Source organism: Patella vulgata, chromosome 3 (genome assembly GCF_932274485.2).
Source record: "Patella vulgata chromosome 3, xgPatVulg1.2, whole genome shotgun sequence".
Classification (NCBI taxonomy): Eukaryota; Metazoa; Mollusca; class Gastropoda; family Patellidae; genus Patella; species Patella vulgata.
This window is the reverse complement of record NC_065881.2, coordinates 58055606-58188551: the sequence shown is the minus strand read 5'-3', so window position 1 is coordinate 58188551 and position 132946 is coordinate 58055606. Positions and strand designations below refer to the sequence as shown.

Genomic DNA, 132946 nt, shown 5'->3' with positions numbered 1-132946 from the left:
GGTCACCCATTTATATCCGGTTTTTAAAAAAATATATTACCGTTACGCCATAATGAAGGTAAAGTTCGAATATTGTAAAAATTAGACAGCAAATAGTGTAAAAATATGTAATATCAAGTTTGTGGACCCTCTAGAGATCACAATTTTATCCGATTTTGATGAAACTTAAAATATATGTTTGTATCCCAAATATCTGGGTTCCTATCGAAACTTGGCTGTAACTTCCTGACTGTACGAAAAATCGTTTTGTTTTTAGCTTGTTCTCTGTCCATCTCTTGCAAAATGTGGGCGTATCTTGCATGGCAAACACTTGTTTCTATTCTAACCCAGGGCAAACAATTTTTGTAATTAAAAGCAAGTTGAAAATAAATGTTTTATTTCCCGTAGAGTATAAAATAAAAATAACAGAAACATAACATAGCTATTCTAGTATATTTATCGTTGAACTGTCAAAATGATAGTCCCTTGAGAAGTTTTTAAATCAAGCTTTTACAAGATAGAATTATACATTTCAGCAGTTTCGAATAACTAGAAATATGTGACAGATAAAAATATCGACGCTAACTAGTTCATTTTCATTTCGGCACAAATGTGACCTTATATGATCTATAGAACAATGTTACAGCGGGCGTGTAGAACACTACCCCCACCCCGCAACCCTTGATTGCGGGAGGGATGAGGCGATAGTGGAGATTATTCAACGAGATGATGTGGATCCTGCCTGCTAATTTCTAAACGCGTGTGTTTTCTCCAAATATAAAATACATACAATATCTAAATGTTGTGAGGACAACCCCCCCACCCCCCCTCTTCGGGGAATCATAACGTAGTTGACGTTTGAAAAAAAAAACCAAATTTCGATAAGGCTCTCCTATCTTACCAGTTTTAAAAAATTCTATATACAGATGACTATGAACATGTAAAATGTAACTGTGAAATGTAATTGATTAGATATACTCGTGATTTGTGATTTTACATCACCGGGTGTAAACCGAGAGTCAAGTGAACAATCTCTAAAACAAAAACTAACGAAAAAAAAAAGAATCCCTGTGACCTGTGGAACGCCAAGGGACATTATCTTAAAAGATCGATAGAGCAACGAATGGCAATGTATATACATGTACTAAATATTTCTAAGATTGTCTAAAGATATGTCGTGCCTTTTAGTGCAGCAATCTTACTAGTACCGAATGATTGTAATGGAGTTATCAAGTTTGCCTAGAAATTACTTGTGTTGTCTCAAGCATTGGCACATTAATGCAAAGAGTAATATAGGTTGAACAAGCCTGCCAGGCATTGTGCCATGGCATAAATACACGTAACCCCTTATCAGTGAGATAATGTGGTTTGTGGTTTCTTAAGAGAATGTTTACGGGATGCACTTCTTTACTTTTAAAACCTTAATACGCCCGAAGACCATTTTTCCTCCTTCAACTGATAAAGACGATGAGTTGAAAGGTGCTTAATAGATATTTAGACGATTAAAATAGTCCTATATTTGATACTATTTTGAGCTAGATTGGTAATTTAAAAAAAAAATTAAAACAAGTTCAATGTGTATGCTATTAGGGGAGAGTATTATCTATTTCTTTTAGTGTTTGTCGGTTGTTTTAAAAATTTCATGTAGCTTAAAGTATATTTTATGTGGTATCCTTACACCATCATGGAATATTAGCTGCAAAAACCTTTGAGACAGGGAAGATGATACTACACATTTGATGTAATCTATCTCGATATATATCATTTGCTCGATGTATTTTGCTTTAAGCCCCGAATGTTACAATCCAATCTTCCGAAACTTATTACCCAGTTCCCTTTGACATCACAAGTGGATGAGCAAAGTACATTGAGGTTTCAACAAAAAAATCTAATCTATACTTATATTTGTGACTGTCGTTTGTCTGTCTGTTTGTCTGTCTGTCTGTTCGGGGTTGGCGGCTACAGGTCTGCCCCGAGTCGGAAATTTGGGGTATAGGGGTAGCTCGGACCGGGGAGTAACATAGGCCAGGTGGCGTTAGTCTACCACTTCCGGTTTCGGTTCTTCTAGTAATTCATAAAGACACGTCGCCGAGAGATTTAGGGCACAACACAAGTTTGTTAGCTTGACGAAATCCCTTAAATGCGCGCCAACATCAGTTTTCACTAATTACTATCAGAGTAATAGTTTTCTTTTACGAAATTTTGACGATTATGTCGTTCGTAATCGGGTATATATCAGACGACAGTTCAGTTGACTGCACAGTAAAATATAGTCCTTTATAACAAACAGTACAAAAACCTCCATATAATTACAAGCAATCAACCAGGTTTTAATATACATGTATTAGAAGATGCATGGCTGATATTGCTACTTCTGTCATAATTAGATGAATGGTAAATGAGATTACAAATATATTACTTCGTTTAACTTCACTCAGCAGCTTTAGTTTTATTTAAAGGGACATTAGGTAAGATTAGATAAAGAGCTGCCAGTTCTCGCAATACTAGTTAAAAATAGATAATGAAAATTTCAGTCAAAATGCTTTACTTTGACCGAAGATATTAGCGACTCAGTTTTAGGCTAGCCTTGATCGCCATGACTACCATTGGTACGATAGTAAACAAAGTCACGATTATCCACTTTTATATGAAATCATCCATCACAAATCGTATTCAAATCCACTAAATAGTGCAGGCTAACGTTGAGAGTTGATTATGGTCCTTATAAGTTAATTAATATCTAATTAATAATTTAGATAACATTTAAGGCCTAAAGAATGACCTGCAGTAGGCAGATTTAGCTCTTGCATAATGCATATTTAAAGACCTTATGGGAATATTAGTCCAAGAATAGTTCGATTCCGTTCAGTATATTACAATCAAATGACGAATTGGAAATTCCATCGATCCATGCTGCTCCGATGTAACAAGACATCCGCCATCTTTATTTGCCGAGAACCATTTTGATGTGTATGTTTTAAATTAAATTGAATTCAAGCCATGAGATTTTGATTTTGTTTTTTAATTAAATGTTAGATAATCAATCTGAATACACATTAGCGTGGATTAAGCTGTGACAAATTTGATATTTCCGGAGAGTGCACATCACACATCTTTAACTTCATTTAGACTATGAAGAGCAACTAATCAAATTCAACAAGAATTTAAATGTAAAACATGACAGGTGTAAAGTTTTTTCTACCATTCACTCGTCACGAAGGTATGTTATCTAAATATATTCATAGAAATCATTTTATGTATTATTTTCTGGGTTCATACAAAATAAACTTTAGGTTTTTTTTTAATGAGGCGTATTCTATTGTCGGTTTTGTTAATGTAAATTGAGACTATACTTTATTTCTAGTAAAAGGGATTTTATAAACTTGGAATATACTTTTAAAACTTCTGCACCTCCAGCTCCAAATTGTTTCGCAATTATGATGCGAATGTCGTTTTTCGACACTGAAGGGTGGCATCATGACGTCGTGGTCAATCTAAATTGGCTTTATTGATGAGGTTGTAACTATACTTACCACTCGGTAGGCTATGTCCCGCTATCTAAAAGCATCGATGAAGTCATAAAACACAACTATCAATGCCCAGTTTTATTCGCAACCAGTAGTGAATGCATGATATCCGCATCAATAAACAAACAATCAGAAACCCAGAAGACAAATCCCCGGATAATGCCTTATCTCAAACTAATTGGTAAATGTAGGTGTATGATGTATTAACTGTTATCTAGCCTTCCAGTCAAACCCCAATTCACTCAAGGAACATGGTTTGTGGAATCAAAAATAAAGGGCAGTGGGTTTGTTTCGGCTAGATTTATACATAAGAGCCTCGCGGATTCACATAGCAGTAATATTTTCTCAATTATAGTGTTGGCATATATTCTATGGAAAACCAAAGTTTGCTGCTGCCATCATCGTTCTATAACTCTAAAAAGTAACTATCTTGTATGTTGATATATTCGATTTAGTATTAAGTAAACAATACTGGTTCCCACGTCTTAAATAAAATGTACTTTTAAGCTTATAAATTTAGTGATTAATATACGACGAGAAGCGTTTGCCAGGTGTCGAAGCCAGCGTTCATATTTTCACCCAAAGATGTTAATTCAGCTGGGCAACGAAAAAATTAAATGTTCCTTAATTGTTAATACCAAAACAAGTAAAATGCGATAGAATAGTTCATTGGTCAGCTAATGGACATTAAGGGTATAACATTTAAAAACTAATCATATCTGCGGTGTTTTATTAGCCGCTTAACGCTGTATTGTCTGGGTTATAGAAGACATTAACACTCTGAATAACATTTTTGCCAACTTTTAGTCTCAACAGTGATAGAAAAGGTCCCATGATCTTGTTTTAATGATCCTTCACATTAACTCACCGTTCCAGTAAATTCCACGTCTTATGTGTCAACGTTGCTGCAATCTAAATGGATAATGGGCATTGCGCTGACAATAATAATGATGAACTTTAGCCCAATAATAGGCACAGTTCTGACATCAGAAAATTAAACGAGCCCAGTGATATACATGATTCTGCTAGCACTACTGGATGCTGTCACTGTATTAAACATTGTTCCGATACCAGAAGACTGCAAAAAGCTGTCTCTATAGTTATTAACATGGTTCTGATACCAGTACGACTTTGGAACTTTAATGTATATGGTTCTGACAACAGTACTACAATTTGTCTCTATATTAGATAATGGTTCTGATATCTGAAAACAATACCGGAAGCTGACGCGGTAATGGGCATATCATATCTCAGATTGACATTCTCTATGTCGTTGCTCGCAAAGCTTTTTGCACGCAGATACTTCACCATATATATTAAGTATAAAGTTAATTAAAATATATACTATTCATCTTGATTGTGTATCACGGGTTTCGCAAACACAATATAATATAGATTAATAAGGACACTTTCAATTAGTACTCTAAACAAGTAATAATTTCCCCTTTGGTTAATGTAATATCAATTATAACACGTTGGACTTATTTGTATAAGAGTAAATCATTAAAAAGTAACTACATTCAAATTCCCCATATAGAGCAAACATGTGAATAAAGCTTTATGAAACACATTAACGGTATAACAAATAATTGATCATAAGCAAATTTATCATCAAAAAGTATTAAAAATTTATATTGATTGCTATAGCCTATGATAAGATAACTATTCCTGATAACATAATTCCTACTTGATAATAAAACGCTTTTAGCTAACAAGAGCACAAAAGGATTAATCAGATGGGCATTAGGGCTATAATATGATTTCCGTACAGTTGTACTGTGCGTGCAGTTCCCCTGCTTTATCTATTAAAGATACATTATGTAAGAGCTAAACCTGCCTTTTACATATCTTTATTTTGGCTTCAAATGTTATATGGACTATTATTTAGACATTTATTTTTATGGTAGGGCCTATAAGTCTCTAAATTCTAATTTTTGAAAGGCATTTAGTGAACGGGATATATAATAAACTTACAAATTTATGGATAACATTCACTAGGTTTATTAAATGCAACGTTTCAATGAGGATACTCTCACCGTTATCAAGCAATGATACGATCAAACATGTTACAGAAGGTTATATACAAGTGGATAACAATAAACTAATTAAGAGTTTAAATCATAAGCCATTAAGGTTAAACCTCATAGCTATGAAAACTATTATTAATCAATAAGAATACCTTATATCATCCTACGTTACCCAGTGTACTCATTCCGTTCTACTCCACTATACCCTGGGTTAATCCATAGGGTTTCCACGATTTCAAATTATCTGCCCTGGTCTAGAATGTAGCTACAGTCTACGAACCAATCAGAAAACAGTTTACAAACCAATCGTTTCGCCTTCGTTTGTATAAGGGTAAATAACCATATTTATGTCCATTTACTGAATGATTTATGTAAATAATGTATATATTTATAATTTATTTATATTTAATTGTATTATCAAAATCTGTAGTATGTGTTGTTGATTTCAAATATGTATAACATCTATATGTTTGACTTTTGTTATTATTATTACTATTCGTTCTTTGTCTGAAATATGTCATTATGTTATGTTTATTATTATTGAATTTATACTTGGCAATTTGATTCACTATAAATAGTCCTCGATATCACTTCGGTGGAAGCGGACGTAAAATACAACTAACTCATCATCATCGTCATTCACAATAACTTGTCTAAGATATCACGTGGACATAAAATTCCGGAAACGAACGAACGATTCTAAATAAAACTAATGATCCTACATTATTATATGAACGTCTGGTCTTCATTAACATAATATATAATTGATTGTTAATAATTACACATTTAGAATAGGCCAACTCCTAACATTTTCTGATGAGAGTTACTTCCCTTTGCCAACTTCCTTTTCAAATAACAATTTATGGGATTGGTCGATAAAAATAGCACAATCATCAAGGGCGGATAACTTGAAAACGTGTCTCCCCCATAGATTAACCCAGGGTATAGTGGAGTAGAACGGAATGAGTACACTGGGTAACCGAGGATGCCCTTATATACGAGTGGATAACAATAAACTTATTAAGAGTTAAATCAGAAGCCATTCAACGTTAACCTAATACCTATGAAAACATTTATTAATCAATAAGAAACCCTTAAAGGGAGGGAAATATACAATTATACTAAAACAACAGTTGATACTAATAAACGCTTAATCTTCATTACGAATACGGAATAAGAACAAAAAGTAAATAAGAAAATGTAAATAAGAAATCATAATTAATGATATACCATTAATCTCATTAATCTCCAACTCCTATATGAGGAGGGGGTGGGGTGGATGGCTGAATGGTTAGCATTCGCGCGCTGTATCATAAAGTCTGTCATTGAGTCGACTGGCGTGGTTTCGAATCCCCGGTTGTATGTGACAAGGAGTAGGGTCGCCTGTCCAACCTCGTGGGTTTTCTCCGGGTCCTCCGGTTTCCTCCCACTGCTAAAAACCCTACGCGCAAGCGAATTATTGAAATAAAATTAAACCATATGTTAGTCCCGAAATGACCTAGTTTGTGTCGAGTGGACATTAAACCCCATTTCTCTCTCTCTCTCCCTATATGAGGATTAAAACAGTTAGCATGTAACAACCCATATTATAATAATTATTATTAAAGGATAAGAGACAAGTCTGAACATATATACTAGTAACGGAATAATAAAAGACACAAACTACAAGTGTACTGATTAAGTGTAAACATTAATAATAAGGTCTTCCAAAATGAACGACAATTGTTTCTCGAATATCATATAAACAATAGAACACGTACTAAACACAAAACCATATAGTAGAACCTAATATCCTATTAATTAAAGTGACACTCCATCGAGAGTTATTCCGTTTCAAAAACACTTTCAGTTAAAATTTCTCTCATCGCACACTTATGGCTTATGCGTGTCTTCCTTGGCCCTGTCGGTGAAGAAAGTAAGACTATATACCACCTTGCAGATTGACGATATTTTCTCGGAGATCATGAATGTTTATAGGTCAACGATTTGCGTGCGTATCTTACTTGACAAGTGCACGTATCAAAGTAAAATTGGGTTTTATCATCTATGATTCTTCTGTTGCTCTTTTTGCCTTCAGTGTGAGAGAGAGATATAAATGGGGTTTAACGTCCACTCGGAACAAACTAGGTCATTTCGGGACTAACACATGGTTCAGTCTTTAGCAGTGGGAGGAACTCGGAGGACCCGAAGATAAACAACGAGGATGGACAGGCTACCCTACTCTATGCCACGTGCAACCGAGGAATCGAAACCACGCCAGATGACCCAATGACAGATCTTACGATAACTATTCGCCCCCACCCTCTGCCTTCAGTGTACTGTTAATAAGAGAGATAAAGGTTGCTGGTCAAAAGATCGATGGGTTATTTAGAATTGTAAGTAGCTTAGTAGCTTTTATTATTTTACCGTCGCAAATAATATGTTGTCTAAAATGTTTGGCTTCTTAACTTGTTTTGATTGAAGAGTATTTTATTATTCGTCCGCGGTAAAACAACTTTTGAAAATAGAAAACTGTTTATTTTATGTTTCTTGCTATTTAGCTTCATTCTTTGTGTATAATAATAACGCCATAATGTTATTTTTCGTGTTTCTACAGAAAATAAATCTAGCACCAAACCATTTGCAGAATTTCGTGACTGTCACGATTAAAAATCTGCGTGTGGAAAGACATTAATATTGTAAGTGACATTTGGGTGGTTTGTTGTTTGTAAAAATATACATTTCCTTACATTCTCCTTAAAATGGAATGAAATATAATATTGTACACTTTGATCATAATATCGGCTCTTGATAAAAACCAGAATACAATAATTTACGCAATAAAGGGGTAACCGAAGACGTAAAAATATCCTTTAAACTAAAAGATATATTAGGATAAAAGTTTATGGGGATATATCAAACAAAGCCCAGATTGTGAGTATCATGTTGATATGTGTAACCTGCAAAACAAGTTAACGGAGATTCGTATATGACATTTAATTCATTATCTATAGTATTAATATAACCTCTACCTTTTATAGCTCACGTTATGAAAAGAATCGCCTTTATTTAATTAACAAATTAACACGCCGGCAGTGATCTCAGATATAGGAAGAGGTGGCGGTCACTAGAACTACTGTCGTACTCTAACGTGATTGCAGTTGACTGGACATTAAGAAGCTGGTGGATCACAGAGAAACGCTGATACATGCTTTTATTTTATGATCAGTAGTGGAATAACGCGTTTTATCAGAGAAATAAAAGTGTTATTCCACTGGCTAGCAGTAGTCCATGTTGTTTTTACCTAAAATGATTGTAAAATCATAAAATAAATAGAACATTTGTCGTTTTGTCGTGAATAACATATTTTATTTCATCTCTAAGCAAGAAAACGTTTATATTTTCACTCATGCTACGCATTCGTGAAAATATAAGTTTTCTTGCTTCTCGATGAAATAAAATATGTTATTCACTCTAAAACGACAAATATCCTCTATGTATTAATATGTGCAGCAGGTTTGTTTATTTATATGCACTTACTAGCAGTACTGACAAGCCTGGACAGGCTGATGTTCTCCTTTTATTTTGTATACCAATACAATTCCTATCATTACTTTTAGAAAGCAGTAACTTTGAATATTCAGTTTCAATTTCAAATAATACAATTATCTGGCTGCAATATGATTCGATACCGAATTGTTTTGAGAGTTCTAACCTTTAATATTAAATCAACAAAGGAAAAATTGTAGCCGATTTTGTAACACATGAACTAAATACGTTTTAATTAATTTAGTTCTAGATAATCATTTTGTCCGAATTTGAAGTCTGAGTTCGATTGTAGCACAGAAGCTAAACTTTTGCATTTAGTTATACAACTCGGAAGCTCGATTGTCAAGTAGAAATGTAGTAAAACACAATCCCAGATGTTTCTTTGTCCCCACGCAGGGGTCTATTAAAATAGGTTTTTCTCAGCCCTTCTGTCAATCACACGTTTTTGGGACACAATAACTCTGCATCTAATTGAGATAGAATGTTCTGGTGTAGGAGTTCGGTAATGAGCATTTTCTGATTATGCTAAGCACGGATCAGCAATTTGATTGGTCGATACCCCGGAATTCAATAACTATGTTTCTACACAAATTGCGTGACAGTGATGCCACCTGGTGTATAGTTTTGTTACATCAATACCCTCATTAAGTTGGATAATAAGTACCGGTATTGATTGCTTTACAAAAAGTATGTTTTATGAAAATAATTTAATTGAATAGCTTACCGATAAGGGATTTCTCACCAATATTGTACACATAAATTTAATTTTCCAACTATCAAACGAACAAGTTTTATGAGTTGGTATATTATCCTAACCTGTCATTTATCAAAAATCACATTTTACGTCTGTTTATTTAAATTTGAAATAAGTTTGGCGTTTTATACATGGAGTGTATAGCGTTTATGGTTCATATAAAATAGAGATAATAAACGTCTTTGTTCTGTACTCTATCATAAATCAAGAGTTAACCATGTAATCCAGTATCGTGTATCATAATAAAAAGAGTTACCCATGTAATCCAGTACGTTAATTCAGCATGTAGGTGTTCCTGGGGTTTTATTAAGGAAACTGTGTCAGAGGAATGTTATGTTAGATAAACTGTAGAGGTTGTGATGAACAACAGCATGCGAGCCGTCTGGTTAGAACACAGATTTATCGCAAGTTAGACCTGTGTGAGGCAATATGGCGCTAATAATTCACAACTAACTTATTACACTGATAATTATATATTGGCAATTTATACAGTCAGCCATCTGCTTAAAGGAACGAGACCACTTTTTTGAAAGAGATATTTTATCCACTATAATGGAAGATCATCAGGGAACAAACAAAATGCGTATGTCAGACCACTATGTTAATTGGTTCAGCGTTGCTGCATGCTCCAATCGACTCAATGTTCATGTCTATCAATGAAGCGAAAACTGACCTGTTTATTTTTTTTTTAGTTATTATTTGACATAATCTGTCGATAGCTGAATATCAATTCAGTTTGTATTTCAACATTGATTCTTGCTGTACACTTAAAGTAGCTAAGTCTCTAACTCAATATCATCCAAAATCTTCAACATTGAAAACACGATTTATTTGTAAAATTAAATCAACATTCATGTTGTGATCTTACCGGAAAAAGATGGGCTTTTGATATCCAATATTAAAGACAAAATAAACATTTTATCATTGGTACACGAATCGTGTACCATAATGCGCTTCAGCCCCAGTTGTATCAAGAGACTCGAGGGACGAGGCTAGACACATTGCACCAAATCAAAGGGCGTATGTAGACTGGAATAACCAGACGCTAGAAATTTGCACTCGCTTGAGACTGCTGGCTTATTTCGCCGAACATAACTGATTTGAAATTGGAGTAAAAACGGAAACCATTGAATGTAAATCAGTTTATATACTTTCATATTACAGTATTATATGCGTTGCGACCCACTTTTGTCAATTTCTAGGTCCCAAATGTTAGCGATTTAGCTCCTTTAACATTTTAAATGTAGACAGTTAACTACTTCACAAAACAAATCAATTTATCAAATTTTTAAATGTAGACAGTTAGCCACTTCACAAAACAAATCAATTTATCAAATTTCTAAATGTAGAAAGTTAGCCACTTCACAAAACAAATCAACGCGTCAAATTTTATATGAAGACATACAGCCACTTTGAAAAAACAAATCAACATATCAAAACTTAAATGCAGACAAGTGGCCTCTTCAGAAGACAAATCAATAATATTTCAAACTGAATTAAATCGACAATTTTATTTTTAAAGGAAATCAAAGAGGGATGGTCTTTTTAACGTATGTACAGGTCTGCTTTTCCCGAGAAATACGACCTGCTTGTTTACTTAAAATCATTTTTGCTTTAGTTTATTATATAATGCTTTTTGGTTCGATTTGAAAAAAATCTCAATCGTACTGTCGTTCATCTCGTGTACCACTATCATCACAAAAACGTCTAAAAGATACAGTTTCATCTCTTATATACATATAAATATAACCGAGTTTGCTTCCCGGGGATTTCTCCGGGTACTCCTGTTTCCTCCGACTGCTAATGACCACTAGGCGCAAGCAAATTATTAAAAATAAAATTACGTTATAGTCGCGAAGTGACCTAGTTTAAACGCCAGTTCTTTCGCGCGCTCTCTTTCTAAACACTCTAGTTCTCTATCCACCTTTTAATGCCAAATTCTTTACATGCGTGTATTAGTCCTGTCGAGTTTTTGTTTTAGTCAATTTCCATTGTTTTCTATAACTAGCACACGGTTGTCTGGTTATTTTCATTGGAATTGAAAAATACATGCCAAAAACATAATGGTCTAAATTATTTGGCCATTTAAAGTTTACATTAGTTTAAATTACAGATAAAGTAATAGTAATCATATGCCAGTCAATTCTTCGTGGCTACTTCTTTTTATACTCAGAGGTGCTTAATACACAATGAAATGGGGTTATCGTCGACTCGACACTATCCAGGTTTTTTCGGGACTAACAGACCTCGTGTTCAATATCCCCCACCACCACCACCTGCGCCCTAATACACATACAAAACGAAATCGAATGAATATATTTGCGGGGTTGAATGTGTGCTAAGCCATTGTTTTTTTTGTAAAACTGAAGTTAGGTTTGCGTCTGAATTATTGTCACATACTGTAACACACGACTGCAGATACACACAATCGTATTAACTCTTCTAGTCATTAATTAACTAATTGAAAAATTTTACAGAATTAATCCCATTACTATCAATCATGCTCTTAGAAGAAGATTTAATTTTGAAATTCATTGATTGCATTAGCTTCCAGACTCGTCTAGTTTGTGTTTGTTCAAAAACTAGTTAATCTGTCCAAGTTCTTATTCCCGAGAGTGACAGGTTGTTTACGGTAGTCCTCGAGAAGTAATCTGACCATGTGACACTGATATTGTTTTCTGCCTATTCTGACTATCACTGCCACCGCGTACTGATAATGGAACCCTGGTCATATGTAGTCAGTTGAGTTGGCAAGCTTGGCTTCTGCTTTACGCGTATTACCACTAAGCCTATCGGGCGGAATCAGTGATCAGTTAACAGAATGTGTTCAGTTTCAATTTCACGTTGAACAAACCTAGGTGTTTTGTTTTGATGACAATCTGCCTTCTAACCATCTAAATTCTTTTGTTCATAAAAGACTGAATGCGATAGAAATTTTAAGTTTTTAGCTGGACGAAATGTGCGCTTAATATAATGTTAGTATGACCTGTGGAACATTCGAATATCATATTGGAAAATATTTCGCCGTAAGGTAAGGGAAATAATAAGCTTGTTTTATGTTTCAATACCAGTTCAACTTCTTCCGATAAACATTAATACTTGTTATAATACTTCATTAGAACTATGCTGTTTCAACTACATTTAAAAAAAATATATATATATAACTGATTTATCTCATAGAGATCTCTGTATTTCATTTGGATTCCGGATGTTTTCAATCACAGGTTTTTATATTTCCATTTGGCACTTGATGTTAACAATCATTTTATCTAACAATTAGTTTTATCAAAAATAACGGTGAATAATGAAATACTTGACGTTACTGTAATTAATTACCGTTCTTGAACTGATCAAGAATTTCTCTTGATTTTATAATGTATGTACATCAAAGAAAAAAGAGAATTTTAAATTTAGTCTTAGTGGCTAGTAACGAGTTTAGAGAGAGAGAGAGAGAGAGAGAGAGAGAGGGGGGGTTAACGCCCATTCGACACAAACTATATCATTTAGGGACTAACATATTAGGTTCAATTTTGTATTTAAAAATTCGCTTCCGCTGTGGGATGATCCAGAGAAAACCCACGAGGTTAGGCATGCGACGCTACTCCTTGTCACGTACAGGCGGAGAATCGAATCCACGCACTTGACCCAATGACAGACCTTATGATTTAGAGCGCTAGTGGTTCCTGACAGGGAACAATTTCTAGTCCTTCCGATAGAACAAATATCCAAGGTCCCGTACACTTTGACCTACAGGTAAAAGCACCCTTGGCAATTGGAATTCGACGAAGAGTAGGCAGAAACGCCAATATCCTGAAATGATTTACCTTATAGAACACTTCATGGCGTATGCCCGTTAAACCCCATTTCATGTCGAAAAGTACAACGGAGCTCCAAAGAGTTGTAAACCACAGTGGTGAAAGTTTGGAAGAGTTTTTCACAAAAAATTACCCAGTTTTATTGACTAAAATATATCTGTGACAGCCCCCTATTAAATAGAAAGAAATTTAGAGTGTTAAAGGGCGCATGGCTCTATTCTTTGGAACCTTAATATAGACAAAAATGGTTCTAAACTCATATAATATAATGTACTATGGATGTATATAAAGGGATTTATATTCAATTTCTAATCAAGTTATGTTCGGTGAAATACCTGAACTGTCCAAATTGAACGCCATTAGTTTAAGCCTGCTTAGTCCATTCTACTTCTTTTTTTATTATTATTTTGTCGTTTTTGAATCAGTCATTACTAATTACTTCCCCATTGTCGAAAATGGGTCTAATAGCATGTATGAATGTAAATATGAATGTTTATAAAGTGTTCTATATCCAATATTGAGTTTGTGGTTTAGTTTCTTTAATTAAACGTATTATAGTGGTTATTTGTATTGCCTTTCAGTAAGGTAAGAAAGGTGCGCTACAGTATTAAAATTAGACTGAAGCCTAGGGCCTTAAGATCTCCAGCCAAGGTGTTTAATATTTTTGACATTGCCATTGGCCTTTCTTAGACGCACTGCTGTCTTAAACTCCTGGCATCATTGGTTTTGATCAATTGTGTTTAAAACACACTTTCATCTGCCTCTATAGTCGTCAGAGTTGGGGATTGGGAGGGGTCTGATAGCAAGGCCCACTTTTCATATAAATCATCCCTTGACTGAATGACAAACGTAAAGTTTTATATTGATTTGATCCAGCCGAAAGTTATTGTATGAGCTTGATTACCGTTAGTGGATGTAAATATAGTTGCTAATTCTGGTTGAGCAACCGAGGGCTCGCTATAGTAGTTCATAAAACGTACTTGAAATAGATTGGGTAATGTAGCGATACCAGTACTTTAAGAATAGATTGAATCAAGGCGAATTAAGGCACAGATTCATTCATACTCTCTGGACGTCTAAATATAATAGTCACGACAGTCGTCATAATAATAAAAATCAATACACATTACATGCGATGACACATAGGTCGTATCATAATATCACGATATATGTCAAATATCGCTATTTATGACAATGTCAAACAAATAGAGGATTGACAGATATAGCTGTTTACCCCCACCCCCTCTCCTTTAGCCCCCTGGATTATAATAATCTACGTTAGATATACGCCATCGTGTTTTCTACCGTTTAGTTTCTTTCGTTGATTGTCTGTTCGTTAGTTGTATGATCAATCGATTAATGGTGACAATGAGTGGATAGATAAGCATTATATTTACCCTGTAGTAGAATTCTGTCGCTTATTGTCATTTTACACGACGCTGAATGTTTATTTTTTCTCATTATTTGTCATTCAAGGCGTCGGTTAATATTTGTTTGAACGACATACTTATAGTCGAAGGCATTGTGTTGTCCAGATCCAACAACAAAAAAATGGTGGCATTGATCACAAAACTGTTTCTTTTTATGTTATTTTAGGCACAACAAACCAGATTGACAACCACGCTACTTTTGAGATATATGGTTAATAATCACAGTCTATAAATTTCGTAACAAAAGGCATAGCTCTGGAATTGAATATTTTCGAAAAATTAACATTCTTTTTGATTATGAGATAGACAACCCATATCAATCTTAAAAATATGATGTACTAGAAGAATGCCCGGCTTCGCTCGGGGGTCATAACCCCGAAACCGGAAGTGGTAGACTAACGCCACCTGGCCTATGTTACTCCCCGGTCCGAGCTACCCCTATACCCCAAATTTCAGACCTGGGGCAGACCTAGTGTAGCCGCCAACCCCGAACAGACAGACAAACAGACAGGCAAACGACAGTCACAAATAGATGAATTATTTATAGCCACAGTTGTGCTATTGAGAAACGTGGACGACGGAAGGACTGGGTGACGGCAAAATACGACCACGTATACGTATGGGCGTATTAAAAAAAATTGGGCTGGCTTTTACCCAATACAAGATATTGACAGTGTTAAAATCTCTTAGACTTAATACGTGATACACTTGGATAATTTGACTGTGTCTTATTCTTTATATTTAACCTTTATTTTGAGGTTTGATTTTATTCGTACTGTCAAAAATTTGATTTCATTAGATAATTAGACAGGACCGAGGGAGCAGAAATCAGATATTGGCTGACATCACTTATGGACTTAAATTGCCGATTCAAATCAGTGAAAAGTGACTATTGTCCATAGCAACTAATTAATAGCAACGTTCGTGGTATGATCTAACTTAAATACGAAGCGATGTAATATCCACGTAATGACTTTAGGGACTGTATAAACAACATCGAAAGAGAATAATAATTAAATATAAAAACGCCACAAGGAAGTACATAACAAATAGTCATGAATTTGTCATTTCCTAAACGTTTACAATTTATAGTGCTATAAGAATGAATCACGACGGGGGGCAGCACGCAATATATTTCAATTTCCTATTGGAATTGCGGTGGGATCACCTAAAGAAGATTATTCTATAGAAATGACACACTAATAAATTGGCGATTGTTGGTGTTTCAATTTTTAGTCTGCGTAGAAATTAATTTCCGTGTATGCTTTTGTTGAAGGAGATAAGTTGACAGTTGATGTATTATCATCCTTATTGTCCTTTTATTTACACGCCTTGGTACTGGCTCTTTGTGCCATATTCTAATATCGTCTTTCTCTACTAAGAAGGTAAATGTATTCGGCCTTGGTATTTTCTGGGCAAGCTTACCGATAACATGACAGATTTATACACAGTATCTAACAGTCCATTGTCGTTTGCATTGTGTTTAGTGAAAAGGAAATTAATGCAAAACAAGTAAGATTAGAAGATAATGTAACGTTTGCTTACATGCTAGTACCGATTACATTATTGGCCTGGTTTATTTGTTAGTATACCATTCATTATCTAGCATTAAAGGCACAACAGGCCATAATCTTTAATATGTATATCTCAGAAGTATTTTAATGCAAATGCTGTTATCATGTAAGTAATAAAATACATTGCGAATAACGGCTAAAAATAGAAGAATTCTTATTGCTTTATTTAACTGGTGGGGTAAAACTGGTTATGTTGGAATAATTTTTAACCATAATTTTGTTCCATTGTGTGTTTAGTCTTAAACTGTATATTTCAATTTTTTCTGGCATGTCTGCGCTTAATATTCGGAATACGAAGTACAGGTCCTTTTAAATTTGATTAACGTATTCACGTTGTGGGGGTAACTTTAACCAAAAACACTTTAACTCATAACGCCCTAGTCTGCCAAAAGATTAGTACACCGGATTGACTATTGTTGACACTATTTTAATACTACCAGAAGTTAATGAAAACGGGTAGGAAATATAAAACGTCTGATGGTTCCCTTTAACATGAAAGATTATTTTGGAGCAAAGATTTCTCTTTGAACATGGAAGACAATTCTCTAAGACCGGCTCTAATTACATGTAGTTATACACGTTATACAAAACGCGTGCCCCTTTAATATGGAAGATAGTTTTTAAACACAGATTTATACTAAAAGAAATGATTAGGCATTAAGTTACTACACTACATTCAATGACACACCAGAGAGGAGATGAAATAATTTCACTGAAACAGATTTACCCTATCAGAATACTTTTATTTTTACATATTATTTAAATACGAAATATTAGTAATAGATTATGTATTGATGTAACTGATATTACATTAGTCCAGGGGAATTTAGGATGTAATTAAGAATTTAAACATTGTTAAACCCTAAAGATCTTCTTGATAATCAGGTATATAATCTACACCATCGAATCATTTATGGATAATTCTTCCATACAGTCACCTATTGGCCTTTCAACAACAAACCCATAATGCCATTATGGTGTTGTTTTGATTTCACGTTTGTACGTGACAAGGAGTAGGGTTGCCTGTCCTACCTCGTGGGCTTTCTCCTGGTCCTCCGCGCAAACGAATAATTGTAATACAATTGAACCATATATTAGTCCCGAAATGACCTAATTTGTGTCGAGTGGACGTTAAACTCTCTCTCCCTCTCTCTCTCTCTCTCTCTCTCTCTCTCACACAACAGCCACCTTGCAATCAAGTATCCAATGAAAACAAAGATAATTATATTAAAAGCTGTACTGAGATTGACGACACATCATTAGTTAAAAGCTTCTGTTATTTCTTGTGTTCTGTATATTGTCATAATAACATGGCATGCTGAGTATAAAATATATTTATATGTTGAAATACCATAGGAGAGCACCTGTGGGAATATGTTATCATCCATATCAATTAACAGGCTTAATTAACGTCAATACTTGATATGGTCCTTAGTTGAGTAATGACGGATATATAGGTAAGAACATTTTTAAGTATCTTTGGATATTTTTTTCTCATGTTTCTTGGCATAAATACCATATTTTTGCAGTAAACAGAATGTGTATATCGTGTAGATTTGAAGCATCGGTAAATATTATGAATCTTTAAACATGAACCCAGACAAGTCTTACTTATCTACTTATTAGTTCATGGCATATTGGCTAGCAGGATAGACATCCCGAAGATCTAACTTCATTGCATGGTCTTCCTCGTTCAGAACTCAAGACCCGAGGCTATGAATATAGTATTTATTTATATGATTTACTTCAAGCTTTTTGTCTACTAGCTGGTAAATATACCAATAATGTTTTTTAATTTTTTTTAAATCTTGTTACAAAAAGGAGTATTGATTTACGAATCTCGTGGCTATTGTGAAATTTGTTTTCGCTCAGTTCATAAACGTTAAAAATTGGCATTTCAACATCATGGGTGTATAGTCGTTAGAAAAAATTATATATAAGAGATATTGTTAACTACGCGGTCTTTATGTCTCCTGATTTTTAGACAATGCAACCAATTACAAACGCCTAAGAAAATAATGTCGACAGATTTCGCAATCATATTATTGACAATAGGTAGAATAAAACCTTTTAGGTGCATTCTTTTGATTTTGGGGTTGTTTTTGTATCCTCGAATTTACGATGCTGAAATTAAATAAAGTTTTATTATTATTATTATTAAATAGCTTTTTTTTTTATCTTGTCATGTTCTTCCAGTCATTAAACTTAATAGGTGTTTTATCTTGTCATGTTCTTCCAGTCATTAGGCTTAATCTTGACTATGTTTATGTTTTCAAATGTGATTTGTGAATGGTACTTGAACGTTTTAAAACTCTCTAGACAGAGCAGACGTAATTATGTATTATATATGTTTATGGATTTCGCAACAGCAATAAAATAGTTGTTTGTAGGGCATCTATTGCTGAAGAAAGGACAGCATTGAAATAATACAAAATATTATGGATATCAATCACTAGCAACTTTAATAGTGCAACGTTTCGACCATAGTCCACAAGTATTCCCTTATTATCAAGCACAAGGTAAACAATCATTGCTATCCATAAAATTGTATTTACATAAAATAATTGTTTGCAACATCGATTTCTACAACATTATTAAACTTATAATACCGGCACTAATTTTGATGGGTTTAAGTCATTTACAGTTATTGTTACATCGATTATGGATGTTGGTAAATATTATTTCTTTGGATTGCCAAACTTTCCTCTAAATGAACTGCCTAATTAATATATTCTGTATTAATGAAAAAAATTAGAAATGTTATTTGGTGTTCACATATTTCTCGTACTATTCACTGTATGGATTTCGGAAGCCGGAGCTTCTAAAAAATCGATAACTGAGGATCGCTCTCCAATTTCCCGTAACAATAACTGGTTTCCGTCCTCTTTTTTTTTGCATCACTTCCAGATTCTTAAAATCGTTGCTACGGACTAGCCATGGCAACGATATCTATGTTAAAATTATATTTAGAATGTCTTTAACAATTTATGGCACATACTATGTAAAATTGGTTGCCAGCAACACTGTCCCTTTATAAACAAAGAAACATTCATTAATTAATCTATATTTTTTTTTTCTGTTCACCAACAGCTGACAAAAAGTGTATAAATCTATGATCATATAGTAAACACTTTAGAAGCCTCAAGGCATGGACAATGGCTGAATATACACACTTGTTTCTACAAATATTGCTTGTGTGTAGAACTGTATCTGATATTATGGCAAGATCAACACAAAAATGTAAGTATTGTCTTCTTAAATTTTGTGTTTTTTACGCATTTCTCTAATGTTCAGTTAACCCCTATTTGCTGCCCTCTTGAAATATATTCTATTTTACAACTCTCAAATCTATATAATAAGTCTAAAGAATAAAAAAACGAAAGTTGTATCTGTGAAATAATTGAAATTCACTCTATTCATTGTTATATCTCTACATTATTTATTTTAAAATACCTGGCACACCTCATCAATTACAGATCTAGTTTTATTGAATGTATACTAAACATATAATAGGTCATGTATTTAGCATTCTCTAAACAGATAATAACAATTACCTTTATTTAAGTTCAGATTCTTATGTAAACTTTGATAACAATTTACAAGGATATTCCAGGAATTTGTTCTACATTCTTCATAGGTCAAAATGGCACATTGTATATACATGTAATAATTAAAGTGGGTGCAAAATACGATTATAATCGCAATTGATGTTTTAATTTGGAAGTTCTCATACAAAATATAGAAATGTTCTTTTCGAGTGAAATAACGAAACAAAGGGGGGAGGCGGGGGACAGCGTCTAGTCGTTCGGATAGGACGAATAACCGAGGTCCCGTGTACACGTTAGCATGCACGTAAAAGAATCCCTGACAGTTGGAATACGCCGCTGTCTGGGCAAAATTTCCCTCATAGCACACTACATTGCGTATGCCCGTCTTCATTAGCCCTGTTGGTGTGGAAAAATACGACGTTCAACCCCATTCCATTTCATTTTATTTCTATAGCATCGGGTGTTTGTAATGCTTATTCTGTAATGTTAGTTACTAATGTTATAATATATCCAACACGTTGTGCACATTCTATTCAAAAAGTTAGTCCCATAAAATTTCAACTTTTAAATGTCATTGATTCAAATATTACTGAAAACATTAACGAAAAGTTAAAATCACAAAGTTGGCATTATGTTTTTGTAATACAAAACCAGTAAATGAGAATATGCAAAAAATAAAAGCTTGTTTCTTTCATATAGATATAAAATTACACTGTTAAAAATAATAAGGTAGTTTACATCAATTCGGGTGGAAACTAGTTGCCACCTAAATAGGGGTAACTTCGCTTCATTTTACGATATTAAATTGATTCAAATTGAACTGCTGTTGGGCAATTTGACACTCTGTATTAATTTACAATGAATATAAATCATGAGGGAAAATCAATACACATATCCTTACAACTTAGCTGAATAATGTGGTTTATTCATTTATGCATCTCACCTGAATTAAGAATATTTAATTAAGATATAGTACTTCGTAATATTTTAGAATATTTACACGTCTTTAAGTGTAAGCAAGCTAAAATAATCTAAACTGGGGGCGTTATGAACTATTATTAAGATTATTATACATGATACAAAAACACTCAACTTGGAGTACACAAACACTTTTGTAACGCAAGATACGGTGTAAAATTAACACCTTATTCGGAGAAATGTTTCCCTAATAATAATTACACGTGTTGGTAAATGCAATAATACGCTTGTAGAGGTGTAGCTCATCCCAAACACCCTTTAGCGGCTACAATTACACCCTGGTGTTCAGTACTCATGAATATCGATTGTACTTTTGCATAGGATTTATTCCCCAATAATAGTTACACACTTTGGTGTAAATGCAGTATAACACTGGTAGTAGTGTAGCTTATCCAGAACACACCACAATTACACCTATTCAGGTGTTCAGTAGTCGAGAATATCGGTTACACTTGTTATGTGTAGCTCTTTTAGTTGGTTACTTTTAGTTGGTTAAAAGTGTTATATTTTAAAAACGCTAGCTGTGGTGTAAAGTTTACACTTAATTAATACTGCTTATAGTTTTTAATTACACCTGTTTTTAACAGTGCAGCAATAAAAATCACATAGTCTTCCAATATTTATAATGCATGATAAAATCCAATGAGCTATAACTGTAATGGTTAAAAAACAAAATATGCATTAAATATTTTATGCTGAAAACACGACGAACCCATAAAAGATAACACATTTTAGATAAACAATTTTATTATATATTTCTATCTTAATACGTGTAGCCTTTGGCTCCAAAGTTTTCTTCTACCCAGTGTAATTCTTGAGTGGCATTTATCGATTGAGCACGATAAAAAAAACACAACACGATTTATATGGAAAACTATCACTGCCCTGTACGCATATAGCGCGACGTTTCGACAAGTGTTCTTTGGTAGTTATCAAGCAGTCTGAAATCTATGTTCAAACTACCCGCTCCAATCAGCCACAAGAAAGGGCCTGACAAGGACAGCTGTCTAGTCGTTCGGATGGTACGAAAAACCGAGGTCCCGTGTACACATTGGCGTGCACGTAAAAGATCCCCTGACAGTTGGAATTCGAAATAAGAGTAGGCCGTAGTGCCGCTGTCCGGGCAAAATTTCTCTCATAGCAGACTGTATGGCGTATGCCCGTCTTCATTAGCCCAGTTCGGAGCAGAATAGTAGGACGTTAAACCCCATTTCATTTCATTTTTGTTTGATGTTTCTAATACCTTAAAAAGATTAAATTCAATCATTCGTATCGACTTAATGAACGCAATCAAACTGATGGCAATGATAAAGCGTGACTCATAGAACATAATTAAATAAATAAATAAGTAATTTGGAGACATTAATCATCTCGATCTACAGTTGAAAAATGTGTTTCTTATTCAATATGCTAAAAATTTGATGAATAACATTTTTAAGGATGATTAATGATTTGAAATATTTACTAGGCTCATTTGATTGATGATATGGTGTTTTTCAAGGGTTTTTTTTCAATTTATTTAGAATTGTGCAGTTAAGGTTGTAATAACCAAAACAATCTGCTAGAACAAACCTCCCATTATTCGTCATTCTGCACCTCTTATTTTATACCTTTGTTATTTCTTTATATGTCATTATTACAATCTTGTTACGTAGTGGAGATGTCGAGGAAAATCCGGGACCAAATGGTAATATATCTCTCGTGCATCTAAATTTAAGAAGCTTACGCCATAAACTTGACCTTGTTTCCGCAGAATTCTCTGAAAATTTCGATTTGATCTTGCTAACTGAGACATGGCTTGACAAAAGCATATCATCGGACACCCTTTCTATCCCTGGTTTCAATGCACCAATTCGCAAAGACAGGACTACAGGACAGGGGTAGCAGTGTATTCTCGCAAAAAAACATTTTAACAAAACGCAGGTCTGATTTGATTTAGAAACCGACAATACAGAGGGAATTTGGGTAGAAATCAATATTCATAATAAATATTTTTTAATTGGCACCTTTTATAGACCCCCAAATTCCACTGTTCAATTAAATAATTCTATTTTCAAAATAATATCTTTATATTAGGTGATTTTTGACATTGATTTCTTTACAAAATCCAATACTTTTATTCATTCGGCAAATGTTCTCTTCGATTTTAAACAAATTATCAAGGATCCAACCAGACATGGTAATAATGGTAACAATACATTGATTGATCTAATATTAACGAATTTTTCCGGTTATATTTTTGATTCAGTTTGCTTAGATAATTCCTGTAGTGATTACTGCCCTGTGTACTGTCGGTTAAATTTTCATCGTCTGAAATCAATTAGCTTCAGACGTACAATATGGAATTATGATTTTGACCAACTACGAGGTGACGCTGGGAGTATCTTATGGGACTCCACTATTGATACAAATTCTATTGACATTACATGTGCCGCCTTCACAAGCGAGTTAATAAATTTGGCAAGAACACATATCCCAAACAAAACTCCAACCATTAGATCAAAAGAATAACTTTGGATGAACAACACTATTCGGAAAATGAGCAAAAAGAAAAACAAAATTCACCGAAAAGCAGTAAAATCAAACTTGGACCTCTATGGGCAAAAATTTAGAAATATAAGGAATGACTATATTAGCTTGATTAGAAAATGCAAAGAAGAATATTATGAAAAATTAGACCAGAAATTAAATGATAATCAAAATTTTTGCAAAAAGGATTGGTGGCATATAATCAACTCGTTTGTGAAGGGTCAAAAATCAGAAAAGGGGGATATTCCACCTCTTATGAATAATGGGGTTCCATATTTTAATCCGAAGGACAAAGCAAATTGTTTAAATGAATACTTTATTAACCATTCACAGCTTGACTACACAAATGCACAACTTCCTGAACTCGAACAAAACCCATCTTCACTTTGTCACCTAAAGTTAACACCTAAAGAAGTTGAAGACATGATTTCCACTATTGATACTTCAAAAACTACAAGCCCAGATAACATCAGTGGAAAATTCCTAAAATCCATCTGCTTCGAAATTAGTAAACCTTTATGTAACATATTTAATCTTTCCCTTGAGCTAAACACCGTTCCTAATGTTTGGAAATCAGCAAACGGCAATTCATAAAAAAGACGACCCATCACTATGCGGAAATTACAGACCAGTTTCGGTTTTATGCAAGGAGACTCAACTACTTACCAACTAATAGATCTTACGCACGTCTTCTGTCAAGCCATTTACCAAGGTCAATATTCGAGAACGGTGTTCTGTGACACCAGTAAAGCTTTTGACAGAGTTTGGCATTCCGCACTCTGCCATAAGCTTGCGGCCGTTGGGATCAGAGGAGATTTGTTAGAATGGTTCAGAGACTACTTGTCTAACAGACAACAGAAGGTTATTGGCAACGGAGCCTCCTCTGAGCCATTAACGGTCCCTGCTGGTGTTCCACAGGACTCCGTTCTCGGTCCGTTACTTTTCATTATATACATCAACGATATCGTAAACAGCATAAAATCAAACATTAGATTATTTGCTGATGACACTAGTTTCTACATGAAATAACTGACCCAACCGAATGTGCGAAAGTTTTAAATGGTGATCTAGAGAGAATAAATCTTTGGGCTAAGACGTGGCTTGTATCTGAAAACACTAGCACTAGCAAATAAAAAGAATCCATTTCTTTAACACTAAATCTAGACAATGTTGCAATTAAAGAAGTTTCTGGGCACAATCACCTGAGGCTGACTTTCCAAATAAACTGTAAGTGGGATACTCATATAAATAATATTTTGGCCAAAACAAGTAAACTTGTAAATTGTTTTCGATCATTAAACTATAGGTTAAGTCGTAGATCTCTCCAAACCATGTATACCTCATATATACTTCCTCATTTCGACTCATGTGACGTTATTTGGGATGGGAGTACCGCCGAACTAACACATAAACTAGAACTTTTACAATTAGATGCACCCAGGACTATATGCGGTGCTGTGAAAGGTACAAGCCCCCAGCTGTTATATAAGGAAACCGGTTTTATTACACTGCCGGAGAGAAGAAGGCGATATAAATTAATTTAATTCTACAAAATCATAAACCATTTCACTCCCGAATACTTATTTTAACTGATACCACTTAATACAAATTCTTATCGCCTACGAAACCAAAGCAACATCCCAACATATTTCTGCAGAACTTCTTTATTGTCTTCTTCTTTTATACCATCTACAATTAGAGAATGGAATCTACTCGATCTTTTTACTAGAAACTTAACCACTTTATCCTCTTTTATATCTAAACTCGGCTACCTTGGTCAAATTATACCTCCATGATACTACTCTGGCAGCAGGAAAAATCAAATTCACCATTCTTGCCTTCGACTCTCTTGCAGTGATTTAAACGCACATCGTTTTCTCAGTCATATTTCTGACAGCCCTACATGCGATTGTCGTCACGCCTTTGAAGACTCTGAACATTTTCTTTTAATTTGCCCCTTACATTCAGATGCACGATCTGCGACAATATCAAAACTCCCAAAACTCTATCGAAATTCTCAAAACTTATTATTCGGAACGGAAGACAGAAACAATTCTGAAGAAGTTTTTTCTGCAGTACATGATTTACTCGACATCTCCGAAAGATTTTGAAAATCCCGTATGAAAATGCATGAAATATAAATATTCTGATTGTGGTTTGTACATATCGTGTATATAGCCATCTTATAATTTAATCGTTCCTCTACTTTACTTTTCAATATATATTTATGTTTTTAACTTTTATGGAGAGGGGGTCTATAGGATTCTGCCTGTTCTCCAATCCAGTTTCTGTGAATAAATATTGTTTAGAAAAAAAGTGTTTGCGTAAAGAATTAAATATTCCCATTGATATTGTTTGAATTCTAATTACTCATTTTAGTTATCCGGAGATCCCAAATATATATAAGATGTCATAGGCAATACATAGCCCACTCAACAGCCCATGGTACTTAAACCCGTGTATAAACTAGTTCGTGTTTCACCTGTCTCATTCTATGAAGGAATATCTTGTTTAGTTTCAAGAGGTTTCATGTTTGATGTAATTCAGTAGCGATCGATGAATTCTTCAATCGAAACAAGTTGGCTTGTAATTGGCCTTGTAATAATTCATGTCATTGATTTCATACCGATGCAAGTTTTACATGAATGCATATGAGATTGAGAGAGATCTTCAATAGCCCCTTGTTCGACAACAATAAAATATAACCTTACTAATAATCTATTCTTGAATTTTTAGCATGTAAATCAATGTAACAAGGTAGAGACGGTTTTGATTTTATAAGATAACAAAATATCTAAACAAAACGATTTCATCAGAAGTTCTTGGTGATTTCAACAGAAGTTCTTGGTGATTTCAACAAAAAATCTTAACTAAATGAAATCAAGAGAATTGTAACTAAATGATTTCAACAGAAAATCTCATCTTAAAGATTTCAATAGAAGACAACTAAATGGTTTCTTTTAGAAAACAACTAAATGATTACTTAATTTCATTAGAAAACAACTAAATGACTACTAAATGATTTAATTAGAAAACTAAATGGTTTCATTAGAAAGCCACCACTATATGATATCATTTTATAAAAAACCACAACGTACCTAGTAAATAACCCTTTTACAAGTGAAATGATTAACTGAACACAAATGATATGGAGATTTCTGCTATATTGCGGAAAACGTAATATCACAATTTGTAATAAAACATATGTTCAAATAAGATAACATATGTGTATACCGACATTACAAAGCTCCTCTCTTTTAAAAGTGTTATCACGTCGTACAGCACCCAGAACAGAGGTTTGATTGCTTGACATTACGAATTGTTGAAAAAAAAAACCGAGCCGAAGCGTGAGCAGGTAAAATCGAGTCTTCAACCGGCATTGCATTCCTGTTCTTTTTTTATTATATATTGTCTGGTTGGACATGGTGTATGCATATATATATATACGGATAGAAGGCCAGACTCCTGTGATATGTAGTTAAGAAAGGAATGCATCGGTCATACGCCGGATCTGTAATAAACAACAAAAGACCCATGGTGCTACAGTGGTTAACAGATAAAAACTAATAATCGGAGATTGACTTATTATCTGTAATTATCGAATATCTTGCTAAGTATGTAAATTGTGTCTCTTCTGATTTGACTCCTAACGCAAGATTTATGACTTGTAATACATTTTGACATTTATCAAATATCCCAACTATTACAACATATAGTCATCTTTAATGGAAATTCGGGGCGATTCGTAGTATTCGTAGCCCACGTGAAAGCCGGGCATAAGGAAAACGCTTTTGACGGTTCTTGTCGACGATAGTTTGATCCCCAAAGAAGGGATTCATTGGATAACAAGACATGGGTAATGGCGATCCAGTAACTTCTAAAGTTGGTATAATGATCAGGAAGAATGCCAGTATATCTTCGAGAGAATACGAGTCCCAAATCGCACCAAGTTTTATTAGATTTTCGGGGCGACTTCAGAATTCTCAAAATTAACTTGAAAACGTTATATGTTTCGAATTGATATCTTAAACAAATTAACCTAAAGTCACATACCTTGTGGGTTTTTTTTATTGTGAATATATCTCTATTAGCGTGCAAATAGCTACTTATTCCCGGGAAGGTCTGGTAGAATGCACGTGGCTTTTCGTTTAATACTTTCGTGTTCGTGGAAGGAAAATGACAATGGAAGGAAGGCGGCGTTTCTGTTACTGTTAATATACGAATATGGCAGTTGCACCATCCACAAACTACTGGAAAGCCATAATTTTCAAATCAAGAGCACGACCAGGGGTTGATCATGGAAAGTAATGCCCCCGTCATACCGGGGTGGCGTCCTTACTGCGCTGCTGCGACCGTACGGCGACCAGAAAATGCCACAAGGTCGCCGGCAAACGTGAACACAACGCAAGAAAAAAGCCCCCAAAAATTACAAATTTGTAAATGTCGCGTTCTCACAGCTTTCCAGGCCAGATCGCAGATATATTATGGCGTTTCAACCACGCTTATGGCGATATTGACTCGCTCTGAGACCATTTTTCATCGCCGTAGCAGCACAATAAGGACGCCACCACGGTCTGGCGGTGGTATAAACACAATCTAAGCTGGCGTCCTTACTGCGCTGCTACGGCTACGGAAAATGGTTTTAGGGCGCGTCAAGATCGACATAAGCGTTGTAAAAGCGTGGTGTAAACGCCAGATATCGTGCTGTAGTCTCCATGGTCGCCAATGATCGGCGAGTCACGGCGTTTGTTTTGAGCATGTTCAAAACAAAAGCCAAGGTATTGATGACCTGGAAAGCTGTGAGAACGCAGTGGGGTCGCGAAGGTCCCGCGACAAGCGTGGTTACAGCTCCATGAACGTAGTACACACGCAGTACACACATGGCAAAGACGCTGCGAAAATTGTAACATTTCATGGCGTTGCTGTTAGAATATAAGCCCGTAGATCAGGGATGGCCAACGTGGTACATTGGATGATTAAAAGTGGGGCATTGCATCCCTGTAATAATAATAAAGTAAAGCAGTGCGCCACAGTTTCTTTCCAAACAACTTTGTTTATGTCAAATATTACCGAAAATGTTATATTATATTTGAATACTAGACGACTAAATGCAATATTCCTTTACATGTAAACTCGTGCATTATTGCTGCTTGGTAATTACCGTGTCACATTTACCGTTGTTTAATACTTCATAACCATAGTAACAAGACAAGTGTAATATGATCCATGATAGCCGCAGAGATAACGACAATATGCTATCCATCGGGGACTGTTCAATGACATTGTTCTTCGGTCAGATAATGTGATGAGCTGTTTTTATTTACAGGGGTTCAATATAAATCTAAGATGAAAATTTATTGGTTATGCTCACGATAAGCACAGAATGTCTTGACAGACAATAATCCGTTTCTACTAAAGCCACGTCAAAGATATCGGTATTTTATTACTCCTCGACACTTATCAATTATTTGTTTCGCTTAACCGATTCCCTTGATATTCTTGGGGCAATTCCTCTCACATCAATCTATCCAAACCGCTTGCCTCCGACATTCACATGCTACTACTAATTAACCAACCCTCTCCTTAAACTCAACTCAAAAGACACTTGTCCACCATCAATAAGTTCCATTCCTTAATAGTTTCTTTCACAACGGTCTATTACTATGACCGTTCACTATTTACAAGTGATGGATTGACAACTTGAAGCTTACTCTCAACTTCAACCTGCCTCTTATTAATGCCCTTCTTGGTCCAACACCAGTACATTATTGATATTATGATAATAACTGCTCTAAACCAAAATGCAAATGACTCGTGGCAACCTCTGTGGACAAGTGTTTTCAACCAACACTCGAACACACTTCTTAAAATTGACGTCATCACTAAAGTATCTCTCTTGAGCTATACGGTGACAAAATATTCGTCCAAAACGCCCCTCAATCGCAGGAGTCTTAAAATTAACTCTATAGCTTCTCTATCGTAACATAACTATTGATGGTTTCAAAAGATATTGTCTCAGAACATATTTCAGTCGAAGGTGTGCCCCAATATACATCCCCACCTAAATTTAACTACATCTGTGGACAACGGATTGAAAATTATTCAATGAATACTGCCATAGACAACTCATATTAACTTTATACTTATTTCCCCGTATTAAGTAAATAACCAGAACATTACATTTGATTGGTAATAGTCTTATATCTTATCCAGCCAAAAATTAAAAAACAATTGTCCCCATTAACACATGTACTTTTGAAATTCATCAATATACAAACAATTTTACATACAAATACAACTTGCCTGTTAGATGATTATATCAAATGTTTCCACCTATGTGCATCTTCCCTATGAAGAGTTCTATGCATTGCATGTTATTTAAGTGACATTGTAAATCACAATTCACAATTGATATGTCAGTTGCACATGTGACAAACCCAGTGCACTGATCGCCTTTAAACCAACAAACACATTTCATTAATCATTAAAGAACATGTATGTGAAAATACGACAGAATTGTCAGTTTAGGTTACTTGGTTAATGAAGCTATAATAAATAATGATCTCTAATTTAAAAGCGATTTTTCAATCTAATGACACCACAACACCTTCTGCCCCGCCAAACCACGTCCATTATTTGAGAAATACTCTTTCAAACGACACACTGTATTTGATATGGACCAATAAGTATAATTGTCGATTTCGTTTAAAGATACATTATGGGAGATTAGATAAAAAAAACCTGGCAGTTCTCACTATAGTAGTTAAATACTAGATAATGTAAAGGGAATTTGCTGAAAATTTCAGTCAAATTGATCCACCCGGAACCAAGATTTTTACGATAAAAACATAGTCTCGATTATCCATTTAATGATTAAATTATGAATGAAAGTCAAACAGAAAATCGGAACCTAAGCCAATAAACATCACAGGCTAGCGATGCCATCGATAGTTGATTATGGTCTAATTAATAATTTAGATAACATTTCAGGCCTAAAGAAAGACCTGCAAAAGGCAGATTTAGCTCTTGCATAATGTATGTTTAATTTTACATGTTGAATTGATTAAGCCAATGTTGAAATGAAACTAACATTTGTGAACAAACCGACCACTGCTTATAAGTACCTTTCTATCCCAAATTTATTTATATCGACTTTGTCTTACCACTAATCCAAATAGCACGTCATCAAATCAAACCAATTCAATTATTTAGTTTGAATTAAATCAAGATGGTTTAGCTTCTTTAAGCATAAAATTTCGTAAACACAATATGGTTTTGAACATGTTTATGTTGAGGCCATACCAAATGTGCATATACTCTAGATGTGTGCTATAGCGAAACTGTATAACGAACCTATCAATTATAATAAGAAACTCGATTACTTATTTGATATTTCAATGCAAAGTACATTTATATTCTAAAATAAGCATATTTACAGCGAATCGCAATTGTTTACAGGTAATTCTGAAAACGCCCCATGGCAACTTCATCTCAAAAATCCGATCTAAAGCCCGCTTGCACGTCAATTAGTTGTATAACAATTTATTCCCAAGATAATTCATTTTACCATTATATAATTTCCTATTTTTTAATGTTGATGCAACAATTTCGCTACGCAGCAATTTATTACTCCGCATGTCGTTAATAGTTTTTCATAAAGGGCATTTTGTACGAAGTTCATTTTCAGCTTTCATTAATTATCCATCATAAGTTCTCATTAGCTATAAGCAACAATTTTCATGCAAAGGGATTGAGTGCTAGAGTGGTCTAAAGATTGCGGATTTTCCACACTAAAGATTAATGATACATAATGCATTGCTAAATGGTACGTTAGTCAAACTAGTGAACTATTAATTAGAACACCTTGATAACCAAAGCTGTTATGATATTTCCAGATTTCAGCAATGCATTTGATTTTCACCATCAACTAGTGCTAGAACGGTCTAAAGATTGCGGATTTTCCACACTAAAGATTAATGATATATAATGCATTGCTAAATAGTTCGTTAGTCAAACTAGTGAACTATTAATTAGAACAACTTTCATAACCAAAGCTGTTATGATTTTACCAGATTTCAGCAATGCAGTTGATTTTCACCATCAACTAAAATTCATACACAGTTTCACGAGAACCGGTTTATTTTCTTGTGATGGTGTAGTATCTGATTCAACGGAAAGAGAAGCGAAAAACTGTCTGAAACGAAGCATTAAAAACAAAAAAGCTTTTGTTTATTGTGTCTGATTTCTTTCGAAAAATACCTTAATGAATTACGCTTATCTTTAATCTACATTTTGCATATCAGCCACGTGATTTAAATATGGCGAATTATGCTAAAGAACGAGTAATCAAAGCTGCTAATTATTTCACCGGTGGTTCAGTTTTATAGCCACACAAAATATAAGAACTTCAATAATGGAAAAACATAAATAAGGTATCTGTATATTTATGCCAGTTATTGATAACTGGTAACATGGGGGTTGTCATGACACTGACAACGTTTTATTTATTGTCCTATCATTAACGAGAATAACAAAATTAGATCTGTCTTATGAACAAAATGAAAAAAGGGTGTGGTATTAATTTGTAGAAAGATATGACAAAGCAAGATATGATAATAACAGTGCTGGCTTTATATCTATATTAGTAATAACCCAAAGGGTGTTTATAAATAGGACACGTACCTAATGCAGATTTTTAAACAAAGGTCATAAATAGATATTTATTTTTGATTCGTAATTACAAAATCGTCGTAAGAATATGAAATAACGACTTCAACGTGGCTGGCAGCGGTTTATTACTGCATTTAGTATGAATATTGTCTTCAAATTAGGTTTTTAAAATACAATTTTCTATGATGTTGAATTCGACTAGAAATAAATGTAGATAAAACCAAGGGGTTCGGATGGGCGACCTACCCCTCTTCCCATAGGCAATAGATTTTTTATGGGTTCTTGCGCCATACTTACAAAATTGCATATTTAGCGTATCTATAATTATATACACATATCTGCCAAAAGTGTACAGCTTAAAAACTTCGAATAAATTAAGCTACAGTCTGCACGTTTATAACATTTACCGACTTTTTGATCGTCGTCTGGATGTTGAGAAAAACTCATGAATAATCATCCCGAACATATTGCCGTTTCCCATCTCTAACATTAGGTTGACTACAATTTCGAAACGCGACAAATCCAAAACGTAAAATAGTAATAATTAAACTACCAGGTCTAGGCGAAAACATTTACTGTGTGTTACACATCAATTTGATATTTATAGGTTGGAATCATTCAAAGAATAACTAAAAACTGGAGTAGGCATAGATCTTTATAAATCGATAACGGTAAACGATCAGGCATAGGGAGATATGATATATCTACAAGGATCGAAAACACACGAGAAAGTATTCTATATAATGACGGAATTTGGGGTAAAGTTGATAAAAATCATGCATCTAACTTTGTGTAAAAAATATAATTTTTAATTGAACACTTTAGCTTCAGGTTCTTTAAAATTATATAGCGGTAAGTTTATCCAGAATGCGGTCTAAACCATAAAAGAATGAAAATAATATTTATTATTCTTATCCACTGGTTCTAGTTTTGGTTTACTTCACCGACACACACATTAAACTTCATCTGAAGCAGTCCTGTTCTATAACCATTTCTGACGAAAATTGGGTTTTTGACGGAATGTGTCTATTAGTACTGTCGTCAGTGAAGTCTCTCATAATCTCCATTGTGGAATTACATTCCTTTTGTTGAAACAAGTGATACAAACGTTAAATGACAATCCGTGTCTTGATCTGTGATCTTCCCCCCAAAACTTCGGATAGTTGATTAAACTTGAGTACCGGCAATAGCTAGTCGGGCACAGGAATTTAATGTTTTGCTGTGTATGTATTTATTTCATAAGCCATGTATGTATCAACCATATATAGATGACATGTGTTTATGTGACTAATGACATTATTAAAAGATGTTTTGTCCTAGAGAGACGACTAATGAGCTTATATAATGATGAAAATAGTGTTTAATTAGGACTTTTCGGATAATATAAATGTTACAAGTATTGGCATTTTCTGAATGAACCGTTTTCTGGCTCCTCATTAAAAGTTACTGCTTCATAAGTCCTTTCGTCAAAACCTATCCCTAAAATGCTATTCAACAGAACAAGTTGGAATATCTTTGGGATTAATTAAGTTGTTTGTTCCACAAATGTTAGATCGTGACCGAGGTTCCTTCAGTTATATTAAATAAGTTGTCCTGATTCTATCCCTACTCTTCATCGAGTGTTGTCTTCAATCAGTAGTACACATACAGAAATAAATCTATATTACACCCCGAAATCTTTCTGGAATAAAAAGTTCCTTTCTGGACAACTTCGTTAACGAAAGTTATCAGATGGATAATAATTGCGTGAGACAGTATACAAGATTGATGTCTATTTCCGAAATTTGATTGTCAGTCATTGTCCGCGGTTCTGCCTGACTTTCATAAAGCCATCCATGCCAACAAGGTAGGGGTTCTTGAACCGGGAGCTTATTGGACGACGACCTTTAAGTCTTTGGTCATTTTATTATGTGGCTGTTTGAACACCAATGTTAGCCATTTTATTATTTGTCTTAGTTTGACCCAAGAGCGTAAGAATTTGTTTGCTTTAAGGAAGCTAATCATATATTAGCCTGGCCATGTCATCTCATCTTGTCTATATAACTGATTTCTTGCATTGAAGCAATATAGTTTGGACGTCTGTTACCTTGATAGTATCAAAGAATGAAAATCGTTGGCGGTCAAATCAAAGTATTTAAGTACGTTCAAACATTCGGCCACAAAGTGTGTGCGAATCTTAGATTGCATTTCAGCATTATTTTATTTAAATATATCTCTGAAGAATCTATCGAAATTCAGGTGTATTAATTCTTCGAAGGATATAGCGGAATCTTTTTAATATTTTTGACCGATTTACATTGAGATAAAACTAAATGTATACACGATATAACAATTACCGACTGAATACACACTGGGGCGCAATAACAACGCATCGCTGGAGTGAGTTTTAACATGGTTTTAGACTGGAAACAAGAAATCTGCAACTTACTGGGGCTATTACAATGAAACGTAAAATAAAAAAAGTAGTAACGGCTTTGGGTCAGAATTAGTCTCGCGTTAGGCCGTTTGGCACGCAGTCTGGCAGAGTGTAGTCGAAGACGAATGATGAACCCATGTGGATCACTCCCAGTAACAGCAGTGCGCAAGCTGGCAGATGTTACCGGAAAACGTGTCGGTCTTATCTAGGCGTTGTCAGGTGTTTAAGAGAATTCATTTGTGGTGCGTTTATGAGGCCATTCGCACATATCGTCATGATCGAATATGTTGATACATGTATATATTCAAAAAAAGTAGGGGATATTCAGAAACAATACAAAACTGCGGAAATGCACTGCTGTTTTTATTAGAGGTAACCAGTGTATGTTAATAACAGGCCAATTGCCTACACATGAACATAAACAGTTCATATCAGCGGCTTATCTGACGGCCCCATTTCACTCGCAAAGAGATACACGACGTTTTTGATTTTTGTCCTAATCAACCGTCCAATCACGATATAGGGCAATCTGACCCACTCCTCTTGCAGTGCCACGGCCAATTCTTGCAGTGTTGTCGGTTGACGTTGACGTTGACGAACACGTCTGCCGATCATGTCCCAGACATGCTCTATAGGGGAAGGGTCAGGACTCATGGCTAGCCAAGGCATATAGACAATATGGTGACGCTGGAGGTAGTCATTTACGACACGAGCGAGGTGGGCACGGGCATTATCATCTTGAAAGATGAAACGTTGACCTGCACGTTGAACAAAGTGCAGAACTATCGGTGCCAGGACGTGGTCACGGTAGTACACACCAGTGACCCATCCTTGAACAATATGCACGTCCGTTCTGCCAGTCATGGTGATTCCTCCCCACACCATAACAGACCCACGCCCGAATCTGTCATGCTGTCTGACGTTAACGTTAGCATGACGGTCATTTACACGCCTCCAAACGCGAGCACGCCTATCGGTGAAATCCAGAGTAAATCTGGACTCATCTGAGAACATTACACGCGCCCATCGATGATTACCCCAATTTCTACACTGCCTACACCATTGACGCCTGTTTGCCATGTGCTTGCGAGTTAATGGAGGTACAACACGAGGTCGTCGCGCATTCAAATGGGCTGCATGTAGCCGATTTCTAATCGTTTGGGGTGTAACCCGAATTCCTGTAACTTAATACAAGATTACAGAAAGCTGATTGGCCGTTTGTCCTCGATTTCGCAGAACCTGTGTACGAATGTATCGACCCTGGGCTTGTGTAGTGGCTCTAGTACGACCTGAACGAGGTCCATCATCAGCATTGTGTGTTTGTTGGTACCGATGCTGATCACAGACTGTGGCACATTAAGCATGTTGGCTAGTGCTCGCTGTGTAGAACCCATTTGAAGCATGCCAATAGCACGTAGACGTTCATCATGTTGATTGCGAATTAAACGTAACACACTAAAGCAAAGATACACTAAACAGTAAATATTATGTAAGAACCGATAGGATAAACAAGCACGCGGCAGTTGTCATCAACCCTTCCTTGAAGTGTCAAATTTGACAATGAACCCCTCCCACGGGTATGTCGCCCAGTGGTTCTTTCAGTATCCCCTACTTTTTTTAAAGAGTATATTTAGAATTGCAAGGTTAAAGTGTATCTATCAAACAAGATTTACAGTCATCTATGTTATAAAAGTACGTTTTCTGTGTCTTTACTTGTCTCGTGTATCTAAACTAATGTGTCGAATTATTTCTATTTTTCTTATTTCCACCGAGAATTGGGCAATATATTATAATCGTGCAGTATTTGTATTTATATGTTGTAATTTATATCTAGAATATTTCGTGGTCTATTCCTTTAAAACATTAATTATACGCGTGTGTGTGTGTACTATTAAGTGAGTAGCCAAGAATGAAATGTCATGTAATGCTAATGACATGTTAATTTATTATAATCCCGTATTGTTTATAAAACTTTTATAGATAGATAGTAACTGTCAATATGGCCTGTCTGGTGAACATGCTTTATTTATTATATTGTATATTATTACACTAATGCTTGTTTATGTCAGCACTCGACATAAACAAGAAGTAATTCCATATAAATATGTGATTTTACTTGAAATGTTAGTCTTTTAGGTCTATCTAACTAAGAACCATTAGCTACTAGTCGGTTATCCGCGGTCCTGTAAGTGTATGTAGATAATTGTAAGCTTCCAGTATTAAAGAATTGAAGAAACGTTCCAGACTCTTGTAATACCTGACGGACCACACGGTCACAATATTATACCAGCTAAAATTAATTTATGTTAAACTGTGATATTTGTAAAAAAAATATAGACACAAATGATCCAATGAGCAAACAATACAACAATTAGTAGTTACAGAATGCCAATCGCAGAATCTGACAGTTAACTCAACGCCTGTATTACTCACACGTTAGGAGGGTCGCCGCGGTCAGCACTGAAGCCTTAGACGCGAGACTGAGTGTAGCGACCGCCGATCTTGGTGGTAGTATTAAATATAGGACTGCCGTTCTAGTCGGCCACCCAACGTTCACTTACCCCTACGGTCGGATGCAAGGTAGGTCGGTCTGTTTTAGTGCCGAATAACGTGCTGGATCGCTATTTGTTATTCGCGAATCCCGTATAACGAGCCAGCACGTTATTCGCGAATCCCGTATAAAGAGCCAGCACATTATTCGCGAATCCCGTATAAGAAGCCAGCACGCTATTCGAATGCCGAATAACGTGCCAACTTCACGTTTCCAATGTAAGCACCCATTAATTACTGTACAAGTCTAATACGTCAAAATTTAGAAATCGGCACAAAAGATAACTTTGCAGTATCTCGAAAGATGATTATGTGTAAGGATCGTTACTTTCGACGAAATATATCTTTTGCCATGAAAAAAGCCTTAAACAAAACAATTGACTAGCTATTTATAAGACAGAAACCACGCACATGTATTGCAATTATTTTGTCTTGGATGTTTTGCAGAAAAAGCCCGTCTAAACAAGAAATGCATTTTCATCTGTAATAGCTCACGTGGACATAACATTTAAGGTTATTTTGCTATAACACGTGAAACTACCATTAATTTAAACACTGTCTATTTACCAAAGTAAGATTAAACTAGCTAGAGTTGGTGTTGCTAAATGGTTAATTTGTGAAAAAGGGAGTCGCACGTTATATTATTATTAGTGTTTTTATTTGATTCCACGTTACCGTAATTAAATCATTGGTTTGATTGATTGATCCAGTGGTAATACAAAGCAACAATAAAAACATTGATAGATAAGGAACCACGAACAAAGATTTTCTCACTGGCGATATGTAACATTGGTCTGTAAACAGGCTGTAAACAACAGGTTGCAATGGCATTACTCGATTCTTTGAAGAACGTATTATATATTGCATTATTCAATTTCATGATGTGATTATTTATGGTAGAACGAAAGCACAAACAAGATAATATTTATTTACGGACCGAGACCGTAAGTCAAAATAGATGTACTTGACCTTCGGAATATTAAAGCAATAAATTGGCAATGGACACCAAGAGGTTTTGATTTATTGCATGTACCAGATGACACCCTTCTTTTCATACTGTGTAATTTTACTGCAAGATATCTAGCCTGAACAGCGCTATTGGAATAAAACGAGGTCCCATGTACACTTTGCTACAGACGTAAAAGAAATATTGACAGATGGAATTCGGTCCAGAGTAGGCGGAAACACCGCTGTCCGGGCATGATTTCCCACATAAACTGGTAACACACGGCGTGAAAAAAGACCCCGATCCATAACAGAACACACATGCGAATTGCACAACAAAAATCAGGTAAATCAAACGATCCAAATACCCAACACACATAAATAAAAATTCTAAGAGAGAATACTAGAATACCGGCAATACTATATACCGGAAATCACCGGAAAACAACCGGAAAACACCATTTTATACTGAATACCGGAAAACACCATTTTATACTGAATACCGAAAAATACCGGAAAAACACTAAATACCGGAAAACATCCTAAATACCGGAAAACACCCTAAATAGGTAACCCGGAGCCTGGTCCTCTGTGTGCGGTTTTGGACCAAGTGAGCGCCGATGAAGGAAGGTCAAGTTCATGTTCGTTTTACAAATAGCCCCCCCCCCCCCCAACAAAAGAAAAAAAAAAAAAATCCGATTTTTTTTTCTCCCAAATTTTTTTGACGAAAAAAATTTTCTGACCCCCCCCCCCCCCAAAAAAAACGAATTTTTCCGAAAAATTGGTTTTACAAAAAAAAAAAAACATTCCGTAGGAAATAATTTTACAGAGAAAAATACTGGAAAAAAAAAAAAAATTTTGAGAGAAATTTGGGAGAGAGTGACGATCGCTCGCTCACCTGGTCCAAAACCACACACGAGGACCAAACTCCGCATTACTAAATAGCTACCGGAAAACTTAGAAGAGTAAACTGTGCCCGAGATTTTTTTTAGAGACCGCGCCGCGCCGCTCCGGGAGGGATCATCGTCAGGGTGGGACGGGGGGTGGAATTGTAGTAATGTTTTATTACGATAGTAGTACATAAAACAAATTGGTTGCCTGAGGTTCTCGGGGGGAAAGTAGCCTCATCGGCTAGAGTCCTCTATTTCACAAACAAAATCAACAATTGCTTCCTTGAAAATTTATGGATCAACCCTTTTCACAGACGTCCAGCTTACCACTTCCCGTCAATGCAGTAAGATAGAATATGTATTTTCCTCAAGGACAATTGGGCGAAAGTTGGGGTTTTCTCAAGGAAAACTGGTCAACGAGTTGGGGAATAAAGCTCGAAAAGTATTCCAGAAAAAAAATCCTGTGTGCGGCCCTCGGATTATGATGGAATATGTTGAATATTATTATGGTTCAAGTGATTATATTGGACCCTGGAATGAAAGTAAGCCCTTCCAACGAGATGGATAGCTCTTGGAAAGGATAGACACTTTTCAGATTACAGCCTGTCCGAGAATTGCGTTGCATCCATTTCGTTTGGTGATTAGGACACATAGCGGTTAAACCTGGAACTTCAACTCGAACTATTCAGAGATTTATTAACTCGCTTTTGATGATACTTGCTGTTTTATGATGCGATTTTTTGTTACCTAGGGAGGAGTTGGCCTAATCTTGCCTTCCACTAATTCGTACTACCCTGATGCCAGCGTTACTGGTAAGAATCAGGAGACCGGCGCAACCGGCATATAACGGGGCCCTCAGAGGGCTGTGTTTAATCTACTGAAACACTGAAATCTACTAAAATTTACTGAAAACTAAAATTAAAATACAAAATAAAATATGGTCAATGATGGAGGTAGACTGATTGCGTCTTTTAAAACATTCAAAACATAATAGGCATCAACAAAATTTTGGAGAAAAAAAAATCGGAAATTTTTTAATTTCTTTTTTTTTTGGGGGGGGGGGGGGGGCTATTTGTAAAACGAACATCGTAATGACCTTGACCTTCCTTCATCGGCGCTCACTTTGTCCAAAACCGCACACAGAGGACCAGGCTCCGGGTTACCTATTTAGGGTGTTTTCCGGTATTTAGGATGTTTTCCGGTATTTAGTGTTTTTCCGGTGTTTTCCGGTATTCAGTATAAAATGGTCTTTTCCGGTTGTTTTCCGGGTGTTTTCCTGTGTTTTCCGGTATATAGTATGGCCCCTAGAATACAATTGAAATACGTTTGTGAAATTGGTCAACGTATTTCATGACATTTACTTATTGAACACCTAGAATTCGACAATTTGGTCTGATCTTTATACCGTGCAAGACAAATAATCCGATTACTGCCTCCTACTATTTAGCAAACCATAACCTAATGCAAAATTCCAGTAAGCAGTAGACAATTTATTTACTGTCCTTTATGGCGCATTTATATTCCGTCACACCGTAATTAGTCTGTCAGATATCTAACTAGATCTTTAATACTTCATTACCTATCTAATAGACAATGTGGCAAAAGGTGATGCTATGAGATTTATTACTTAAGGCCACTATAATATCAGATAGCAACACGAACCGTTGGACTGAGGTATATGGCGTAACAGGACTTACGGTGTCGATTAAAAAAAGTCAGATTACGTCCTAGCTCTTTAATTGCCTTCTGGGTATCACTATATTCTAATATTTCAGGAAACTGATATATCCTTACATTAGAAATACCATTTCCGGTTATTAAGTTACAAATCAAATACCTTACCAACCAATCAATGAGCTGAACTTCCATTTAGATAATTAATAAACATCCGAAACTGTCTTCGTATTTATTTGTTGTGTTGTCACCATCGGACCTCAACCATTTAACCAAATACTAGTTGGACAATATATTTTATGGGGTTGTCTCAAATGTTCAATATATTTTCTTTTCTATTTTACAAGCAAGGGTCCGCATCAAATCTTGTCTCATTTGAGTTTCTCCAAGTTTAATTATCACACACGTGTTTATTGGAGGTCTGTTAACTAGTTTTAAAGGAGCTAAATCGCTAATATTTGGAACCTAGAAATTTGACACAAATGGGTAGCAACGCATATAATAATGTAATATGAATGTATATAAACTGATTTACATTCAATTAAACATACAAATCCTCAGTAATGTACAGAGGTATTGTCTACATTTGGCTGTTTCAGAAATTTGAATGGTTTAAACGCCCCATGAAGGTGATTCCTAGTGAGAATCGTATATAAACTGATTTACATTCAATTAAACATACAAATCCTCAGTAATGTACAGAGGTATTGTCTACATTTGGCTGTTTCAGAAATTTGAATGGTTTAAACGCCCCATGAAGGTGATTCCTAGTGAGAATCGTAGAATTCCTGCAATTACATATTATTGATTAACCAGGCTATATTTATTTCCATCGTGTAAAGAGGACATTAATTCCTCTGTCGATTAGTGTTTAAAAGGTTAAATCAAATTGTTTAGGGAGTTTATCGTACATTTAATAATTTCACTTTAAAATTTATTTAGCTTGAACTTAAAATATCTAAATTAGAAATCCTTTTAGAAGATACAACAGTAATCCTAACATTGAACTATGGTATGTATTACGCCAATAAATAGAATCGATTTACTGTAAAAAAAAATACATACAAGATGAAAATACATAAAACTGACTTCATAATTACTTCTTATGGGCATCTGCTGAAATTCAATTTCATGACGTAAAAAAACAGTTCCTTAACTTAATTCCGTTCGTAGGTTCTATCGATTTATGTGGCTAAAAAAGCTTTAATGCTTCGATTTGTCAACATGATATGATTGGATTTGATAATCTGTAGGAAATTAAAGCTGCGTAATTTATATTACTTGGCATGAGTAGTCAAAGATATCATGTTAGATCGTGTAAAATCAACACTAATCCTCATAGTGTGTTTCATTGGATCCATGCCCGGTCGCTCATTTTGTTAATAAGTTTCTGCACTGTAGGAAAAAAATACTAATGAACGATAGGTTATTGATTTCTCTGTCTGGGATATTTTTTATGTAACATAAATTCAAATCTTTAACCATGAAAAGTTGTTACGGTGTCTCTGTGATAACAGAATCACTCCATCCTTTGAGAGAAAGGTTGTCTTAATGGCAGACATATTCATTATCGGGATTGGATAGGAATGGCCCTGAACTCTTCCCATACATGTATCAGAGTTTATTGGATGGATTACAAATACTTTAGCGCATCTACAAAGTTAGAAATATACTAGAATGCTGTTCAGACGGAGAGTTAATAAAGTCAACTCAAAACTCTAGCAGTTTTATACTGGCAGAGTGTACTATTCACACGGACTGTATAAGGCCCACTTTGCATGTACGCGTTCTCGCCGGTTAAATGGAAACTGTTCGATTACCCATGCATGCGAAAACGAATAAGGAAACTATGCAGGAAAAGCTGACTAGCTTAACCTTGCGACTTTAAGCTCGTAGAGGGCGGTTTTCTATTAGCAAAGCCATTGTAACCTTTCACTTTTCTGAACAATGTTGTCGGTTAGACGTCGTAATTTATTACGCATGCTGATACGTTGGCAGTTTTAAGATTTGAAGAAGGTGAAATTATTTTCTCGAGTTTGCGTTCAGACGGCAAAGTAGAAAGAGATTAAGGTAACTCGTGTTTTAAGCTAGCGTAAAAAGTTCCGTATGTACAGGATCTGTGACTTGAAATTTATACGATGTTCTTTGTTTCAACTGATCACATTAATGAACATGAAATAAAATGGTTAATTAGTGAAATATAGCAATATTTCAATTGTGGTAACAAAATTATGGTACGCGCTGAAAATCAAGATAAGATCGGGCACTGAGGAAAACCCAATTCGATTAATATCTGATGTATAGTAAACATAACAATTAGCATACCATATTAATAAAATTTGGTTTCTCAGATGTAAGTTACGCTACGTTTCGTTTTATTTTTATGTTTATTACATTAACATTGGATAATAGTATATTATTATTTTATTTGACGTCGGTGTTCAGATCACGTGAGTGTATGTTTTGTAGAGGAACATCGTAATCCGATTCCAATGGTTCCTGTTTCATTAGTTAGCAAGTTAAAAACAAATCCTATGAATATATTTCTTTCATATAGTCAGAAAGACTTGTCCAATTACACTGTCGTGTAAGTGCTTCGCCGCGAGGGCACATTGCTGTAAATCCTACTTTTAATCAAGATATTTGTGGGTTGTTTTTTTTTAAAAAAAAGCACTGGTAAACTTATTACATTATCTGTGTCCTGGTAAGTAATGTGAAATGCAATTCCATCATAATATGCTACTTACTCTTGATTGCATTCCCGAGCTCATCTGATGAAATTTCCAAATATCTGTAATGTTGTTTAAACCAAAGGTCAGATGTGATTAGACAATCCTTGATGTAATTTGGATCTCGGTTGCAGATTTTTCTCCTATCTTTATTCGTCAAAAGATCAATCAGCTATGGACTTAGCCTAATAATTTGATGATATTTAAGAACTCCTAAATACTTACCATCCAATAAAATTAGATTTAATATTTTCCTAGTCGTGCTCGACACCGGCGGCGAATCACTGTGGTGAGTTTAACAGTAAGATTAGTAGACATAAAATGCAGTTGAACTCAATTTTTAAGCCAATTTTTCATCTGGTTAATGTATATGTAGGGTGTTTTTCCATTTTCACTAATCTAACCGCTCAGGGGACGATTTAACGATAGCCAACTACCTCTGCAAATGATTATCTATGAGCTTTCAGTCTATACTTTTATTTGCCTAGGAGATAAGAAATAATAAATAAGTATCACGTTTCTACAGATGCATATTAGTAATTTGTCAAATGTATAATTTGTATAATATATTTCAGATCTACTACCAGGAACGGCGTGTAATAGATTATATTTAGATTTAGATGGTGCTGTTATAGAGGGTAATGGAGATATAGCGTATTATGAGGATTGTGAGATCAAACTTGGGTGTCGTACTGGTGAAAAATGGATGTTTCATGTAGAGGATATGTCTCTGATGAGCTGTAAAGTTCATATAGAGGTATTTTATACTGATGTTGGTATAACTGGTCCACCACCAATGGTAAGTATCGATGTTGTGCTCGGATTAAGTGCAATCAATTTTGCATTGCATCAACCCAACCACCTGCACCTTTCGCCCATATCTAAACACAAAGTACTTGGAAATCTCCTCCTGCGAAGGCTTATAATTAAGAAATATCAACTTTAACTGGGCAGGAACTGGACCGTCGAGTACCGACGTGAGCCGAGAAAGAACCATCGGGGATTTTCAGACACAGTTCTCACTTTTTCAGGGGTGGTACCTGAAAATGTTGTTAGCGGTAATTTTAGAGGAAAGTGAAATGTCGAGTTATCTGGGTGAATTACAACATTTTGGACATTTATTGGGGACACCCTGTGTGTGTGACGAGGAAAGCCCAGTCGCTCAGACGCCCCGTTTACAAATTAGTCGTGCATGGAATAGATTTCATGAAAGTTGGAACTCGTAAATGTTTAATATGTTTTACTTTTTTAAATTTATGCAGCATAAATTTCTTTGTGCTGGTCCAGATCCAGGAATTGTATACACCAATACTTCCTTCTTCACATTACGTCTTCATCATCAAAATGAAACCGACTTCCGGTTTAAAATTGTTCTCACAAGTCGTAAATCAGGTACGTATCATTAAAGTATTAGTGTAAATTTGTCAGAAGATGTTAATTTCAACGGATAAAACCCAAATGAAATGGTTTATTGAGCAGTTAAGTCCGAGTACATTATTAGACCGGGAGCCCAGGAGGTAAGCCTAGCTGAAAAGTGTACCAATTTTCACATTTATGGTATCAAAGCATTCATATCTGGTATCATCAGAATGTAAGTCTGCCGAGTATCTGGTGGTGGGTGTGGCTGTGAGGGCTGGGATTCTGGGCATGAATTCTTGGGCTAGATTAGCTCAAAAGTGTACCACATGAAAATGGTACAGCAGTGTACCTTACATCTTCAAGTATTACAAAAACATTTTGACAGACATTTCTAGTGGTGGGGTACCCCGACAGAGTTATGTAATTGCCAGACCACAGCTAGGCTAGATTAGCTGAAATCTGTACCACTTAAAACTGCTTTTGAGTTGTTCAGCACCACCACAGGAATCATGATTGATCACTGCCAGACAGTTTATGCGGTGGATTACCCCTAACAGAACAGACACACCCAATATGCCACGCCTGCCAGCTAAGCTAGATTAGCTTAAATCCCTACCGCCTAAAACTGCTTTGAAGTAGTTCAGCACCACAGGAATCATGAATGATCACTGCCAGACAGTTTGTGCGGTGGGCTACCCCTAACGCACATGCCCAAAATGCCAGCCCCGCCCCCTCCCCACCTAGGCTAGATTAGCTGAAGCCTGTACCACCTAAAACTGTTTGGAAGTTGTTCAGCACCACACGAATCATGAATGATCACTGTCAGGCAGTTTGTCCGGTGGGTTACCCCTAACCCTAACAGACACTCCAGAAATGCCACGCCCCCAACTAGGCTAGTCTAGCTGAAGCCCGTACTACCTAAAACTGCTTGGAAGTTGTTCAGCACCACCACAGGAACCAAGAATGACCACTACAAGACAGTTTGTTCGGTGGGGTACCAATGACAAAAATCCCACAATGTCACGCCCCGCAACAAGGCTACATAAGCTGAAGGATGATGCCACCCTGGGGAAATTCCACTAGGAAGCCAAATTCACAATGGGGGCTCATTTTTGAAGGAAACTCACAATGTTCCCTAAAACGGCGTGTAATATATTGAAATATAGGTTTTCGTTGTCAATTACTTCAAATATAAACATAAAAATCATGTTTCGACCAAAAGGTACTCTAATCCGATGATATTATTTCCCTTGTATTCTTATAAGGACACAGATTATACACGGTCAAACAGAATCAACCATCGGGCCACCGTGAGTCGAAAGCAAATGTTTATAAAAGCTAACTGGGGCTTGTCCAACCTCATGTAAAAGTCTAACTTACGCTCGTTTGAATCTCTTGAATACTCGCAATCAGTATAACAGTCTGATTCTTCCGCTTTCATCAGTATCATGCAACGGGGGTGAACCTTGTCTTGACAGTTATTAGGTCACTCATACGCGCCGGTAAAGCTGAGGTTGGCAAACATTTTCCATCCCTTCTCTCTGTTTTTTGGTAGACAGGGTGGCCGCGACTGGTGTCATAGTGGATATAATGTATGCTTGACAATTGGCTCTATGAATTCGGCGAATCAGAAAACCCTATAGTTTAAAACATTACTAACATCGTTATGCCTCGCCAAAATTGGCCGCCATTTTGAATATGACCTCAACCTGGAATACCCGTTGGTCGGAACATGTTTTTATGTTTATATCTGAAGTAACTGACACCGAAAACCTATATTTTAATATACTGCCCACCTTTGTTAGCGGACTATATGGGTTTCCCTCCAAAATAAGCCTCCATTTTGCATTTTGCCCCCTAGCGGAATTAACCATCACTTTTAGGAGGAATAGCAAAATTCATTGGATTCAGCGGGTCAAACTACGATAGAAACCATGCAGCTTCATACCGAGGTCCGAGAGAATCTATCCCGACATTTACCCCACTAAATAAAAGTAAATAACCAGAAAATGTCTCATGTCGGCCATCTTGAATATTTAAATTTTTCGAAGGGTGCCAGGGTGGCATTACCCAGATTTTGAATCTACACATATTAAAGACATATAATCCACTCAAAACCTACATTTCAATATATTGCACATCTTTTTAGTGATCTTTATGAGTTTCCCTCTAAACTGAGCCTCCATTTTGAATTTGGCTTTCTAGCGAAATTAGCCATCACTTTCAGGAGGAATACCCTAGCTCATTGGATTCAGCGGGTCGAATTCTTCTAGAAACATATTCAAACTGAGGTCCGAGAGCATCTGTCACATATTTTACCCCACAAAATAACCAGAAACCACCTCATGTCGGCCATCTTGAATATATAAAATTTCCCCAATTCTGAATCAACACATATGGAAGATAAATAATCCACCAATAAACATTAGGTGGACTATATTTTCAAGTCAAGGCTCAAAATGGGGTTTGGCAACCGGATTTTATTGTTCGTATGTCAGTGGTCACTGAGTTGAACCACTACTTATTATTTTTCATACGATTACTTAATCTTTAATAGATATTACATACTCATGAAAGTATGTAATACCCAGAATTCTCAATAAGTCTGACCCAGCTGATAAAGCCAAATTTTTGAGAGGGGCGCTTGGCTGTTGTGTCTTATGGGAGAACCCCACCAAACAAACAATGGGCAGTGTGATCCCTGGGGTGCTGAACAATTTCCAAGCAGTTTTAAGTGGTACACACTTCAGCTACTCTAGCCTTATTGCGAGGCGTTTCATTTTGGGCGTGTCTGTTAGGGGTAACCCACCGTACAATCGGTTTGGCAGTGATCATTCATGATTCCTGTGATGGTGCTGAACAACACCAAAGCAGTTATAAGTGGTACATATTTCAGCTAATCTAGCCTAGTTCTTGGTTCCCGTGGTGGTGCTGAACAACTTCCAAGTAGTTTTAAGTGGTACAGATTTCAGCGAATCTAGCCTAGCTGTGGTCTGGCAATTACATAACTCTGTCGGGGTACCCCACCACTAGAAATGTCTGTCAGAGTGTTTTTGTAATACTGCTGTACCATTTTCATGTGGTACACTTTTGAGCTAATCTAGCTCAAGAATTCATACCCAGAATCGCAGCCCTCACAGCCACACCCACCACCAGATACCCGGCAGACTTACATTCTGATGATACCAGATATGCATGCATTAATACCATATAGGTGAACATTGGTACAATTTTCAGCGATGTTGACCCCCTGGGATCCTGCTCTATATCTAGCTGTATTTCTGTATACTTGCACAAGGCGCAACATTCTTAGGTACGCGGATAAGGGGTTTACTGATGGAAGGCGTCTAGAGAGTGCTAATGGTGCATGGAAAAGGGGAGCAATACATGACTTGCCCGTGACTCGGGTAACACGCTACGCCACTGGCTGTATTCTTTGGAACCGTAAAATATGCAAAAATGGACCTAAAAGCACATATTAATGTTATGAATGTATATAAAGCGATTTATGTTCAATTTTTGAATTTGTTATTGTAATTTCTAATCAATTATGTTCGGTGAAATACCCGAATAGATCAAAATGGACGACAATCTACACGTTTTCTTTTATTATTTTGTCGTTTGTGAATCAGCCATTACTTCTGTAGCCTTGCGGAATATATTAATTGTTCATTACAAATCGTGCATGAATCCACAAAATACGTGACTGGTGTACTATTTAAAAATTCTCATTATGTCTTAAATATTGGGTGGGAGACACTGTGGCTAAGTGGGTAAGACGCTGGTTCGCTAGTCTGTAGGTCGCGGGTTCCTTCCCGGTGTTGGCCGAGAAAATTCATCGAGATTTTCCTGCGTGGTTTCCGCTTGTCAGCTGTCTAGTCGTTCGGATGTGACGAAAACTCAAGGTCCCGTGTACACATTGACGTGCACTTAAAAGATACCTTGGCAGTTGGAAGTCGATACTAGAGTCGGCCGAAGTTTCGCTGTCCTGGCAAAATTTCCTTGATAGAACAGTCGGATATTAATTTGTGTTTTTAATTTCGAATTTATGGAAATATTCAGAGGTTTATTTCCTTTAAATTGCAGCAAATCAGTAGGACGTTATAATCTCCATTTCATTTTCTTTAAAAGTTGCCACCGGGACAACTTATGGATTATTCTCTTCGTACCCCTTCAATTACAGAACAGTTGAACTATTTATAAAAAAAAAGTCTAGACCTCAAAGAAGTAAGGTTATAATTAACCTACTCTCGCTAATGATGAGTCTTCTAGTTCTTTGATACATATAATATCGCTTAATTAATATATCTTCTTGGTACTAATGACTTGCTTCGTGTGTAGTATTTCCTATTTAAAGAAATTAAAGTCTGGCCTATGGTATGAAGCGTGGCTATCACTGGCAATACTCGCCATGTATGTTATAATCTGTAACGCAAAATCCAGAAGTTTGATTTCAATCCTAATTGACTATTTAAAGATGTCGGAAATGCTATTTGGTTGACAAAGAAAAACATTCCTTTTGCGTGCACTCTTGTATCGATACTAAATCGCCGTAACTGCACAATCTTAAGTTCGATATATAAAAGGCTAGTATTGCATTGAAAGATGTCCTTTAACTCGGTAGTTAATCGATGCACCGCTTTTGATGTGGATAATGGCAAAGCGAATATATATAGCTAACCATAACAGAAATTACTAGTAACTATAACCTTTTAAAACATTAATATTACACAAAAAAGAAGATGGGCTTGAATGTGTTCACTATGTATATCTAATTATCTCTGATAGTTCTTCGGATAAATAGTGCGAGTTGTATGGCTGAGTGATAACACAGGCACTTTGGGTAATAAGGTATGTCAAGCCTCATGGTTTCCCTGACTAAACATGTAGATTTTCTCTAGGTTTTCCGGGTTCTCCCACTGCTAAGAAATACCGTATGTAAGACCAAGAGTCGTGGCTTCAATCCCAGAGTTGTGCGTGAGTAGTTGAGTCACTTGTTTAACTTTGGTCTTTCTTCGGGTGCTCCAGTTTATTTTCAGTGGTAAATCCCCCTTGTTAGTCCAGAAGCCCTCTAGGTAATGTTGAGTGGACGTTAACCACACTCTCACCTCAGGAAACCAGCACCAGGTCGGTCTACACTTACCAATAGAATGCGTTGATCAGTTGAGCTTTAGGATATATAGGCATTAATTCGTTTTATCAAACTGCCTCTTCTTTTTAAACCGTTTGCGATCCCTTACCGACTTGAATATGTGATGTCACGGGGTTCACGTTACGATCTGGGTAAGCTTTATTATAGTTAATCCCGGAAATTTAGGAGTTTGATGTGTGATCGATCTGTTATTTTACTGTGGGAAAATAATAAGAGGAAATGTCCAAGACGGGTATATGTTTTAAGGAAGGGAAGACTGGTGGAAATGGTAGTTTCATTGTGTGGCCATTATTAATAACTGATAGAACTCTAATAACTCTCTAGATCTGAAACATTGATTTTCACTCTGGTTTTTCTCGAGGGTTTATTATCATGGTTATTTTTAGTAATACATATTTCTTTCGGGGTTCGAAATAAACCATGTAATGAAATGTCAATTGTGATAAACTAATCATGCTTCTATTATCTCTTCAATGTTACACGTCGCAATAAAAGAAGCCCTTATTAAAAACCGCAATGGAACGTATAACATATTGTAAGAATCTAGATTTTCAGTTTTTGTTAAAGGTATGTTCCATTGGACCCAATTATTAAGTCATCTTTTTGACTGAAATCTCGTAATAAGCTAGCAATAAATTAAAGAAATTATTGAACATAGATCGTCAACCACTGTTAGGTTGTTTCTATTTGAGCGTGTGTTATTCTCTCACGCTCACCGTTTTAAAGTAAACGTCATCGCAATGACGAGTACGTCAACATTGTGGAGCGGAATTCACGACACAAGTCTAACTCCCAATATGATAACAACGTAAGATATAATGTATTTTGTAACAGATACATTTTCCAAACAATTTTAAAATATTCCCAACCGATGGATATAGACTTTAAAGGAAAACAGTTCTATATCTGACCCTGATCTGAATCCATTTCTAAATCAGAATTGCTGTAATAATTAATTGGGAAATTGCGAATCCTGTATACAGCAAATTAAAAGCGATACAAATCCCATGACATCTTGTACCGATCAACATTAGATCATAAGTATCATTAAAATATGAACTGATTATTCCCCCGGTCATTATTTGTGCTGCCCCCGCTACGTCCATGGTGTCATGGGGATTTTCTAATGATGGGGTCGAACCATATCGATATTCTGTTCCGAAGTTACACCCCTCCCTTCTCCGAAAACGTTAACGCCATAACGGCTACGGATTTCTTTAAAAATTGACTTGAAGCATTGGGGTCCTCCCAGAGGATGAATCCTACTGACATTCAGTATGATATCCAGTCCCTGATCAGTTAAAAGACAATATTGATGTCAGTCTTTATCACATATGTAACAGAACTGGTTAAACACGTTCCAAATATAATTTTAACACCGGGATCATTGCTCCGATAGATGCGTTATGACGGTTTCAAGAAAGGGAAGTGACGAACGCAAAAGTGACAGTCAATTGTTTTTATGAATTGTCAGATATCCTCCCACAGTCTCATATAACAATTTTTGTTCTTCGAAGGAATTATAAGTGAGCAAGAATTCGCCAGTGTATCTGTTATCACTCATCACTTTAGTCAGTTATATAGAAGGATAACTCGTATTTTCCTTTTGCGTTCGTCACTTCTCTTTCTCTTTGTTGAAATCATAATGGAAACTGTTTAACCAGTTCTATCGCATATCTGATAATGACTGACACTAATATTGTCCTTTAACCCCCGTCTTCGAATACCTTTTTATCACGAGAGAGGCTACTGTTTTTAACATATTTGTTTCATATTTGATGTGCTGTATTGGAGTCATGAGACGATGAATCCTATCGATATTCAATGCGCCACGACTTTCCATTCTGGGGTTATTACAAATCTGATGTGAGGTATTTGGGGTCAATGAGGACGAATCCTATCGATATTGAGCCTTTCGTGATATACCTCTCCGCATCCCAAACTTAGGCTGCCTGTCTACAGCTAGCTCCGCCTGAGAACAGGACCTAAGCTAAATACCCGACATTTTAATTCCTACATCGACAATTTTAGTCGAAAACACTGAGTATGCTTTTAGTAATTTTTAGAAGTATTTATTTCTCTTCTATTGTCATATTGAATGAAATTAAATATGTTTATTTAGCCGCTGTGTGCATGAAAGATGTCAAACTAATCAAAATCGAATCACAAAATAGTCCTCTAATTATTCAATATGTCGGCGCCAATAAAAGGTAATTTCACAGAGGCGGTTTTGTTTGCGAAGACAAATTTAGGAGTATCTAGCCTTGTTTTGAAAGATAAACAGATTGAAACTCTAAAGACAGTTTACAATGGCAAAGAATGTATTGCAATATTACCCACTAGCACATATTATATATCGCTTTTACCGGATTGGCAGAATTGGACATTTTGCTAAAAACATGTGTTTACATAAAACACTTGCTTGATCGGGTTATTTTGACTCTGTTGTGTACACAAAGCTGTAGTCCAGTCGATAAGTCCCGCCCCAAAATGATCACGTGAGCGTTACACAAGATCTTTTTCGACGTTCCAAAGTAAAAGTTCGGTGCTAAGACCACATAAATATAAATTTTAAATGTTCCTATTATTAATTAGAACAGGTTTCGCTTTAGGTTTTATATTTTACGCTGACATTTATTACTTTAAATCTTTCTAGTGCTAAAACGGAAAATGTGACTTTTTGACCTTTAGTGTCACTAAGACTAAAGGTGAATTTAGTAAGTGTGATTACTTTCGATCATTTTCAGCTTTTTTCATAATACAAGAATGACTGCGCATTCACTTTCAGTGAATATCTCGAAAACGCCTCAACAGCGGGCTGATTACCACTCGGCATCGTATTCTACGCAAAATTTTACTCTAGAAAAGTTGGGTCTGGTTTTATGCCCATTTGATGGACCCCCCCCCCCCCCACACACACACACACACACACACCACCCACCGCGCTGAGCCCCCGGTCTAGTAGGCTAAAACGGGCGCTGTTTCATAGATCCATTTTTGTCACCTTAATTGAACAAATGATCAGGTACCTACATATTATAATACATCATTTGACTTCACGGTTTTATTCAAGTTCTAAACTGATGCCAACAGTGATTTTAATCACTACCCATTTTTTTTACAGTTCTAACAACAAAACCTCAAAACCAGAATTCCGTTGTAACGGATGGAGGAATAACATGACAATAGCTCTAAATGACGTTTGTGTCATTTTCAATGGTTTAGAACTAATATAGCGCACGAAAAATCATAAATCTATATCCCTTTGAAGAAGTACAACACACCACTGGCCTAACTGTCAAATACGGAATCCATTTAATGTCAAATTGAAAACGAAATATTCAACCAATATTATTGTTTATCATAGCAGTGACATTTAACTTGTTTAAAAATAGCGATTGAATTATCTGATAACAAGATTTGAAATAAGTTAGATTTCAGATTTATTCCTAGGCCTAAAAAATAAATGAATCCATCCATTTCAGCAGTTTTTCTTGAAAAAAAAGACAGAGGTTAAAGACAAAGACACGTAATACTTCTATTGTAAGATATTTCATTAGCTGGAACTGTTTCCAAATATGGCATCATTTCTTATCTTTCATTGTGCAAATTGTTTTTGACATTGTTGACTAAAGTTCATTTCAACCTGAGTGATAATCAGGTTACTCAGTCAGCGTTAATCTTCTTTGATAAATGACTTTTATAGATGTCAGACAGGATAAGGATGATTGGCATTTGTATCTTTTGTTTTCTAAATTCTAAGATCTGTCAACGTTAATTACTCTTCCTATATCTCTTACTTCAAGATCGACTTTTTGCTTTTAAATTGCTTTGAGAGCTACTACAAAAAGTGATTGATTATTCATGAAAACTGTAGATACTTACCATGTACGAGACAGGGTATGCTTAGTCTTTATAAAACATCTTACAGTGATACCACTTTCGGCAGACTTAAAGATACATTATGGGAGATTTTTATAGAGAGTTGGCCATTCTTACTATAATAGTTCAAAAGTAGATGATGAAAGAAGAATATATTGAAAAATTCAGTCAAATTACTATATTCTGAACATGTTGTAATATTTGCCTAGAAATGGTAGCGAATTGTGTCTTCACCTTCGCTGATCGTTTGATTGACAGACGTTAACTCCACCTACATATCTCGATTATCAAGTAAAGTTTTCAATGGCATACGGAAACGCTTTATAGCGGCCTCGCTAAGTACACTCTATCATTTAGCCTCGATCTAACTGACGTATTTTCATCAGGTTACCCCTTATCTGATTTAATCAATTAGTGAAATCCTATTTAAATCCGAGCTGTACCCGAGCCATCCGTGGGTCTAGAGAGTTGATTTTGGTCTTGTTGTTTAAATAAAGATCTAATTTATAATTTCTATAACATCTGAAGCCTAAATTAAGACTTGCAATAATCAGATTTAGCTCTTGCATAATGCATGCGTAGTACTTTTGCATTCAAACCACGCCATGTGAATCTCCTTGTCGATAAAGGGTATATGCGGCATGGGCCTAAACTGAAATGGAATATGCGCTACATAAGAACACGCTATTTGTCGTAGGGGTGGGGGGGCACAGGTTCGGTGGTCCGAATTTCTCTATTTTAACCGAATATCACTGGTCCCGATTTCACAGTTTATTTTTCAAAGAAAGTTTATATTCATAATACTAATGCGATTCCCCCTCTGTTCGAAAAATGTTCAGTATTTAAACTCGAGTTCTTTAATTAGTTGACAACCCAAATATGGTTAATATTGATTCAATTTTGCCTTTTTACTAATTGATTTTAGTACTTTTGTGCCCATATTTATGTGAACAAGCTGGTTGCCTAACAGTGCTTGAACTGGTAGAACCTCCACATTACTCTGAAACATGGCATGACTTTAGATCGAGACCTTTATGTAGGACACAGAAACATGGTTGATTGTGTATCTTCGTAAACTCTATTTTTGTCCCCTCTATTTCTGTCCGTCTATCTGTCCGTCACACTTTTTGGGACACAATAATTCTCCTTCTAATTGAGCTAGAATGTACAAACTTGGTGTAGGTGTTTATTACGTCGATGCCTTGCTTGGGTTCGAAGATGTGCACTTCTGCTAAGGGTAAGCCGAGATAAGCAATTTGATTGGTTGATGCTTTGGGACACAATGACTTTAGTTCTGATTAAGTGAGAGTGTTCAAACCTGGTAAATAGTTTCATTACGTCCATACCTTGACTATGTTCGATAATGAGCATTTTCTGCGCAGGGTAAGCAGAGCGATAAGCAGTTTAATTGGTCGAGATTTAGAACACAATAACTCTCAGTGTAATTGAGCAACAATGTTCAAACTTGGTGTAGGTGTTTATTAGGTGAATACCTTGATGGAGTTCGAAGATGGGAATATTCTGCTAAGGGTACGCAAAGATAAGCAGTTTGATTGGTTGATGCTTTGGGACACGATAACTTTAGTTCTAATTAAGTGAGAGTGATGAAACTTGGTGTGTAGTTTCATCACATCAATACGTTGACTAAGTTCAATAATGAAGATTTTCTGCTCAGGGTAAGCATAGCGATACGCAATGTGATTGAGCGAGACTTTGAAACACAATAACCCTCCTTCTAATTGAGGTAGAATGTTCAAATTTGGTATAGGCGTTCATGCGGTGGATGCATTGATGGAGTTCGATGTTGAACACTGTCTGCTTGCGGTAAGCAAAAATAAGCAATTTGATTGGTTGATGCTTTTGGGCACGATAACTTTGGTTATAATTAAGTGAGAGCTATGAGATACATCCATTATACCTTGATAAATGCTTTTAAATGCTTTTGTTATGTCATGGGGATCACGTGGCTAAGTGAGTAAGACGCTGGCTCGCTAGCCTGGAGGTCGGGTGTTCGATTCCTGCATTGGCCGAGAAAGTTCATCCAGATTTTCCGACGTGGTTTCCCCTTGTCAGTGATGCAGGATGGAGGGCCTGACAAGGACAGCTGTCTAGTCGTTCGGATAGGACGAAAAACCGAGGTCCCGTGTACACATTGGCGTGCACGTAAAAGATCCCTTGGCAGTTGGAATTCGATATAAGAGAAGGCCGTAGCGCCGCTGCCCGAGCAAAATTTCCCTCACAGCACACTGTATGGCATATGCCCGTCTTCATTAGCCCAGGTTAGGAGCAGAACAGTAGGACGTTAAACCCGATTTCATTTCATTTGTTATGTCATCTTTAGATTATTGTAATCCATTTTTGTATTCTCTTCCTTAAACTCTTGTAAGTGAGCTACAGAAAATCCAGAATAAAGCCGCTCGAATTGTATCTCTCGCCAAACCATCTGACTCTAAAACAGATACATTGGCTACCGGTTAATCAACACATCAGTTTCAAAATTAACACAATCACTTTCAACTGTTTAAACGATCCTTTGGCACCATCCTATTTATCCGTTTTGATGAAACAATTTTTACTTTCTCGTTCCTTACGTTCATCTCTTAAAAACCAACTTGTATGTCCAGTACAGAAGTCAAAGTTTGGTAAGAGAGCTTTTGCGTACGCAGCACCAAAAGAATGGAACACATTGTCCTCGGAAGTCCAAAATAGTCCGAACTAGGCTGTATTTAAACGACGTCTAAAACCCCTGTTTTTTACCCAAATTTTTGAACTATAATTATTAATATTATTAATTATTATTATTAATATTTCATTATCTTGACTAAATATGATGAGAATATTTTGCTTAGGCTTAAGAGCGATAAGCAATTTAGTTTGGGAAGACTTTGGAACATAACAACTCTACTTATATTTGAGGTAGAATGTTTAAACTTGATATTGATGTTCATTAGGTGAATGTCTTTGACTTTGATTCTATCTGATTGAGAGTGATGAAGCTTAGTGTTTAGTTGATAATCAGTTTGACTGCTCGATACTTTTGAAAAAGATAAATGTGCAATTAATTAATATGTGTCATCTATTTATTTCGGGGACATCAGCCTCACTGTTGGCTTGTTTTATTGGGGGGGTTTATTTGCACTGGCATGTTGATGCTTTAAGCAAAACTATTTGTATCAATATGCTATTATACAAACATCTACTTCCAAGTATTATTTTAGAATTTTAACCTTTTAATGGGTTGAAATAGGTATCGCGATGTACATGTACGTGTTCAAACCAATCAATATGCTTATAATTTGTTATTTTAGAATTACCATGTGAAGATTTTCTCTGTGATAATGGTAATTGTATATCGCCTGATTTAAACTGTGATGGTATTGATAATTGTTTTGATTTTAGTGAAGAATGGGAGAATGGTACAGCAGCCTGTGTTGGTAAGCAGAACTAAAATATATCAATAGATTTATAGATATGGCAATTTATGTTTAATACGCCCACTTTTAATGCGGATGTATATTTTCGTCATATAGCTTTCTTTCTTCCCCTTTGTTCGTCCATCCACAACTTGTTTTACACACTCTATAACTCAAAGAGTTTTTTAAGATTTGTTCTGATATTTCTGTTAGTCACATGGACAATCCTCTCGAAATTAGAGTCGCGCATACAATTCTTCTAATGGATAGCGTGTGCGCGCTCTATCGATTCCCCGGTTGTACGTGACAAGGAGTAGGGTCGACTGTCCATCCTCGTGGGTTTTCCCCGGGTTCCCAGGCTTCCTTCCACTGATAAAGACCCCTACGCGCAAGCGGATTATTGAATAAAATTGAACCATATGTTAGTCCCGAAATGATCTCAATCTCCCCCCCCCCTCTCTCTCTCTCTCTCTCTCTAATCTTGTAAAAGAGTGTTTTTCGAACTTACCGTATGCGCTATAGTACCCTTTATAATATGAGTTATTGCCCCCGTTGTACGCCCCCATCCCCTTCCCAGCCATGTCGCTGATACCGTTAAATGGGTTAGTTTGCAAATTTGACTATTTGACATACATAAATCTTACCATGACTGTTAGCTTCCATTAGACAGCTGCATGTTGGCGTATATTTATTGTTTGGCAACGTTATGTTTAATAAGCCTGGTAATAAATTCTAATTTATGAATGGCACCTTCAAATAGATAGACGGCTTTGGTTTATATAAAAGGAAACTAATTGATTGTGAAGTGCTTCGAGAAGTGGATATCTGTCCACAATTAAAATGAATGCTATATGGCATATATAGAGTCAAATATTCAAATAAAACTGACTGTGAATTGGATCACAATATAGTATTGAATGAGTTTGATCTGATTAGTGAAACTAGGACTAGCTCTAGTTTGAAATGAAATGAAATGAAATGGGGTTTAACGTCCTACTGTTCTGCTCCTAACCTGGGCTAATGAAGACGGGCATACGCCATACAGTGTGCTATGAGGGAAATTTTGCCCGGGCAGCGGCACTACGGCCTACTCTTATATCGAATTCCAACTGCCAAGGGATATTTTACGTGCACGCCAATGTGTACACGGGACCTCGGTTTTTCGTCCCATCCGAACGACTAGACAGCTTTCCTTGTCAGCCCCTCCGTCCTGCATCACTGACAAGGGAGAACCACGCCGGAAAATCTGGATGAACTTTCTCGGCCAATGCAGGGATCGAACACCCGACCTCCAGGCTAGCGAGCTAGCGTCTTACCCACTTAGCCACGTGATCCCCCTCCAGTTTGAAAGATGGCTCATTGAGTAAGGTGGTGGCTTACTAACCAGGAGGTACCTAGTTCGATCCTAATGGTGGGCGATAAAGTCCCTCGTGTTGGGGTGGGTTTTTTTCACTCGGCTGTCCAGTCGTTCGGATGGGAGATAAACTGAAAACCTACCATTGACAGTTGAAATTCAATGAAGCGGAATCACCATGCTGTCCGTGTAGAAGTTTTTCACATAGCACACTGCACGACGGTCGACGTGTATGCCGTCTTGGTTAGCCAGGTTTGTGCAAAAATGTTGGACATAAGACCCCGTTTAATTACAGTTCTGTTTAGAAATATTAAGCGAAAGTCTATTTACTAATTTGGGTTTAATAAATGGCTTACGAAATGGAATAAGGTGAAACGAGGTTTAACGTCCTACTGTTCTGCTCCGGCTGGGCTAATGATGACGGGCATACGCCATACAGAGGGTTATGAGGGAAATTTTGCCGACAGCCGCGCTACGACCTGCTCGTATATCGAATTCCAGCCACCAAGGGGTCTTTTACGTGCATGCCAGTTATACGCGGGGCCCTCGGTTTTTCTTCCCATTCGAACGACCAGACATTGTCCCTCGTCAGACTACCTGTCCCGCACCACTGACAAAGGGGAACCACGCAGGAAAATCTCGATGAACTTTCTCGGCCATCATAGGGGTCAAATACAGTACGCCCAGATAACGAGCCCACCGTGGCTCCTTTTTTTTGCTTATTCTGTCACCATTGGAAAACAAAAAACTGTCGATTATATTTTAGACGAAGACAGTTTGACATAAAGTCTAATGCCAAGAGATCTGTTCTTAGTATGCCTAACATAGTTTTATTTTAAAAAGAAAACTCAATCCCTTATATCATAATAATTTACATAGGATCCACCCGAGTGAATACTATATTTTGACCTAATTCCAACAGGCTTATATAGTTACTTTGATATAGTGTCAGTCCAGATCAGATTAATTTCTATTGTTGATTAAAAGACTAGCAGATGTAGAAGGAAATAGTGCTTTAGAAAGGATCAATATAAGAATCTATTATAATGTCGATATTAGATAGTGTAGAATCACCACCTTATAAATAAAGCCAATGAGTTAATATCATGTTCATATACTATTCAAAAAAAGTAGGGGATATTTGATTTTGGGGGCATAATACTAAAATATGCAAATGACTACGAAAAAAGTCACTATAGAACCTAACAGAAGAAACATTTCCAGTTATATGTGACGCCCAAACGCACCAATAGCTACCGCATGGAATGCAGGTGATGCTTGGGATCATCATGGGGGTCCAACCCAAGATTTGCACGACTCTGACTTTGAATGTTACAGTCATTGTGGCATTGAATTCCAGGGTGGAAACATCAGTTTAATTGTTTTAGTGACCAGAAAACAAATTTTGATATGCGTCGGCTTACCCAAAATGAAAGGTTACGTGCCCTTGGCATGCTACAGATCGGCACAACACAGGCGGTTGTGGCGCGGACGATGAATGTTTCTCAGTCTGTCATAAGCAGGCTATGGTCCAGATACCGTGATACACAATCTGTACAGGACAGACCACGCTCAGGTCGACCAAGGGCGACAACTCAAGCCCAGGATCGATTTATCCGTACCTTGGCCTTGAGAAATCGTGTCATCACAGCAAATCAGATCAGCGCTCGTCTTCAAACAGACACTGGTGTGAGAGTGAGTGGCCAGACGATTCGGAATCGACTGCATAGGGGTCACCTTCGCGCCCGACGTCCTCGCGTGATCCCTTGTTTGAGAGATCATCACATTCAGGCAAGACGTCGTTGGTGTAGGGATCGTCAACACTGGGATAATCGACGCTGGAGCAATGTGATGTTTTCAGATGAGTCAAGGTTCACTGTTGATTTTTTGGACAGACGTAGGAGGGTGTGGCGTCGTCGAAACGAGCGCTTCCAAGACGTTAACGTCATCAGACATGATCGATTTGGGGGTGGTTCTGTTATGGTGTGGGGAGGCATCACTGTTGCTGGAAGAACGGCTTTACATGTTGTTGCAGGGCGTGTTACAGGCCAGTACTACCGGGACAACATCTTGGCAGTCCATGTTGTGCCGTTCGCATGACGTCATGGCCGCCGTTTCATCTTACAGGATGACAACGCAAGATGTCACAGGGCCAGGATCGTTACAGGTTACCTCCAAAAACAGAACATCACCACATTACCTTGGCCAGCACTGAGTCCCGACATCTCCCCCATCGAGCATGTCTGGGACATGCTTGGACAGAGGTTACGTCAACGTCAACAACGTCCTGCCAATGTCCAAGAACTTGCTGCTGCGTTGCAACAGGAATGGGACAATCTGGACCAAAATGACCTTAGACGTCTCATTAGGAGTATGCCACGTCGGATCAATGCTTGTTTGGCAAACAGAGGAGGATTTACCCGTTACTGACTTGGTTGTGATGCTGTGGTAACTTTGCTGTTTGACCCCGGGTATCATTTTACCCTTATAATGGTCAGTCTGTGCCTTACTTAGTCTAACGATCATTTGGAATAAATCGATGAATGTGAACTTCATTTCATTTTGTCATTTGTTTCTTCGTCAGTTTCATTAGGTGACTTTAATAACACTTAAAAATCAAATATCCCCTACTTTTTTTGAATAGTATATTTACAAAAACAATGAAACTACTTCACAACTTATGTCCTTATGAGCTCAAGGATAAATAGATTTGGTGTGATTTGATACGAGATGTGCAACTTAGAGTTACATTTGAGATAAATATTCCAAGCCATCATTTTAACTTAAGAATATTAGGTTTTGGGTTTAACGAACGCTTTTTAAAGACACCTTACTGTACATAAGTAATTGAAATTTCACATTATTCAAATTGTTTATATTTAGTTTTTGGTTAGACTAATGCTTCTTTAAATAAATAGATATGGTCAGGGCTTGGGTTTGTGCGTGGGCAATAAATACATGTATCTAAACATATTAATAGTCATACAAAGAAACACAAGAAGACGCAGTCATCAGCTTCCCACGCCCTTGAACATGTGTGAAAAGCCTGAAAAGTTTTATGCTCAATTCTAGATTGATTTATGAATGAAAAGTTTCAAAAAGATACCTCGAATAGTTTCCATGGACACTATTAAATCGGACGAAAGGACGGACGGGGAGGCTGGATGCATATCGGTTTTCCTCCCTAACTATGGGAGGGATCTTGGTTGTCTGGCAATACTTTTTACGGGTACACACGATATATATTAATAAAAGAAAATGTAGGTCATTCATAAGACGGGCTTTCTACTTTTTTGGCATTGTCAATTGTTATGGAAGCTGTGGGTTTATTGGCCATATAAAATGGACGAATTGATCGTTTTGAATGGAAGCTGTGGGTTTATTGACCATATAAAATGGACGAATTGATCGTTTTGAATGCAACCATTGGGTTATGGGTTCTTCGGTTATTAGATAAAGATTATGTATTTGGTAATTCCTGTGCTTATTTACACAAGCTGTGGGTGCTACACGGTTAGCATGAACAAACATCCGTTTGGTTATGCCCATCACCAGATCTGTAACGTAAATCGTCAAATTCGTAATCATCAAATTCGACAACCGTTTTAGTTATCTCTTCAACTATTGTTCAATCGCTCAGATGATATCAAATGCAACCAAACTTAATGTTCAGTGCGAAAAGGTGGTTTTAGCCGAGAAAGTTGCCAGCGCCCCCCCCCCCATGTCAGTTTTGCATGACGAAAAGTCTTGCATCTAATCGTCCGGATGGGACAAAAACACGAGGTCCCGTGTACACGTTGGCGTGCACATAAAAGAACCCTGATCTGGAAAGAGTGGGTCGTCGCGCCGCTGTCTGTCTTCATTATTCACGTTTGTGCGGGAAAGTAGAATGGTTAATCCCATTTCATTTCATTATTTATTTCATTACATTTGCTTATGCTCTAGTATATGTGTTACCTTTACGAAGCAACAAGCAACTGTCATTACGAATTGATATAAATGTCGTGTCAACTTTGCTTAGAAAAGCATCTTCTCTACGCCTTGATTGTCTAGTCATAAAGACCTTTATCATTTTCTATTGGTGATGTTGTCATTTAAGTGCTTTATCCTTTTGGTTTTCCATTAGCTGAAGTTATCTGAAAAGCTCCCAAGTTTATTCCTGTAAGCCCCGAAACACTGATTTCACTCATATCGCGACTTAAATATAGTCGCCCTGGGTTTACATGAAATAAAAGAATAATTATCATAATGAAAAGGTGTCCTGAAGAGGATTTCACAACCATTAGCTTTAAAGAGACATAGGAAACTGAGGAAAGACATATAGCCGTAACGTCCGATTGATCAATCATTCTCCGCGATGTTTCAAGCTGTTGATAGACTTGCGAAATAAATAAGAGTTATATGTAATAAAATAAAAATTTGAAGTCCCCATAAACATATATCTATCGAATAACACACTATTTATGGATAACAATTACTATGGTTTATTTCACTGCGACGTTTCAACAAGATTCCACAAGTCGTTTTCAAGCATATAACACAAATGTATGAAGCTTTCAAGAAAGGGAAGAGACGAACGCAAAAGAAAAACACGGGGTTATCCTTCTATATAACTGACTGAAGTGACGAGTGATAACAGATACGCACGGGCGAATTTCTGCTCACTATTAATTCCTTCGAAGACCAAAAGTTGTTATGTGAGGCTGTGAGAGGATATCTGATGATTCAAAAAAGTAATTGAATGCCACTATACTTAATAAAAACATGGTACTGCACGGACTTTTTCTATTTTTTTTCGTTTTCTCTTATCAAGTGACAGTCAATTTTTTTTTACTTGTCAGATATCCTCCCACGGTCTCATATAACAACTTTTGCTCTTCGAAGGAATTATTAGTAACCAGAAATTCGCCCGTGTATCTGTTATCACTCGTCACTCGAGTTAGTTATATATAAAGATAAGTCGTGGTTTCCTTTTGCGTTCGTCATTTCCCTTTCTTGAAAGCTTCATAACGCATCTATCGTAGCAATGATCTCTGTGTTAAAATTATATTTGGAACGTGTTTAACCAGTTCTATCACATATGTGATAATGATAATGATTGACACCAATATTGTCCTTTAAGGTAACGATGCATCCTTTGCATTTTTCGGAAAATATCAAATTTCTCACGACGTGATCGAAGCTGATATGTACTCAGATTGATTATTTGACATTTAATTAAGAAAGCAAAATCAATATACCGGCGTTTGATAATCTCCCGGCATGGATTCAATCGGATTTTAAACAGGCCCATCAATTTGGTTCACGGTAAATAAAGATGGCGTAGATTTGAGCAGCGTAGATTTGATGGAATTTTTAAATCTTTCGTTATATCTTTGTAAATGCTGAACGAATTTAACCATTTTTGGACTGATATTCCTGTTTGGGATTCATCTTTGACAATATTGTATTTTGCAAGTGATTTCTATAACGCTAATGTCAAGCTCGGGGCCTTTGAAGAATATGCGTTGAAATGCCTAAAATAGAAAAGTGTCTATTTACTTAGATTGGGTTGCTTTGTAAAGTAGGTATCTGTCTATTTTACTTCCACTGAGAGAGACAGGTTAACAAAAAACCCTAACTTAGAATTAGCAAACAAACTGACTTAGGGTTAGATATAAAGTAGAATTATTGGTAATAAAATAGAAATTCAATACTCCCCATAAAATTATTTTAGAAAAAGCGATATTGATGGGAGTTCTTAAAGAAATCTTATTTCTATTGCTTCACCGCAAATTAAAAATATACATGATTTATTTTAAAGAGGGAGCATTACGTCAAAATCGAGGTTTGAAAGGGATTCTAGACATGTAAATCGATAGGAACTTTTTGAATAGCCACGACCAATCGTAATTCCATGATGTATTACTGTATTGTTAGGATATAATCTCTGATCTGTTATATATGAATGTGTTACACAGGAAAGTGATTTTCTCAGTAAGGTTAAGCATAGAATAATAATCGACTTAATAAGGACAATTTTCGTTACGTTACAAAGTAAATAATGCAAGGGGTTAAATAATTTGACGTTTATTTACCCTTATTACGTTATTTTCTGATATAAGAACTTGAATATCGACTTTCAAATAATGTAAAACGCGGCAGTGTGCATTCCGTTTTCATATTGCATCAGGCATGGCGATTACCTTTAAAGTTTAAAGGAGATCTTATCCTGGTTAATATATCGAATGAGCTATGATGGTGTCACACATTTTCTGACTGGAAAAATCCCCTCAAGAAATATTGTGTCCCGAAACAATAGGCCTAACAATGGCACGCGGGAATCCTGACGTTCTAAAGATAAAAATGGCGTGACCTTTGTCACGCTTTTATATTTCTTTTCTCTCTGTATTATTTCCCAAGTACGTGTATGATGCAACATATTTTGATCAATTTCCAATAGCTTGGAACCAATTCGTTATTTTTTACTTACTCAGTTTGTCTTTTCAGAATATTATCCATTCCCAGGAGAAAATTTTGGTGTTTTAATATCCGTTGTATGTGTGGGTTGTTTTGTTGGGTTTTCCGCTGCCTGTTGTCGGATGTGGCGGCAAAGACGCCATAAACTACAAGAAGAAGATTTATATGAGATAAAAAATGGCCCGTATGTTCAAAAATACGGTAGGTCCATTGTTCAGTATATAACAGAACCACGTAGAACTAAGAATATATTTAAATTCATAAAAAAAATGGAAATTCACAGATTTCGTTGTGCAAGTGTTCGATCTGATTAAAACACAGATCCTATTTCGTTTCCCTTTTTTATAATTCAAAAGTCTTCACTACTTAATGTGAAACGGGACGAAATATAGATCTGTATTTGATTCAGATTGTGTAAGTGTTTTATGAACGCAATAAAATCTTGGAATGGGCCTCTAATGTCTACTGTCAAGTAATATTATCAATATGAATCCATTATCTGAAACTTCTCATGGCAACCAGCTATTTAGGAAATTAATATATAATTGATTACATCATTTTTCAGTAATCTATATTTTGAAAGTCTGATATGTATCCTCCTTTACAGAATTACTATTAACAAATAAATTCATCTTAAAAATATCCAAATTCATAAATTGACTCGTAGATACTATTTAATTTAGAAATGATTTGGCGGTTCTGCTTATAACTTAATATGATTTTACCATGACGAAAATTGATTTCAAATGAATTATTTTTCCCGTTTTTATTTTGATTTTGATAGGTTGGGTGGAAGTGGAGAGAGTGGGAAGGGGGCGGCTGGTGCATGTCAACTATTATTAATAGTTCCTCCTAACGTCTTTAAATTATTCTGTCTTTTCAGCTTATAGATATGCCTTTTTACGACCGCCTCAAAACTTTCGACGGGACATTCAGAGAGGTGAAAGATTTGCAAGGTTTGGATTTCTTCATTTAATATTGTCGTCTGGTATTGTCCCGTGTTTTGGGGGGTGTTTTGTTGGGTTTTTTTTGTTTGTTTTTTTAATTTCTTTTTAGTTTTAGTACATCAAATAGTTTTTGTTTTGTTGATTAATGCGATGTTGATTTTCAATTATTAAAGTAGCAATATTGTTATTAGTTTATAAAAAAAACATCCACGCCCAACCTTCGTACGGATATGAAAAAAATTCTATAACGGTCATTGACAAACTTATTTAATGTTACAGACCTCAAATACATTTCTCAAATACAGCGCTAACAAATCTAATTCTTAATTGATAGACTACCGAAAGAACGCTGGTTAACAGCAAGTGACGTCGTAGATGCAGAGATATAAACAATGGGAATTATTCATGAAGATTGTCAGTACCAGGGATTACACTGTTAAATTAATTGGCATAATTAACAATTGGAAGGATTAAAAGCTGATTTATGTCGACAAATTGTTCTGACTGCATAGATTTATTAGTGCTTTAAAACTACTTATTATCTAGACATTACTATTGCTTCGCCGCAAATCAAAATATACATGATTTATTTTAAAGAGAGAGCATTACGTCAAAATCGGGGGTTGCAGTGGATTCTAAACATATAACTCGAAAGGAATTTTTCTAATAGCCACGACCAATCGTAATTCCATGATTAATTACTGTATTGTTCGGATATAATCTCTGATCTGATATATATGAACGGGTTACCGCTTTAAAAATACTTTTTTTTTTCTAGTATTAACTTCAGTGATGACCACTATAATATTCGGAAATTCATTTTCTTTTCGATTAGTCAGAGCAGTAGGCTATGGTAGTGTGGGTTTTAGAAATCTCTTCAGATGAAAACTCAATAATTTACCATTTGCCGTTTCCTTAGACTTCCATACAGCGCCACAAATTACGACTTGTGCTAATACCAGATTTGACTTCATTGACCGACATTTCTAAAGAGTAGGATGCCACCATAAAAATTTCAAACGAAGCAAGTGTCAATAGAATTTCTTAACGTGAATTACCTTTCATGATAATTTAAAGCGGTTAACCGCGTGCCATTGTCAAGCTCACTTACACAAAAACGTGAAAAGAACCCAATATCTATAGAACTATGGTGCTTGTCTTGGGTTAATCGTTGGTAGAATAAGCGGAGAGAGTTCTGTCAATAAATCTTTTTTATTTTCTGTCGACAGAGTAATTAATCTCTTAACCTAACCTGCGAGGTTAATTCTACACATCGTTCAATAATATCAAAGTAGATTATTTTGAGTTATGACATTGGTGGCTTTGATTATCATCAGCGTTCTTTAATGCTTTGACTATGATATAATGGTAATCCTCAAAAGGAATTACCATATTATATAGTGTTCATCATTATTAATACACTTTGATATAATGAGAGATATAAGGACTCGAAGAATATTAAATTGCTCAGACTCGATTATTTATCATTACAAACGCTTTGATTACTGAAATTTAGTAAAACTAATATCAGGGATGAGGTATATTTATACTTTTTCTATCAACAAATTCCAGTTAAAAATATTACTTTTCCGGTAATCGCTATACATAAGTGCATATACACTTTTTTCTAACATGGTATTTTGTTTCTTTTAATAGTGTCGTGGCTAAATCCCTCTGGTATGTTTTTATATTTGAGTTTTGCCGTGGGGATTCTAAAAGCAATTTACATCATGTTCATTAACGATTACATAGGTTCAACATGCTATTTGCCGTAAACCCTATATCCTATAACCCTGTATGTTCCTAATACGTTATTTTTGTGAGCAATTTGTATCGTGTTATATTTTATAAAAGGTAGTGATGTATTGATCCGTTCTGATTTTCTTGATAAAATGTTGTCCAATATTTTCTTTAGCTTCATTGAGTTCTAATACAGATATATATTCATTAATTCAGTGGGGAAACAATTTCAAAACTTCAACACCTCAGATAAGAATATAGCATTAAAATTCTGGCAATGTATAAAAGCAAAGGTATTTTGACCATTTGAAACAACTTCAAAAACATCAGATAAAACTACAGCAGATACTTCTTATTAATTTATTAAAATTCCGGCAATGCATAAAATCAAAGGTATTGTGACCATTTGAATTCGAAATAGAGCAGGCAAGTATCGTTGAGGTATGATAACGATAATATACAAAACTAAATCTATACATATCTACGAACTTCAGAATATGGCTAATTATTTACGAAAAGTTCACTTTAATGACAAAGTTCAAATGCTTTCAGAACACTCTCATAGTGGATACTTCAAATATCTTTGAATGATAATATATGAAGCTAAAGCTATACTTGTCTGCGAACTTTAGACTATGGCTCCTTGTAGTTTGATTTACGAAACTACCATTGCGTCACAGTGTTATATTGATCTAATTATTTCCCGAAGGTTACAGTGATATACATTTTCAAGCGGTTGATCTATTTACACACGCAGTCTGGAGGATTATCATTTACACCGTTTATTTTAAATTTGCTTCGGGTCCTAAGGAAAGAAGTTTATATTCAAGATTATAAAATTTTGTTATGTCACTCATGGTGGAATTGGTGGTTGATGGATTGAATGATGAACTTTATGGAATAACAGACCAGTACTTGAACAATATTACATTACATGCCACATTTCACCTAATATCAACACCCAGTTACCCGCTAGCTGTGTGGTCATCGCAATCTTTGAATTTTTAAAAAAGGTTGCAGACCATATTGGCCCCATTTAGCCTATTTCTTTTTAAAAAAAGTAGAACCAATGAAGTATCAAATTTTCTCAGTATGTCTTGATTACCTAACATTTTCAGGCCATTTATACCGTTTCCTAAAGTCACGCAATAAAATCTTCAAAGCATGGTGTTATCCACAGAGTTATAATCATTGCTATTTGGCAGATGTTTTTTCGAACGTCTCTAAAACCATTCAAAGCTAAAACTAGTTGGCCAACAGAATGTCTTATTACGAGTTATTTGGGCATGATTTTATGGATGTAGCTTTGATTTTGCTGGTACATTTACACCTTTGGGGATTTGATTAGATATGCCCATTCGTTAAATAGATCAAAGGGATTGAGGTAGCTGTATGTTACGTCTGCTGATTCCTACAATAGCTATCAGTGTATGGAAACAGTCTGTTGTCAGAAATAAAACATTTGATTTGTCCATGAGTATAGTATTCTTTACAATTCTCCTATCAATGAAACGTTCCTCGGGATTTTCCGGCGGGGTTTCCCCTTGTCAGTTGTGCAGGGAGTGTCACAGTTGGAATTCGAAATAAGATTAGACCGTAGCCCCGCTGTCCGGGCAAAATTTCCCTCTTAGCTCACTGTATTCCGTTGGCCCATCTTCCTTGGCCCAGTCCGTGCAGAAAGTTAGACGTTAAACCCCATTTCTTTTCATTTTCATTTCATTTCATCTCCTGTCAATGAAATTCCTAAAACTTTGGATGATAAAGGTCTTAACATTTATGATTAGATTTCTTGAAAGCTTAATATCGTCTGGAATGCATCCTCGTAAAGAACTCAAGCGTCAACAGGTTAAATGTGATGATGTACATGGTATTTCAGATAACTAAAACTGAATGGTTATACGTCTGGTCAACGCTATACATCTGACTTTCTTCGACGATACAAACACAGACGATTCTTTTCAAGATTACATTTTTATAACGGCTCTAGCATTGTAGATATAGGCTCTCCGGCGTTTATAACGGCTCTAGCATTGTAGATATAGGCTCTCCGGCGTTTAAGTATTATTAAAGGAGACAAGTCTTTAACTCAATATCATCTACAGTCTTCGACATTGCAAACAAGACGTAACTGGTCAATTTATATCAACATTGATGTTGTTATCTTATAGTGAAAAGATGGGCTTCTGATATCCAATATTTAAGACAAAATGTGCCATTTTTAAAATTGGCACACGAATCGTGTCCCAGAATTCTTTCGAGCGACATTTGTAATAAAGCGACTTGATGAACGAGCCTAAACATACCCCACAGGAGAATACTACCGGTGTAGACTGGAATAATCAGAGGCCATTGACGGACATGCTCGCATTTCGCCGAACATAACTGATTAGAAATTACAGTAAAAACAGATGATGTCCAATATTTCAGACAAAATGGGCACGCGAATCGCGTCCCAGAATACTTTGTAATGAAACAACTCGATGAATTATGCTCTACATACCACACAAGAGAATACTACCGGTGTATACTGGAATAATCAGACGCCAAAGACGGACATTCAATTTGGACTCTTCGCGCATTTCGCCGAACATAACTAATCAGAAATTACAGTAAAACCAGAAACGATTGAATATAAATCAGTTTGCATACATTTATATTACATTATTATATACACTGTAATCCATTTGTGTCCATTTATAGGTGCCAGAGAATCGGGATTTAGCGCCTTTAATGTCTTTGACTAGACAGTACGTAAGCAATAATTATCCATTCAAAGATCGTGATGTACTTGACGAGGTGTTCAAATAATGTATTTATAGAGATATTTTGAAAACATACAAAATTTCCCCATAAGAATTATAAATACACTATGTTCACTATTCTTGAATTTCATTGGATAGTTCGCACTGATGTTTTTATGTATTGTTTAATGGTCTCGAGCTTAAGACATTGCGTAATATATTGTAAAAACATATAACGTCACATCTGTATTTTAAATATTCATATTTTCTCATTCTATTTTATCTTTATTATGCTTGATAACGACTTGCGAAATCTTGTTGAAACGTCGCAGTGAAATAAACCATAGCAATTGTTATTCCATAAAATTATTTTTTGTCTGTAAACTAATTTTCGAGTCTTAAGTTAAAAACAAATACACATTTCCTCCACTAGATCCGAATATATGAAAGATTAATGACCGCATCATTGTTACAGTGGTCATTTTGTCATTGAATATTTCTGTCGTATTTTTGTTGCACTTTTGTCTAGATTTAGGATATGTATTATTTTAGATTTAAAAATGTGTCAGCACAATTCCTACCAAAACGAATACAATTCATGTAACAACAATTTGTATTGTTTATATTATGGACATTAAAGTGCTATGTATAATAATTACATGGTATTTTTGAAAATCTTTAAATCATATATAGCAGTTTTATTTCAAGACTTTTAGGGATGTGTCTTTACAGGGCGACGTGAGCGAGATGCTTTGATGAGTTCTTCCTCGTGTAAGTTGGTGTCAACATCAAACCACAGACCAGTATCTTGCCTTACCCACAACTACCTCAACCTACCACTGGTTTCGTCAGTCCTGAGGTGTTTTGTAGAGCTTGTGATGGGATGAAGATTGAACGAAACTAAATCTGTATTTACAATGCATACATTTAGAAGTAACGGCAGACGTAAGACTTACATCCATACGAAGTTTTTTGTCGGATCACATCCAGATTATATGTTGTTGTTATTCCAACAGCGGTTGGGATAAAGGCTTATACTATCAATAACAATGTAAAATCCCAAAAAAAATTCTTTGAAATCAGAACAAATTGAATAGCTGGTTTAATTGTTTTGAACAAATAGTACAGAAGTCTTGGATCGTTGCTGGTAATCTATGAACAGCTGTAGTTATCCAACAGTTTGCTATTTCCTTTTGTATTATATGAGAACGACCTTTGTATGAAGGTTGAACGTTGTGTAGTTTCCAATGAAAGAAGTTTGAAATAAAGGTTGTTATATTTTTAGACTTCTTGGTATAAGTTCTAATATTAATGATGTGAGCGATGGAGCATCGAATGGAAAGGTCGATTTATCGGATTTTGTCCGGTGTTCTTCCAATCGTGTAACTTAAAAAAGCCGGTGAACTGTATACAACGTTCAGGGTCGTTGTTGAATTAACAAAGTTGATCATGCAGAACGAATGAATTAATTGAGTTTCCGGAAACAATCGTCCAGTTACAATTTTTGCGTCTCCGGTCATTCTTCGGTTAATTGGCTATTTCCAGCATTATTTCCGCAAGCTATTGTGTGTTTGAACGTGTTCGGCCCTACATATTTGTAGAGGGCAATACTACTACTTTAGCTCTTTTGAGTGCATTTTCGTTTACTTTAAGGGGAAAATTAACTATAATTAATAAAGAAATCGATGGATTTACAGACATTTATCATGTTAATCTTATCGTCGCTTGAAGGCATCCACCTTTGATGAGCATTACTCATTTTCTTGTCGTATATATTCATTTATAAATAGGTATATTTATAGTTCATGACGCTCATCATATTTATATATAAACATTCATTAAATCTGTAACAATCATCATCATTCCAGTATAAAATTTGTATATTTTGGAAACAAGATAATTATGTCATATATATTAGCTTTAAGCATTTAATATATTAGAATGCGATTATAAATCAAATTATTATTAGACGTGATTATTTTATTGTGCTATCCACGCGTTTTATGTATTTGTGAAGAAAGACGTTTCTAGATAGCCTCTAAAAATATTACAATTAAAATTTATATTTCTATGTGATTGATATACAAAGAAAGGGCCGTTGATAAGTTATTTTCTCAACTGTCAATTTATTAGAAACACAATGGTATGTATTTGTATAAAATAGATTAAAAGACATTCCTTTGGATACAGTAGTCTGTTGTGACCATTATATAATCACGACTTCTCGCGGCTGTCAACGTCAGGAATTTAATATACATTGCTAATGTCATGCTGTATTTTAGGCTTATAAATGTAGTTATATTTTGTAGTATGCGTAAGTATAATTATATATTTTGTAATAAAAACATAGACCAGTATTTGATTACTTTTTTGTGCAATATGGATTGAACTAAATTGGATTTGATGGTTATGTCCGGTGTCGCTAACAAGAACGAAATGGGGTTGAACGTCCTACCTTTATGCACTGACTGGGCTAATGAAGACAGACGTACGCTTTACAGTGTGCAAAGGGGAAAATGTTGGCCGGACAGCGGCACTACGCTCTACACTTTTTTCAAATTCCAAATGTCAAAGATTCTTCTAAGTGCACGCCATGTGTGCACGGGACATCGTGTCTTCGTCCCACCCGAACGACTAGATGCTGTCCTTGTCAACCCCTCCCTCCTTCACCACTGAAAAGGGGAAACCACACAGGAACAATCCCAGGGAACTTTCTCCTTCAACAGCGTGTTCGAACCCCAGACCTCCTCCTAGTGAACCCTAGCGGCTCCTGGTAATAAGAACAACATACTACCCACACATATCATTCATGATACATATTATATCATGAACTCGTACAAACAACTATAGTCTAGTTCTTATTTTCCAGAAAACAAATTTATTTTATGTGATTTTAATTGTTTGCTGAGTGTCTGAAAAAAAAAGGTAGCCGTAATGGAATAAACACAAACATTGGCATAAATAGTATTACATTCTGGTTGGATCTTTTTTTTTAAAAAAATTCTTGTTTAAGTTAAAATTCTTGTTTTAATTAAAATTCTTGGTTTAATTAAAATTCTTGTTTTAATTAAAATTCTTTTTTTCAATAGGAAAACACACACTATCATAATGTGTGCTTCAAAGCTTAACGATATTACAAGCTTGATATTGTGAATATAGTTATCACAATTTCACATCAAAATTCTCTTTATTCCATTATTTTAAACTACTCTGTAGTTGTTGTTTGTACGATGGCTTCAAATCGAGATCTGTAATGGATCGAATTTGCACCCAACAACCAAACATCTATGATTGTTCCTGTTGATTTTGTACATGAATAGTAATATTTGTTCAAATTAAAAACATGGTTAAAGATTAAAGTGTTAGATAATAGATTTATAGATTTTAATTTATGTGTGTATAAGTATATGCCAAATAATATTTGTGGAAATTGAAATCGGTTCTGATTATCATCTCAGTTTAAAACACAGGGAAGCCAACCCATGTTCTTCCAAATAAACAGCAAATCTAAATCTGTACCTTGGGTTTATTTTGTTGTTGTTGATTAGTCATGGCCAAACTTAAGAGTAACTTATAACAGGCGATTCAGATACTAGGAAGATTTATACAAATCTGGATTCAAATTAAAAATTGAATAAGGAATAACGTAAGACTTATATACACTGGAGGCTCCACCCTAAATGGTCCGCGCTTTGACTACAAAGAAATATGAGACATCCATTCACATAGGGTGATGCTAATTATAGGCCGGTTGGGAATTCCCAAACCAACCCAACCGGCGTAGAATTAGCATTACCAATTGAGGGTGTGTATAAATTATAGGGGAGAAAACTCTGATATTCCAAAGTATAGCAGACAAAGGATATGAAATGGGGATTAACGTCCTACTGATCTGTATCAACCCAGCTAATTAAGGTGGTTTTGTCCGGACAGCAGTGTTACGGCCTACTCTTATCTCGAATTTCAAGTATCCCTTTATCTGCCCTCTAAAGTGTACATGGGATAACGTTTTTTCTCCAATCCGTCATTAGCCCAGTCGAAGCAGGACGTTAAACCCAATTCATTTCGTTTCATTTCTCCCATCCGAACGACTAGACAATGTTCCTTACCAGAATTTTGTTTTCAGTTCGAATAAAAGATCCCTTGGCGGTGGAATTCGAAGAAGATTTGGCTGATTTCCTCTCTCCGGGCTGATTTCGTCACTTTACATTGCATACGTAACCAAATAAATTACCACATGTAAGTCTAACAGTGACCCAAATGTCACCATATTCAATAAGAAATCACACATTAAGATATTAATAAGGTACAATTTATTTTGTTTTCAACTATAGCGATTTCGACGCCTCGGAAATTACTCATTGGCTATTGTACCGCCACTGTGCAAAGCACACAGTACACTATGTTGTCGATTCTATGGAATGAATTTTAATAGTGATTGTAGGAGGATCCTGAGCAACACACAAACTCACATACTAAATAAACACATCCACACCAAGAATTTGTATATTTATTTAAATTATGGCGGTTACTTAATATTCATACCTCATTCAGATATTCCAGGAAGCTACCGATAGAAGGTAAATCAACAGGTCTTGAAGAATTATCAGTGGTTTCAGTCTCAACAATTTTCATGTGACCAGATTCGTCCAAATCTGGCTCCACTGTATCAACTACTGCAACGTCCATATTTGCAGAACAAGAAGAGTTATAATTTGAATGATTTTCGTGGGACTGGTTATTTCTGTTATTTGCATACTCCACAGAAGATGGCACATATTGATCACCATACTGATTTAAATATGGCGAATTAAAGTTAGGGACAATAGATCCACATGGTAAATGACTAGATTGGATATTATTTACGGGAAAGAACACATTAGTTTGGACATTTGTTGAAACGTTGTACAAATCTGGATACGGCGTTTGAACATAATAATTTTGAAAAGGTTGAGCATAGCCGTAATTAACTGATCTAATTGGTGAAAACCGTCGATCATTCGACTGGTTAGGCAGGAAAACAAAAGCAGACGACATAACAGATGTAGAGAGTTCTGGCTGAAATTGAACGTTTCGGGTACAAAATGGAACGTCAGGAATACGACAGGTCTCAGATGGGTCTCCTCCATATAGATAAAGGTACTCGGGTTGATGAGAAAAGGTACAATCTACAGTGGCCATGTTGTTTAACTCTACGACGTAATGATTTTCCTGTCTTTGACTTCTTTTAAATTCAAGAAATTGGCGCTGCTTTTCGTGTTGCATTATTTTATGAGCCACGTGATTTGATGGAAGTACCGGTGAATGACGATCCCCAAGCATGTGCCAGCTCGATGGACAGGAAGTAGACTGGAGCGACATGGCAAGATCTTCTGGTTGAGTGTATGACAAAACAGACATTTGATCATCTAGATTCCCCATATTTGATGCTTCACTTCTGCCACATGGTCGCCATGCCGGCTTGAAGTCACCTGAGATTAACATCTGATAAAGGTCACCAATGGCATATTTTTGACGGATAATAGTTTCCTGTTGTATATAAGTGCTGTCATCTTCACTGAAAATATAAATCATTAACATTGTACAGCCCCGTCAAAAGAACATCATAATGTCAATATAACGCTAGATCTGAAAAAGTTTGCATTATATATCTAGTGGCGTCGCCTTACCTGAGTGGACAATGTGAAAATACTATTGAAAATTTCTTTGAATTTTTGGTCAGTACTTTTCCTCTGCTTTGAAACCATTTCCATCGTTTATCTTTTGTTTCTAGACGAAAATAAATAGTTTGAACATCCGTCGATTCAGTCACTGAAACAATAGAAACAACCTGATTCAACTCTTTGCTGTCATTTGCCATTATAGTGCCATCGATAGGGTGGGGTTTTATACGACAATATGTATACTTCGAGCTTTTACTTATTCTTTGACTATCTTATCGTTCGCAGAAAACAGTGCAAGGGATTTCAATGGGTCTTGTATTAAAGGGAGATAACTATATATGGTATTTATGTTCTGAAATCGCATTTAAAAACACATCGCAAATAATAACGAATGTTTAAAATTATTGGAAACTTATGTATTTATTACAAATACATACACGCTCTGTGACAGGCAGCAAACGTAGACAAATCTTCGGGGTGTAACAAAGAATAGAAAGGCCTATCCTGCAGCTCCTTCGAAGTGGTTCCTAAAATATCTTCACATCTGAAATGCAGCAGATTATTTACAGAATGATAACAGTATATATATAATTCTATCTTATAACCTATTTATTTTTTTCCAAAATAGCAAATAATTCAAATTGAATTGAGGGCAATTCTGTGAGATTTTTGGACCAGGAACAATCACCCAAGCGTTGCTCATTTTGATCGTGTTCTTGGTTCGATGATGACGGCCATGGCATCATGCCCGATTCATCGTCCACGGTACGCCCGTACATGTTGTAACAAAGTTCAAAGTGCCTAAACTACAAAATGATGCAACAGGGACAGCTGGACATCTTTTCTACATGAGAAACAATGTGATTAGATGATAACTATTTGTTGTAGATTTTACGATACATACTTTGCATCTATTTCACGAATCTTTAAATCCATCTCATGTTTGCTCCAGAACGTATTCGTTTTTCCTTCATTACAAGAAAGTTCCACTCTGTTGAACATATAGGGATGTATAAATAAAAATACCATTTGATTTGACGACCGGGAGTTGCTGGAAACATCCGACTGGTGAAGAATCTTTCCCGAACAGTGCATTTTCTATAATGAAGTAAAGATATTTTCTCCTAATAAATTATAATTCCATTTTGATCAAGTATTTTAATTACAAAATTACAATAGAATTTGTAAGCAAATTACAGAGAAACGGTATTGAATTGGTGGATTTACTTCATACCGGTTTGGGGTAGGTATATCGTCCTTTATTTTGTTACCTTGCCAATTTTGCAAATACAATAAGTATTCAGTGAGCCAAATAATAACAAGTATACAAAAGAAAAAAATTGTCGAACTTGTTCAAAAGCACTTTAAAAGAGAGTTATAACAATACAATGAAAAGCCTAGATAAATCAATTCTCTGTCGTTATTTGTATTATAAAGTGGTTCCATAAGAACATACGTAGCAGTTATCCCACGAAAAAGCAACCGAGAAACCCTCTGGGTTACACTGCGATACCGAGAGTCCCTTTCACTTCATATAGGTTAAAGTGGAGGAGATGTATTGAATTTTAAAACCTTGGGCTATTTGCAAGGCGGTATCACCTGAATTACCAGAAAGGCTGTTTTCCGGCAATTTCATAATCTATTCGCCAATTAATATACATCTATAGCAAAGGAAAGTATACTCTAAGTTCATTATGGATTATGGTATTTAGCATTCAATAGTCTAATTAAACAGGTATTATGCAGGAGCTAAATCTGCCTACTGCGGGTCTTTCTTTATGCCTTAAATTATTAATTAGACATTAATTAACTTACCAAGACCATATCCAATTCTCGATGCCATGGGTACTCTAGATTTTGAGCAGATTTAAGTACGATTTGCGGGTTATGATTTAATGTAAAAATGGATAATCGAGACTTTGTTTATTATCGTAACGACAGTAGCAATGCCAATTGAGGTTACACGGTTGTACTGTTGTTGTTACAGGGATAACTCGGCTCAGAGTGAAGTAATCTGACAGAAATTTCAGCATATTCTCTTTTAATTATCTATGTTTTAACTATTATAGCGAGAACTGTCAGCTCTTTATCTAATCTTACATAATGCCCTTATTGGTATAAATCTGCATATAGTCTAAGCTAGTAATCCCCCATTTCATTTTATTTCCTACGTCTTGATAATGGTTAAGCACTATGTTACGAATTTATGAAATGTGGTTTAACGTCCCATTTGTCTACTCCAACCGGACTAATGAAAACTGGCATACGCCATACTGTGTGTTATTTGAGGGATATTGTGCCAAAGAGCAAATGAATTCCAACTGAGCCAGCACCGTACTACTGAGCCAGTGCGGCTCCATTATATTTGTTTTGGGGTGATAGTTTTATTTGTTTCCCTATAAAACTTGCAGAAATACGTATGTCTTCACTTACCAAATATCCGGCGGAACTGCCATTAAAATATTTCATTCGGCAAATGAATGACAGCGGCTTACAGGTATCTGTTTCGGAAATATCGCTAGAGGAAAATTCCTGAAACAAGAAATGATACCTGATTTAATGTCGATGAAATCGCAGACAATGTTTACAGTTTTTGACCAAAATAAAACATGAAGATATTGTTATGATGAAGATTTATGCTATCGGGGCATTGAAATTTTTTTATATCTTCATATTTACAAAGTTCTCATTTATAGTTTCGAATTCGCCTTTTCGCTAATAGATTTTTGTACCCGATTGCCTAACATGATCGATTACATACCGTATTTTATATTACGGAACTCAATGATAAAAATCCATAAACGTTGACGAAAATCCCATGGCTATATTCTAATATTTATGTTTTTTGTCAATCGCTTTTGACATATTTTATATACACCCCCATTTTAGTATGGGCGTGATATGCCCGTCAACGATTATATTATATTTTGAGGTTACCTGTTTATAACTTTAATCCCACGGTGTCCCCATTTAAACATTAGAAAAATGTGTTCCACTTCACTAAATCCCTATATTGTAATAATTATTTTATCAATCGGCTTTTTCAAACATCAAGCGGTTGAAGTCGACTATAATCAGCCGATTAAGATCCCTGATGTACGTAAACGGCTATTCAGTTTTACTGGTCACGGTTCGGTTGCAGAGGTGAATCAGTTTCAAAAATTACTAATGAATTTTCGTTTTTATATCATATCCGACTTTCAAAAACCAGGAATTGTAGCTACCACGTTGTTTTCGGTCACTGAAGACCACATACATACTTCATATTGCATTTGTCATTTGTAATCATTCTTCCAAGCACGTAGCATGAGATAGCCTCACTCATAGATAGCGACTGATTGACAAACAGTATTTATTAACCTCGGAACCCCATAAACAAAGTCTCAAAAGGAAACAGAATAGTTTGATGTGATGAAATAATATCAAAATAGACAGGACAGTAAAATCGTTTACATTATCGCTAAAGCGATGCCGGTGGGGGCCAAAGTTGACGACAAACATACGGGTCATTGGTACTACCGTACAGCATATGGCTATAGTGAAAGGAAGACGTGTAATAAATTCTGTGGAAATATAGCTGACATATTAAATTGTCAAACTCATTTTGTATTTGAAAATCCCAAGGTACTTTCAAATATTTATGGCATAATTAATCATTTAAAGAATTAGGGGTGGGGGGCATTTTTAAATCAGCCTGCTTGCAACTGGTCAATACGTGATCTGTCAAAGTACGGGTAAGATGGAGAAATGAAATGCCAAGAATGAATGAATGGAGTTTGTGCTATAATACTAATAATTTAGACCTGCGTCACAAAGTCATCCTGTATAAAAATTGTTCAAATGCGAATAAATTTGTTAATGAAATTTGTTAAAGTAACCGATATTTCAATTTACGTAACCAGGAAATCGGTCGTGTGTTTTAGAGCTGGCGTGACCGCACGTAACCGATTGGTATCGTTCGCGTGAAATTTTGTGGTCTGTTAACGTCTATAATATGCCCATCTAATAAGGCTGACAATCTTCTGTATATATAGCTATTCTTACTATGTACATAAAATAGTATTGCATAATTCTATTGGAAGGGTTTTACATGACTATTGAAGACCAACCAAATAAAATAACAGTGCCTAATAATTCATTAATACTTATATTCATTTTCAATATATCAACTAGTATATTGACATCTAATCAATAAATATTCAATATCTTCGTGCATTGATTTACAGACAGGGCAATATTCGTCACTTACTTTACCTATCTTAAATAGCTTTCCCTTTGACCATAATATATTATGTACAATTTTAAAATCTAAGTCAATACATTTAGGATTTTTTAAAGTACAAAACACGTGTTTGCATATGATAGTCACAGCTCAGTGTTATTACCTTCTTCGAACAGATGACAGTCCATAATAGGATGCGACTGATTAGTGTTCTGAAAATGAATTATGTAGTTTGGAGGAGAATCAAAATCGCCAGGATATAACACATATAGCGTATCCTTCTTTATATATTTATATTATAGTATTGGTATGTAAGTATTAGTGTAGACTTACCGGTACACAAGTGGATTGCAAAGTCTGTTCTAAAGCCATCTTTAAATCATGGTGGTCATCAGGATGTACTATACCATAAATACAGCGGTGTAAAAGATCAACCTAACATTACAAATTAATAGATTAATGAATAGAAATTGTTTAATTATTACTGAGACTATAAATGAATCAAGTAGAAGCTCCAATTATAAATTAAATGCTTGCTATCTTGAATTTGTTAAAGATATACCGTTTAAAATTCAAAAATAAAGTTTCCCTTCATTCTACTACCCCAGTTCCTCCCTTATTCTACTTGTTACGAAAGCGGTTACGGAGACATGCCATTTAGTCGTTCAAAACGTCTGACTTATTTCATAGCCTCTATTCTAAGGTTATTTAGATGACTGTGAGCGAACAGAAAGACCAGAATCTTGATAATATACTATTCAAAAAAAGTAGGGGATATTTGATTTTGGGGGCATAATACTAAAATATGCAAATGACTACGAAAAACGTCACTATAGAACCTAACAGAAGAAACATTTCCAGTTACATGTGACGCCCAAACGCACCAATAGCTATCGCATGGAATGCAGGTGATGCTTGGGATCATCATGGGGGTCCAACCCAAGATTTGCACGACTCTGACTTTGAATGTTACAGTCATTGTGGCATTGAATTCCAGGGTGGAAACATCAGTTTAATTGTTTTAGTGACCAGAAAACAAATTTTGATATGCGTCGGCTTACCCAAAATGAAAGGTTACGTGCCCTTGGCATGCTACAGATCGGCACAACAAAGGCGGTTGTGGCGCGGACGATGAATGTTTCTCAGTCTGTCATAAGCAGGCTATGGTCCAGATACCGTGATACACAATCTGTACAGGACAGACCACGCTCAGGTCGACCAAGGGCGACAACTCAAGCCCAGGATCGATTTATCCGTACCTTGGCCTTGAGAAATCGTGTCATCACAGCAAATCAGATCAGCGCTCGTCTTCAAACAGACACTGGTGTGAGAATGAGTGGCCAGACGATTCGGAATCGACTGCATAGGGGTCACCTTCGCGCCCGACGTCCTCGCGTGATCCCTTGTTTGAGAGATCATCACATTCAGGCAAGACGTCGTTGGTGTAGGGATCGTCAACACTGGGATAATCGACGCTGGAGCAATGTGATGTTTTCAGATGAGTCAAGGTTCACTGTTGATTTTTTGGACAGACGTAGGAGGGTGTGGCGTCGTCGAAACGAGCGCTTCCAAGACATTAACGTCATCAGACATGATCGATTTGGGGGTGGTTCTGTTATGGTGTGGGGAGGCATCACTGTTGCTGGAAGAACGGCTTTACATGTTGTTGCAGGGCGTGTTACAGGCCAGTACTACCGGGACAACATCTTGGCAGTCCATGTTGTGCCGTTCGCACGACGTCATGGCCGCCGTTTCATCTTCCAGGATGACAACGCAAGATGTCACAGGGCCAGGATCGTTACAGGTTACCTCCAACAACAGAACATCACCACATTACCTTGGCCAGCACTGAGTCCCGACCTCTCCCCCATCGAGCATGTCTGGGACATGCTTGGACAGAGGTTACGTCAACGTCAACAACGTCCTGCCAATGTCCAAGAACTTGCTGCTGCGTTGCAACAGGAATGGGACAATCTGGACCAAAATGACCTTAGACGTCTCATTAGGAGTATGCCACGTCGGATCAATGCTTGTTTGGCAAACAGAGGAGGATTTACCCGTTACTGACTTGGTTGTGATGCTGTGGTAACTTTGCTGTTTGACCCCGGGTATCATTTTACCCTTATAATGGTCAGTCTGTGCCTTACTTAGTCTAACGATCATTTGGAATAAATCGATGAATGTGAACTTCATTTCATTTTGTCATTTGTTTCTTCGTCAGTTTCATTAGGTGACTTTAATAACACTTATAAATCAAATATCCCCTACTTTTTTTGAATAGTATATTTAGGGGATTCAAAACTTGTATCTGGCATATTTTACGAGAATCAGAAACAGAATTGTCTTACACAACTTGTCATCTAGATGTCGTATATCTTAGCCAATAAAAATGTTTTTTGTTTTTGTTTTTTTTTTTTGTTTTTTTTTTTTGGGGGGGGGGGAATATATTGCTTCAAAATGCCCAGGTTAATTCCGCATACAATTTTGTTTTTATTGTATTGACGAACTTTGAGTTTTATCCCCCTGTAGGACCGACATCACAATATTTAAGTCGCTATAGCCATCGAAATCTAGGAAAGGGCTAAACACGTCGGACTAATTATGAATGTGCTTTCCACATTGAGCTGTGGTTTACACAAAAGCTTACAAAAATGTGATTGTCACATTAATACTTATTTTTATGTTTTAGAATCATGTCCGATTTGGCTACGCCATCATATAAGGTGCGTTCACACTGGGGGTTTAATGTGAATTGAATTCAGAATAATGTCTTATTCCGGATTTAGGCGTCACACTCAATTCGCTAAAATCCGAAGTCAATCTGGGTTATTCGCAGTCAAAATTTGAGTGTGGCGCGCTTGATTCAGATCAACGGGTTTGCCGGAACCGAATAATTTTGCGCGCATGTTCACTTCTACTTCAATTTTATCGCTTGGAGGAAAACGTGTGTAATTTCCAAGCCAATAGTCTGCAAATAAATAACAATATTGCAAACATAAATCAGTTGGGGTATAGCCTACATAGCCGTAGCCCTACCTCACTGAAACACATACTGCGGTAACATAACCAGTTAAAAATCCAAATACAAAGATACGGTGTGTTCAGATCACGGCTGTTCATTTAAGGCCTAGACATTAGGGGCAGACATCTTGAGTCTAGTAGAATCTCTAGCATGTATTGTATGTAGTTTGATTACAATGACAACAAAATTCAATTGTTTTGCATTGTGCATGTTTAGTGTTGAAAGAATTTGAACTATGAAATGCACCTTCGCTAGGACAGAGTCGATGAGTGAAGTGCATGTACATACTTGTTGATACACAGGAAACGCGACCAGAAGAGTAATCATCCTCATTCGATTTTGATTCTTGCAGACAAATCGTGCCCGAAGCTCAATGGTAAGATGCTCGCCCCAAGAAATTAAATATTAGCAAAATAAATCACGAATACGAATGACTCTAGTTATACTCATTCAGTGTGGCGCGTTTTAATTTGAATTCAATCCATAAGCTGTAATGTGACCGACCGTTTCTAATCCGAGACAAACCAATCCGAATTCCAGAGGCCGGTCTCCGGAATTCGCATTGAATGCGCATGCAGTGTGAACGCAGTTAAAAGTAGTCCATCCCAGGTAATTCGGAGTCAACTGCCGAGCGAGTCAACAATACTGAATTCCACCGTAAAGGACAGCAAAGGTCGCATACTGAAATTAACTCTGTTCATTATTACGAAAAGCAAATAACACGTAAATATTTTCATAGTTTTTCATTGAAATACATATTTCAGTGTGATAATAAGCTCCGATTTTGTTTCTGTCCACCAGGCTGTATCGCAACTAACCTGATTGAATCCCACATATTGTAGAACATTATCAGTCACATACAAAACAGTACCATCTGATGTTAATAATAACACAAATCCATCAAGAATCTACAATTGAAAATATTTCTATGGTGTAATATAAATAATGAATAATAAATTTTAACATAACTTCCATTATCTACGCACATTGACGTATTTTATTATGTAAAAAAAACAACAGTTCTTTACATACGAATCTGTATTTTGTTTTCCGTTTAATGAATATTTTGTCTTTGATTACCCCTTAGATTTCCATGTGGACGTATATTGTCGTCGCCCCTGTCCGTCCGTCCACAATTTGTTTGTTGCCACTTTACAGGTCACATTTTTATCCGATTTTGACGAAACTTGAAATATAGGTTTATCTCTCATAGATTTCGGTTCCTTTTGATATTGGCATTTATTATGACCCTGATTGTACGAAAAATCATGTTTTTAGCTTTGGAAGACTAGAGGTCACAATTTTGATCGGATTTTGATGAAACTTGAAATATATGTTTATAACTCAACCATCTGGATTCGTTGCAATATTTGCGCATATCGGACTGTAACTTCCTGGATTGTGGTGCCTGACTGAACGAGGTCACATTTTTTATCCGATTTAAAATAAACCGTTCGAATATTTCACCGTTACATCATAATGAGGGTTGGTGAAATGAAATGAAATGGTGGTTAACGTCCTACTGTTCTGTTCTGTTCTGCTCCGACTGAGCCAATGAAGACGGATATACGCCATACAGTGTGCTATTAGTGAAATTTTGTCCGGGCAGCGGCGCTATGGCCAATGTGTACACGAGACCTCGGTTTTTCGTCCCATCCGAACGACTAGACAGATGTCCTTCTCAGCACCTCATTCCTACACCACTGAGAAGGGGAAACCACGTCGGAAAATCCCGATGAACTTTCTCGGCCAATGCAGGAATCGAACACGCGACCTCCAGGTTATTGAGCCAGGTTCTTAACCCACTTAGCCACCGTGGCCCCCATAATGAAGGTTGGGTTTGAATTTCGTGAAAATCGGACCGAAACTGCCGGACAAAATGACCGCTCCTTGTAGGCAAATAGTGTTAAAGTATGTAATATCAAGGTTAAGGACCCTCTAGAGGTCAGAATTTTTATCCGATTTTGATGAAACTTAAACATGTTTTTTTATATCCCAAAGATGTCAGTTCCTTTCAATATTCGCGCATAGTGGATCGTAACTTTCTGGACCATGGTCCCTGATTGAACGAAAAATCGCGTTTGAAGCGTGTGGTCCCTCTAGGGGTCAAAATTTTTATCCGATTTAAAAATGTTCGAATATATCACCGTTATACCTTAATGACCGGGTTTGAATTTCGTGAAAATCGGACCAAAACTGCCAGACAAAAGAAATGATCTTAATATGGGTTCTTGGGGCTGAAAAGGGTCTCTACCCAAATTGACTTTCATGATCATCAAGTTTTTATTCATGTTTTAAGATAAATTAGGGCATGTGGTATGATTAATTTGAAATCAAATACAATTGTTTTCTGGTCATTGTTTTATATTGATCTAAGTAAACAACTATAGATAACGGTTGAGTGTCTATCCCATTGGTGTCCATTAATACTGAAATTTATATCAACATTCACATTTCAAGTCATTTTATACTTAACTGGTTTCTAAACCTATAAGTCCTGTACAAATAAACATAAAGGATTTCGAGATAGAGATGCCAAAAGTGATATTTGTTACTCGGCAACTAAACGCGTGTTTGTATTTCCGCCATCAAACCAACCCGACAAACTGACAGAAATGATGGCGTATTTGACGTCTGCTATATTTACCCAGCAAGTCGTTCGTCATCTATGAGGGATAGACATAAGTTGACTAATTATTGGCTGAAGTCAATATTGAATAGACAAATAAAAAGCCTTGTTTCAATCTGCGATTATAGGGTTTGATTACAATAGAGATTATGAATGAGAAAGTCAACAATAGTTCGATAATCACAGAACACACACAATTTATAAGAAGATAATAGTGCAATGTGCGGGTTATTGCTTATTCTTCGCCTTATATTTATCCTACTTTCTGATGGTTTTAATACCTTCTCACATATACCTTATTTAAATTTGATATTTGTTGTTTATTTCTGGCAATGTCTATGTAGTTTGTCATGTCCGCAGGTTTATCTTATCGGTTTTGTTTTGCATAAAGTGCGGCCCTCCTGCACATACTATTAAATACTTCAAAGCATCATTGCTTGGTTATAATACCAAAACGTTTCTTTTAGGTGGCTATTTTGATAGATAATGTTCAAAACGTCAACCATTAAAAGGGCACCAATGGAATATTTCAAACCACTTGATGAATTGTTGGTGAGCTATGTTGTTGTGGGGTGCGTTTTATTAGACCCAAAGTTGACAAGATCAATGAGACACTTTTATTATTTCAACAATAAATTTGCCGTATTTCACACAGGTAAGATAGTCTGTTAGGATTCTTTAATCGCTCTATTTTGTATCTCGTATTGAAAATAACACTAGACGCACTTTATTATATACAATCCTGGGTGAAATTGTCCAAATTTAAATCTTAAAAAGTCTATTTGTCTCAACGTTTCAGCACAATCTAATTTAACATACCTTATTTGAACTGTGTGGTGAAAACAAGACAATTAGAAAAAAAATATTCACTGATCAGTTACAAGCAACTCTTGAAATTAATAGTCTTATCGTAGCAATTAAATGTAAAAAAACAATTTTCAATTCAATAATAGTAAGCAAATTACCTGTAAAATCTGTTTTTCATCAGGTTCATGTATATGATTAGCATCATCTGTTTGATCATATTTTGCTTGAGTAGTCTCGGGAAAATGAGCGGCTGAAATTCATAAATTTATCATAATTTATACAGATGATGTTTGGTTAAAGCGAAAATCAAACCATACCCATAATCAAAAAAATAAAACCAACAACAAATTACTTTTAAATTTAAGAGCAATCAATACACGAACTAAAGTTCATATTAATTTCTTTTGGTTTCATGTCGCCATTTTTGCTTTTGTTCTAAACACTTGACCCCTGAAGGATAACTCTTTTCAATCCACAAACATCAAGGCAAAGATGGCAGTAACCCGGTATTTTTTTAAACCGGTAAAGAATTTTAAACTAATTTTGTTTTACATAAAAAAGGAAAATCTTTTTTTAGTCTACTACTAGGGCTTAAACCAACCTACTCCTTGAAATATTGAGCAGCATACATGGAACTCATAAAGATACAACAATACCAATAATGCGTTTATTGTAATAATTTACAATAATATGAAATAGTATATTTACCTTTAAAGAAGAGCTTAGATCTAAAATAGGATAAGACTAGTCTAAAGACTGTTTGACTGTCTAGTTTTCTGTTTAAAGATGTTCTATCTACTGGTAACAACGATTCCAGTAATTTAATTTCACACCGTAACTTGTCTCTGTACCGTTTCGACTTGAAGCTTAATCAATGAGAAACAGTATTTTTTATATAAAATAAAGTATCCAGAAAGAACCAATAATTCCAATTCCAGTGAAATCGGAAAAATGAGCGAAATATATATTTTCTAAATGGAAATAGTAATTCGTTTTCCATTGCAATTCGTCCCTTTTTTGGGCTATTGACTTTAAAAAATGACAAATATGTGTAAATAGGATTATGTAGAAGCATTAATAACTAAAATTGTTTTGATCTAAATGAAGCAAATTTGTGCATAAATGAATCAATAAACTTAGAATTTTGAAATATATTTATTATTTTTTATTAAAGATTTAAAATTATCGAGCATTTGACTCTGCATATTTTAAGTAATTATGCAAATTTGGCAATGGAATATATAATCAAATAGCTTGGGGTGGAATCTTAATTATTCCGTTTTAAAAGTGGACTCAAGTACTCTACCAAAAAGACTATGACAAAAACTTGTTATTATATTAACTACTTAAATAGGGAAGGTACACGAATGTCGTTAAGTTAATATACGAATACGTGAGTATTAAATGCAAATTTCAAGTGTTTCGTGTTGGGAGTTCTGATTCAAATCAACACGAACACCACTAGACTCTACACGAACCCATTTTATCCTTATATATATAAACCATCCAAGATATTAGAAATACAGAAAGAAAACCGGACTCCTTTAATATCTATGGTATGATGAGTTAAACATTACAATTTCTGGATAATATTGCTGGATTGTTATTGTCAAGCTGACATATTAACGTTCGTTTTTATAGTTATCTATTTTGTGGAACTATCATTTTCTTTCCAGGATGAGGATATGTTTGCTGTTAGAGACAATTTTTCAAATGCAGGGAGAATGATTAATAAATTGTTACAATTTTAAGAATAACTTATGTTTTAGAGTATAATTTCTGTTTTAAATGACTCCCGTACACTATTTTCAAATATCAAAATCGCAGCCAGAGTACAATTTGGAAAATCATCAACATAACCGTATTTAAATGAAAAATTTAATAAAAAAAAACCTTTAATTTATAATTATTTACTCAACTTACCTTGGATCAATTCTTGGACGATTTTGCGGCTCGGTTGAATCCTGGGAGAGCTTTGACGACTTTTTGGAAGTTTTCTGCATTGTAAACTGAGATTATGGAAAAAAATATCCGAAAACAGAGAATATCTATGGGAAATCTATTGTACCATAGTCTATCATATAGTCATTTATCAGTATTAAGATATTGTCTGATCGTGCGTTGATAAGTTGGCGTCAAACACCGTTAGTTTAATGTTAACACACCTCTTGAGGTGATCAGATTGGGCAAAAGGAGGGGCGTGGCCAGGTGCGTAATCAGGTAATGAATGACATCTCTCTTAATTTGTTGATCAGGTGACGAGATGATTGTTAGATAATGTGGATTGTTTCAATTTGTGATATGAGAATGTACAAAGGCGTATGTAGTCTAAAATCTATCTGATTCTTATCCGTATGAAAAAAGGATATGACAATTTATGGTACATCATCCGGGAAAGTTCAAACAAGTAAGAAGTTCAAAATGAGAAAAAATATCTCCAATTCTTAGCCTTGTGAATAAAGAAGACATTTGCCATAAACATCAAAGCATATGAAAAAAATAACAACAATGTTGTCTTTATTAGCACCGCCGTCATTGTCGTCATTCGTCTCTAGGTGGCTGCTATCACCATTGACGATTGCCAGCGTTACCACCATCACCCTAATGCAAATAAATGTCAGATGAAAAATTACCTTAACGATAGTTATGCGCCTTAAAGATGGATTATGTAAGAGCTTAATCTGTCTATTTCATGTCTTTTTTCTCGCTTCAGATGTTATATAAATTATTAATTAGACCTATAATCAGCTCATAAGCGACCTTCTCGATTATCGGATGGCTGAGATATTAAGTGGATTAGACAATATCTGCCATATCCTCATAAAAAGCTAAAATGAGACAGAAAAAACCTTGGCTTACTTACGCATCAATGATACTTGCCAATCAAGACTATTTACGCTATTTCTTTACAGAACTTCAAACTTTCATAAATGCGCCCAGAATAAAGTAATTTGAATTAAATTCGCAATATTTTAATTTTTCATTATATAGTTTTAAGCTATTATAGCAAGAGCAGCCAGCTCTTTATCTAAATCTTACATAATGCATCTGTAATGATGTATTATACCGATTGTTTTCCTGGCCATATACCATCATCATCATCATCATCTGAGTATCAGATTTAAAGATACATTCCCGCGTACAAACTGGGTGATTTAATGGTATATATGGACTAAAAACATATTCAAACTAATTAATTTGTCATAATTTTGCTTCGAATCCTTCTCAAACATTGTAATTGCGAAGGAATGCCCTGCTATAAAAATTCGATCAAACTAGGTCATGTTTACGTCACGTGAATTACCTCTCTTGGAAGTCAGAGGAGAATTTATTGCATACATAAGACGATGTTGTCTTTAATCGCTTACTATTTATTACAAATATCGAATCCTAATTAAATTCTCGGATTATCCACTACCCGCGTCTTTTTCCATCATTTTTATCTCAGAAAGTGTTGTACGTCTAACTCTTCATAAAGTTTATCAACTTGAACATCAAGTGCTCAATGTTCGCGTGTGACCTTTCACATCACGCGTGCAGAAATTCCTAATCGTCGGGCTGTCGATTAGGGGAACCCTTACATTTTTGTCCCGTATACGCTCAATGAGTGTTTTTCGGGGAATCCAGTATTTTTCTAGTAAGATTGGATATCTCTACTTTCCATATATACCAAAATAGCCATACGTTTATTGGAAATAACCACCCGATACCTTATAGGCATAATATACAATTATTTTGAAATGCCATGGCTCTGTTGACATTGGTAGAATTAAGAAAGGGGGATAACGAAATAGTATCGATCACGTATTGTGATGGGTGCAAAAGGCAAATTTAAGTCATATTAGCAATAGACAAAATTTAGCCCCAGGTCTGTCATATGGAGTGGTTTCGATCCTACACTTGTATCAATCTAAGAATATGTTCCCCTGCCTAACCACGTGTGCTTTCTCAGGGTCCTTCGGTTTTTCCCCTCTGATAAAACCCCTCACGCCAATGCGAATTATTGAAATAAAATTGTACCAAATGTTATCCCCTAAAAGACCAAGCTTCTGGTCAGTAGACGTTAAACTGGCCATGGAATGGTGTTTTTACCGACCCATTGTTTTGCACCAACGGTGTTAATTTTTTTCAACTATTTAACATAACTTACATTGATTCCTTTAAAAGGCAAAATCTCCCATTCTTATATACATACTAGCCAAAGATTTCTTTAAAGGCAAAATCTCCCATTCTTATAATATACACTAGCCAAAGTGAAACAACTCTTGTGTTATTAGGTGTCAACTCCTTTCAGATTTTGATCAGTCGTTGATATAAGTGTTGGGCTACGCAGAATGGTAAAACAGAAAGCTACAGGCTCATATACGCCCTAGCGATGAAGTTTACCAGGCAATAATTAGTAGTTTTACACTATCTCCCGAAGACGGGTGTACGCCATGCATGCAGTATGCTATGGGGATAATTTTGCTAGGACATCTAATTCCAACTGTGAACGGTTCGATACCGAGCCGAAGAGACACTGATCTTGCCAGCCCCCGCACCCACTATCATGCCAAAAACTAAAGGGAAATGAAACAAGAAAATACACGATACAGGATTTACAACACATATTAATCAATTCTTTTTGTAAAATCTCACATAAGCGATAAACAATGGACAATATTTTATTGAATGTGTTATGTTAGTTCTAATACATGTCAGAAGTACCAACTTGACAAGCATATGGAATTGATAATATGGATATAAATGTGTATTTATCTCTACAGACCTTGAACCTTTAAATCATTGAAACGTTTCACACAAAAAAGCAATACATATGAATCTGGCAGCATTTACAACACCAAGTGTATCAGCTAATAGATCACTACCACGAGCCACGTAATCATATCGTGCTTCTACCTGGTACCCTTCAAGGCTTTACCCGCTGTATTTGAATAAAAATGGCCAAGCGAAATGTAGAGATAAATTGTAAAAATTCGAGAGGATGAGATACTCTGAACTTGTCTTGAGGGACAGCCCCATATTTCACAAGACATTGTCAATAAAATTGAATTTAATTATGCAAATCAAACGCCAAAATGAAATGATTTAACCCACTTATCGGAAGCATTCTAAATATGCTTAATGCATGTAAGTAACTCATTATTCAGTTGTGTGGGCGATTAATAATCGCGATGGACACACGCTTATGTATGGCTTCGCATGTATATAGACGTGGCATGGCCCTTATGTGGCCTTAAAGGAACTAAATCATCAACTCAGTATTATCCATAATATTCGAAATTATAAACAAGAATTCATGTTGCTCACTTGTTGTCTTACCGTAAAAATATGAGATCAATCATATCTAAGACACAATGCACATTTTAAAATTAGTACACGACGGCGTGTATTCTATGGGCATAATAATTCGAACGTCACTTATAATGAACAATGAAAATAAAATACAGTGGGAAGTAATTAAAATGGTTAATTCACAAACCACAAAATAGTAATTCAAAAAACCCGCGTAGAATGGACTAAACATTTTCTTTTTGTTTTAAATGGAATGTAAATCACTTTATATACACTTATGTCCAACGATAGAGCTACACATCCTTTAAATTCATTAAAAACCACTAAATATCTTGTAAACTAATAGAATATAGTTAATCTTCAGACTGATGTCCCATTAGCATGTGAGATATCATTATCGGAAATGTTGAGTAAGATTTTTTCTGCTCGCCTAGTCTATGAAAACTGAAACACCCCCAAAACCCCGATATACTTAGATAACTAGAATTTCAACAGACTGGAGGCCAGTCTAATGCCAATAGTAAAACAAAATGTCATTGACATTTAATTTGAATCAGATTGGTTGACCCCATAAACTCAAATTGCCTAATGAGAGGGCAATAAACCTTTATTAAAAAAAATTTAAACAAGTGAATTTTTGAAAATCGTTGGTCTCCCCCTTTAATGGCCTGTTTCGGGGGCCAATTTTAATATAAACGGGCTTCCTGATCATGTATTACTTGATTATTTATCATATATCTGCGCTGGGTGAATGTCTCTTATACGAATGCGAATGCCTCTGTCGATTCATTTCAACTTCCCATTTGTTACCGGAATTAGAATCTACAATTATTAGCCATAATAAAATCGATCTTTTTTCTACACCAGGGTTTATTGTTTCGGGTACTTTGAAGTACATTACAATAATATGCAATAAATTTACCCTTAGTTCATACCAAAACAAGAAGTGGACTTAATGTGTTGACATGAAAATTTTCTGTTTCGGCTTAATCCGGTTAAACAGTTTTAATTGAAAACTTTCTTTGCATAGAAAAAGTAGATCAATGTTTTTCATTTTGAAATATTATTGAGAATGAAATTAATGTTGAGCATTTATAAACATAATGGCCCGAGAATTTGTCTTTGAGATTCAAATACTGATTTTCCAAATTAAAATCCAACTTCCATAAATAAAAGGGACAAAGAGCACTATCGTCTCTGACTGAGCTGCGCGAGTACCCTTTCTTATATTCACACTTTCCGTTTCCAGAGAAAATTATTATAATGTAATTAAACTAATTTGCATTTTCTGACATATACAAACCGTAAATTCATCTTTTGAGGATAAGAGGTAAGACATTTTTACATATTTCCTTAGTTGGAGACAAACTTTCATAATTAAAAGGAACGCAGGGCACTAAAGTTTATCCTTGAGAAGCATAAGTAACATTTCTTATCATTGCAAAGTAAAATGTTGCATTATAAGGTAACGAAGTAATTTTAAAAAAATTGTATAATTCATTTTTGGGGATAAAATGAGAGGAATTTCTAATTACTTCCTTAGTTAGATACTGGTTTGCGTAATACCACAGACAAACTGAACACTTTGAGATTTAGTCGAGTACAGGTGACCCGCTCAGCTCACGTCTGAAACAGGCGGCAAAGAACCAAACCACTGGGAAAGCAACCCGCGTTTGACTGGAGGCTCTACTGCTGCCATTGTTTCAGCATTAACTCTTTTATAAATTCGTTTCTGCTTTAAAGCCGCGTTCACATTGCATGCACATTCACTGCGAATTCCGGAGACCTATCTCCGGAATTCAGATTGGTTTGATCAAAAGCTGTGCGTCACATTACAGCTTATTCGGATTGAATTTAAATTGAAACGCGCCACACTGAATGCGCATTGAAGTGATGGTCACTCATACTTAAGATGGGTGCGAGAGTCATTCGTATTCGTGATCTTCTGTTGCTAATGCTAGGTTCCCACTGTCGTGCGATGCGTTACGATATGTTTGTCCGAATTGAGTCCACGATCTGGTACGTGCAGATTCATGCTGATACTTTTCGATACAATTAACACGATTGCTATATATATACTGACCATAATATATGATAAGACCTGATAGGATCACCACCATTACAACCAGGATTTCAATCGTAGCGCGAATCGTGATAATTGGAACCGGGCATAATGTTTGGCACGATTTCTTCTGCACCATAAGCAAAGGCGGCTCTTCTGGTCGTGTTCGCTAGGCACTAAACATGCATAAAGCAAAGCAATAAATTTTATTGTCATTTTCATCCAACTACATACAATACATACTATAGACCGTGAATAATCAGCCGTGATTTCAACACTGTATTTGGATTTTTAACTGGTTCTCTCCCGGTGTTGGCCGAGAATGTTTCTCCGGATTTTCCGGCGTGCTTTTCCCTGGCAAGTAACACATTTATTTTGGGAATGTGGGATAAAGCTAAAATGTTTATGTTGTAAAACTTTTATTTAAAAAAAAGTGTTGTATATTTAGGTTAATAGTGTTTCATCGGAATTCATTCTTAAGATGTTTCAGCCACGACGGTTTTCTAATTCGAGCTTTTCCTTATATTCATTACTGACAATAGCAGGTGAGAGTATTATGGTGTAAGGTCTTAAGTGAACCAACTTCCAATTGTGTCAATTACCGATGTCTTAAAGTCCCATCGGATACCCCCGCTTGGTAAACAAGTACAAGCGTACGATGGACCAGGAACCAAGCCTCACATCACCGCCGTCACCCCGGAATCAAAGCTACTGCCTCATCCCCCCGCCCCCTAAAATTTCTCTTAAACATCACACTGCTGAAAATGTGACCCGTTTAAAAATGATCAAAATATTTGCAAACTAGGACTGAACAAGCTGCTTAATTCATGGCAGCGCAAAATTCATCATAATTGAAATGCATTGTGGATTTTTTTTCTACAACAATCAGGCTATTGCACACGGCATGTGTTTAGTCAAAACTAAACAACCATCTACTGTATTTATTATTTAAAGATGCTTTATGTAAGAGTTAAATCTGCCTATTGTAAGGTCTTTATTTTGGTTATAAATGTTATATAAGTTATTATTTCAGACATTTATCAACATGACATGGCAAACCTCAAATCAACTCTTTAGATCTTCAAACACCCATAACTTAATTCTATCAGAATAAAGTAATTTGAAATAAATTTTCAACATATTCATTTTGCGTTATCTATTTTTTTTTAAATGTAATAGCAAGAACGGATTTATCTAAATCTTACATCTGCACCTTTAATAATATAACTGTAGATATAATTTTACATTTTTGATTTTGTACATTCTGGATTTCGTCCGTTTAACCATATCCAGTTTTTATCGCCGAATGTTGCTAAATTTCCAATTCATCACATTTTTTGTAAATACTGAAGGGAATCGAACCATTTTTGACTTTATCTTAGTTTGCAGGGGACTACCAGCAACGCGAATGACGTGTAGAGACTTTAAATGCCTTACTAAAATTTTAAAAAAAATCTCTTAAGATAAAGAGGGATGTTTAGCAAGCATATATAACAGGAACCAAAAATGATAATCTTTGTAAAATTAAACAACATTGTTTCAATATTTCGTTTGACAGAATTGGCCATACAAATCAAGGCTAGCGAAAGCGATGGATATGGCCGTTGAGTTACACTATGACATAATCTGCCTTCTATAAGTCAAACTGGTGCCGAATGTTTCACAAGGCTGGTGGACTTTTCATGTCTGGTAGCCATGGTGTTGATTATTCTTTTGATGTATTAGAATAAACCGGTAAACGAAGAAGTTATGTGGAAACAGAACTCTCTTGGGAAGCTAAGAAAATGGTATCTATATTTGTGTATACTGAAAATGACACTGCAACTTTGCTGCGGTTTCAATCTAATTACGAAACTAATAGCTGTATAAACAAAATCCAAGTATCAATGACACAAGGCATTATTACTACATTCTTCAAAACAGAACACAATACTGATTCTAAGACTTAAGACACCCTGAAGTAATGCCGTTACGACAGTGGATAATGATTAATATAGCAAGATGGGAAAATGGAGATTTTGGGTGCAGGTAACGAAAAAATAGAATATAAAATTAATAATTATGCAGATCACAAAGACAGGAAATTTTATTTATATGGGAGACGTCGTATCGGTAGATCATTAGATGTCGACTTGCTTGCCTATCAATGTACCAAGCCGATCACGTTACCTCATTTGATGATGCGCTCAAAAATAATGTGCTGAAGATGGATCGGGATCTGCAGGTGAGTAAGTAAATTTAAAATACAGATGTGACGTCATCCTTTATGTTGGCGTGCCATTATTTCCAATAATGTACGGACAACTTGCCAATCGTACATTATCTATACTAGATGCAATATTGGACTCACGTGACGTATTTCATTGAAAAGCACGTGCGGGATAGTGTCTGTATATTAAGTTCTTTAATGGTCTCGGGCTAAAGACATTGCGTAATATTTTGAAACAGCACCCCGCTAACGCCTCGTGAAGTATCAATATATTACTTAATGTCTCACTCTCGACCATTAAACCACACATAGTACTAACAGTTGTGTGTTTAAATCGAATACTGTTTGTGACCGATGTGTTTAGAAAGTCAAATCACAAAGACGCGCTAAACAAAATCATAAATATACCACGTCTATGTTTACAAGAAATATAAAGAACTGTGGTTTAACGTTCACTAAACACAATTTATGCGATTTCGGTACTAACGTTTGTAATTCCAATTGTTCACTTGTACACAGTGGGATAAACCCCACGAGGTTAGGCAGTCGTGGGATTCGGGGCCATGAGCATTTCAATCGATGACAGCCCTTATGATCTAAAGTATACGCGTTAGGTACTCCACCACCACCTTATATTCCCGGTCTATAAACACATATTTCATAAGAAGGGTCATATGATGTTTACTGGTGACAAGGCTTAAGTATATACTAAATGTTACTAAGCTATATACATATTCTATCTATCCCACGTGTTGGGCGGGGATGTTGGGTGGCCAAATTGTTAGCGCGTGAGCGTTGCATCATAAGGTCTGTCATTGAGTCAACTGGCGTGGTTTAGATTTCCCGATTGCACGTGACACCCGTGCGCGCAAGCGAATTAATGAAATACAATTGAACCATGTTAGTCCTGAAATGACCTAGTTTGTGTCGAGTGGACGTTAAACCCTCTCTCTCTTATTTTGTATGTTCTCATTTATAGGCCCAGACACATTGCAAACAGTTTTACAGTTGTGGAAGCTGGATCGGAATAGTAAACTTGCTCCAAAGATATTTTCTGATATGGAATGATTAGTGAGTAATGCTTCTGTTTTTCTTTGACGGATCTTGCCTACTACACGTTTTAATAGACATGCTAATTCAGACATTGCATTCGGAATATTCATCCGACCAACCAAATATGCAGCAGATACCATATTCTTGCTGAACTACAGACCGAGGAAAGTCTTAAAATATTTATTGAGAAAATCATTATCTTTGTATCATTTGTCAGCGACTGTGAGACACTGGTGTTTGGTGGTATTGATTCCGTAGATTGGCACCTGCTGTTCATTCAAAGGGTTGCATCTTGTAAGAAGCTGATCGTATATCTGCATCATGAGAAACAATATTTATCATCAACATGTTTACCTACAGAGAATACGGGATTACAGAGCGCAAGACTTGGAGGAGAAACACGATCTCAATACAACATTAGAGGCCACCTTAGCTGCCTTGCTTTATTTAATGAAAAAGTTCCAGAGAAGGTGATAAAAGAATCAATAGTGGAATCTTGTAACGACCATCCATTGTCAAGCGGTAAGGAAAATAAAATGCGCTTGCAGCACATTCTTTGTGAATTCATTATGTTTGAATACGCTTTAAAAATAGATCCTTGTATTACCGAAGGCTGATTAAACCTAAACAGAGTATAATTCTGACGGATTTATGAATTTTAATACTTCAACCCTGATTAGAACCAATCAGTATTACGCATTAAGTAATTTGAACGCCATGTCATGTAAGAATATTCTTTTTCGTTTCTAGAAGCTGCTAACCTGGATAACGGTTACCTGACTTTTAGTATGACTTACGCCAAACAAAAACTGATCCAAAAAGACTCCGCACCATATTCAGACGACCCACCGGAATATATTACCGTTGGCTCTACTTTGCATTGCGCCTGTTTATGTACCACCTCATCTTTCATTCACTGTTCAAAAGTCTGAAACCGCTACCTTTTGTGGTCTCTTTGACTTCGTAACCAATAGTTCTGGAATGAAGAATCAATATGGTACCCATTATTATGGTTTGGTGTACATTGAGTCGCCTAAAAACAAGTGATCGTCATTCCGATTTATCGGACAATATCTTTTTTACAGCGCTTAGTGTCCTCAGTTTGATAATTTAACATTTAATTAAGAAAATGATAATTTAACATTTAATTAAGAAAATGATAATTTAACATTTAATTAAGAAAATAAAGTCAAAATTTCAAGGTTTTTATCGTCAGCAGAGGGCGTCGGATGTTGACATATTTTCAAATCATCATATTTTTGTAAATATGGAACTTAATTGAACCATTTTCTGACCGATATTCATTTCAGAGTTTACACATAGGAAATGGATTTAACGTCCTACTGTTCTGTACCGACTGGGCTAATGAAGGCGGACATACGGCTATGTGTACACGGAACCTCAGTTTTTCATCCCACCCGAACGACTATACATGTAAGTTGTCCCTTGCCATACCCCCATCCTCCATGACATTTCTTATCTACGCTTAGCCTAAGCAGAACATTTTAATCTAACACTACAGTAAACAGCAGTATATGATGATATTCACATCAGGAAACAACAATAGATTGGTTAAAGTAAACATATTCCAACATCCTCATGAACAGATTGCGTAAACGTTTTGGCGTTTGTGGTCAGGCTTACGATTGGATCAATTCCTTTCTTCGAGGAAGAACACAAAGAATGTCAGTTAGATCGGTGGTGTCGGAGGACCATCACCTAGTATTTGGTGTTCCCCAGGGCTCGGTCCTAGGACCGGTTCTGTTTGCATTATACATGATTCCAGTCGAGGACATTATCAGCCGCCATGGTCTAAATGCTGGGATATACGCTGATGACATCCAGCCCTACATCACTTGTGACTCCCGAAAGGACTCGATTTCTGAGGCCTGTATAGGTGAGATTCGTCTCTGGATGCGTGCAAACTTACTTGCACTAAGACTGAAATTGTCTGTTTCTCATCGTGCAGGAAAAATGCGAATCCGCAGGTTTCGCGGATGACAAATGCGAACCTGATCATACCTGGTTGGACATACAACCTTTTACATCAGAGGAGGTTAAGAAGATCATCAAGACATTGCCATCGAAAAGCTGCGAACTCGACCCAATACCTACCACTATTCTATTAGAATGTTTGGATACCCTTATCGGACCCACAACTAAAATCATCAATCTATCAATATCAACTGGATCTGTGCCATTCTCATTCAAAGAGGCTATCGTTCGACCTTCATGACAAATGCGAACCTGATCATACCTGGTTGGACATACAACCTTTTACATCAGAGGAGGTTAAGATCATCAAGACATTGCCATCGAAAAGCTGCGAACTCGACCCAATACCTACCACTATTCTATTAGAATGTTTGGATACCCTTATCGGACCCACAACTAAAATCATCAATCTATCAATATCAACTGGATCTGTGCCATTCTCATTCAAAGAGGCTATCGTTCGACCTTCACTGAAAAAGCCTGGATTAGACAAGAACCAATTGAAGAATTACAGACCGGTCTCGAACCTCCCCTATATGTCAAAAGTTCTTGAAAAAGCTGTGTCCACCCGCCTGTCTTCATACCTGAGTGCAAACAATCTTTTAGAGAAACACCAATCCGCATATCGGGCTTACCACAGTACTGAGACTGGTCTTCTAAAGGTTACAAATGATCTACACATAGCAGCAGACAAGGGCCAGGTTTCATCCCTCATTCTCCTCGATCTCTCCGCGGCCTTTGATACCATTAGTCATGAAATGTTAATATCAAGACTGGAAAATGATCTCGGCATCAAAGGAAAGGTCCTAACCTGGTTCACTTCATACCTCTGTAATAGATCTCAGCGTATTGTGGTTGAAGGAGAAACATCATCGCCAGAGCTTCTTCAACAGGGTGTCCCCCAAGGATCAGTCTTGGGTCCGGTACTATTCACCCTCTACACCTTACCGCTCAGTGCTATTGCCTCAAAGTATGGGGTAAACCAGCACCAATACGCCGATGACAATCAGCTGTATCTATCTACCCACGTTGACACTATAAAATCATGCCTAGGCAAAGTCCAATCCTGTTGCTCAGACATCAAACAGTGGATGCAAAACAATTTCCTAAAGTTGAACGAGGAAAAACCGAATTCATTCTCATTGCTCCAAAATCAAAATTTGGCAAGATTAAACAACCTGTGTCTATCATCATAGGAGATGCCACTGTCACAACAACAATTAAGGTCAAGAACCTTGGAGTCTGGCTGGAACAACATCTTATGATGAAAGATCAAGTTTCACATATCACAAAAACTGCAAATCTGCATCTGCGAAACATCAGTAAAATCAGGAACTATCTAAGCCAAAATGCAGAAACTAAATTAATTGTAATCTCACGGATCGACTATTGTAACTCTCTTTTGGCAAACATCTCTCAGCAGCAAATAAGACGTCTCCAGATTCTGCAGAATACTGCAGCCAGAATAGCAACCAAGACAAAGAAAATTGACCAAATTACACCTGTACTAAAATCTCTCCACTGGCTTCCCATAACATCAAGAATAGACTTCAAACTCCTCCTGCTCGCCTACAAGTGTCTCCACAACCTTGCCCCAGTCTTACCTATCTACCTTCCTCTCTACCTGCCACCACGGTCACTTCGCTCACAGAACCAACTTCTCTTCACAGTGCCTCGCGTCCACTCAACATCCTTTGGAAAAAGATCCTTCTCTTACTCTGCATCTATTAAATGGAACTCTCTGCCACCCAACATCAAGTCCTGTCACAACCTCTCTACATTCAAGACTCAACTGAAGACTTTCCTCTTTAAACAAAACTTTGAATAGATAACTACATTCTACAGCTACTTTCACATCTACACCGCGTACAGAGCACTCACTTGGGTGGATGTGGCGCATTATCAAATGCAATATATTATTATTATTATTATTATTATGTACGAGTTGGTGAGGCGCTTGTTTCGCCATCAGCTTCCGCTCGTGTCTTGGGGGTGATGATGGACTCGGCTGGACTGATGGATACTCAGATCAAGAGTGTGTGTAGCAAGGCTTCTCACTCACTGTGGCGTATAGGGAAAATCCGGCATTTGTTAGACCAGGCCAGTACTGAGAAACTGGTGCACGGCTTTGTGATATCAAAGCTGGATTACTGCAACAGTCTGTTTTATGGTCTCCCGAAATACAAGTTAAAGAAATCACATGTTCAGAATTCCGCTGCTAAATTGGTGATCCGAAGGAAGCTGGAGCGTCACGCAGAGATGACGCCCATACTTCGAGAGCTACACTAGCTCCCAGTTGAGAAGCGGATTCATTTCAAACTATCATGTATAATTTTCAAGTTAATATACCATAGTGAGTCAGCGCCTTGCTACCTCACTGATATCATTAGTATTCAAATTCCATCTTATCGGACTAGAAGCAGTGACGAGGTGAAGTTGCGACCCTTTTCCCACAAAACACATGAAAAACAAGCCAGCTAGTTGTATGGCGATCGCGCCTTCAGTCGTGCCGCGCCTACTCTCTGTTATGAGCTGCCACTAAGACTTAGATCACTCACCAAATTCAGCCTGTTTAAATGCAAACTAATAGTTTTATAGGCATACATTTGTATATCTTTAATTGAGAATTTTATGAGTTATTGATAGTTTTTATTCATTTATTATTATGATATACTATGTGTAGTACGCCCATGTAAAGACGGTTGAGACAATTTGTCTGTAACGGTCTATAAACAATATATATTATTATATTATTATTAAACTGTTTAAGTCTGTTTAAACTTATTATCGTCTAATAAGAAAGAGGGTTTCATGGCATCATTAAATATGGAGTCTTGCATAGCAGGTTCTGGCGTGTATCTGTTCCCTTTAGCGCATTAAGACTATAATTTTCTTATAACACACAGGTAATATTATTCATTCATAACAAAACACAACACAAGGTATATATGGATATAACGATATGTCTATTATTTAATAACGGCGTTTCGTAACACATACAGGTCACGTTTTCAAGTTAATGATAAATATCCATCTAGTCAGCCTATTTATACATATTTTAGCTTACACCAACTTAATTAATAATCAGACGAAACCATTAAAATGATTAGAAGCACCTACAATAACAATAAATAATACAAACAATAATGACTGAACCCTTTAGTAGGATAATAACAGCTAATCAGTGATAAAGATCAAAGACCAGCCTTAATAGGGTTTCACCATATCACATCATTAATAATTACAACTTCATAATTGTTATCTTAGAACTGGGCAGTAATACCGAAAATATAATGTGTTTCAAATAATAGAGACAACACCTTCAAACCAACATGCCAACTAATAGGGTTATACAAAATAAAAATAAAAAATAACTAGATCTGCTAAGCAGATATTAAAGCTTTCATATTCACAGTCACTGTCACATGTCATAGAAATAATATGAACAGAAAAAAAAAATCATTATAATGAGTAAAAATTTGGTGAAGTTAATTCCATTTTTCACTGGTAAATAATTAAATAGACAAGTGGCATAACTTGACCCGCATCCCAACTCTCAAAAGATAATCTCATTAAACCAAGTACTTTTTTTCATTTGTATTAGTTGATTTATACTGAATAAAGATAACACAAACAAACAAAAATGAGTTGGCTGTGTGAACACCTCAATGACAAGTGGTATCAGATGCCTCAGAGAGAATATTCAAATGCTCCTTGTGATACGTTTGTAACACAATTATAACCTAATGTATTACACGGAAGTGGAGTGGGTGGGTCGGGGGGCTTTTCGATTGGCAGGGGACTATTAAAATGGGTAAGCAGAGATAAGCAATTTGATGAAACTTTGTGTATAGTTTCATTACATTAGTACCTTGACCATATTACCTTGACCAAGTTCGACAATGAGCATTCTCTTAGTCAGGATAAGCAAAGCAACTTGATTGGCCGGGACTTTGAATTGGTTGATGCTTTGGGGTATGATAACTTTGGTTATAATGAAGTACTGGAACATAACAACCCAGCTTTTAATTGAGCTAGAATGTTTAAACTTGGTGTAGATGTTCATCAGGTCTTGACTGAACATTTTGAGCTACAGCTTGGCAATTTCATTGGTCGATGCTTTGGGACAAGATAACCTTGATTTCTATCTGACAGAGAGTGATGAAATTTACAGTATAGTTTGATTGCTCGATACTTTTGAAAAAAATATGAAAGTGCGATTAATTAATGTGTCATCTTTTACTTTGGGGTTTTGGCGGGAGACATCAGCCATACTGTTTGCTTGTTTAATATCCCCTATACAATATACGCTCGACCCCATTACCCGAACTGGGGTAGAAAAGTGGGATCTTTGACAATGAGGCAATGAACTTGTACATTCTTTTGCAGCTGCACAAGAGGGAACATCAACGCCGGATTAACCATGGTGGTGGGGAGGGGGGCTGATACCGACCGTGAAGCCCCGCAAGGGGGTCGGGTCAGGGGGTTCTCCCGCTAAGAAATTTTAATTGGAGGCCGAAAACGTGATTTCATGGCATTTCAGGCACTTGTGTCGGAGCCATTTAGAAGTACCTCCCCCAGAAAAATAAAATTCTGCCACAAAATTAGCCACAATCCATGCGGGTGCTGTGAAATTTCTAGAGGAGGGAGCTGGAACCCATGAGCCCGTTAAATTCGCCACTGTAAATGAGCAGAGCTACATCAAACCTAATTTTGAGTCCCTCAGTGATAAATAACTTGATTCAAAATCGTATTATAGCCCCAACGACGATTTGATGAATGGAGACCGTAACGTTACGACAAAGTCTAACACTGTAAGTACCAAATAGTCATACGAGATATGTGCATCTCATCAAATTCAGCTTATACCATACCCACAATAATGTTACGGAGTCAGTGAGTTCAAGTTAGACAATACGCTGACCTTCCACTGACCATGCTTATAATATAAAATCTGTCAATGACAGCTGATTCATTGTTTAGTTTTTTATATGATATATTTAATATCAATAATATATGTATATGCATGCTTTATTTTACTTTACACGACCTCTAAAAATGCCCCAAATCGTAAAAATACGACTTTTTGGATTTCGATCTCCTTTTTTCGGCTACCCCGGACATGATACAATGATTTCACACAACAGGCCAGCTATTAGCCTCTCGATTGACAAGAGTTTCATCGCCCTCCATTCATTATAACCAATGTCATCGTGCCCTAAAGAATCAACAAATCAGCTTGCTTATCTCTGCTTACCCTAGGCAAAAAATGCTCATCTTTGAACTCAATCATGACATTGACCTAGTGAACGCCTACACCAAGTTTGAACATTCTAGCTTAATTAGAAGGAGAGTTCTTGTGTTCCAAAGTCCCGGCCCTTCAAATTGCTTCTATTTTTCATTTTCAATTCAAAATGGTGACCATCACGTGACCGAAATCAAAATTCTGATCCGATAGATTTTTAGGCATTCCTTCCAGGATTCCGAAAATATGACGCCCGAGTCTGTAAGTAAAATAGCAAAAAAGCCTTTTTGATTTTTCACGTTTAAAGATGGTGGCACTTCCGGTTCGATCGACAAACTCCATATTTTGTGTACGAATCAGTAATTACTTGTCTAGTATCGAATTTTTTTTTTAGGTCATTCTGACCTATATTTCGACGATTTTTTTGAAAACTTTGATCCTTAATTTCACCAAGGGGAGATAATTTAGAAAATTTCCAAGGACATCATTGAAGTCGCATTGGCAAGATCTACTAACATTCTAAATTTCACGAAAATCGCACAACTATTAAAGAAGTTGTCAAATTGGTAATAACTTCCGGTTCAAAATGACCACGACGAATTTTCGAAATGCCAAAATCCGAAATTGCAGATTTGAAGTAAATGTTTCAAGATACTCAAAGAAAAAAGAATTAGTAAAATAGGTCAAATAGTCACAAAGTTACAGCATTGTAGGTCAAATGCATTCCTTCGTAAAATTCGGTGATTTCGGATTCGTAAAACGTTTTGAAAATATATTTAATCAACAGCCACCACCCATTTTTGGGGGGATAGGTAAAAGTTTCAGAACGATCCTATGGTTAGATTCTGAGAAATCCGATTTGTGGACAAAACACAAAAAAAAAATAATAATCTTAACAGAAACAATAAGCTTTCATATGTAATATGAAAGCTTAAAAAGGGTAAAATAAGCATTATAAGCCTTAATCACTGCTTTAAATTAATTAAACCTAAGTTTTAATGTATATAACAATTAGCTATTAATTACACCAGGTGGACGAGAATATAAACATGTGAGCAAAAAACTACCATATTATTAATATATACTCTGCATATTGAGCGTTAAAAGTAACTACTAAATTGTTAATGTATAACTAAAATGTAATCGTTAATGACGTACACAGTTCTCACAACACTCCGACTTAAACAATCAAGTCATCCCAAGCATTGGATATATATAGACCAGTGTCTCTATTAATAGTTGGGTTGTGTCTACGGATTTCTATAGCTTCACGGATATGTAACTGTTTGCTGGACTTTATGTTTCTGGCTAGAATCTGTTTGTCTCGCCATTTTATGGTATGATTAGGGTTGTCCATAGTATGCTGAGCTATTGCTGATCTATCTCCTTTCTTGTTTGTCGTAGCATGTCGGTATTCATTGATTCTAACTGATATTGGGCGTTTCGTTTCTCCTATGTACGAGGCATCACAGTTACAGTCTATCTTGTAAATAACATCTCTCGGATCTTGCCGCTGGTTACCCATTCTGCCATCTGCTTTTATTAGGTTTTTAAGTGTCATCCCACTAGTTAAAATGACTTTTACATTCAGTTTCTCCAGGATTCTTTTTATCTTGTAGCTTAGGGTGCCAATAAATGGAATATAAACTAATACCGGTTCTTGTTTTCTAGCTGGTTTTACAACTTTCTCTCCTAGGGCCTTGTCTATTGTTTTTCTAATTATGTTGGCTGGATAATCATTCAGGTGCTGAAAGCTAAATCGAATATGGTCAATTCCTTTTTCCAGTTTGTCCGGGTCACACACAGATTTGGCTCTTTTGGTCAGTGTTGATATAATCCCAGTTTTGATCTTTATAGGGTGATTGGAGTTAAAGTTGATGTACTGATCGGTGTGTGTCGGTTTCCTGTACACTGTTGTGGTTAGTTGTCCCGTTGATCGATCAATATTTACATCTAAAAAAGGTAACTGTTTTTGTTGGTTCTCGGTTTCAACTGTGAATTGGATTCTAGGGTGGATGGAATTCAGATGGTCTAATAGCTGTGTTTCGTCTTGGTGTTCCTCTATATGACTACGAACGTGTCGTCGACCTTTCTGTACCAGGAGATAGGTTGAAATGGTGAAGTTCTTAATGCTGTTTCTTCAAATGACGTCATATAGATTTCTGTTATCAGAGGACTGATTGGTGATCCCATAGGTAGGCCATGTATTTGCTCGAAAAATTTGTTCTTCCAGGTAAAATAGGTGGATGTTAAGCAGTCTTTAATATATGTCAATAATATGTGGCAGTTATCAAGTCGGTAATCAAACATAACCAATGCATGTACGAGAGCTGGCTGAAAAATTATAAGCCCGAAGAGGATAGATCAATTGGGTTGAAACAAACTTTTGCCACCGAAAAATATACAATCAAGGGTAAATCAATTGGGTTGAAACAAACAAACTTTTGCCACCGACAAATATACAATCAAGGGTAGATCAATTGGGTTGAAATAAACTTTTGTCACCGACAAATACAATCATTGAATGAATCATAGACATGCAGAACTGCAACTATAGTGTTATTATTGACTTCGTACCAGAAAATCTTGACAACCTACCCATTGAAATCACCAGATATGGATATCAAGTACCTGCAACTGAAGGGACTAACCCCAACACAGATACATGCCGACATGGCCTTGACGATGACACGCGTCCTGGAAGGCCATCAACAGTAACCATTCAAGAAAATATTAGCTGGGTGCATGACATGGTGATGGATGATCGACCACTCGACAAATTTCCAGGGTTGTGAGCACCTTTCATGAGAGGGTTGAGCACATTATCGCCAACGATGACACAAGTTTCTGCAAGATGGGCGCCAAAGTTATTGACTGCGGATCAGGAACGTGCCAGATTCCTGATGTCCCGTGACAATCTGTGCCGTTTTGAAGCAGATCCTAATCATTTTTCGGCCAGATTTGTAACCATGAAATGAAAAAGGAACTAGCCGGTCGTCATTTTCCTAGTAATAATGATGTCATGTCAGCTGTGAATGGCCTTTTTTAGTGTGGCTGAAGAAAATGTATTCCTGACCAGCATCTAGGCCTTGTAACATCGTTTGCAACAGGCTACTCATCGAAGGGGACCATGTAGAAAAATAACCATCGACTTTGTACCGGTCTTTCACAGATATGCTTAGAACTTTTCAGCCAGTCCTCGTATGTTAGATAATAGTTACGAAATAATTTTATGAATCAATTTGTCACACTACGGCGCAATTATAATCAGTAATTTATCGCAAAAGGTGTGACAGTAATAATCCCCTATTACTTAGAAACAAAAACTTGTATATTTATAAATTACTTAGACAACGAGCAAGTTAAAGTAAAATTCGCTTATAACCTTGCTCGTGGGAAAAAAAGTAGCCATGCCTTTATACAATTAAGCCAAGATATTCAGCTTGAATGCACTGCAATCTGAGGACAATACAAAATCAATCTCATAACGTTTATTGAAATAACAGTTGCAAAAGACTCTGAGTACCCAATGGACCCATATTGATTATAATAAAAGAAATGATGCTGACTGAAGGTTAGATGAAATTCAGCTTACATAAACAATCACTTTTGGTACATGGATATTCATATACATTTATTAAACATGCCGTTCGAATAAACCAACATTTATCCTCTCTCATCTGTACATGACCGTAGAATGATAAATATAAATGAGACAAAATAAACACACTAAAAGTATATCATGTAGTTTTAAAAATTAGAATAAATAGACAATGATGGGAGATCTTACAAATAGAACAAATGATCCAGGGTCTCAACACAAATATTACACAATAAAGCAACAATCTCAGATGAAAACAACTGGTTAATTTCGCGTTAAAAACCCTTGACCTCATATTGGCTTCGCCAAAAGTGCCGTAAGTCCAAGCTATATATTAGTCCCTAGATAAACAAGTCTATATCAGTTAAACAAAAAAAATGTACATTTACAGTCGATATTTGGGAATATGATGCGAGGCAAAGCGCTAAAATATATATATGGGTGCTACATACTCATTGTTCACTGCCGGATATTTTACCTTTGATATTAGTTTTGTTTCGTCCTGCCAAAATACATCCGAAACTAACTTATCACGGGTTCAAAATATCCAGATTATCATTGGAATCGCCCCATTAATATAAGAATAGTAATCAAGTGCTTTATCTCAAAAGAGCACACCATTAACAGGAAAAGTACACGCAAACGTAAACATTTTTCTATCATAAAGAGTATGAAAATAAACTTCTTAAACTGAAAGTCATTACATCGTTGTTGTTTCAAGTTTTCTAAAGCTTTACAATACCATAGTATTTAATACAGTTCCCGCAGTTGAATGTTTTATAGCAATCGAAAATATTGCACCGAAGACATACCATGTCAAAGTAAGGTAAGGCACAAGACTTTGAAAAGTGCGTTGGTTCTATTCATCCTTCTCTCGGGTTCAGAAGAATTTAATAATATAAATATTTTTGTTGAATGATAGTATTCCTAACTGATTTAAATTCTGAAGAGTTTTTTCTAAGATTAAGTATTAAAATATAGACCAGACTAATCGCGCAATTCCTGCTATTGTCACCGAAACCGGTTCATTAATATTTACACGTGCGCACTCGACGGAAAAAATTGTCAATTTTCATGCATTTCCGACTTCACCTAAATCACAAGGATTTGAACAAAAATTAGTATACTTAGCCCACTCTTGTTTGGGTGACGCTCATTACGATAAGATGAAGTAGATCTGTCCCATTGGGACGGGGCAAGGAAGATCACCTTAATTGGGATAGTTAGACAATGTCACACATTATCTGTTAAATCATTTGAAAGATTTCAATTAAATTTGGCACGTGCAATGCTTATTTACATTTATTTATTTTATGCTTCCAAGAGAGGGGGTGGGGGCAATATGGTTTAAGGTTCATTTGACGCGAGCTAGATCATTTCGGGAATAATACGATACAATTTCTTATGTTCAATAATTCGCTTACATATTTTGGTCTTTAACAGTGGGGGGGGGGGGGCATGAGGACTCTGAAAACTACGAGGTTGTTGCTTATAACAAGCTTAGGGCCTATACAACGTTACTTGACAGACTATACGATATAAAGTGCAAGCGTCAGACCACTCGAATAGCTATGTTCCCATGTATTCTATGCATATGTGTTGATAATTTGGCCCGATGGTAGGTTAGTCAGTGGTTACCTATAAACGTTTTCTAGTCAAAGCTTTTCGATCAAAGTGAATTTCGATGGACAGCACGTGGTCTTGGATTTCAAGCGGTCAATGAACTGAGTATTTATTTTAAGTGGAAACCGTGTCTGAAAACGACCTGGACAAATGAGTTGTAAGTCCTAACTGTACAGTTGCACATGAATTAAGCAGTCGATGGGTAAAACATATTTACAGGTATGTAGTAAAACGTTCAATGCCTTTCATTGTCTATTTCTCTTTGATTTATGACGTTTAGATTAGTTACAGAAAATTGAACAGTTTGTACAGTATATATACACAGTAAAATTATAATACTTGACCCGATGGTCATCATCATTATGCTAACCGAACAAATTTTCTGCACTGAATGCGTCAATGAAGACGGACTTACCCCATTCAGTGTGATATGAGGTGTATTTTGCTCGGAGAGGGCACTACGGTCTACTCTTACATAAAATTCCAACTGTCAATTCTTTTATGTGCACCGCTGACAAGGGGGAACCACACTGGAAAATCCCGATGGACGTTCTAGGTCAACACAGGGACTGAACACGGGACCTCTAGGTTAACGACCCAACGTGTTACCCACAGAGCCACCTCGGCTCCCGCCATCCGAACGAAACAGCGTGGACGCCAGGCTGGTTATTTAGTAATGGCATTTGTTTCAGTGACAGTTTAGAATATTTCTACTACATTTAATGACGGCTGATTAACATACAAATCAATGTCGGTACAGTATTTATGGTCTTTCTTTTTGCAGGGGCCCACTGAGAGAAAATGATGTTTCTCCAAGCTGTCTATGTAGTATTGTTTTCGAATGGTAAGTATATTATTAAATCGTAGCATACCATTAAACAAAATTCGAAGGTCTAAAAAAATGAATGAAATGGGGTTTAACGTCCTACTGTTCTGCTCCGAACTAGGCTAATGAAGACGGGCATACGCCATACAGTGTGCTATGAGGGAAATTTTGCCCGGACAGCGGCACTACAGCCCACTCTTATATCGAATTCCAACTGTCAAGGGATCTTTTACCTGCACGCCAAACGGTATAGGCAAAATAGTGTAATCAGCAAATGGACTGTTCACCGTGTACAAGATATACGACAAACAGTGGTAACAGGTGTCCGGAAGAGTAAGCTTATACTGAAATATGAGCAATGTCTAAAACTAAACAGAAATAAACAATTTGATTCCAATTGGGTGAGATTGATGAAATGAGATACAAGTTTCATTACACCAATACATTGATAAGGTTTGGTCTTGAGCATTTTCTGCTCAGACTAAGTAGAGCATGATAACTTTGATTATAGTCCCAATGCGTCATTTAAAGCAAATACATCACTTGCAATCGACAAAACTGAGAAAGATGAATCTCTGTCTGTCTGTTTGTCCGTCCCACTTTTTGGGACAAAATAACTGTCTTTCTAATTGAGCTAGAATGTTCAAAATTGGTGTACGTATTTATTAGGTGAATGCCTCGATGAAATTCGAAGATGAGCATATTCTGATTAGGGTAAGCAAAGATATACAATTTGATTGGTTGATGCTTTGGGACACGATAACTTTGGTTCTAATTATGCGAGAGTGGTGAAACTCGGTTTATGTGTCATCACATCAATACTTTGACAAGTTCGATAGTGAGCATTTTCGGCTAAGGGTAATCAGGCCGATAAGCAATTTGACTAGTCGAGACTATGGGACACAATAATTCTCCTAATTGAGGTAGAGTGTTCAAACTTGGTGTAGCTGTTTATCTTTTTGGGGCATTTTTTGCTTTGGGGCAGGATAACTTTAGTTCTAATTAAGTGAGAGTGATAGAACTTGGAGTAGTTTCACATTACATCAATACGTGGACTCAGTTCGATAATGAACATTTCATGCTTAGGTTAAATAGTGATAAGCAATTTGATTGGTCAAGACTTTGAAACGTAACAACTCTGCGTTTAATTGAGGTAGAATGTTTAAACTTGATGTATATGTTCATTAGGTGAATGTCTTAACTGAGTTCAATGATTAACATTTCCCATTAAATCTAAATAGAGCTAAACAATTTCATTGGTATATGCTTTGGGAAAAGATAACTTTGATTCTAACTGATGGAGAGTGATGAAACTTAGTGTATAGTTAAACTGCCAGGTATAGAGTGGCCCACAGCCTCAATTATTTGTACTATATAAACTGACCTGTTTTAGCAGCATGTTGTCACGCGGATCAAAACAGCGTTTATGAGAAAAGTGCACTGTAGGCAGCAAACAGTCGCCCAAAATAGACATTCACGTGACAATATTCATTCACTTATTTATCAATGAAGCCATGTAAAAATAAGTAGTTACGAACTAGATTAAAATTTTGGCTAAAACTCGGCGATTTAATTTCTAAGTTAGTTGATTGTAACCAATGATGTATATATTGTAACGGTTCTGAGTCAACTCATGTAGTTTGCCCGTTTTCTATCTTTTAAACCCACTCTCGCGGCAAGGTACCGACACTGTAAGACTGTGAAAGTTACTTTTATTTAACCGTAAAACTCTGTTGTTAGTTGTCGCTTTAATTTAGTTTAGAAGTTACAATGTTGCTAGCTCCAAATACGCAGAAAAAAATTTGAGACTGGAAATTAATTGAACGAAATGTATTTTCCATAGTCTCGATTAACCAGACGTGAATGATTAAAATAAAATTATGGTACTGGGGCCTGTTTCATGAAATTTTAACTACGATAAAATCCAAACTTTAGTAATTTGATTGGATAATATTAGACTGGTTGTAGTGCTTAGCCAATCAAAATTGAAGTATCTACTAAAATTTGGATTTTATCTTTAGTTAAAATTTCGTGAAACAGGACCCTGGTCACAAGACTCGAATTCTAATCATTTAGGGCGCTGCGAATTTGGCCTCCGGTTTTGTGTCAAATTTAATAGGAAGATGTGCCATTCTGGCTATGCCATTATTCGTGTTTAGTATGCTTATGCTTTCGCGCGTAAAAACTGCATTTGCAATTTCTAACATTGTGGTTACAAAAGTTTTAGTTGTTAAAAATTCAGCAACAACTCATTTTTCTAGAACTGAAATATAACTAAAAAGACACGTATTGACTGTTTCATAATTATTAAAAATATGAAAACGCGACACGACGCGTAATTTAATTGTGCGTCTTACTTTCAAGAACAATAGCTATAAAATAGAAATTTACAGATTGATACATAATACGACACAACCAACCATTTAGTGGTAATTCAAGGACAAAGGATATAATATTTAAACTTAAATTAATCTAACATTTCACTAAAAGATCCATATTGTAGAACTTCCAAATTATTATGTAGTCATTTTGATGGATATAAAAGGGAATGATCAAGCAGATTTGGCTGCCAAGTCTGCTTTAGATCTTCCCATATCTCAATTTTTAATACCTTTCAATGATTTTAAATTTTCTATAAATTCTTTTATATATGACCTCTGGCAACGGTCTTGGGATCTTGCAGACACAAATAAACTTCATTACATTAAACCTCTCATAGGAGACTGGCCAAACTCCTATAGAACCAACAGGAGAGATGAAGTTGTTTTGTGTCGCTCTCTATTGGTCATACTTTTTTAACTTACATTTTCATTTTAAAGCGAGAGCCTCAACCAGAACGTGTTCACTGTCATGTTCCTTTGACAGTTAAGCACATTTTGATTGAGTGCAATCATCTCAAGAATGTAAGATCAAACTATTACCGTTGCCAGTCACTACATCAATTATTTGCTCAACCGGAGCTGTATGGAAAATTGTTAAACTTTTTAAAAGAAACAAACTTTTATTACAAATTTTAATTATATATATATATATATATCCGTATTTTTGTTTTTAATTATTTATATACATAAAGGACATATTTATTTGTATTTATTTTTAACAACATTGTCTGTGATATTGATTTAATTTGTCTCGTCAAAGTCACCATGTGTTTGGCACCATATATCCCGGTTGGAGCTGACGTGCCATAAAACTCCATTTCATTTCATTTTATTTTGATGTCTGTTGTTTTTAAATAACAGAATTTTCCCGTCATATAACAGATCAAAGAATTTTTCGAGACGCATTGTCACGTAACGACTTCTATTTTTAGATTATCTGACACCTCAAATAGCCCAACCATATCATAAAGCATGCAGTTCCACCTTGAAATGGGTTCAATTGATTTACGGTTTATTCCATAATTTATAACACAGTTTAGAGTGCACTGTGTAGGAGTCGCATTTTTGACTTCGAAGTAGATTGTAATACGGTATTCCGGATGCAATGATAGACATTTTGACCACTGCTGCCGAACGGATTTGAAAATGCTTTCGTGTTCTCTGTTTTTGATGTGTATGATTTTTATATTTGTGATAATTATTTGAAACAAAATAGGATTACCATAAAGGATATTAAACATCTATAATATGAGTACGACAAGCACTCTCTACATATTGCGTTCGTAAACCACGAAATTCCCCTTATTAGAAAGTTGTAACTATAGTCTATTGCATGTAAACGTTCAAAAAATCAGCTCAAGGTAACTGATAAATACAGACAACCTCTCTCTCTCTAACTAAGGGTTGCGCACGCGTACAAAATTTTAAATTCAATCGTTAATTGTACGTACGTAAAAAAACGAAGAATCCAGACTGCGGAAGCTAGGAATTCGTTTTCAGAGCAAAATTTGAAACTTTGATGTGACCAAGAAACATAACTCTTTTTGATGAAAAAATCTACCGCTGTAACGCTACTTGGGCGATCAACTTTTCCACATATTAGAAAGTCCCATTCGAATGGTTAAATCACACAAATATCCAACTTAGCAATAGTTTAATTGTTCATGAATGATGATTTTAATGCTAAGTCTTATCATATTTGTTAAAATAAGCCCCAAATTAAGCTCGTTTATTGAATTTTTGTTCTGTACATGAACAACTCTACGAGGTACTTCAAACCTTGACCGAGTTTGATCGTGAACATTTTATGCTTAGACTATAAAGTATAGATAATCAGTTTGATTGTTCAATACTTTTGAACATGATAAATGTGCAATTAATCAATATGTGTTATCTGTATATATTGGGATTTCGGCGGGGGACATCAGTCTCGCTGTTGGCGTGTGAACTGTGTATGCATATAACGTGATAATAATAGTTGCACGACTCCTAAGTTTGCTCCCATTATTGTAACATGTGTATGTTAAACAAAGAAAAATAGGTATTAAAAATATTTCCAAAGAAAAAATATTAAATATAAATACAATTTGATATATATATATATATATATATATATATATATATATTTTCATTATTTATATTTTTAAAAAAAATGCCATACCAAGGTTGTGGACCTTCTAGAGGTCACATTTTTGATCCGATTTTGATGAAGTTTTAATGATAGGTATTTAAGGTATATATCCCGAAGATCTCGTCTCCTTACGTTCTAGTAAGTTTTATTTTAATTTGACAGAATTTAATTTATTTTTCAGAACTGGCTGTTCAAGCACACACTCAATCAGACTATCTACCAATTATCAAACCTTTAAGTCACAATGGGAAAATATACCGTTACTATCCCTGTTACTACGATTGTTTTGAGAGAGTAAGTGGTTACACTATGAAAGATAAATCGTATGATGTTTTGAAATATACTGGCGAAAGAAATAGCTTTACTGATGACTACATCAATGGGGGTGAGGTGGACGAGGATGACCCAATTGGGATATCATTGTTTGTTTATGCTGAGCATGATACTGGGACTTTGCTTCATTTTGAATCATTTCAACCATGGAATGGAGATATAATTAACACAATAAAGATCTCATTGCATCAAGGCTTTATATCCGTAAGGTTTGGAACTAAAAACAATGGGGATTTTGGGAAAATAAATAGCACCGAGATTATACCCCTAAATCAGTGGGTTTTTGTTAATATTGTTCGAACGTGCAATCTGATAGAATTTGTTGAACCCTCTGGTAGTACAAAGTCTGTCTCTTATAACCATGATCAGGCTGACAAAAAACTGTCTGGACATCTGCGAGTCGGTGGTCCCATTGGTAATAAGAAGGGGGACTTTGTAGGACGTATTGGGTGTTTAACTATATACAAAGATGGAAAATTTAAATCGAAAGAAGATTTCTGGACAGAATGCTACCAAATGCAAAAGATTAACCCGAGTAAGTATATATATTAATATTATTTAGTAGGAATTGTAGTCTAATGTTAATCATATAAAACGATTTAGTAGTAGTTTATATTAAGTATACGGTGTATTGTTTTGATTAATACATTATATAAAATGTGAACCTAAAATATGGCTTGTTCTCAAACAAGAACTAATTTAACTTATAAACATTAAACATTTGATAAATTTGTTAATATCGCAGATGTTTTGTCAGCCATCAGACACCTATCAAATAAAACAAAGGGACCAGCGCCCCAACGATTCGAATGTGCTTTGCAGTCTCTTATAATGTGGTACAAGCCTGAAAATACTGTTTTATACAAATTAACACAAAGTTATACGAATTTTGTCTTTTAGTAAATCACTGTGACGGCGTATATATCAAGTTTATTTGGCCACTTAACAATCAGTCATTGGGGTATGAAGCACTTCAAGCCACTGCGCCAAAGAAGACCGAAGATAAAGGTGTATGGGAGTTTGCGGATTCAGTGGATGGATTACGTCAGCGATCGGCGGTTTTATTTAAAGACAACTTATATTTAGTATTCCAAATAACATCTGACGTAGAGTTGAAACATAGTTTTAGCATAGCAATGTTCGTTTATCCTACAAGTACATTGTCACAATTTTTGACCATGAACCAAACCGATGGATGCTTTTACAGAATGGACGTCTCTATCAGCACGTCCACAATACGCGCTACGCTTTCTGCGTTCTATCGCACAACACAGATTGATTCATCTAACATAAAGTCAAACGACTGGAACTTTATAGCAATTCAAGTGCATTGTTATTTGAAAACACTTTCTGTGATTGTTAATTCACAATACAAGGAAGCACGTTTTAATTATCCATATTATACAGGCCCAAACATATATGCTCTTACACCAATTTTAATCGGACTGGGTTCATTCCATGGCCGTATGTCTTGCTTGTCTATCTTCAATGCTCCATTGGATGAGATGACGGCTGAAATTCGCCTGCATCAGGAATGTAACAAGGAATACAAGTACTTTGCACCAGGTATTATAATTTCCATACTACATGTTCACAAGAGCTCCAAACTATTTGACATATAATTGAAAGAAGGAAATATAAAGTATTGAATTAGCATTTTACTGTATACACTCGTATCCCAATTTTACTCGTACAAAACTTTAACCTCAATGTACATGCCATCTGACATACACTACACTGCCACATGAAGGTCATTCGGGCAAATTTGACCTAAAATAAATACTTCAAATGGCAATAATATATTATTATGTGCATATACGCTGAAAGAAATCTGATTGTTTTCTAAATAAGGATGATCGATGGTCTACTGCGAGTTGTCGATATGATAGTAAGTAAAATAGTTTTTCATGTACACGTGGTCAAAAATCGGTTTATGCTGTACTTGGGAACAGCGCACGCCCTTGAAAAGAAGAGTGGCAACTATGCTGTATATATCATCTAAGAAGAGAGCGGGATATACACATAGGCATAGACTATTCCCCAATCTAAATTAAGATATCTACTGAATAAAAAAAAATCTCCTGTCAAGAAGTCACCGATTTAGGTCTGCTTTAGGGAATTAATGTGCCATAATATTGATTGCCAGCTGCATTTCAATGCATCCAAGTTAAACCCTTCAATTAGTTTTGCTCTTTAATTATATTTTTAAGCTAAAGATGACCCGAAACCGTTTCTTTCATGGCCATTATCGGAGACCACGTATGGTTACGAAGTGATTAGAAACGGCGCACTACGGGAGCCGCCTATTGCACAATGCTGGAAATTCGAGCAGCATGCTGTAGTATTCTATGGATCTGAACAATTCTGTTTGAGACTTAACCAAACCACAGTTAACGCGGATGTTGTTACCATCGGATTTTTGATGAAGCCAGATGTGAATACATCTGGAACATTAGTGGACGCAAAACTATATTATACGTCTAGCAGTTACTATGCTATTAATGTTAAAATAGATGTCAACAATCTACATGTGAGTGTTACAACCGACAGCCATCTTTGTTCATTTAAAGAACTGATAAATAACCACGATTGGATTTCAGTTATAATACAGGTTAATTCAAATACTGCAGTCTTTGTTGAGAATCAAAAGATTCCACCCAAGTCGTCTTGTGTTCTTCCAGACCAGCCCATTACCAGGCTCGATATGATTCTTGGTAAGGGAATTGAATCCACTTTTGATGATTTCCGTGGCAAGATTCGATGCTTGTCTTTCTTCAATATTACACTTGATAATGCTCGTGGCAAAGATCTGATTATAAATGGCTGTGGCCTCCCAAATAGCCTTAATTTGCCTGGTAAGTGTTAATATTTACATATATATTAGATATTGTGCAGGGACACCGTGAGTTTGTAGTTACAATTTATAACCCACAGATTCATTTGAATACTATGAAAGGGGTAGCAATATCGGACTATTGTCGGGGATGGACGATCACAAATTAGGGTTCTTAAATCTACAGACAAACTATACTAAGTGCAACGTTTTTCTGATTATAGATGATGAGCCAACAGCGGCAACACATGTATGGCCTTTAACAGATACATTACCAAATAAACAGTCTTCGAATATGGACCCACTGAAGACAAAATTACTGCATTCGTTTGACGGTTCCAACCTTCTACATCTTTTACTGGATATGCCTATCAAGAACGTTTCTGATATAGCCGTGGGGCTATACATTCGACCGTCAAATTACAGCATAGGGACAATACTAATTACTGAAAATCAGCAACTGAAAATTTTCATCAAGATGGGCACCATTCAAGTGATCTTCAGCGTTGAAAACAGTGATTGTGAGACGTTGGAATTTGGTGGAATTGAGTCTGAAGAATGGCATTTGTTGTTCATACAAAGAATATCATCATGCCAGAAACTGATAGTGATGGTGGATGACCAGAAACAATTTTCGTCATCGACATGTTTACCATCCGAGAATATTGATGTATTGAAGATTCGACTTGGAGGAGAACCAGGATCTGTTTATAACTTTAGAGGCCAGCTTAGTTGTCTTGCCCTGTTTCAATCAACGTTATCCGAAGTAAGAATTAAAGACTCGATGGCAATTTCTTGCAACAACACGTCAAACTCGTTTCAGTATAGTAAGTATAATGCACATTCTAAAATATTATTTAGGTTAATATAGATATCATGTTCATTTCGTGTCCGTCGGGGTTACATTCAAACTGGGATGGGTTTTTTTCTATTTGAATGACAACGAATTTAAAATGAGGATAAAAGTCAAGTAGCATTATATAACATTGAATTGTATTGAAATATATTATATCGACAGTGGGGTTCGTAAAATAGTCACCCATAGATAATAATATTCAACTACGTCATAAACATACATATAATGTTGTGCTTTCCAGTCGCTAGATCACATTTTTACGCAGCATAAGTTGGTTATACGTGTATGTGATGTGATATAATTGTTGTAGTTCGCATATTCCATGAAACATTATGTAAATCATCGAACAATTAGATATATACTAAGCAGCAAAAGAAACGTCAGGTTGGTATGTTACTCTGAATAGACGCATTGCACAAAACTTGCCAAATGTTTTTATTGTATATTTGTGACCACATCTCCAACTGTACCTGAGCAATAAGGCTCCTTCCCAAACACAGCATTGAACCCAGGAAATATTCTCAAAAACGCAACCTGACTTCTGAGATGGTAATGTGTTCTCCATGATTTTCATGCAACTCATGCTGCACGTGCTGTTCACCGGGACCAGCCCTATAAAATGCACCCCTATACCTGGTTGATTCATTCACACTACAACATCAGCAGCATGCCACGACTCACGACAGCTGAGGAACCAGGCGCCTGGAAGACTCGACGCTGGCCACACTGCCCAAGCCGTTGCCAATAACTTCCAGGTCAATGTTCGGACCATCTACAGGCTTCACCAACACCACAGATGATCGCCCCCGAACTTGTAGACCAAGGGTTACCACAAGGCGACAAGACCGCCATGTTGTGCGACAGGACGTGCAGAATCTCTACACACAGGCATCTGAGACAGTGGGGACACACGGAAGACCCATCAGTACCGATACAGTGCGCCGACGTCTTACCAGAGAGAACATACATTGCCATAGACCTTACCGTGGACCGATCCTCACTCATCGCCATCGACGTGAACGTCTACAGTTTGCACAACACCAGAATATGGCGTCGACGTGGCCAGCGTTATTCTGACCAATATGTCATGGAACGAGACTCACGGGAAGGTCCAAGCATAATGGTTTGGGGTGGAATCGGCCAGAACCAGAGAGTGGGTCCTGTGGTGTTCCCAAATCTTGTTCCAGGGAGAGGAGGCGGCATCACAGCAGTGCGCTACATCGATCAAGCTCTCAGACCCCACGTGGAAACAACGTTTTCCAGCATGACAACGCCTGTGCCCACACCGCCAGAGTTACTCCGGTTTTTCTACAGCAGAACGGTGTCAACGTTATGCACTGGCCAGCCCCTAGTCCGGACTTAAACCCGATTGTACATCTTTGGGATGAAATTCAGGGGAGACTTAATAACGTCGTACCGAGACCAAACACAGGCGATGGATTGCGCCAGGCTTTTCTGAGAGTGTGGTTCCAGGTGCCACTGGCGTTCATCAATGGTCTGGTCCACTCCATGTACAGACGCTGCGCTGCCGTTATTGACACTCGCGGTGGACACACCAGATACTGATGTTTAGACTGTGTACAGACTCTAACCCTTCTCGTAATGTCTTGGATTGTGATGAATTAGTCACTGTGTCAACATACTGTTCACAAAAAATTGATTTGATCCATTTAGTAAGTCGTTTTCTAGAATGATTTGATTAAAGGTGCCTCTGATTTTGAAATCGTACTGACGCTTTTTTTTTTTGTTTAGCTGTTTAGTATATAATCAGTAAATGTAGTTTGTCTGTGAATGGCATTTCCTTCTTTTCCCAACTCTTTTCTTTTGCATGTCAATTTTTGTTGAGCTGTAAATCTAGAATCGATGAGTGTTTTAAATTACATTTTATGCCAGGTTTTGGTGAATATTTCTGTTTATAAGGCGGAACGATCTGGGCGTGAAAAGACATGTATAATGGAAATCACCAACCAAAAGGACCCCAGAACCGATCTATAAATGACTTTTAATACCCCATTTAATATTTTTAGCATATGATTGTGACATGTTTGGATCTTTTAGGTTATAAAGCTTATAGAATATTACAAAATAACAATTATAGGCCAAGAAACGACACGAATTTATCAGTGAGGTCAATGGGGCGATATTCTCGTGTATGTGTCAACCATTAGAGGTGATTATTTCCCTTTAATAACAAATTAGAATTCTTTGAGACTTTGTGATGGTAGTGTTCACTGGATGTTTTGGGCATACATATATCCACTATACGCCATTATTCTTTCTATATGAGAAACATTGTTAATTAGAGACAAAGAGAGGCGAGCATTGGTCTACAATGGTTACTTATCACTTCTTATATAAATGTTTTAACAGTTAACATCCACATACACACCTTTTTAATTTATTTTGTCAATATAAAACCTTATGCCAATTATGCTCCAGTTGGTGAGAGCACTGTCAAGCAATGGGCAATATTCTGTAAGATCTCCAAAACTATGAAATAAAGTCCCATATGGATATGTAAGAAACTGCACACATAACTAAATCTAAAAGAAAACTCACCCGTTTTCATAGCCCAGCTGAGAGGCATGGGCCAACCGGGACCCCGCGGTTGATGGTGATAGGCGGGTGACGGAAATAATATAAAATAATCTGTTCGTAGTGGCAGGCCCGTGTTCCGTTTAAGCTAGCCTTTGCTTGTTTCACCATTCTTTTTATTCGCTAATATGAAATCATTTTAATCGTTACTTTTTGTAGACCACCTTGTCTGTTTTTGTATATTGATATTGTTTATATGTTTGTAATGGTATGTCTGTAAATATCATCTGGTAGTCCATAATTAACCATAAATATACTGAATTGTCAATAAGTGACAACTAGTTTTACTCCCGATAAGATTATGTTGAGCTATTTCCGCTGAGGTAATTATGTTTTTACTTTTTCCCGTTACTGAAGTACTTTCCATATTGTATAAACGTTGTTTATGTATTTTTCTTTTAAGCAGACATAATGGTTGATGATGGTGGTGGTTATTTTCACAATACACTGGTATCAACTAGGCACCTGTTGATTCAGACAAATGCTATGCCATCTGGTGAATTCTCTCCATTCGATGTCCAACCTACAAGATCCCTTTCACACTGTGCTGGACTTTGTACAGGTATCTACAGATCAATCTGTAGGTCTTTCGATTTCCAGGAATATTCAAACACAACATGTACTATTTATGATTTCATGATAACGGCGGGTTTCGAAATTGCTCTTGGCGCAAGATATTACGGTTTGGTTTAGACTAGGCTTCAGTAAGAAATTTAACAATTGAATACAGCAGTATAAAACAAATTTGTGCGCTATTTGAATTTTTCCCCCGCCTTTCGAAGAAACCAAGGGACTATTAAAATGGGTTCGTCTGTCTGTCCGTCCGTCTGTCCGTCACAATAAGTACTTTTTAATTGCGCTAGAATGTTCAAACTTGGTGTAGGTGTTTATTTGGTCAATGCCATGATGGACTTCGAAGATGGGCGATTTCTGCTTAGGGTAAGCAGAGATAAGCAATTTGATTGGTTGATGCTTTGGGACACAATAACTTTAGTTCTAATTAATGAGAGTGATGAAACTTTGTGTATAGTTTCATCGATAATGAGCATTCTCTGTTCCGGGTAATACGTTGACTAAGTTCGATAATGAGCATTTTCTGCTCAAAGTAAGCAGAGCAATAAGCAACTTGAGTGGTCGAGACTTTGGAACACAGGAACTCTCATTCTAATTGAACGGGAGTGTTCACACTTGTCATAGGTGTTTATTAGGTGAATGCCTTGATGGAGTTTGAAGATGAGAATTTTCTGCTTAGGGTAAGCAGAGATAGGCAGTTTGATTGGTTGATGTTTTGGGACACGATAACTATTGTTCTAAATCATTGAGAGTGAGGAAACTTGGTGTATAGTTGTATCGCATCAATACCTTGACTAAGTTCGATAATGAACCTTTTCTGTTCAGGGTAAACAGAGCGATAAGCAATTTGATTCGTCAAGACTTTGGAACATAATAACTCTCCTTCTAATAGAGGTAGGTGTTCATTATGTGAATGCCCTGGTGGAGTTCGATTATAAACATTGTCTGCTTACTGTAAACAGAGCTAAGCAACCTGGTTGGTTGATGCTTTGTGGCACGATAACTTTGGTTATAATTAAGTGAGAGTGATGAAACGCCAAGTATAGATTCATTATATCATTAATGGTAGCTAGGGTGGGTCTGTCGTTCAGATTTGACCATTACCTTGACAAAGGAACGATCAGCAATTTGATTGGCCAAGACTTTGGAACGTAACAACTCTGCTTTTAATTGAGAAAGAATGTTTAAACTTGGTGTAGATGTTCATTAAGTGAATGTCTTGACTGAGTTCAATGATTAACATTTCGAGCTAAAGCTAAGCTGAGCTAAGCAATTTCATTGATCGATGCTTTGGGACAAGATAACTTTGATTCTATTTGATAGAGAGTGATGAAACTTGGTGTATAGTTAATAATCAATTTGATTGCTTGATACTTTTGAAAAAAAATAAATGTGTGATTAATTAATATGTGTCATCTATTTATTTTGGGATTTCGGCGGGGACATCAGCCTCACTGTTGGCTTGTTATTTAATAAGATTGATACATTCATCCAATTCATGGAAGATTGATAATACCATAATATCTGTGCATTGTTAATTTTATAGCCAGATTACTTAACTGATTTTTTGACATTCATTTCATCCGTTGATTTCTATAACAATTTAGGAGATAAACACTTCCTGTTTCGTATTTATCGGGGGTTTATTGCCTATTTAGCAATGCTTGAATTAGAACACGAGAAGCGACAGCCTGGTTAAATGGACAATAGACCCCCGATAAATACGAAACAGGAACGTGTTTATCCATATTGTAGCTCAGATATTTTGGGATTTCCTTCGGAACTATTTAGGAAACATTTTTACACTCATAAAAGATGATGTTTGAAAATGTTGTGACAGTCACGTGTGCGGAATGTTTTGAAGATATTTTCCAATAAGGATTTGAGTTGAGGAAGATCATTGAGCAGAAAAATGATAAAAAAAAAGTACACCATAATATTTATACGCAGTAATTCGCCTTGATAATTTAGAGGGGGTTTATTGTCCATTCGACCGCACTTTTCGACCAATCAGAACCGAGGAAATTTCTAATTTGTGCTACAATATGTATTATATACTTACTAAACCCATTTGTTGTATTTTGCCTGATATTATTTATAATTCATTGTCATGGTAATCTGTTATAAAACTGTATTGCTTATGTTTAACTATATGGACGCTTATTTAGGGCAGACAGCTAATGATGTAATGTATATCCGAATGAAGAAGTAAAATTGGTTTATTGATCCGACGAGATATGTTATCGTTCAGTTGAGTAAAGCGACGTTTTCATTTGAACAAATCGTTTTTATACGCCAACATTAATTGAGTGTGGACATATTATGCCGCCTCCCATTTTTTCAAATTTGATACAACTTGCGAAACATTAGTGTAAAATGAGTGTGGACATATTATGCCGCCTCCCATTTTTTCAAATTTGATACAACTTGCGAAACATTAGTGTAAAATGAGAGGACGAACCCTGACGTTCCGGGTTATCCCCCGCAGCCCTGCAATTTTTAACAAACTTTTGTTCACATTATGCGTGGAGCATAACGACTGTGTGTAGATTAACCTATATTGATTTTCAAATTTGGTGCGAAGCGCTGGAATCGGAAAAGATGAACTCTGTTAATTTCAATCAATTTTGGATTGTCCGAATGACTTGTCAACACAATAGAGATTAGGTTTCTTAAAGGTTCCTGGATCCTTATTAAATTTTGTCAACGTCCAAGTTTTCCTTTTAGATAAGATGATGTTGAGCCATTTCCACGCTTTGGATGGCCACCCTTTGTGTTCCGCCTACTAAATCGAGCGGGATAGGGTGTTGGTAGCTGAATTGTCTAATGTATGCACTTTGGATCGTAATGTATGTCACTGAGTTAAGCGTGGTGGTTTCTGACCCAGACTTGTGCTTGAGAAGCAGTAAGTTAACCTGTCTAAATCCATGGGTTTTCTTGTGAGTAGTCCGATTTCCACACACTTCTAAAGACCACTGCGCATAACTGAATTTCTGAAAAACAATATGTTAGTCACGAAATGACATAGCTTGTTGTGATAAGACGTTAACCCCAATTTCCCTTTCTTCTCCTAATACATAGCTGGCAATGGTATGTATTTTGTTTTACTGAAAGAAACTAAAGCGGCAATGAATAACAAGTAACGTTGAAACAAAAATCATACATTAGATAGTATGGCAAGTTTACTTTGGTTTTGTATCGTCGTATTGTCAAATTATAAAAAGGGTGATATTTGGTTTTGTATCGTCGTATTGTCAGATTATAAAAAGGGCGATATTTTGTATAGCCAATGTCAGCAATCCTTATAGTTACAATGTTCACGGAAAACTATCAAGTGTGTATTGTATACCTTTGTTAAGGGGCGTTTATATAATATGTAATATAGTGTACTAATATTTACCGATAACTTGTATTTTACTTACAAAGTAAATAAAACTTAATGTATACACCGCTTCTAGAAAGTAGTTCATGTTATATCCGGATTTCTGGGTCCCAGTACGAGAATCCTGACAAAAATTACTTTATTAATTCCTTTCACTAAGCTCCTGTACATTATGAAAGGGTATCGCTGCCAATATTAAATGCTCTGCTACAATGTCTTTTCTATTGATTATATGTAAAAAGTACAATTTACAAAGTCATAATACCGGTAATGATAAAGTCGAAATACCTCGAAGGCAAGAGTTAAATGTAAAACGTCAAATGTTAAGTGACAAATGTTTTGTGGGAAAATGCTTTTTTTGACGTGTATTTTACATTTCTCTCAATACATTTTACATTTGCTCTCGGCCACATCCCATTTGTCCTTCACGCATTCTACATAGCATGTTTCGCACAGCATCAACTTGCATATCCAAATGTAGGATATCACGTGACTTATTAACATATACGGAAACCTGGCACACTATAAGCCAGAACACGGATATTCACGACACTATAACAGGAAATCAGCCTAGCACACAATAAAAATTTACTCACCTTGACACTTTGGATGGCACTTTATGATGATTACGGGGGGGAGGGGCTGTGCAATGTCCAAATACGAAATTTCAGGTATCATGTTACATATTAGTGAAAATCACATTCATTTCTGTTTGTAAATATGTAAATATTTTTCTGGTACAATCGTATTTTCATAATTTAAATCCAATAAATATCACACTATTAAAGGGATATTCAAGTAAAAATACTGGTCTAAATACGAAATTTCCGATACCATGTTAAGTATCACTGATTGCTCTTTTCAAATATGCAAATAATTTTCTGGCACACTCATATTTGCTTAACTTTACAAAATAAGATTAAAGTTGAAGTGAAGGAGGGGGGGGGGGCTAAACTAAACTAAAATAAAGATACAGGGCTTAATCAAAAAGTCTCTATGTCCATACTAAAAGATGTATAGTCATTCCTCTCTTTAAATGTATTATTTATTTGTTGGGCACAATGCTTATATATTTTTGTTTTTTTAATGGATCAATGTAGGCTACTCAACTCTGTTTATAGAGAGACCGAAAAGAGTGGGGGTGTTTAAAATATAAAAATACGGGTATTAATACGAAATTCCAGTTATTGTGTTATAAATTACTGGAAAGTATGTTTCTTTGGCTGCTTGAATCTATCAATGATTTCCTGGCACATTCAAAATTACGCACGGTCGTCTAGATAGTTTCTTATGGTGTGCCAGCTTGATTTCTTTTGTCGTGCGGTGAATATCCTTATAGTGTGCTTGTGCTGGGTTTCCATATATGTTAATAAGTCACGTGATATCCTACATTTGCATATGCAAGTTGATGCTGTGCGAAAGTTGCTATGTAGAAAGCGTGAAGGACAAATGGGATGTGGCAGAGCGCAAATGTAAAATGTAATGAGAGAAATGTAAAATGTAGACACGTCAAAAAAAGCATTTTCCCACAAAACATTTGTCATTTAACACTTAACATTTGACGTTTTACATTTAACTCTTGCCTTAGAGGTATTTTGACTTTATCAATATCGGTATTAGGACTTTGTACATTGTACTTTTTACTTATAATCAATGGAAACGACATGTCGCAGAGCATTTAATATTGGCAGCGATACCCTTCCATAGTACATACACCATAGTTTCTAAAATTCAGGCCCAAACAATCACTCACAATGTCACATTTAGAGGGCAATGTTTGCATACACTTTCTAGGAAACCTGATATCACTTTTCAAGTGTGGATGGCGAAAGAGTTCTAAAATCACTAATCATAATATTTTATAGACCTGATTCAAAATCTATCCACCACGATTTTCTTAGGCTTTTACTAAGTTTTACTTAAACTCTAAACCGTGTGTCCACACTACACGAGCATTACCGGTAATGTGAGTGGTTGACCGATTCTGGTATATATCAATTTGACCAAGTAATATCACGGTAACATTGATATCGTTGACTAAGCCACAAATAACTGTTATAAATGAAAATATACGACACGAATAGATCAAAGTCATCAGTTTATATGCATAATGTGTATTAGTTAGTTAAAATCGTTAGTAATCAGGCAGTAGTCATTAAATAGGTGTTTTGTCACCAAGGTGTTAAAACTGTGACTATTGTATGATATACACCACTATATTGGTTAGGTTTGTGTATTCAATAGTGATGGGTGTTATAAATAGTCACTTTTTTACAGCTAGTTACACACTTGCTAATTAATGACAACTGCATAATTTCTAACCACTTTCTATGCATACTAAACATTAGTTTAGAATACTGGCCACTTATATGATTAAATGACAAAAATTGTCATTACTAAAAGGCCTAGCTTTATTAGTCAACGGCATCAGCTTAGACGTGTATGTAGAAACCAGGTTTGTAATGAAAGTTAAATTTAGTATAAATCCCTGTTTCAAAAAGTTGGATGTTTATGACAAATTGATCGAAATACATGCAGCGACATTGGCTTTAATTTTCCAGTTATGCTATGTTAATAAATAATCTATTTCGATTAATGAGGCATATCTGTCTTTGAGTTCCTCGCCCGTAAAACACTTATTCACTATACAAGCCTACACACACCGTAAATGTTAATCAAATACTTTCAATCGAATTAATTACATTGCTAATATTAAAGAAGTAATGGTATTTTCCAGTTATGCTATGTTAATAAATAATCTATTTCGATTAATGAGGCATACCTGTTTTTGAGTTCCTCGCCCGTAAAACACTTATTCACTATTCAAGTCTACACATAACGTTAATGTTAATTAAATACTTTCAATCGAATTAATTACATTGATAAAATTAAAGAAGTAATGGTATACACAATGATTACATTTGAAAGGTGATAGTAATGTACTTTCATGTGAACGTCGGTGGGCACTGTTTTTGTTCCACATGAACACGGTGTAAATTTATTAAAAAAAACCTAACCAATGAAAGGAAATGAAATTAAATGGGGTTGTACGTGCTGTTCTGAACCAACAGAGATGGACAAACGCCATGCATTGTGCTGCTAGGGAAATTTTGACAGGATACCGGTGTTTTCGCCTGCACGTCAAATTACAACTTTCGGGGGCTGTTTTAACGTAAACACCAACTGGTCACCAAGTCGAACATTTATACTAATAAATAATTAAAAGTTGGTTTGTTATTATTAAAATACTATATAATCTAGCCAATTGTTTTATTAACACAAAGACAAAGTGGAACAACATGATAAATCAATTATAGGATTTATAAAACCGTTCCATGTATTTAGATTACTCGATTGTGCATAGTCAAATTGCGACTATCATCAGCATAATCAATATCATTACGAAATATTATTCGGATGTAACCCAATCTAATTGAAATAAATGCATATAATTTGGCCATGATATTGAATTTCAGTGAATTTTCAAGTGTCTAAAGTTGACTTACACTAAATAAAACGTAGATTTGTTGGTAGATTACAATAACTTTAATACCTTAAATTGCCGGTGTTTGTATGACACTGTGGTCCCACTATAGACACTGTCCTGTGTAACACTATTAGTGATGACAGTAGATCAGTTTAGTAAATACAGCATTTATTTACAATGGGAACATACTATCAAACAGATACATAAATACAACAGCAACATCAACAATACAGGAACATAAACTATACAGGAACACATCTGGACGGTGCATTAACTATATCAAATACACCAATTTTCCCCCTCTGTCAAGGCAGCGGCTACTCGGGCGAGTCCATGCACTCGCCCAAGCCTCGCCGTCTCTCTCTCTCAGTCTGTACTCCTCTCTTCTTCTCCACGCTCGTTTGTCAGCAAACTCCTGGTTATATAAACTCCGACAATAGGGGAAATGGATAAGTGTCATGATCATATATAGAATTTTCTATTTATCATGTCATGGAATGATTAACTGACTAGATGCGTATTTCCTTTTAAGTCATGCAGAGCTTGTACCCAGATCATATGTAGCTTGTAAATGACATGGGATTAATTACTTGTTTAATTACAACGTGACTAACAGAAGTATTTACAGAGTTGAAAAGTCAATATCATATATATTATCAAAAACCAGCTGGAGGTCAATAAGTTATATGTACCTAAATGATCGTTCAATTTGATGAAAGTTATAGAGTACTTTGTCACACCTGGCAATCAGGAACTATGTAAGACTATCCTGGTTCGGGCTTTCAAATCTTGGATGTGAACTAATCTGGCTTCACGCATCACTTTGGAAACAGTATTGTTGATAAGAAATGCAGGAAACTATGAAAGACCATTGAGGTCAACCAAATAAAAGAAACTATTCTGATTATTTCGTAATTACGAGATACGGAGAAGGCCATTGGGGTCAATCAAACGAAAAGAAAAGTACTTTGGGTATATACATATTAATACGAGACAATTTATTTCAAGACCGTCATACACTGATTTATGGAATAGCTAGGCGAACGCCGTACTTTATCTTGTGTAACGGAAACGGCACATTCATGTCATTCATTTTTCTGAAAATATAAAATTCACCTAGTCTTAATCCACTCTAGATATACACAAAATGGTTATTAAAGAAATAAAAATCAAGATAGCAAAGGTAGACAATTTACCGACTTGGGTTCAATTGGATTAAAAAGAGGGACATCAAAGCGGTTCAGCGAAACTGAAAGTTGGCAACGGCTGGTTTAAAAGGGATATAGACGAAACGGCGCTAAACCAAAACATACATAACTTTTAGTCAAAACGACCATAGATTGGCCATTATGGCCAATATCACGCTCTGACCTATCAATAGGACGTTGGCTCGCTAACCCTGAGTTCCGTGTACGATCACTACGTTGGTCGTAAAAGTTCATCGGGATTTCCGGTGTGGTTCCCCCTTGTCAGTGGTATCGGACAGAGGCCTGGCAAGGGATAACGTATAGTCGTTCGGATGGGACGGAAAACCGAGGTCCCGTGTACACATTGGCGTGCACGTAAAAGAACTCTTGACAGTTGGAATTCGAGATAAAAGTAGGCCGTAGCGCCGCTGTCCAGGCAAAATTTCCCTCATAGCACACTGCATAGCGTTTGCCCGTCTACATTATCCCAGTGGAACAGAACAGTAGGATGTCGATAGACAGGGGGCGACCTTAAAATTATTTTGCCACTACAAATTAACTCTCGTAAAGGCCCCGGGTCGACTAATGTTAGTTGGTCGGTTTGGAAGAAAGTAGGGTCAGAACGGCATATCAAAGCATGGCAGGGGCCATAATCCGCGAATATCGAAAGGAACCGAGATCTTTGGGTTATAAACAACATGCATTTCAAGTTTCACCAAAATCGGATAAAAATTGTGACCTCTGAGTGTCCACTAGCGAAAAACGTGCTTTTTTGTTCTTTCAGGTATCATAATCCATGAAGTTACAGTCCGATATTTGCCAATTTCGACAGGAACAGGTGTCTTTGGAGATACACATATATGTCATATTTCGTTACAATCGGGTAAAAATTGTGACCTGTAGAGTGTCTACACACAAAATGTTAACGGACAGCGGCGACGAGTATATACGTCCACATGAAAATGTGGGCGTTTAAAAATTTAAATAAGGAGTGATAAAATTAGGGGAGGGGTTTTCTATACTTGTAAGCGTTTAAATCCGGGAACCTGCACTGTTGTTACTTCAGCTCCCTTTTAGCATTTTGTTTTACCCATCACGTGATCTAACCAGTGGCTGCCAGGCAGGATACGCCCACATTTTCGACAGATGGATAAAGAACAAGCTAAAAAGAAAGTGATTTTTCCTACAATCAAAGGCCATAATTACAATTCGATCTGCGCAAATATCAAAATCGGATAAAAATTATGACCTCTATAGGGTCCACAAGCTAAAAACGCGATTTTTCGTACAATCAGGGGCCATAATTCAGGAAGTTACGTTCCAATATGCGCGAATATCGAAAGAAACCGAGATCTTTGGGTTATAAGCATACATTTCAAGTTTAAACCAAATCGGATAAAATTGTGACCTCTACAGTGTTCACAAGCTAAAAACGTAATTTTTCGTACAATCAGGGGCCATGATCCATGAAGTTACAGTCCGATACATGCCAATATCGAAAGGAACCGAGATCTTAGGGTGATAAACCTATAGTTCAAGTTTCATTGAAATCGGATAAAAATTGTGACCTGTAGACTGTTCACAAACAATTGTGGACGGACGGGCGTCCACATGAAAATGTGGGCGTATAAAAACTTTGACCTGACGCCGTTTGGCAAATGAGGAATGAGTATACCATTTATCAGATGATAGTTGAGGGTGCGAACTGTGGGTGACAGGTGACTAATTCTAAGAAAATGAGAGAGTCATGCAATGACACCCAAATTTAGTAAAACCAACTAAGGTACCAGTCACCTGCATGGTATCACAATCGTAACTACATATTAAGCATGAATTATTGATCTTGTTTTCTGGTTCATTAAATGCATAGTTTTTGTGCAACAGCCCATGCATTACTGTACTACTTTGTAGAAAATGAATAAACTTCATAATAAATCAAGTCCAACAACGGGTTAATAAATAAATTCAATTACTAAAATAAAATTCATCAATATCGTTCGTTGTTCAGGTATACAACAATTTGATTAAGATCAATAACCAATACAAAACATTGAATTACGAGAAGATAATTCAAAATAATATTTTATTCTGACGTTAATAATCGGAGAAGCTTGTTTGTTTTATGGTGGCACATACTACATTTTGATTATGCTTCTTTTCAAATGCAAGGGAATAGTTTAGGATTAGAATTTATTTGAAATTTGCCTTAATGAATCATGATCCGAATACTTTTGTTAGAATAAAATCACGGATAGAAAAAATGAATAAAACGGTGCAATCATTAACACATTAATGTAATTGTTCGAATTTATTCGTTGTTTTCAAT

The 132946-nt window shown here is 36.1% G+C and overlaps 2 protein-coding genes across 2 annotated transcripts; one reads left to right on the top strand and one right to left on the bottom strand.

Annotated features, from left to right (window-relative positions):
* Positions 1-12514: 12514 nt before the first annotated feature.
* On the top strand, positions 12515-72967 carry LOC126816590 (uncharacterized). Its single transcript, XM_050543278.2, has 9 exons — positions 12515-12846; positions 17991-19153; positions 19725-19874; positions 44139-44362; positions 44826-44955; positions 57265-57390; positions 65213-65383; positions 66066-66138; positions 71327-72967. The coding sequence occupies exons 3-9, from the start codon at positions 19790-19792 to the stop codon at positions 71364-71366; spliced, it is 849 nt and encodes a 282-aa protein (XP_050399235.1). The 5' UTR covers positions 12515-12846; positions 17991-19153; positions 19725-19789; the 3' UTR covers positions 71367-72967.
* Positions 72968-75149: 2182 nt separating this feature from the next.
* Positions 75150-96221, bottom strand: LOC126815169 (aryl hydrocarbon receptor-like). Its single transcript, XM_050540727.1, has 11 exons — positions 96217-96221; positions 87662-87819; positions 87028-87035; positions 84336-84425; positions 80835-80930; positions 78707-78805; positions 77178-77371; positions 76711-76817; positions 76280-76421; positions 75713-76167; positions 75150-75286 (listed from the first exon to the last, which is right to left on the bottom strand). The coding sequence occupies exons 1-11, from the start codon at positions 96219-96221 to the stop codon at positions 75150-75152; spliced, it is 1491 nt and encodes a 496-aa protein (XP_050396684.1).
* Between the last annotated feature and the right edge of the window lie 36725 nt (positions 96222-132946).

Bases quoted from the DNA above. Each gene is read 5' to 3' on its own strand.
- LOC126816590 (XM_050543278.2), top strand. From the start codon at position 19,790: ATGGCTGAATATACACACTTGTTTCTACAAATATTGCTTGTGTGTAGA. The intron at 57,391-65,212 runs GTAAGCAGAACT...TTGTCTTTTCAG, and splicing joins TGGTACAGCAGCCTGTGTTG to AATATTATCCATTCCCAGGA. The intron at 65,384-66,065 runs GTAGGTCCATTG...CTGTCTTTTCAG, and splicing joins CCCGTATGTTCAAAAATACG to CTTATAGATATGCCTTTTTA.
- LOC126815169 (XM_050540727.1), bottom strand. The intron at 76,422-76,710 runs GTATGTATTTGT...CTATTGTTTCAG, and splicing joins TGCTGCCTGTCACAGAGCGT to TGACTGAATCGACGGATGTT. The intron at 75,287-75,712 runs GTATTCCTGACG...TGGACGTTGCAG, and splicing joins AGACCCATCTGAGACCTGTC to TAGTTGATACAGTGGAGCCA.